A 121,896-nucleotide genomic window follows, 5' to 3' on the forward strand; every position below is an offset into this window, starting at 1 on the left:
ATGTCCTGGTTTTACATTAATGATTTCTTGAATTTTCTTAAATGATAAATGTGTTATAAAAAATATTTTATGTTCATATATACTCAATTCAACAAATACAAAATGAGTATCTTTTGTAAGTGAGGTGCATATTCAAGGAAGGTGGATTTTATCAGGTGTTGATGGTTAGGAACTCATTCAAGATAAATGGAACAAGATGAACAATTGAGTTAAAAAATCACCCAACATGCTTGAGGTTGGGTATGCTAAGAAAAGATGCAAGCAGGTCTTCAACCTGCTTCAGTCTGGTTTGGGGTCCAAGTTCCTTTTGTGTCTTATTCTATCTGGTTAACTCCTATAGAGATCTTAATCTTGATTCTACTCTTTGGGTGATTATGTCCATTGCCCCTCATTGAAACAAGAATTGGTAGATGTCAGATAAGTATTTGTTGACTGAATAAATGAGTGACCAATTTTCAAAGAATTTGAATCTAATAAATCAGTTTGTCACGTTAAAATTATCCAAACTAGTGCAGCCACTCTGGAGAATACTGAGGAGGTTCCTCAAAAACCTAAAAATAGAACTACCTTATGATCCAGAAGTTGCAATACTAGGTATTTATCCAAAGGACACAAAACACAGATTTGAAGGGGTACATGTGTCCCGATGTTTATAGCAGCATTATTAACAATAGCTGAACTATGCAGAGAGCCAAAATGTCCTTTGATTGATGCATGGATAAAGAAGACATTCCAATATATATAATATATATAATGGAATATTGCTTGGCCATCAAAAAGAATGAAATCTTGCCATTTGTAACGATATGGATGGAGCTAGAATGTATTATGTTAAATGAAGTCAATCACAGAAAGACAAATACCTTGTGATTTCACTCATATGTGGAATTTGAGAAAAAAATAGATGAACAAATGGGAAAGGGGGAAACGAAGAGAGAGAGAAACAAACCACAAGAGACTCTTAATGACAGAGAATAAACTGAGGGTTGATGGAGGTAGGTGGGTGGGGTATAGGCTAGATGGGTGATGGGTATTAAGGAGGGCACTTGTTGTGATGAGCACTGGTTGTATGTAAGTGATGAATCATTGAATTCTACTCCTGAAACCAATATTGCACTGCATCCTAACTAAAATTAAAGTTTAAAAAATGTATACTGCTCACGATTTAATTTTTCAGGAATCAGAGGGATTTTAGGTCCTCTAATAGTGCCTGGAGGTCATTATCATAAATAATCAGTTATCATTGTTTTCCCTAATTGACTTATCTTGCTTTTCTGAATATTTTGATTCCAGATAAAAAGACAAGTACTATAATTCTCTCCCACTGGGTTTTCTGTCTAAATAAGATGGTAGAAAATCAGGACTCCAAGAATTCAGAGTAAATCACCCTCCCCTAAGTTCAGCTGGTTTTGATCTCACTCAGCTGTGTCCTATGATGTGCATCTGGAGAGAGATTTGCTTGATCTGCCAGGGATTTATATAAAGTTGCAAGATTGCCCTACCTCTTACAACTCACCGGTTGGTTCTACCTCCACATTAATCTCCTCTTTCCCCTCCAGATACAGAGTTCTCTCCCCTTTGTCTTGTGGAGCTGTCGAAAATAACCTATTTCCATTAAGGGGACCCAAGAGGAAAAGCTATTCCCATGATTTAGAGTGATGATTTCAACTCTCAAATGCCCTCTAAATATAGTCTGCTTGCTTGAAAAAAGGTGTTTACAACGGGATCAGATGTGACAGGCTTCTTGCTTTCAAGAGTCCAGAAGGAGCGCTGAACAGAGAGGAGGAATAAATGTGAAACGAGCTTCACAGTCGTGTACCTTGGCAGGAGGAGCGGTGTCTCAGTTGGAAACAATTCAGGGCGAGCAGCATGGGCGGATGGGTATGTTTTCTCCTTATGCTATTGCAGATAAGTGACTGGAGTGTCAGTGTTCACTATCGTTTAAAAACAAGAAAGGGTTCCTGGTAGGAGGGCCTCTAGCTATTTTTGATTTATTACCTAATTTTCAGACACTAGAAATTAACAACGGGAAGAAATGAAAGTGGGCAGAGCAGAGCACTAGCTCTACAATGATGATTCATTCGTATGCATAAATAACATCATTTTTAGCATGAAGACAAACCAGGTGTGGCCATTTGAGAAAAACCACAGTGTCTGCTGTCTTCTATTTCCTAGAATTTCATCGTTGTATGTTGTACAGACACCTGATCGTGAGCATTTTTCCAAACTGGTCCATGAGATTTTAGAAAGCAGTCTTTGGGGGGAATGAAATCCCTTTTTTCCTCTCCTTGAAAAATAATGTTTGACAGAGGAGGATTGCCGATCTAGGGTGCCTACAACTGTAATATATATATTACGTATTTTCATGTCCAAAATATTTAATCCTGATCTTGCCTCCTTTCCCATGGAATGTGAATTTGTCTGATTCGGCTAACTTTCGATGTGGTTTTTACTCAGGTAATATAGTAATAAAATTTTTAATTTATTTTATGATGCTGCATTCGTTAATATTGCTGATATCGGTGATCACAGTCTTCTGATTTCAGTGGAAATGGATTTAGTATGTTTTTATTTAAACTGTTGTTACCTTTGCTTTTGGATAGTACATTCCTAGTACTTCCTCCATCCCGGATACATGTCCACACCGGGTCATGGTGGTAGAGCGTACTTCCTGCCCTTGGACTTGGCTATGTGGCCTGCTTTGGCCATTGGAATATTAACTTACATGACTCACAAAGTCTTTGGAAGTGTTCCTTCGATCTTCCCCAGGTAGCTAGTACTGCCTCGTAAAGGTCTGAGTATAAAGACACTTGTAACAAAAATAAAGTGGATCCAAAAACCTGGAGCTGGGCTTGGCATCACCGAGCCTCGACTAGATCAGCCAAACCACTGCAATGTGCAGACCCGTGAGGGTGAAAATAAACGTTCATTGTTGAAAGCCCACTGAAGTTCGGAGTCTATTACATAGCGAATATTGACTAATATAGACAGTGGCACTAGAAATGGGTTGTTGCCTTTACAAAAATCTATTGTATGTGGTATCGTTTACGGGCCTAGGGGCCAGGTTGTATGAAAACCAATAAAGGAAGTTAGAAAACTTATGATCTGTCTTATGTACTGGTGAAGCATTTGGCCAAACTGTCATCTGCTATGCCCTAAAAGGCAGAAAATGGCCTAATGAACGTGTGGGATTAGAAAGGTATTTGAAGCAGAATGTTGATAGCATGAGCATGCTGTTGTAAGAAAGAAATGGCCTCAGGGGGGTAAAACTGGCTAATTTACAAGCATAATTGAAAGGAAACGAAGTCCAAATAATGCAGGTTGGGTAATGGAACTTTTTCTCACTGAATCATAGCTATAGCCATTGGGACACAGGACAAAGACAAATCAAAGATGGAACTTACAGTGTTCTTTTTTAAGACCTGAAAAAAATAGTGTTAAAAGATCCTTATAGAAAGGTAACTTTTGCTCTCTTTTGGTTTAGTTTACTCTTCCTTTTCTAGGTTCTGAGGATGGAAGTCTACATGATTAGTATTAATGCTTTTCCTCCCTAATTTATATATATTTATGACTATAAATTTCCCTTTAAGCACTGTTTTAGCTGCATCTCAAAAACTTTGCTATGATATATTTTCATTATTATTCAGTCAAAAACATTTTCTAAATGTCATTATTATTTTGTTTTTGACCCTCAACTTATTTACAAAGGTGTTATTTATTAGCTAAACAATGAGTGTTTGGAGATTTTCTTGCTTTCTTTTTCTTACTCATTTATAGGTTTATCGTGGTCAGAAAACATACTTTAAAATTTTTAATTTCTCTTTATGACCCTATCCATGGTCTGCATTGGTATATGTACCTTATGAGCTTGAAAACAATGTATATTCTGCAGCTCTTTGTTGCAGTGTTCTATAACATCAGTTAAGTTAACTTGTTTAATATTGTTGAAAACTGCTATATTCCAGCTGATTTTTGCTTACCTGTTCTATTAGTTACTGAAAGATAGATGCTAAAAACTCTGATGCCTGGATCTGTCCATTTCTTCTTTATTCCTTCTTTTTTTTATTGCTTCATTTCTTTTGAAACAGCATTATTAGATGCATACACAATTAGAATTGTTATGTGTTTCTAATAATTTGACCCATTTATGATTTTGAAATATGCCACTTAATCTCTGGTAATGGCCTTTTTCTTTAAGTCTGTTTTATCTGACATTAATATAACCCCACTAGCTTCCTAATGATTGGTATTTGGATGATACAACTTTTTCAACCTTCTTCTTTTATCCTACCTGTGTCCTTATATTTAGTGCGTGACTCTTTGTCCAAATATTGGTTTCTAAATCTTTTCCTCACTAAAAGGAAGCAAATATCCTTAGAGAATGATCAGGTTCATGGCTGGACAGAGAAGTCCAAAAAAAGTGAGCCTGGAGTATTTTGTTTTGCCACAAATCAAGGAAGCAGTTAAAATAAAATTGGGACATGTCAACAATATTTGCATATTCCCACTCATGTAAACTTAAACTTTCATCACTTAATTCCTTTCAATATTGTTTGCAGTAGTAAATTATTGGAAATAATTTGTACATCTATGTATAGGGGACTAGTTAAATGATGGGGTGTCTGTATGATGGAATACACTGGAAATATAAAAAATGAGAAAGGTCTTTATAGAAGACTTAAAATGACATACAAAACATGTAGTTTTTCTGAAAAAAATAGGTACAAAGCAGTGTGTATAATGTGCTGCCATTTATATAAGAAGGAGACAATACTATGTTTTGGTGTTTATATGCATTTATGTTACATAAATGCAATATATACATTTGCTCAACTGTTTGTAAGCTATCTCTAGGAGGATAAACAAATAAGTGATGACATTTTTGCCTTCAGGGAGGGAAACCCGATAGCTACAGCAGGAGTCAGAGGAGATTTGTACTTTTTGAATATTTTGAAAAATAAACAAGGACAAATTTTAAAAACTCAAGTAGCCAAACAAATATGTATTTATATATACACAGATATAGTTGTTAAAACAATTTCTATTGGTCATTTTTAAAAATTGTTTTAAAGAATTTATTTTAAGGACACTTGCACTGTTGGTCGCAATGCAAACCAACGCAATCACTGTGGCAAACAGTGTGGAGTTTCCTCAAAAAGTTAAAAATAGAATTACCATATGATCCAGTTCCAATTCCACTACTGGGTATTTACCCGGAGAAAATGAAAACAATAATTTGAAAAGATATATACATCCCTATGTTTATTGCAGCATTATTTACAATAGCCAAGATGTAGAAGTAACTTGTGTCCATCCTTAGATAAATAGATAAAGAAGATGTGCTATGTATACACCACATTCATATATACAAAATGGAATATTACTCAGCCATGAAAAAGAATGAAATATTGCTATTTGTAACAACATGGATGGACCTATAATACTAAGCAAAATAAGTCAGTCCAAGAAAGACAAATGCCATATGATTTCACTCATATGTAGAATTTAAGAAACAAAACAAACAAAGAAAAAGAGAAACAAAAAAACACTCTTAAATACAGAGAACAAACTGGTGATTGCCAGAAGGGAAGAGGGTGGGAGGATGGGTAAAATAAATAGGATTAAGAGTACACTTATCTTGGGGCACCTGGGTGGCTCAGTCGGTTAAGCATCTGACTTCGGCTCAGGTCATGATCTTGTGGTTTGTGGGCCCGAGCCCCACGTCCGGCTCTGTGCTGATGGCTCAGAGTCTGGATCCTGCTTCAGATTCTGTGTCTCCCCTCTCTCTGCCCCTCCCCTGCTCACACTCTGTGTCTCTCTGTCTCTCAATAATAAATAAATGTTAAAAAAAATTTTTTAGAAAAGGGTACCCTTGGGGCGCCTGGGTGGCTCAGTCGGTTAAGCGTCCGACTTCAGCTCAGGTCACGATTTCGCGGTCTGTGAGTTCGAGCCCCCCGTCGGGCTCTGCGCTGACAGCTCAGAGCCTGGAGCCTGTTTCCGATTCTGTGTCTCCCTCTCTCTCTGCCCCTCCCCCGTTCGTGCTCTGTCTCTCTCTGTCTCAAAAATAAATAAAACATTAAAATAAAGAAAGAAAGAAAGAAAGAAAAAAAGAAAGAAAAGAGTACCCTTAACTTAAAAATTTTTTTTCAGCATTTTTTTCTCTATAGCTACATATTCTGTAGGTTGTTCCTTGGTTAAACAGAGATGTACATTCATATTTGTTGACACAGAAAGATGCCCACATCACATATAATGCAAATATATGTATATCATACCATATATTTTTATGCATATATGTGTATATGTGTTTATCCACACACACACTTAGAGAAGAGAGATACATGCACATACACCCTCCTAGGGAGACACTTGGAAGTATAACAGGTATTAAATATTATCTGTAATAATCCGTCTCTAGGTGGTAGAATTTGCATGCTTTATACTTTCTTCTTTGTAGTTTTCTTTTTTTAATTTAATTTAATTTTTTATTTAATTTTATTTATTTAATTTTATTTTTTTATCTTTCAAAATGTACATCCAAATTAGCATATAGTGAAACAATGATTTCAGGAGTAGATTCTTTAATACCCCTACCCATTTAGCACATCCCCCCTCCCACAACCCCTCCAGGATCCCTCTGTTTGTTCTCCATATTTAAGAGTCTCTTCTGCTTTGTCCCCCTCCCTGTTTTCATATCATTTTTGTTTCCCTTCCCTTATGTTCATCTGTTTTGTCTCTTAAAGTCCTCATATGAGTGAAGTCATATGATTTTTATCTTTCTCTGACTAATTTCACTTAGCATGATACCCTCCAGTTCCATCCACGTAGTTGCAAATGGCAAGATTTCATTCTTTTTTATTGCTGAGTAATACTCCATTGTATAGATATACCACATCTTCTTTTCATTCATCCATCGATGGACATTTGGGTTCTTTCCATACTTTGGCTATTGTTGATAGTGCTGCTATAAAAAGGGGGTGCATGTGTCCCTTCGAAACAGCACACCTGTATCCGTTGGATAAATGCCTAGTAGTGCAATTGCTGGGTCGTAGGGTAGTTCTATTTTTAGTTTTTTGGGGAACCTCCATACTGTTTTCCAGAGTGGCTGCACCAGCTTGCATTCCCATGTAGTTTCTATAGATGAATTTATTTTACAATGAATATGTATCTGTTTCCCCCAAAGAATAAAGTTTTTATACAATAATACAAAATATTCATAGGCCAGAAAAACTTATACCATAGGGATTAATAGCACACAAAAAAGTATTATTTTCTAAATTGTCACTTGAAAGGAGAATAAAAACAGCCCATTTTAAAGTAAATATCGCTGGTTTCCTTCATTAATAGCATGCCAGCCTATCGAGAGCAGTATTTTTCTAAGATTCCAGAAATTTCCAGGTGTCACAGTCCCACATGTTTCCTGGCAGTGCTCTCTTTCCTAGATGCAATGTTGTTTCCTCTTGCAAAAAATATTTACACAGAAAAAAGTTACAAAAGAAAGGCACTAACTCACCAAAAAAAAATTAAAAAAAATTTTTTTTAAGTTTATTCATTTTTGAGAGAGAGAAAGGGATACAGAGAGAGAGGAGAGAGAGAGAGTGTGAGCAGGGAAGGGGCTGAGAGAGAGAGGGAGACACAGAATCTGAAGCAGGCTCCAGACTCTGAGCTGTCAGCACAGAGCTCAATACGGGGCTCGAACTCACGAGAAGTGAGATCATGACCTGAGCTGAAGTTGGATGCTCAACTGACTGAGCCACCCAGGCGCCCCCTCACCAAAAAGTTTGAACTCTTTTGTCAGATAGGATTTGCAGACTGAACACAACCAGCCTTACCTTAGCCTATTACGTAAAAGAGATTTTTACCCTGACATTTATTACCCTCACCCACACCCCCGAAGAACTGCTAGGTGATTTCTCCTCTTTACCCTGTCCTTTAGCACTGATCAGTTTCCCTATAGTTCCTCTTCATGGCTCCAAGTTGCCAGTGAGTTGCTCCCTCCACTAACTTGTTACATGACCTTTTAACCCAGTAACTCCCAGTTTATAATTACAATACCGAAAGAAGCACAGACTTTCCAATGCCCATCACCAGTGTAAAATCCAAACATATACACATATTAACACATACACAGTAAAACATTGTCTGCTTCCAGTATTGTGCCAGTTCTTCAGGTTTAATGGCCTTCAACCTGCTGGAATGTCCAAACTAAATATCTTCATATGCTGGGCTATCCAACCTGAATCGTCAAATAGTAAGTGATGTTTTAAAATTCACACATCTGTAATCTACTCAACAAGCACTATGGTGCCACACGTTGTGGTAGGTATTTTCATGTCGATTATTTCTAACCTGCCAAGAACCACCCCCCCCCATACTGTTCTCCATAGTGGCTGTATCAATTTGCATTCACACCTGAAGTGCACTAGGGTTTATGTGGGAATTCTTTATGCTAAGCTTGCCAATGAATCCACCCCATCCACACCAAATCTATAAGAAGGGGCAAATGGGATGTGTCAGCTGAGCCTGTCCTTATTTTAGTATGTAAGCAAAGTTTTCTAGCTGCCCCACTCAACACACTTCCACTTATTGGTCAGAAATATATTAGGAGGCCGGTTCTGGCTGCAAGATGTCCAGGGAAGGGGGCTGTAGCTGGGGTAAGCTGACCAGAGTGTGGGTCGAGAGAGAATACAAGAAATGAGGGGAGCAGTGAGAATGAACTGAGCAGAAGCTGGGGGAGAGGACCTGTCACCATCACGGGGGAGATAGTTGGTGGGCATGGGAGATAGAGGGTGGATGATGCAGATGCCTTTGGCCATCTTTGCCATTGCACTTCAGACTTGCCCTTGCAGGGTGGCTTGTATAAAATGGATTTGCCATGTCTCTTTTTTATTCATTCCATGCATATCGAGAGTCTAGTACATATTCCCAGAAGGTTTTTAAGGGAACACATAATTCGATTGCATGGGCTATAATAAAAATAAATATATTGTACCAATACTACCTGACTTGCAGTGTTTCAACTTAATGATTTTTCGACTTTACAATGGTGTGGAAGTGATACACATTCAGTAGAAATCACACGTCAAAATTTGAATTTGGATCTTTTCCTGGGCTACCGCTATGCAGTACTGTACTTTCATGATGTGGGGTAGTGACAGGGAGCCATAGTTCTTGGTCAGCCACACGATCAAAAGGGTGGACAACCAGTGCATTTACAAACCCTTCGATACAGGAGTACTGATGCATAGGGGCACTTGTACCCCAATGTTTATAGCAGCACTCTCAACAATAGCCAAATTATGGAAAGAGCCTAAATGTCCATCAACTGATGAATGAATAAAGAAGTTGTGGTTTATATACACACACAATGGAGTACTATGTGGCAATGAAAAAGAATGAATTATGGCCCTTTGTAGCAACGTGGATGGCACTGGAGAGTGTTATGCTAAGTGAAATAAGTCATACAGAGAAAGACAGATACCATATGTTTTCACTCTTATGTGGACCCTGAGAAACTTAACAGGAACCCATGGGGGAGGGGAAGGAAAAAAAAAAGAGAGAGGTTAGAGTGGGAGAGAGCCAAAGTATAAGAGACTCTTAAAAACTGAGAACAAACTGAGGGCTGATGGGGGGTGGGAGGGAGGGGAGGGTGGGTGATGGGTATTGAAGAGGGCACCTTTTGGGATGAGCACTGGGTGTTGTATGGAAACCAATTTGACAATACATTTCATATATTTAAAAAAAATAGGAAAACCAGGATTAAAAAAAAAACAAAAACAAAAAACAAACCCTTCTGTACCCTTACAATCATTCTGCTTCTCACTTTCAGTATAGGATGCAATAAATTGCATGTGATATTCAATACTTTATTATAAAATTATAAAATGGACTTTGTATTAGATGATGTTTGCCCAACTGTAGGCTAATGTAAGCGTTCTCAGCATGTTTAGGCTTGGTCAGGCTAAGATGATGTTCAGTAGGTTAGGTGTATTAGATGCATTTTAGACCTAGGATATTTTCAACTTATGATGGATATATTGGATGTAACCCATTTTTAGTTGAGGAAGATCTGTATATTATATATATTTGGTCTTTGTCCTTGGTTCCTGGCACAGAGCTCCTAAACGTCTTGGAATTTCCTGAATGATAAGAGTGTTTTTGTTACATATATTGAACCCCTTTATAACACACCTGAGCTGATACTGAAGAAGGGACTCAGAGTGGAGTTCCTAGATAGCCTCAGGATGGGGACTGCTCACCAGAAAGACTAAAACCATGATTAGCGGGTGAACCATTGGGGACTGAAGGGGGCTAAGGATTGGGTTATAAAAACTCGTGAACAACAAGGTTTGGAGAGCTTCTGGGTTGGTGAACACACGGAAATGTAGGGAGGGTGGCGTACCCAGAGAGGGCAGGGAAGCTCTGAATTACCTTCCACACCTTGCTCTATGGGTCTCTTCCATCTGGCTGTTTCTGAGGTGTATCCTTTATAATAAATCCATAAATGTAAGTAAAGTGTTTCCCTGAGTTCTGTGAGCCATTCTAGCAAATTATTGAACCTGAGATAGGGGTGATCTGTGGGAATCATCAAATTTAGAGTCAGCCAGCCAAAAGTGTGAGTAGCCTGGGCACCTGATTTATCGCTGGCATCTGGAATCTGGTGGTGGGACTGAGTCCTCTAACTTGTGGGATCTGACGCTAACTGTGCAGATAGGGTCAGAATTGGAGAACTGATGTTGGAAAAGACATTATCTATGTGGTGTCAGAGAAAAAGCCAACCGCGAAACCCAAAAAGGCAAAAACAAAAATAAAAACCCACAAACGACAATAAACTTGCCATCTTCTCCATGAATTTTGACATGGTAGCAGGAATCAGTATTTGCACTAGAGGTCTTTCCTTAAAAGTGGCAAGACAGGAATTCTTTCAAGCTGAGAGAGCGGCCACATTGGCATACATCTCGGAGTTCGCAATGCTGGGAGTTGAGGTCGGTAGATGCCACATAAGCAGTGAGTCAGGCCAATTGTTCTGTTGCCACTGTGACCCATCCCCTGTGAGTCATGTCTTTAAAAGAAGAAATGGACCGCCCAAAACGAACCTTGGTTTGCTAAACTTTTAGAACACAGAGAAGAAGCATGGTTTTCTCCCAGTCACATTGAATAAACACAGCCACGTTGTGAGCCTTAGACCCTTGTTATGGGTTGAATTGTGTTTCTCCCACACCCCCCAAATATGTTAAAGTCCTAAGCCCCAGCCCCTCATATTGTGGACTTATCTGATTATCTCAGATTGTGGACTTAAGGTGAGGTAACACCGGTGTAGGAAGGACACTTCTCCCAATATGACTGTTGTCTTTGTAAGAAGAGGAAGAGAAATACGCATGAGAGGGGAATCCCATGTGATGATGAAGGAGAGACTGAAATGCCACAGCTATAAGCCAAGGAATTCCAAAGGCTGCCAGCTACCAACAGAAGCTGGGAAGAGGCACGGAGGGAATCTCCCTTACAGGTGTCAGAGTGAGCACGGCTGATACCGTGATTTCAGACTTCTTAGCCTCCAGAACTGCAAGACAGTAAAGTTCTGTTGTTTTAAGGCAACTAATTAGTGGCACTTCATTATGGCAGCACTAGGAAACTATTGTAACTTTCATATATATCTTTTTGTCTTCTACTATATGCTATAGAAAATGTACCAGGAAAGATTCAGGTTCCTGATAGAAAAGGAACTCTTTACTCCTTAGTGTACTGAGTGTTGAGCAACTGATTCTTAAACTAGCGTTTCTTCCTGGCATTTGGCTTAGAATTCTTTATTCTAGGATTCTCTTACTCAAGGATTATCGGTAGGATATTTTACATCTTTGACTAAAACATAAAAATGATAAACTTGGGGCACCTGGGTGGCTCAGTTGGTTAAATGTCCTACTCTTGATCTCAGCTCAGGTCATGATCTCACGGTTCATGAGATTGAGCCCCATGTTGGGCTCTGTGCTGACAGCGTGGAGCTTGCTCAGGATTCTCTCTTCCTGTCTCTGCCCCTCCCGGCTCACACACACACACGTGTCTGTCTCTTTCTCTCTCTGTCTCTCTCAAACTAAATAAAAAAAAAAAAACTTAAAAAAAATAGTGATAAACTCTAAACTGAGACTGGAAAAATTTTGACCAGTAGGGCTGGGCTATTTCTACTGGCTGGGCTATTGGCGGTGTTGGCAGTGGTGATTCGTCCAATCTGCACCCTCACCTCACACTGAATGTCACTTCCAGAGCTCTCCCTTAAGACCAGGTTATGGCATGTTGCCCTTAGACCAGTCTCTTCCCTGTGTTTGAACTTCCTCCAATGTGTCATTGGTTGTCCCATAATAATCTTAGCTCCTGTATCATGGATTGGTGGCAAGAAGTGTGACGGGTCTGATACCTTTCCTACTTACAAGTTAGCAAGTTCTCGTGGATGACGGCAGAAGACATGAGACTCCTAAATCAGAGAGAACAAGGACTATCAATCACAGCAAAAGTAGTAGATAGATCTTCATGTTCATCTCCATCAGTTTCTCATGGTCCCCAAGTCTCTCCAGGGCAATTCAAGGAGCCCATGAGGGATACCTGCAGACACACTGAGTTGCATTACAGAAGAGGAACACTCATCTTGGGGAAGCCACCACTTTTATGACATTCCCACTCCTAGTCTGGGGGAGACGTACCTCATCCCCTAATATTGCTTCTTATGAACATGATCCTGAAAATGGCCTGGTAAACAGCAGTCAGAGCTGTGCATTCATGGCATACCAACCAACAACGTACAGGAATGCCCACTTTGCCCATGGCAAAATTGCCTCTCTGGCGTGCCAGAGCCTTGGCAAACTGTAGACTGCCCGAAATCCAGCCTACCGCCTATTTCTGTACATTCTGTAAGGTAAGAATGGTTTTTACATTTGAACCCTAAATAAGAAAATTATTACACCCGGAAAAGAGGATTCTATTCTTCTTATTAATAGACCTGTGTTACAAAAAAGTGTACTCAATTATTATTGAAACTCTTTGAGTTTCGTCAATTAAAAAATAGTTTTTTGTTCTGTAAGTTCCTATAAAACATTATCGATTTTTGCCTCTCAGCCTGAGAACCGTAACTCTTGACAGAAAACATTTGCTGGCTCCTGATCTAGGTAATCGAGAGAACCTTCGCAATGGGTCCTGCTTATGTGACATTTTTGTAACTGCTAATTTCACAGCTAAGCTTAGAGGGAATGTGTGACTAACCAAATTAGTTCAGATGTCTGCGGATTCTTTATTTAAATGTAGTTTTTGAATAGGTAAACATGAACATTATTTCATTCAAATCAGAATTCAAAAGGTTCCTTATCAGCCTTTCTCCACTAGCCAGCTAGATCTTTGAATCTTCTAATGCCAGAGCTGAGTTTTATCACTGAAAAACACCTTTGCTTTATATTTAGGCTGATAATAAAAGAGACTAGCGTGCTTGAATTAGAGAGATAGAATATTGCTTATCTAAATTTTTTTTTTTTTTTGGCATCCAGCCTGTCTGGATTAATTTTATTTAGTATACATATATAAATGTCAAAATAGTTAGAGTTGATGTTTCAGTTACGTATTGGTGCATAACAAACTACCCCCAAACTTAGTGGCTTAAAGCAATAACAATTTATTATTTCTCCCAACTCTATGAGTTGACCAGGTGATTGTCCTGTGTTCTGAGGTGTCAGCTGGGGTGCTGGGACTTTAGAAGGACAACATAGCCTTACTCACATTGCTGGCAGTTGGTGCCGGCTGCCAGCAGGGGGCTCAGTTGGGACTGTTGACTGGGGACAGCGGTTCTCTCTGTGAATCTCAGGAGACTGCCTGAGCTTTTGACTGCGTTCAAGTTGGGCTCTAAGAAAAAGCATTCCAAACCCAGTCTAAGGAACTACCCACCACCACTGAAATCTATCGATCAAAATATATCAGAGAGATGTACCCTGGTTGTGTAAGACGTTAACACTATGGGAAGCCAGATGAAGGGTATGCAGGAACACGCTATATTATGTTTGTAAGTATTCTATAAATTAAAATTATTTTAAAATTAAAAGTTTACAGAGAAATGGGTCACAAGGTTAGCCCAGATGTAAGGGGCAGGGAAATGGACTCCAGCTTTTGATGGGGAGATGACAAGTTATATTGCAAAAGACTATGCAGGATGGGAGGCATTACAGGACCCTAGTGGGCTTGTAAATTCTGTTCAGGACGTCTTAGCCAAGGCATGATTTGGAGTGTGTGTGTGTGTGTGTGTGTGTGTGTGTGTGTATCTTGTTTGTAATGCTGTATCACCTGATTTTAAGAATCTTCCTTTTTTCACCTTTGAACCAGCTATTACGAAGTATTTCTGTGTTCATATTGCCATTTACTCCTTCTGGGATCACATTTTCTGAACATGACTCAGAAAAAAATAGATTGTCTGAGGTAAGGCTAAGGGGCATTCCCTGACTTGACTATTGTGATATGCTGACCCCAAGTCTGAGAATCAGACATGTAAGCCCATTGTGTGCACACAAAATGAGCTAGAGTAGAGAGTATTTTTCCCCAAAGCCTTGGTCTAATTTGGTTACACTGCAACTTCTAGGATCTAGATGAACTGCTGATCATCAGCATTGACTTTGGGAGCTAATAAATCAAAAACACCGTTAGATTTTAAAGACTGGCTGTGATAAATCACAAGCCATTTGTAAACATCTTAGAATTTATTTATGACTACGTTTTGGGGTCTACTTTGGTCTTTTCCGAAGTTCCAAATTCCACTTGCTGCTCCTTTAAACTTCGTTCATACCCCAGCATTAGATACAGGATTTATGAGGAAAGAGTAAGAAACCTGGGATTATTTGACATGGAAATGCTATAAAAAGTGTCTTTATTTAGGAAAGCTCCCTCATCATAAATGAAATTGATCTATGTTTTACTTTTTTGTACTATCTCTATCAGATATAGTATAAGAAATATGCTAGTTTTCTAAAATGAACTAGAAAGATTTCCATCTTTGTATGCTCAGCAGTAATTTAATTTAAATAACATGGGAGACACCTGTTCTTTGAAGGTCAGATAGAGGATAACTATCTGTAAAATCACCCGGGCAGGGCACATTTTTTTAAAAGTAGATCTTTGGGAGTTTTTTCAATTTTTTCAGTCATAATTGGTCTATCCAGGTTTTCTATTTATTCTTCAGTCAACTTTTAAAATTTATATTTCTAGAAAATCAGCAATTTCATTTAGATCTTCCTATTTATTGGCAAAAAGCTACACATGATACTTTATTATAACCTTCCAATGTATCCCTGTGTGTGATTTTACTGCCTTTCTCATTGATAAATTTGTACATTTTTTAGCCTCTTTTTCCTTGATTAATCTTAGCTATTCTTTCTCTTTTTATTGCCTTTTTGGGGGAAGAAATAGCCCTGATTTTGTTCATTAATTCTACTTCTATGTTTGCCTTCTAATTCATTAACTTTATTAATTTCTTTGCCTTTGTGAGTGTACTCTCAATTTACTGATAATGGGTATTATAGTTGCCCACATTGGTAGCAGGAGACATGGTGAAGAGGAAGGGCTGTTGGATGTGATCGGAGCTTCCAAAAGGTGACTAGATGAAGTTTGAAGAGGTGAAGACCACTTTTCATTTATTATGAGACACATCCAAAGAGAGTCCTTTTGAGTGATTTCCCTGCAGTGTAATGAATAATTTAAAGATGTTTTGAGTAAGTGGAGCATAAAGGACAGAAAAGGAATAAAATGAGCACCCTTAGGGGTCGTCAGGTGGGTCTACCCTGCTCTGACTGCTGTCAAATTGTTTCAAAGCAATTAAGAGCTTCATGGCTTCTAGGAAAAGAATCACTTAGAAGATCAGATTTCTAAATTCAGATATATGAAATGTCTGATTATTCAGTGGTACTTTTTCTTCCATCAGTGCTATGAACTTCCCACATCATGGTATGGAATCTCTCCCTTCTTGAAACAAAGGAAAATTCCTACGGACAGAAATGTTTGGGTCGCTAGGAAAGCAAACTATCCTCCTGTAATTCTTCATCACTTAGGGGGAACAACTGAGATTGAATTAGGAAGGTAGGGCTCTGTCTCAGGCTTCAAAAGCTAAAAACACTAGCGTGGACAAGTAATTCCTTGGGTTCCGTCTTCTAGGATCATAATATCTGTCTTACTGAATTTAATGCAAAGCAAACACAATTTTTCCCAGTATTTCGTGTAAACCAAATTACCATGCATTTTTATGTACTGCTCTCAGCCAAGGCCAACGATTTGAATTATATCCACCATCTTTAATCCCCTAACCCCAAGCACATGGATATCCCCCAAACCCCTGATGCAGAAATTGTTCACCCTATTCTCTTCCATTCTGTTACTGTCTTGTCACAGGACCTGGAAACTCCTCAGTGGCCCAATTTTTTTAAATACGTTTTTAATGCTTGGTAAAAATAATTAGAAAAAGAAGAATATTTCATGACATAGGAAAGTTACATGAAATTCAAGTTTGTGCCCATAAATTAAGTTTATTGGGACACATCACACCACACTTGTTTGTTTACGTATTGGCTACTTTCAGGCGACCATAATACACTGAATAGTTGCGGAGAGATGGTATGGCCCATAAAGCTGAAAATGTTTGCTCTCTGGTCTTTTAGAAAAAAATTTTGCCGGGACGCCTGGGTGGCTCAGTCGGTTAAGCATCAGACTTCGGCTCAGGTCATGATCTCACGGTTTGTGAGTTTGAGCCCCGCATCAGGCTCTGTGCTGACAGCTTGGAGCCCGGAGCCTGCTTCAGATTCTGTGTCTCCCTCTGTCTTTGCCCCTCCCCTGTTCATGTTCTCTCTCTCTCTCTCTCTCAAAAATAAACATTTAAAAGAATTTAAAGAAATTGTCAACACCTGGCCTAGACTATGAATGTGATGCCTGGAACAGTGCAAGTCCAATGTCATATCAAAACTTCATCTCTCGGTCAAATGGAAACTTCTTCCTTTCCTCTGGCACACACAGGCTCTATGCTTCTGCATACCTAGTCCTCCACCCTGCTCCTTGTATTCGTTTGTAGCGATGCTATAACAAAATACCACATGCTAGGGGCTTCAACAGCAATTTGGATTTCCTACAATTCTGGAAATGAAGCTGGAAGTCCGAGATCAAGGTGTCAGCTGGATTGGTTTCTTCTGAGCTTCCTCTCCTTGGCTTGTAAATGGCCATCTTTTCATCCCTGTTTCTTCATGTGGCTCTCCCTCTACATGTATCTGTCCCAATTTCCTTATTTTCTAAGGGTACCAGTCATACTGGGCTAGGACCCACCCTGATGACCATTGCAACTTAACAACCCCTTTAAAGACCCCAACTCTAAATACGCTCACCTTCAAAAGCTCTGCAGGTTCAACTTCAATGTATAAATTTGTGGGGAGTTGGGGCAGGGGCGTGGAAAGACACAGTTCAGCCCATAAGACTCTTCTACTCTTTCTCTTTTACTCTGCTACTTCTGACTTGTCCAGGATCAGATCAGGGGAAAGGGATGAGGGTTGAAGAGCAAATGCATTTTATTTAGCTGGTGCTATTGTTCCTTCTCATGAAGCTGTCGAATGCCTCCTTCCAGGACAGACTTTGAACTGTTGATTTCTCTAGAAGTAATAGTATCGGTTCTTTGGACACTCCCTCTCCAGCAATGGCCTCCACCCTGTACCTTGACACTGGTGACACACTCTCTAACTGATCGCTCCTTTTCAGCTCTTGCCCAGCCAGTGGTACCTTCCAGCCAGTTTTCTTGCTATCCTTTGGCCCAACAGGCAGTCCTCTGGGTTCAGGTCCTTTCTAGCTGACTGAAGCCTGGCTACCCTCCTGAGGATGACAAGCACAAACACAAAGGTCACACACCTTATTCCACGTCCATGGAATTGTAGTTGTTTCCCTCTACTGCAGTTCACTCTCCTCCTGCTGCCATTTTCGTGGGGACCCTCATTTTCATGGGGACACATGTCAGAGTCTTCCAAGGTCTTATTATATTCCATTCTAGGAGCTACAAAGGAAGCAGGGGCCATGTAGGCCATGCATTTCCGGTAAGACCAGGCTAACAGGTTTCTGTAGGACAACAAGCACTCTCTGGGGACTCCTAGCCAGAACATCCTCTCTGCGAAGACTTCTCTTGGGGCTCCCTCACTAGGCCTGAGGTGGGGATGGTAAGGAAAATGCTACAAAGAATCCTCCCTTATCCTTTATATCCTCGAGGTGGCTGGTGACATTTGAGCAAAGATTTAAAGGAGATGAACAGCAAGGGAAAAAGTGTGAGCCAGCAAAGTGTCTGACATTCCAGAGTGGGATGAGTAAGGAGAAGACAGGCAGGAGATGACATTTTTTAAGGTACTGTAAATGGTAATGTAAGATGATAACAGTAGGAAACTGGGTGAGGATTATGGTTAATTAAATTGCGTCCTACCCCCACCGAATTCATATGTTGAAGATTTAACCCCGTTGTGACTATATTTGGAGGTAGAGTCTTTAGAGATATCATTAAAGATAAATTAGATCATAAGTGGGGAGCCTTATCCCAATAAGACTATAATTAATGCCTTTATAAGGAGAAGAGACCTCAGACTTCTCACCCTGCATGTGCACATGTGCGTATGTGTGTGCATGTGCACAGAGGAAAGACTATGTGAAGACACAGTGAGAAGGTGCCTGTCTACAAGCCAGGAAGAGAATCTTACCAGAAACCAAGCCTCAGCACCTTGATCTTGGACTTCTAGACTTCAAAACTGTGAAAAAATAAATGTCTGTTGTTTGGGTCACCCAATCTGTGCTATCTTATGGCAGCCCTCTCAGGCTGATACAGGTATATGGGAGCTGTCTACTGTCTGCAACTTTCTTATAAATCTATGATTATTTAAAAATAAAAAGCCTGGGTGTGCCTGGGTGGCTCAGTCTGTTAAGCATCAGACTCTTGATTTTGGCTCAGGTCATGATCTCATGGTTCATGAGTCCGAGCCCTCTGTTGGGCTCTGAACTGCCAGCATGGAGCCTGCTTGGGATTCTCTCTCCTGCTCTTTCTGCCCCTCCCCTGCTCATTCTCTCTCTCTCTCTCTAAATAAATAAATAAATAAATAGCCTTAAAAAGTGAATAGAGAAGAAAAAAATGCCCCAGAAGATAACATATCATCAGAGTGCAGAAATACAACAATAGGCTTATTTTGGGAAGAGATTCTTTTCCATCTCATTGTTTTAAGTCAACCACTGCTATTTTCTTTTTTTTTTTTAATTAAAAAAATTTTTAATGTTTATTTATTTTTGAGAGAGAGAGAGAGACAGAGTGTGAGCTGGGGAGGAGCAGAGAGAGAGGGAGACACAGGCTCCAGGCTCTGAGCTGTCAGTACAGAGCCCAATGTGGGGCTTAAACCCATGAACTGTGAGATCATGACCTGAGCTGAAGTCGGACACTTAACTGAGCCACCCAGGCACCCCAACCACTGCTATTTTCTAGTTTCATTCTTCTATATTCCTGCATTACCTCTCCTGCCTTTTTCATTGTGCTTCCATATGAATAGTTCTCCACTTTGTGAGCCCTCCTACTTCCCTCACCCGTTGTATCAGTATATTGAACATCCTTGGTTTGTTGAACAATAGATGTTATCAGAGTGAAGCAAGGATTCTGGATCCAATATATTTTGAAAATTCTAGGTGAAGCAACATTAAGCAGGTGTGTCTCCAGTTTAAAAAAAAAAAAAAAAACAAGTTAATATAAAGATCCTGGTTGTGGAACCAATCTTGCCCACCTTTAGTAGTAGGTCCTTAGGATGATGTAGCTCTTTTGTTTCAACGGGAGGGTGCTGTCACCTATTGTTCTCACCTTTGAGATCTACTCTGAAACCCAAAACATTAAAGTCAAATTTCACATCCTCTGACACTTCCACTGCTTTGTGCTTTGAATGTATATTTTCTTGCCACATGTTCCCACTTTGCTACCACTGATACCTACTAATTCTTGGCCTGGCTTCCCTGTAAAGCCTTTAAATGTTCCCTCAACTAGAGTTTTAGATTAATTGCTTAATTCTCCTGTGTCAAGGGTCTGATTTATATTATAGATAATTGCGTGCTTTCTTTATTAGATTGCAAGTTCTTGTTGGCAGAGAGTTGAGGAGGCGTGAAAATATGGGGAAGGAGGAGAGATACTGAAATTAAATCAAGATGAGCTGTACTGAGCATCCCACTACAAGGGGAATGAATTTTTCCCCATGGTGTAACTGAAGGGATCTTTTCATGGTTTTTTGTGCTCTCTGTATTCTTTCAAATCGTGACTTTGGATAATTACTTTTGTAGTAGTTAATATTGTCAAAATTATGGTAAAATGTTGGTGCTTTTGTAATGATACCTGAAATGCATGAATCCTGTCTTGCCAGAAGATCTTCGTCTCCAGGAATTCCTGGCAGAATTAAACACTCAAATATCAATAATGGTTTGTGAGTTGAAGCACCCCTTATAAGCACTTGCACAGGGCCTACTGTCCCAAGGCAAGTGCTTTGATAAAGTCTGAGGTTGAAGCATCCAGACCAGGCTGGAGATATGAGCAGATCTTCTTCCTTTGTCCTGAAAGGGCGAAAAGCTGACATTTAATGAGATGGGAAAGATTTCGGATGGAAACAGTTTTGGGAGGAAGAGCAGGAGTTCAGTTGTGAATGTCTGAAGTTTGAGATACCTATTAGACACCTAATTGGAGGTGTTATTAAGCTCTTTGATAAGAAGCTGCTCTCAGGGAAGATATAGGCCAGACAAAAATTCAGTGGGCCTTAATAAATGGTTAATATTTAAAGTCATGAAATTGGATGAAATCATTAAAAGAGTCTAGGTAGAAAAGAAAAGAGGTCCCATGATCTCTTGTATTGTTCAATCACTGCTCTTTCAGATGTATTTGAGGTTGAATCTTTTGTAGATTATGATTGTGTCACAGGTGTGGTTGGTTACGGTTTTTATTTCATGTTGAAAAAAGTTAAAGACCCAAGCCAATTCATAAAATCAAATAAAAATAGAAATGATTGAAGCATAGCTTAAAGATTCAAATAAAATCCCAAATCTTCTATGTGTATTACATATTGTTGCTTACTCACCAACATCCATTCCATGCCAACTACTTAACCTAAACTGACCACAATAATCCCATTCCCCTGCCAATAAAGGTTTAACAGAAGCAGGCCCAGGACAATTTTGAAGACAAGCAAGGAGAGGCTTACCAGAGTCATCCGAAATGAAGCTTTTAGACTGCTAAGAAAACACTATGGGAAAGACAGCTAGGTTTTCTGTCTTTCCCACTCAGTCTGAACAAGAAAATTCATACTACTGCAGATCTATGTCTTATAAACATGAGTGTAACCAACCTTGGGATGATTGGAGATTGCCCAGTAAGGACCCAGGTCCTTGTTGACATCACCAGACTGTGAAATTAACCAACACAGAAATCTGGCCAACAGTTGTGTAAGCTAATAAATATCCTTACAAAATCTTAAGCCAATTTCAGTATCAAAAACTGCAGCTCAAAGTATCCTAATAAATGCATCCTGTGTGTGGCATAAAACGAATTGTCTCTAGGTTCTCGGAGACTATAAATAAATGGTATAGCTAAGTTTGGACTAATTGCATTCTTCATAAAAGCTGTGATAGTCTGCCCAAGAGATAGTTGGCTTTTGTTTGACTTTGGAGCATAGTCCATACATCTCTGAGTTAAGTTGATTTCAAGAGAAAAAAATCTCCATAAAGTTTTTTCTGTAGTTTAACACTACCATATAATGACAAGGGGCAAGAGGTGAAGGGCGATGTTTCTAAAATAGATAATATATACTTAAGAGTGAAAGAAAGTCAAAGAAAGTGATTGTCAGAATCCATTCAGGGCCCTCCCAGACTCCCTTTGTGTCTGGACTCCAACGGTCTTCAGAGTCTATGCCATTCACTTGGCATGTGTTACCGGTGACCTTGTACATTATAATAATCCGCATCATAATTATGAACACATGCTGCACAAAGTAGCTGTGATATATATCTTGTTTAATATGCAATAATTTAATATGCAGTGTATATCTTGTTTAATTCTTTTGTATTCTCTGTTCTAGGTATAATGATGTAGGGAATGAGGAAGCTGAGATTCAAAGAAGTCAAGTCACTTTCTAATGTTATCCCTTGCTGCACATATGTGTACCCCTGAAATTTACATGTTGATGTATTAGGTCCTCAGGTGATGGTGTTAGGAGGTGGAGGTTAGGCCTTTGGGAGATGATTAGGTCCTGAGGGTGAAGCCCTCATGAATGGGATTAGTGCCTTTGTAAAGGGGCTCTGGAGAGCTCCTTCACACATTCTTCTGCCACGTAAGTATACAGTGAGAAGTCTGTAATCCAGAAGGGGGTCCTTACCCAGCCATGCTGGAACCCTGATCTCAGGCCCCCAGCCTGCAGAACTGTAAGTGGTTAAATTTCTGTTGTTTATAAGCTACCGAGTCTGCAGCCCAAATGGACTAAGACACCCCTTTACTAATAGCAGTAAGTCAGTCTAGGTTAGTAGGGCATCCGAGGCATTTAGTCTCAAACCTAGACAGTGCCTGGCACACAGGGGCACTCATTAAATGTTTATTGAGTGAATGACTCAATGTCCTCTAATTGTTACATTGGGTTTCATAGTGTATCACCTTGAACTCAAATCCTGGCCACTTCATTACCTTATCACCATCCTTAGATGACGGTTGTTAGGACTTTTGAATAAGAGAAAAATAATTCAATATATTTCCAAATAATCTCCTTTTATACACTGACAATGTCTTTGTGCAGAACAGCCCCACATACTGTCACCATGACAACACAATGTCCTTAGTCCCATTCAGACCATTAGACACACTTTATAAATAGAATATTCAGCTACATTCCACCCAATTTTGCCTTAACTTCTTTTGTAATAAACCCAGAGAGAATAAACAACATATTAAGTTTTGCTTTAAAATGCAGAATATGCTGCTTTTGTGAGGTTTTTATTTAATAGTTCACACAGTCATGTGAGACTTGTCATGAGCATTTAACACTTAGAAACTATTTTGTTGCCTTAACAAGTAGCCGAGAACCTTCTACCTGGTAGGTGTAAAATTAGGTGCCAGAAACACAAAGATAAACAACCACAGTTTTCCTTCCCTCAGGACACTAACGACACAACACGGGATACATTCATGTGTATGACGCATAAACCTGTAAACTTAAATTAGAGATAATACGGTCAGATAGTGTTACCTTCACTTCCTCTAATGCAAAGACAACCTATTATCAATGTCTTCTTATCGTTGCAGTCAGGTGTAGGTTCTACTCTGAGAGTCTCAGCTTATGATGACACTGAATGGTTTATAACTTGTCAGATCACAAGACAACCAATTTAGGGAAGACGAGAGATAGCACATTAATTCCAAACAGTGAGTTGTCTTCTTGCTACATTTCAAAATACATTTGGTGAAGAAGCATTGTCCTTTACCTCGGGCAATAAAATGTGCTCCAGGAAAGTTTCCCGAAAACAAAAAAATTCCACTTTAGTTAATTATATTTTATAATTCGTCTTAACGGTCATCTTTCAGATGTTTCTAGGGATAGGAAAAGTGTTCAGAACTGCCTAGGATTGCTAATAATAAGGATGATGATAATAGCTATTCCTGAGCACTTAGTATGTGTTAGGCGCGGTAATCTGCCCATTTAGATTCATTGTTTCGTTTAATTCTTACAATAATCTAGTGAGGTGTGTACCATCATCAGCCTCATTCTAAAAATGAGGCATCTGGGATTTGAAAGAGATTAAGTAGTTTGTTCAGCTCCTAAATGGTGAAGGTGAAGTGTAGGAATTTCTAGACCTTATTCGCACTCATCTTCATTAGTAAGAGGTACGTTTTCATTTGTTCTCAAGGCAAGTGTCACATAGAACATTTGTAGCAGGATTTTTGACTACAAGTAAATATTTTAGTAAGCAGAGGCATTTCTAGTCCTTTGCCATATAGCTTGTTATTAACTGGTCTGCCATGAGTAAAACCTACTTCCTCTCGCTCTGCAATACCAAAATATCTCCAGCTAGACTCTGGAACCCGCAACAGTACCCCTGAGGTCATTGTGATGTTGACGTTTCTATTTAATCTCCTCCTGGAGCCCTGTTCTGTATCCCTGACTCACAGCACATGCTAATGGCTCCAGGTGGCAGTGATGTAAGGAGCCTTGGTTAATAAGCCCATTAGCAGTCAGCACTGCTGTGGGTGGAAGAGAAAACAATTCTCTGTTTGGGATGAAGTAAAAAAAAAAATGCGCATTATACACTAAAGCAACAGAAAGAATTGGGCGTATGACTGAAAGGCATGGTTATTATTCCCTTCCCGACCCCATACTGTAAAATACTCATTAAAATATTTTATTCCCAGCTGTCCATGACTGAGAAGTATTTCTTAACATTGAAAACAGAAGAAAAAACCCTGAAGTGAAAACCTGAAAGTTAATGGGAAAAATAGGTTTCACACAGAGTCCTGTAAATGGGCCAAGAAGAAAAATCAAAGTTGAAAGGAAGAAAGAAAGAAAGAAAGAAAGAAAGAAAGAAAGGAGCTGTTTGGGATTTCAGAGTTCATGGGTAACCCTCCAAAGTGCTGGCCACTTGAAAGCAAGTTGAATATCCAGAAGTCTGAGACTACAGAGTAGCCTAATTGCTCGAATCCAAGATGACTGAGGAAAAAAGGAGGCTGTTCTGTAAGATTTTTGTCTTCTAGGGGTGATTAAAAATATGGTCCTAATTCCCAGACACAAGGTTGGGTGAACCTAGACCCAAGTTTGTCGACCTCAGTGCCAGTGACACTTTGGGCCAGGGAATTCCTTGTTATGGGGGCTGTCTTGGGCACCATGGGGTGTTTAGTAGCATCTTGACCTCTGCCCACTGTCCAGTAGGTGCTGGGAGCATACTCCCCGTCCCTCGGTCATAACAATCTAAAATGCATCCAAACATTGCCATGTATCCCATGTGGGGCAAAATTGTCCCCAGTTGAGAACCAGTGGCTTAGACACTTCATTTTCCAGTTCCTTTTATGTGCGGTGACCCAACTGACCCTCCTTCAGGAGACCTGGTAACACAGTGTCAACCCAGAGACCTTACAGTCCTTCAGGTGGCTTTGAATTTCAATTCTTTCACTTGGTAGCTATGGCCTTAGTCAAATTACAAAATAATAATATCAGTAGTTATTATTAAGTGCTTATGCATTCACTTTTCAATATGAATGCTTTCAGAATGCACTGAAGGAGCCAGGAAATCTACTAGGTTCTAGGGATACAACGTTGAAATCACAAAATAATAGTGACTCTGCTGTTATGGAATTTAGCAGCCTGGCCATGAGATGGATATTAATCAAACAACTGCCCACATAGTGCACAACGACCAGGTCAGATGAGTGCTATGAGGTAAAGTATATAGCATGAATATGTGCATAGGTCCTGTGGTTAGAGAAAACAGCAGGCATTCTGAAAGATCAGTATGGTTGAACCATAGGAACCATAGGTCAGACACTCTTTCCCTGGAGGATAGCAGGGAGTGGAGGTACATGTGGCATGACATGAACACTATTAATACTCTTATATATTACATGAGGGTCTGTAATGTTGTCACTTATCAAGGTCAAATGACTTGAGAGTGGGGAAGCTGGAATTTAAGACCATATCTGTTGTACTTCAGAGCCTGTGTTCTTTCACTATTTAATTATTATTATTAATATTATTACTTATCATTGCTGCCTCTTCATTACACTGTCATAGTTCTTCATTTGATTTATTTTTAATAATGAAACATTTTAGACTTCACAAAGATGTAGAAAATGATAGAATAAATATCTATGTATCTGTCATTCAACTTCAGAAATCAAATATTACCAACGTGGTTGGGGTCCCCTGTGGTCTGCTCTCAGAACCCAGTTCCCTCCCACAAACCATGCTCACCAGTGGTAACTACCATCCCGAATCTGGTCTGTTTTTTTCCCCAAGCATATCTTTACACATTTACTACATATACGTGTAGCTAGCTGAAAACATCTAAAGTACCATATAAAATATCAAGTTATGTGTACCCTTCAATAATTTACCCCAGTGCTTTCTTTTGAGGTTTATCCCTTTTCTTTTTTTTTTTTTTTAAATGTTTATTTATTTTTGAGAGAGAGAAAGACAGAGACAGAGACAGAGACAGAGGATCTGAAATGGGCTCCACGCTGACAGCACATAGCCTGATTCAGGGCTTGAACTCACAAACTGGTGAGATCATGACATGAGTAAAAGACGCTTAAAGAGACTGAGCCAGCTAGGAGCCCTATCCATTTTCTTTCGAAGTGTATGCTTGCTGATACATGAAGCTCTAGGTCATTCACTTTCATTGCTCTGTAGTATTCAATGTATGACTGTGCCACAACTTATTTATTCATTCTCCTATTGCTGAATTGGATTTTGTTTAACGATTTTTTTTTTTGCCATTATAAACCGTGCTGCAATAATATTCTCGTACATACCCTCTTGCACACAAGTCTAGGAATTTCTCTGAAGACTGTATCTAGAAATTGCTACATTGAAAGTATAAGCATCTTCAATTTTACTAGACATTGTCAACTTGATTTTCAAAGTGATACCAATTTAAAAACCCTAAGCAAGTATGTGATTTTTGTTCCATATATTCTGCAAACTGAGTCCTCTGTCAGTTATACAGTGTTAAGGATTTCTGTCTGTATCTTGTCACTTATTTATTATGTCTGTTGTTATGCAATAGTCAACTCTAACATAATCAAATCTATCAATCCTTTTATTCCTGGAGTGTAGTTTGAGGAAACCAAAGAAATGAATGAGTTATAGAAATTCTTTTCATATTTCGAAAAGCAATGGTGTGTTAGCAATACGCAATGGTTTGCTTTTAATTTCCTTTTCATGCCTTTTGTTATTGGTTTGTCTGTAGTAGTTTCTCACCTGCAATTGAGTTACGTGGCGGGAAAGGCAGAACTTGGGGCAACCACTTTGTCATTGGAGATCATGGCAGATGTGGCACATTTGTGTCAGCAGCTGTGGCAATCAGTGGCTTTCTGATTTGACAGCTTCCAACTGTGGACAAGGGAGCAGCTCCTGGAAGCTCGGCCCATTTCTGAAGTTATTCCAACAATTCTGTGAACTGCCTCTATCCCTTAAAAAATCTGTCTTACACTGGTGGGAGTGGAATCTGTCGTCTATCACTAAAAACCTACCAAACACAGATGACTATGACAGATCATCGCATTCTCAGTAGAGCTGAAATTAACAACAGGAAAAGAATATAACCTTTGAAATACACATTCAAATATGGTTGATTCGCATAGTCTGCACCTGATACTATGTAAAGTGTTTGCAGTACAGACGCCAAGGATTTCCCTGTGTGAGCTTATAAATCTAAGTGTGGGGTATGAGGTGACCACGGAGGGTGCAAGAAGAGATTAACAGATAAAAATAATAAAATATTAAACATGGTGGTAAAAGCTACATATAAAGCTTCCTACTCTTTGAAGCCTGACACCTTTTGAAATCAAAGAAATTGGGAGGGGAGAAAGGAGACCGAGGAAAGAAGAAAGGAAAAAAGGAAGAGGGAAAAAAAGCAGAAAAAGAATATCTGACACTTTATAAATATTATTTGACCCTCATGATGTACAACCATTATCTTATTGAAAATGTCATCACAATACAGCAAATATGTTGAGAATGTTGATCTGATTTTAGAGGTAGAAACCAAGGCTCTGGGATTTAAAGCCATGTACACCTATCCCCAGACCCCTCTCTTTTTTTAACTTTATGTGATGGGGCGGGGAGAGACTTAGTTAAGATTTCTGGTTATTTTTTGCAAAGTTATCAGTTGAATACCTAGTCTGTAAAATAGAATAAGATTTTGCATTGTGAGCACTTTTTCCCCTTGAACTTTAATTAGAGTTTGATGATCTTTTTCTGCTACATAAATTCAAAATTTTATACTTTGGACATTTCTTGGACAAATCTGAAATGAGGACATGCATGTTTCCAGATATTTCTTCTCACTCCTGAAAATTGTGCTGATTTGGCCTGATAGTTTCTATAAGTAACTCTGTGGGATGGTTAAGGGTACAGTTAGGAAGACGCCTGCCAGAATGAACTGCACATTCATGACAACACAGAATTCCCTTATAGATTTGAACTAAGCAACCATATAAATGAGCAACCTTCTCAAGGGCATGCTGCATCACCAATGGAGTTTACTTAATTTATTTTGACAACTACTTCTAATTACTTAATATAACACACATTACATGGGTAAGAAAAATGCATAGTAATATAACACCCCATTGCCATTTCAGATCAAGTGAGAGGTGTATGTATGTATTTGCCAGGCATTTGTGGGTGTGTAAATGTGTGTGTGTGTGTGTGTGTGTGTGTGTGTGTGTGTATGTTTGGAGGTTTTATTCAAAAAACTTGGAATTTCAGCAGTAAAGAGAGATTAAATTCTATGTTGAATGTGAAAAGACTCTTTCATTAGTAAATACTGCCAATTTTCAGCTCTGAAAAACTGATGGATAAAATTCACTTCAGGTTAAATTATATACTAAAGCTAACTTAAATGTCAGTCCTTTTTTTCAGACATTCTGTTATGTGTTAATCTAGCGCCCCCTTGTGTAATACATTTTAATAACAAACTTTGGCAGTCTATTTCTATACTGTTTTGATTTCTAATTCTAAAGGATAATAGTCATTGGATAATGGCATTATTTTATCTTCTTTGTGTTTTTTTTTTCCTTCGCCTTCAAAGACATACGTAATAAAAACTATCCGAAAGGAGCAAGACTGAAATTTGCAGGTTTTGTGCTATGCCTATGACTGTCAGTAAACAAAAAAATATGTTTATGAATCAGGACATTTCTTTAGAAAACCAGGTGCACAATCAAGAGACCAAGGAAAAATAATTTTGCAAGACAGGAAAAATAATTTTGTAAAACCGGACAATTAGTTCTCATAGATTCTTGGAATTTTAGGGCAAGAAGAAAATGTGGAGATCTAGTGAGGGACAGAATATGGTTGGCACTTGTTTTTCCTGTATAAAGGCTGCTGTCGCTGTGTGGGGCTGGAACAGGCTGATGGGCACTGTTAGTGCTCCAGACAGAGCATGGATTTCTTTTTTTCCTTCTTTTCAAGTTGTTATTTAAGTTCCAACTAGTTAACATACAGTGCAATATTGGTTTCAGGTGTAGAATTTTGTGATTCATCACTTATGTACAACACCCGATGCTCATCCCAAGTGCCCTCCTTAATGCCATCACCTATTTATCCCATCCCCCATCTGCCTCCCCTCTGGTAACCATCAGTTTGTCCTCTGTAGTTAAGAGTCTGTTTTCTTGCTTTGCCTCTCTTCCCCTCCCCCATTATGTTCATCTGTTTTGTTTCTTAAATTTCACATATGAGTGAAATCATATGGCATTTGTCTTTCTCTGACATATTTTGTTTAGCATAATACTCTCTAGCCCTGTTCACTTCATTGCAAATGGCAAGATTTCATTCTTTTTTATGGCTGATTAATATTCAAATATATATGTATACACACATATATAGTTGATAATGCTGCTATAACATGTGCATGTATCCCTTTGAATCAGTAATTTTTTTAGAGAAAGAGAGAGCATGAGCAGGGGGGAGGGGCAGATGGAGAGAGAGAAAATCTTAAGCAGGCTCCTCATTCAACGTGGAGCCTTATGTGGGACTCCATCCCACAATCCTGAGATCATGACCTGAAATCAAGAGTTGGACACTCAACTGACTGAGCCACCCAGTCACCCCCAAATCAGTAGTTTTGTATCCTTTGGGTAAATACCTAGCAGTGACATCGCTGGGTTGTAGGGTGGTTCTATTTTTAACTTTTTAAGGAACCTCCATACTGTTTTCCACAGTGGCTGCACCAGTTTGCATTCCCACCAACAGTGTATGTAAGAGGGTTCCCCTTTCTCCACACCCTTGCCAACACCTGTCGTTTCTTGTGTTGTTAAGTTTAGCCATTCTGACTGGTCAGAGCACGGTTTTCTGACAAATTTATTTTTTAAAGAAATTGTGGTAAAAACGTGTAGCATAAAATACACCATCTTAACCATTTTTAAGTGTACAACAGTATTAACTATATGAGCACTGTTGCGCAACAGATTTCTAGAACTTTCTCATCTTGCAAAACGGACACCCTGTACCCACTGAACAACAACGCCTCTTTTCTCCTTTCTGACAATTTTTCTTTTTTCAGGAAATCTCACGTGCACATCAGTATGTGAAGAGACACAGACAGTGCTGTTCTAGTCAAAGGCTGGGTGGGTGGCACCCCGTCTATTGGGCTCTCCTCTGGGTCGCTCCTCAGGCTGTGTATTCTCTGAATTCTTAGGCTTCTCAGAACTATGATGGTTTGACATCACAATTACAGATTTTGCTCTTCCCCACTATTAAGGGTTGAATTGTGTCCCCCCACATTCATATGTTGAAGCCCTTACCTCCAGTACTATAGAATGTGACCTTATTTGGAGATAGGGTCTTCACAGAAATGATCAGGTTAACATGAAGTCATTGGGGTGGGCTCTAATCCAACATGACCGGTGTTCTTATAAAAAGGGGGCTTTGTAAAGATGAAGGCAGAGATTAGAGTGATGTACCTGGAAGCCAGGGAACACCAGAGGTTTCTGGTAAACCACCAGAAGCTAGGGGAGAGAGCTGGAGCAGATTCTCTCACAGCCTTCAAGAGAACTAACCCTACTGACCCCTTCATCTTGTACTTCTAGCCTCCAGAATGAACACACTTCTGCGGTTGAAGCCACCTGTTTATTAGTGGAACCCTAACAAACTAACAGCCCACATTCACTGTCAGTGGCACTGGGGGTTGTTACCGCTGCCTGACGTAGCATCGCTAACACAGACTTAAGAGTCAGCCTGAGCAATTACAAATCCCCACGATGCAGGCGGGCCAGATCCGGGGACTCCGAGGGGGTCTGGCAGAACCAGCCAAGAGAGTCTGTGGCCTTCACACAGGATGGAGATCAAACTTGGGCTGGCAGGGAGTGAGAGCAGAGTTTATTGAAGACGTAGAGAAGATACAGGTGGAGGGTCTGGGAGACTCAGAAAGGAAAAGGAGGATGAGTCTTGTCTTTGTTTGGGATCTGGAGTTTTTACCGAGGACAGTGATCTGGTGGATGTATCCTTTCAGACAACCAGGAACTGGTCGAACAAGGACGAGTGCTCAGGTGTCCTTCACAAGTCACTTACACCCGGGAGCCAAGGGTCTTGGGGGTCAAGGTATTTGGAGTCAGTGGTCTTGAAAAACGTTCATGGCCACCTCACCCAGACACTCCTTAGATGTCACCTGTTGTGCTGGAAGACTCCAAAGAAATCATTAACTTCTTGACCTTTACGAGATGGACACACATTGAGTCATGTGTAAGGTGGGGATGCAGGTCCTAGCTAGAAGCAGGAAAGAAGCAAAGGAAAAAAAAAAGACAGTTTTTTCCCTTAGGTTTCCCTGTCTCGCCCAGAGATATGACAACTTTGAAACGCAATGCAATTAAATATTCTATCACGGAAAGTAATTAGCTCAGTGAAGAATATGTTTTGAAATTGCCCCTGAAGGGGAGCAGAGGATGCCTCCCCCAAATATTCCTCTTTGGCCTAAGGATTATCTTCAGCTGGTTATTTTGAAGAAACAGACACAGGAATAGTTCTGAAAATGGAATAGAAGTTACCCTTTTGGAAGGGACATTTACACTTCTGTCCCAGAAAGAGGATGATTACATTTCTACAAAGTCTCATCAATGTTAGGGTGTCTGGGTCACTCACTCAGTTAAGTGTCCCACTCTTGATTTTGGCTCAGGTCATGATCTCGCAGTTCCTGGATTTGAGCCCCGACGGGCTCTGTGCTGACCGTGCGGAGCCGGCTTCGGATTCTCTCTCTCCCCTTCGCTCTCTGCCCCTCTTCTGCTTGTGCGCTCTCTCTCTCTCTCTCTCTCTCTCTCCAAATAAGTAAATAAACTTACAAAAAAAAGTCTCATCAATGCAGCAGGAAAGGACTTAAATTGGCCACCATACCATGTTTACTGTGCTTTGCCTGATAACTTCCCATAAACTAGACTATTTTTCCTCCTCTATACCCAGAAGATTGCTGAATATTTATTTTTACGTGGAATTGTTTTATTTTTAATTTTTAAGTTTTTATTTAAATGCCAATTCGTTAACATACAGTGTTAACTGTATCTTAGTTTCAGGCCTGCAATATAGTGATTCAACACTTCCATACAATACTCTGTGCTCATCACTTCCTAGACATCAAGATATTCCACCACAAAATTTGCATCTTTCAAAAGTAAAAGCATTTTTCTACATAGAAAAATAACACTTTCTCATTTAAAAATATTGTTTTAAAATCTTTAGTATTATTGGGGCGCCTGGGTGGCTCAGTCGGTTAAGCGTCCGACTTCAGCTCAGGTCACGATCTCACGGTCCGTGAGTTCGAGCCCCGCGTCGGGCTCTGGGCTGATGGCTCAGAGCCTGGAGCCTGCTTCCGATTCTGTGTCTCCCTCTCTCTCTGCCCCTCCCCCGTTCATGCTCTGTCTCTCTCTGTCTCAAAAGTAAATAAAACGTTAAAAAAAAAAAAGAAAAAAATCTTTAGTATTATCAATCAACTAGTCAACATTTAAATATCCCTATATGCCCCCAAATCATATTTAACTCCAAAATAGGATCCAATTTGAGCTCAAGTATTGCAACTGATTGTTATTTCTTTAAATCTCTTAATATGACCAGTCACATTTTAATGGCATTTTCTTTCTGAAGGCAATGGCTCACAGTGAAAAAAATACCTCAGATTCTGAATTTATCTGATTGTTTCCTTGTGGTATCATTTACTTTTTCCCTATAAACTGGAGTTAGATACAAAGGCTCAATTAGATTCAACCCTTTTTGGCAACAGTACATTCTAGATGGTGTGTTTTACTTCATATTGGATCTCATCAGGAGGTTCATGATATCTGGTTGCTCACCTGTGGGATGCTGAGTGAGGCCAAATGTGGTGGCAACATTTGATCCATCCATGGTGACCAGAACTAATCCTGTGTTGTTATTTGACCCCATACACGCGTCCAGTTTCCCATTGATCAGCCTCCTACTGAGGTCAGTTCCTTGCTTGAATCAATGATTTTATTAAGTGCTGCAAAATAATGATTTCTTACTTTTATCATTTCCTATATGTTCTGTTTATTTTTCTCCTGTTAATACGTCTTTTATTACTGAGGGTTGGGGATGTCTCAGTTAGGAACTGAGAAGGATGGAGGGAAAATTCTTTTTTCTCACCTACAAGAGTTAGTTTAATAACGGTCTGGAATGGTGGAGAGATTTTTTTTTTCCTTCCCTTTTGTTAAGATCAATATAGACTTGTGGATTTTTACAAATTCAATGCATTTTAATAACTACAATCATGGGGGGGGGGGTTGTTCAAACTATCACAAATAGAACCAGTGGAAGACACTTTAAGCTGGCTCCTGGGTCTTTTTGACATGAGTCTTTAATATTTTTTTTTAATTTTTTAATGCTTATTTATTTTTGAAGGAGAATGAGACAGAGCATGAGTGGGGGAGAGTAACTCCTTAATCTTTGAAAGTTTTCTTGCTTGCTTTTGGGCACTAAATCTGTGCCTTTGGTATGAGAGACCAAAATCACTGTTCTGAGATGGCAAGATGCAAACACAGTGACGTTACATCTTGGATATTTCAGTAATGAAAGTTTAAATATATATATATATATAGATATAGATATATATATATACACACACACACACATATATAATACATATAATACATGTATATATATATATATTTAAACTTTATATATATTTAAAAAGTGAGTTCATATTAGTATTTTCAATCGAATCGTAGCAATACAGCATTTTTACCTAATTCTTTATCTCTGTCCCTTTATCTTTTATCTTACAATACAAAGAAATGCTTTTAAAAACAACACCAAAAAAAAAAACAACAGTATTACCACTAAAAAATGTTTTAAAAAACTTTTGTAGATTTCCTTCTTCTTCTTCTTCTTCTTCTTCTTCTTCTTCTTCTTCTTCTTCTTCTTCTTCTTTTCTTAGAATGCATCCCAGTAAGAATGCACAGTCAAGGTACATTATTTTAAAGTTTCTTAAAATACATCTTTCCTAGGGCGTCTGGGTGGCTCAGGCAGTTGAGCATCTGACTCTTGGTTTCAGCTCAGGTCATGATCTCACAGTTTGTGACATCGAGCCCTGTGTCATGCTCTGTGCTGACACTGCAGAGCCTGCTTGGGATTCTCTCTCTCCCTCTCTGTCTGCCTGTCCCCTTGCTCTCTCTCTCTCTCTCTCTCAAAATAAATATTTTTTAAAAATTAAAAAAAAAATTCATCTTTCCTCTGTGGAGTGACTCTAGGAATTTAATATACAATTAGGTTCATTTGTTTTGCTTTGCTTTCCACTTCAGCCATTGGGATTTACAAGAAATGCTAGTTTTAGTAGGGAGTGACTCAGAAATCAGACCCAGATGAGAAGCCTCACCTTATTCCTTGTTTCTCCCCACCCTAGGCAACCATTTTTAATGATTTCTTCTTTATCCTGCCAGTGTTCATTTTTGCAAGTGCATATTTTTTTCTTATTGCCCTCCTTTCCTACCCAAAATGTAGCATGTCGTTTATTTTTCTTCTCCCTTGCTTTTATAATAATTCTATACCCTGGGGATCTCCCCACAGTGCTGTATCTCTCCCTTTTTCTTTCTTCTTTTTTCTTTTTTAGTTTCTGAACTTTATAATTTTAATGAAACAAAACAAAAAGCAGGTCTCACAAACAGCAAAGAGGTTGTAGAATTTCCCCACATTTTTCACTTAAGACAGTGATTATGAAACCGGTGTCCAATGTAAACACGAACCACAGCTGATTTCCTTCTTGGCCATATCCATCCAGGTGGTTTGTTTTGGAGTTACTGAATACTAACTTTTTATAAGCACCAGTCATTTTTTTTTTTGAGAACCCAATTGGTTTGTCCAATAAGTAAACACTGTTTGCTGTACAGCATTTTCCTTTTTTAAAAACCACTGAGCTAAAATACAGAATGTGTATGTGTCTGGATCTGAACCAAAACTTTTAAGATCCTAATTATCCTGAAGAATACTGAAGACATTAACAGGGCATATCACATACTTGTTATATACCTCATAATGGCTAAGGCAACTATTACAGTTCTAAAGAAAACAGCATTTCATTCAGAGGCTGTCCAGAGTTTGAACTTCATCAAACTTTTCACACTTTTTCTGATTTGGAGTAGTTTCCCCAAATAAGGTCATATTATTAGAACAAAGTTTTATGCTCATGCCAAACAGGCTCTGGCATTTCAGAGATACATTTTTGTAGAGCAAGACTTCTTGCTCTGGACCCTGGAGACCATTGAGAAATTGAGAGGCCATGCTTAATGGATGCAGAGAGGAAGGGACATACTTAAGCTCACGTGACCTTGAGATAAGCACAAACAAAGCTGGAACTCGGTAGTGCTGTTCATGTACCACCTGTTCCAGAAACACATTTTGCTTAAAGAAGGGAATTATGGTCCAGTTTTGCAGTGTTAATAGCTACCAGTTTCTCAAAGATATTTTTGGTAAAGATCATTTCCTGGCTGGCAAGGAGTTAGGAAATTGGCCTCAAATTCAGATCAACTTTCTCACTGTTAGTCAAAAACAAAACAAAACACCTCAAAAAAAATGCAAAACAAGCAACAACAACAACAAAAAAAACCCACCAGCCAACAGGGGTTAAAATTGCACGATTAAGCTGGAAGGCAAATTATATGATATACAGAGAGGAATACACATCACCAAAATAGTTTTGACAGCATGAAACACTCACATTGAAACTTTTCCTCTGTATTATCCCAATTTTCATGAAAGGAAAATTGATATGTAGTTTCCTTCTTTACAGATATGAAAAAAGAAGCAAGAAGGCAAAGCCGAGAGAAACATGCTACACTGCCAAGGGCCACAGTGGCGTTTGGTTGTTTTGGTCTTTGTACCAGCAACTCCCACACCCACAGGAGAGACCCAGACCCTGCTGGACTACACGTTTTTCCTTGCAGTCCACACTCGAACAATGGACCCCACTCCTCTGGCAGCAAGTGTCTTTCCATGCCATTGCAATAACACGGCACTGCCACTGTCCGAGGGCTCTGGAAGCCTTTGTAAATGTACTGCATTAAAAGATCCACACCATTCTTGTCCAGGGATTGAACAGCCTTTTCAATATCATTAGCTTTAAAAGAGGTGCGCCCCTTCAAGACGATGCTGCCTGTTCGAGCTTTCACCGCCTGACTCTTGGTGTTGATAGGGGGATATTTCAGGGCTGCCTGTAGGGTAGCTGTCATGTTTCCTGTGATGGAGGTTAAGGGCTCTGCCTTTTTCTAACTGCATAGAGTATTGAGTTCCCTAATCCATCTTTTGAACAGTTTCACCATATTCTAGTGACTATGTATCCTCTTAAGGGTAGATAGAGCCAGAAAAATGGATTCTCATGCCCCACTCCTCTTGCAAAATGGCATTGGCATACCTCCAAGCAAGCTGAACTGGCAGACAGTGCTTGGGGAAGGAGTTCTGCATAATATCCCTTTTGATGGCAGGAGTGCGAGGCTTTTGAGCACTTCAAAGATCAGTCTATGGTGCAAAAGTGGCGTGGGTGACTATGTCATTTGCAGATTTGGTAAAGTCCACTTGGTGGCAACAGGGTGACTGGTAGCATCTGGTGCTCTGTGGGCAGTGGTCACAGGAAGGGTCCCTTCGTCAGGCCCCCTCTGCAGTGATGTTTGGGGCCGTGTGCCCAGAGCCTTGAGCCTGTTTTTCCAGCTCATCCAACGTTTCTCTGAGCTGTCTGGGAGTCTTTAACAAATTTCTTTTTCTGCTTAATTGGCCAGAGTATGTTTTTCATGCTTACAACTAAGAACTCTGACCTAAATACTCTTTATGAAAAAATAATGATTAAACAATACTAAATACAAAGAGTGAGGAAAAAGAATGTACCATCTGTCCTTACTTCATCAGTAATAAATTATCTTTGACCCACTCTCTCAGCCTGTCCTTGACATTTGTTTTATCCTCATTACTTTGCTTTAAAAAAAGAAAAGAAAGAAAAGAAAAGAAAAGAAAAGAAAAGAAAAGAAAAGAAAAGAGCAACCAAGTTTTGAATTCTCTGTCTTGCTCCTCCCTTGTACAGGATGGTAATTGGAGATATTCAACTCGATGGGGTGTAGCCTTCTACCCAATGTCAGAATTTCCTAGTCTCAATATCCTCCCCCCGCCTTCATTCTGGCAGCAAAAATGGCTTTGGGTATAGGAGATAGGAATGGGACAAAGAGTGAAACTATTGATTTTGGGGTTCCTACTGAGATTCTTCAAACCCCTCAATAAGGGAGATGTTCATCTTCAAAACACAATTTTCAATTTCAAGATCCAGATATTTTAGGGTACCAAGAAATTCAGTGAGTTGTCTGTTAGAAGTCCAAAGATCTCATCTTTGAGTATCAAGATCAAACTGGGAGAACTCACACACTAATGTTTCTGCCAAAACAGAACATGGAGGATGTCATAAGCAGAGGTGTGGGTTTTATTGTACTCTAAAGGAGACATAGCTAAGGAGGGAGTGGATCTGGAGAAGACTTGGGGTGACACAGGAGGACAGAATGAGCTTTGTAGACCCGGCTGCCCAAGAGCAGAAGCAGCCAAGAAACTAATGGAACAATGAATATCAGCAGAAGTGACCACACGACAGACCCTTGCCTGCTTCTGATACCATGATCCTTGTCACATATCATTAGCTCACTGCTCAGAACATGGGAGCTGGACTAAGAAACGTTGCTCCTATTGCCATCACCATTTATATGAATAGGCAGGAGCGCTCCTTGGTCACCACTGGAATCAAACCCCTGCCCAGTTATAATAGGTTATTGAAAAGAGGGGACGGCTGATTTCCAAGAGAACATCGGTGCACAGTGGCATCCGGGGCACACTCAGACTTCCAGGGAAGGTCAAAGTTGGGAAGGAAGCAGAACACTGGATTCTGGGAGGCTGGGGATGCCACGCCTTGCTGGTGCCTCTGAGGGGCGCCAACACTGAAGGAGCTGCAGTCAGGCTGCATAGATTCAGGAAGAAGGAAAAGGAAGGTGGGGGTGTGGGGGCTCCTATGAGGCCTGTGGGGCAGAGAGAAGACAGCACTGAACCCTCAGACACAGATCTGGGGAGTTAAAGCATAATGTGACTGGGACAAGGCTGGTAACCAGAAGCTTAATTTTCTCCTCTTTCTCTTGTGCTCTTTTCCAGCAGAGGTGGTCTCAGATGCTCTCCGTGACTCCCTAACCATCCAGCTTATGCCTAACCATCCCCCTTGAGGCTGGGACCCCTTCCAACTGGCTCCATGAGCCTCACTACCTTTGTTTTTCATCTCTTGATTCCCACCCACTAGTCTGTAATGCTCGGGCCACTTTTGAGGGTTAACATACAAGCTTAAAAATAAAAATATTTGGGAATTAATACCTTTCCCCCCACCCCACCCCCCACATAGATTGTAAGCTCCTTTGAGATACGAACCCACCTTCTACAAGATGCCTTATATTATGTACTACACAAACAGGATAGTCAAATATTAACTGACTGACATCTATTTCCCTTAATTCTGATGGGAATGTTCACGGCTCTGTCCTCAGCGTCACTGGTGACAATATCAAACAGCACTAGATGTTCCAAACGTGTTTGTTTTTCTTTCCCAAGAGGACTACCTTACACTCCCCAGAGTAGTTCACCTGGTGGCTTACCAAACCACAGCCTTGTCCAATAAAGTCATCTGGCAAATGACGTCACAGATACTGAAGCTAATAACCTTTAGGACAAGCCAAGATTTCTGGCTTGACTGCTGGCTTGAAGTATCTGCAGCCCTTGTTCATATTTTCTTACCTTCGTTCCACATTTAATTTTATTAAAAACATTGTATTGATTGGCAAACTAATGAGGTTTAATAAAATACTATATGTAAACACTTGACCCAGCTTAGACACTAACCAAGCTCTCCCATTGTGAGCTATTCTTGTTACCGAATCTTCAGAGAAATGATTTTATTCATTATTCTCTCATGTAGCCATTTACCACACCAGATGAGAAAGCAAGGACTAGTTGTTGAACTTGGCTTGATTTGATATTTTTTTGCTTGATGCATTTTTAATGTATTCCCCCCTCTTCTTTTCTCTGCATTTTCTACCTTCTAAAGTGGTCACAAATATTAGCACGGTAAGAACAATATGAAAAGAAACTACCTTCTCTGTGCATTATTCATGGCCTTCATTACTCAGAAAGGACTGGCCTAGTTTTCTATTTCCACAGGGACATTTTGCACAGCTCACATGCAGTGTGACTGTTAGCAGTCATGACAGGTAATACTTTATTCCTCTAGATCCAGACATCCACACACCCTAAAACTTAATAAAAAGCTGAAGCCCCTCTTGGGAAATTGATTTACAAGAAATTTACTGTCTATTTGGGTATTATGCCTATTCTGTGATGGATCTCTCAGGACCCTCTGATGGGACTTAAGTCAGTAAAACATGTAGGGGACACTTTCCGGTATTGAACTTGCTTCTCCTCTACTCAAAGAGGTAGTGTGACCCTTTCCTACCTGGGAGCTCTAAATGATGACTGCTGATGACAGTGTTAGCCCGGTCCAACGGTTCTAAATTTTCATCTGTCTCCAAATCACCTGGGAAGTTTGAGAAGAGTCATAACCCAGGTCTCTCTACTTCTGCCCTCACCTTTACACACAGGTTTTAACGCACTAGGTCAGGGAGGTGGTCCCAGGAAGCAGTGCACCAGGTCACTCGTTGGCAGGCAGTGCCCAGAACAGTGTGAGGAGTGCTGGTAGATGCCGTTCACAGGTTTTTTCATTCAGTGAGCGTTTACTGAGTGTTCAGGGTAAAACTGGATATCATGAGCGAAAACTATGCATTCCGTGTAGGAGACAAAAGATACAAAGTACTGATGAGTAGAGGGTCTGCAAAACATGTTCACCTCCATTTTTTCCCCTCCGTGTCACATACGTGAGAGGCAGTGATTGGTGTTTCCATTTTACAGAGGAAATAACGTAAGTCATTTCTCCCAGGTTCTATGGCTGCTAGGTGATAGACATAGATAATATCCAGGACTTTTGACCACTGGGGATAGAAGGAAGAAAACTTTAATGATAGGTACACTAACCCTCTGAAAGACAAGGGCATCAAGCTGTGCTGACACAAAGGTCCATTGCTATGTTTACCACAGGGAAAAATTGGAAACAATCTAAATAAGGATTTGGTTAAAAGAATCCAAGTATTGTCTATTCACACAATGGAATACTCTGCAGTCTTTCAAAAGGAAAAGGTAGATCTTTATTAATGGAAAACATGTTTGTGATGCATTGTAAAGTTTTAAAAGAAACCACAGAACTCCATGTACAGAGTGATCAATTTTATGCATAAACTATGCATGTATTTAAAATTCTTTGAGGCCCCCCCAATGTTTACAGCAGCACTATCAACAATAGCCAAATTAGGGAAAGAGCCCAAATGTCCATCAACTGATGAACGGATGAAGAAGATGTGGTATGTGTAATGGAATATTATTCAGAAACCAAAAAAAAATGAAATCTTGCCATTTGCAACAATGTGGATGGAATTAGAATGTATCATGCTAAGCAAAATAAGTCAAAGAAAGGCAAATACCATATGATTTCACTCAAGTGTGTAATTTAAGAAACAAAATAGATGAACATAAGAGAAGGGAAGGAAAAATAAGATAAAAACAGAGAGGGAGGCAAACCATAAGAGACTTAAATACAGAGGACAAACTGAGGGTTGCTGGAGGGGTGTTGGGTGGGGGGATGTGCCAAATGGGTGATGGGTACTAAGGAGGGCACATGTTGGGATGAGCACTGGGTGTTATGTGTAAGTGATGAAACACTAATGCTGAAAACTAATGAAACACTAATACTGAAACCAACACTACACTGTATGTTAACTAACTTGAATTTAAATAAGCAAATTAAAAAACTAAAATTCTTTGAGGCCATTTCCGTCTACACATTGAGAGAGAGAGAAAGTGAGAGAGAGAGCACTATGGAGAGAGAGAGTGAGCGAGAGCACTATGAAAGGTGCAGATTACTGCTATATTTTTTGGCACCCTGGTGAATAGTTGCCATTGTAAAAATACTAGTCAATAGAGCCTTCACTTGACCCTTTATGGAACAAGAGATAATTTCTCTAAGTTGTATGTAAATCTGAGACATATTTGGTATAGAAAGAACTGCATTAGGGGTTTTGGCCATTGGTTAGGGTCTCTTCTCCTTAGAATCACAGCTCTGTGGGAGCCTGGGTGGCTCAGTTAGTTAAGTGTCCGACTCTTGATTTTGGTTCGGGTCATGATCTCAAGGTTCTTGAGTTTGAGCCTCACATTGGTTTCTGCACTGACCATGTAGAACTGGTTGGGATTCTCTCTCTCTCTCTCTCTCTCTCTCTGCCCTTCTCCTATTCTTGCTCTCTCAAAATAAATAAATAAATAAATAAATAACAAACTTTAAAAAATCACTTTTTTTAACATTTAAAACAATTTTTAATGTTTATTTTATTATTTTTGAGAGAGAGAGAGAGAGTGTGAGCGGGGGTGGGGGGGGGCAGAGAGCAAGAGAGACACAGAATCTGAAGCAGACTCCAGGCTCTAAGCTGTCAAGCACAGAGCCCAATGTGGGACTCGAGCTCACAAACTGTGAGATCATGACCTGAGTCGAAATCGGACACTTAACCAACTGAGCCACCCAGGTGCCCCTCACAACTTTTTTCTTAACTATAATTATAATGCTATTCTATTTCATATGCTGTAACAGAGTAACATTAATGTATGTACCCAAAACAGCAATAAAATGAAGGTATTAGTTTATAAGAGCCAAGCATTGTAAAAAAAATTTTTTAAATTGTCATATACTTTGCAAAGGGAAATGCATTTAGGAAGAAGATTGTCTTTTGAAGGTGAATCTTTGACTCTTGAAAGGCAAGCACTGGCTGGAAGAAAGGAAAAAAAAATAAAAACACATATGTGAAAAATAGTCAAAGAAGTTTTCCAATTCACAACTACAGAGTGCAATAAGATGATACTTTATTGACGTTTCCTTGTATGCTTTTCCAGAATTGGGTAATGTGTATTATCATTATCATTCTACTTTTAGCCCATCATGGTATGCCTTTCCTGGGCAGGTCCTAGGGGGACAAAGATGACAAGATAATATCTCTGCCTTGGGGAGTCAAGAGTCTTACCCTTTATTTTTCAACCTGCAATAAATTCTGTTCCAGGTAAAACAAGCGTGGGCAGAACAAATGATGGGCAAAGGCTCTTAGGTGAAGAGTCTCATGTCTTTAGTGGCTGATTTATTATTTTTAACAAGATGAAATGATTTTTTGTGCTTGTGAATACTGAAGTTTGTTTTTTTTTTTTTTGAAAACAAAAGATTACTTTTTTTTTTTTTTTTTTTTTTTTTTTTTTTACTCTTCATGAAAACAAAGCCTAAAGGAAAATAACACTTAATTCTCATTAGAGTGTCTTATCACATTTCTAGGTCATGGGCCCCCCATCCACGCCCCCTTAAGAATCTGATGAAGATAAGGAACTGTCCTCGAACAAACCCATGAACTATTGCAGCTAGTTTTAGGAGCTCAAGAATGACCAAACCTATCCACGGACACCAGGAAATCAATTCTGTTCTAGAAGGCTGTACTTTTCAAATGTAAATCTGATACTCTTCAGCTATTTTTAGAGCACCTATACTATGAAAAAGCACTATGTTAGATGTAGGGTTGTAATCTGCTTTAACAAGCCCTTCAAGTGATTCGTCAGAAGTGTCAGCATGCTGAAGTTTGGTATCCACTAGCCTAAACCAAAATATGCCGTACGGAGGCCCTGGCCCCTGGAGGTGAGTTTTTACCTATTTGGTCTGATGTGGGGAGCCAGTCATTGGTATTCCTAAAACATCTCCAGGAAATCCCCATATGCAACATAGTTGAGACTTATTGGTTTAACGACTGGAATGTGCCTTCTGTTCCTGATAAACACCCATAGCCCCAAAAGGAAAAAAATCCATGGTCTACACCTGGTATGGCTCCCAGCATGCATGCACTGTGGCTCCAGGCTAGGAGCCTTAAAGGACTAGGCAGCCCTGCTTCCATCACAGGGCACTTTGGAAGCTGTGTCCCGACGCCCCACCTCCCCTGGACTAATTCACCCTTCAAGCGCAGGAGCTCCAAATCCCGCTTTCTAGTTAATTAATAAATATTAATTTCTCTTTTGGGTTTTTTTTTTTTAATGAAAAAGATAAAAGACAATTTCTGAATTGTCTGTATGAAACTTGAGGATAGGAACTCAATTCTGTGGGTGGAGGCTCTTACCTTCCAATTGCTGTCCCTAGCAACAAATAGATCAATTTTTGTTACTGATCAGCCTCTCTGCTAACAGCTTCTGTTAAGACATCTATTTCACAATGAATGGAGAAATCTTTGCTTTGAAGAGATCGTAGGCTTTTGATTTACATGACAGGCAACTTTTGCAAGTCACTGCCCTCTGGAATATCTGCAAGGGGTCACAAACATCAGATAAAAGTCACTGCCCTTCCTATTAGAGTGATCTTTATTAAATAATGGGATATATCTATTATGATAAAATAATAATAGCCACCATTTTATTGAGCAATTAGTATAGATAGCCACTGCATTGGGCATATTGCATACATTATTTAATATATTTTTCACAAGAATTACTCAGAGTTATTATTCCCATTTTGTAGATGTTGTTCAAGGTCAAACGTTCAGCATGCAAACCCGGACCTTTCTGATTCTAGAGTCTATGGACTTCTCCCCACGTTGCATGATCCTCTCTCTGATTGCAATGCACAGAGCCCTCACAGTCATATGCTTCCTAAATGACCCCGGGGAAAGACTCATATGACAGAACTCCAAACTCCTCTTGTAAGAGCACCCTTAAACTGTTTGAGAAATTACTTGCACCACTGCTCACCATCTCCCAGTTCTAGTTGCTGTGAGAGCTGCCTCCAGTTTAAGCTGGGAAAACATTCTTATTTGATAGGAGATTTATCTTGGCATTTGTATGGAGAGCCTGTAGAATGGATGGACTCATACGGTCATCTAAGACTGCACTGAAGTCACATAGAATAAAATACCTCTCTAAGAATGATCTGCTTTCTTTGGTAAGTTGAAGAAAAGTTAAACACATTGTTTAAGCAACCAACTATCCATTTAGGGCCCGATGGATGTGATATGTCTTTATATTAAAGAGAATAAACATACATTTGCCAAATCTTCACTTGGCTTGGTTACATGATCCTGACATGACAACAGCCTGTGGGAAGAGTTTCAGGTGAAACAGAATTTTGGCACGTGCTTGCTGTTTAACAACACCATGGTTCTTGCAAGTAACACAGATCCTAACGACTTACTTGCCTTAGAACAAAATCGTCACATTGTGTTCTTCAGGCAAAAGCAATAGGTGCAAAGTCTTTATTTTACAGAATTTCACACTTACACCTCTATTCTCTGTGAAGTCTGAAGGACCACTTGTAAAGCCTCCAGAAGCCCTTCGGTCCCATCAGGTTAATTACTGGTTCACATGTGGGAGATGCACAAACAGTTCTGCATTTCCCTGCCCAAGGCTGCTTCACTCCTGGTATGTTGCAAATCTGATTTATGAATGATAATTTTTAACCTCTAGCTTTATCATGTTGGATTATACAAGTGCATTTCATCAGAAGGGAAAATAGAAAATAATAAAATGACCATCTCAGGGGAAAGGGAAGGCTTCAAGGGAAAATGGTATAAATGACTTTAGCCCACATTGCTTATTTCATCACAACCATGGTCTCTAAATGCTCATGCTTCATGCTGGCCTGGAAATGCCAAATGTTTAAGAAAGAGATGATGTTGTGCTTGCTAGGAATATTGCTTTCTTCATCCACATGTGAATGTTGATTTATTACATCAACAAACATTTTCAGAAAATCAGAGTTTTTAATCCATGAAACATTTAATCCGTCAGGAACCAAAGTTCTTGGTACAAGTAAAAAGAGAAATGACTAAATTCAGCAGTTATTATATCAAATGCCACTGCCATTTTATTTAAATTTATTCCTAGAAGATCAGATATTGAAATAACTTTTAATTCTCAGTATTTTTTGTTTTTTAAGAGAGAGAGAGAGAGAGAGAGAGAGCACGAGTGGGAGAGAAGGGCAGAGGGAGAGAGACAGAGTCTTGAGCAGGCATGGAGCCCGACTTGGGGTTTGATTCCACAACCCTGGGATTATGACCTGAGATGAAATCAAGAGTGGGATACTCAACTGGCTGAGCCCCTCAGAAGCCCTATCAGTATTTTTAACAGTAGTGAAGAGTGATATAATCTAAATAGTCATTATTCAAATTAATTATGGTATTTAATAAGTATTATTTGATAGAATATTCAAATATTTTTAAAAAATTCTTCCAATAATTTTTAATAATATGACATATGTTCAGAAAATAAATCCTTGAGGAAAAAAATCAAGGTATAAAATTGTTCCCAAAAAGCAAAATTGTCCCCCCCAAACAAAAATATGTAAATATGCAAAATATTAGAACATAATAGAGCAGAATATTAGGAGTATTTACCTATGAGAGCTAGGGTTGTGGGTAATGTTCATTTGCTTCACGTTTTCAATATTGTAGATATATTAAAATAAGTACATATCCATTTTTTTAATAAGAAGAAATATTATTTTGGTCTATCAGCAGGAGGAAAATTAAAATTCTGAGGAATCTCAGAAATCATCCAGTGAATAACTAAGAGTTAACTAACTCAAATGATAAATACCCCAGTCAGTCTCATTAAAGATATTCATATTTATACTTAATACCAAAAAGGCCATATATGAAAGACCCACAGCTAATATCAACCTCAATGGGGAAAAGCTCAAGGTTTCCCCCTAAGGTCAAGAACATGACAGGAATGTCCACTCTCACCACTATTGTTCAACATAGTGTTGAAAGACCTAGCCTCAGCAATCAGACTACAAAAATAAATCAAAGACAAATCAGCAAGGAAGAAGTCAAACTTCCACTCTTTGCAGATGACATGATACTCTATGTGGAAAACCTTAAAGATTCCACCAAAACAAAAAACAAAACAGAAAAAACAAAAATGCTAGAACTGATACATGAATTCAGCAAAGTCACAGGATATAAAATCAACGTACAGAAATCGGTTGCATTTCTATACACCAATAATGAAGCAGCAGAAAGAGAAATTAAGGAATCTATCCCATTTACAATTGCACCCCAAACCATAAAGTACCTAGGAATAAACCTAACCAAAGAGATAAAAGATCTATATGCTGAAAACTGTAGAAAGCTTATGAAATAAATTGAAGAAGACACAAAGAAATGGAAAAACATTCCATGCTCATGGATTGGAAGAACAAATATCGTTAAGATGTCGATCCTATACAAAGCATTCTACACATTCAGTGCAATCTCTATCAAAACACCACCAGTATTCTTCACAGAGCTAGAATAAATAATTTTATTTTTCTAACGTTTGTATGGAACCAGAAAAGACCCTGAAGAACCAAAGCAATCCTGAGAAAGAAAACCAAAGCTAGAGGCATCACAATTCCAGATTTCAAGCTGTACTACAAAGCTGTAATCATCAAGACAGTATGGTACTGGCACAAAAACAGACACATAGATCAATGGAATAGAAAAGAGAACCCAGAAATGGACCCACAAACGTACGGCCAATTAATCTTTGACAAAGCAGGAAAGAATATCCAACAGAAGTCTCTTTAGCAAATGGTGCTGGCAAAACTGGACAGCGACATGCAGAAGAATTCTTACACTGTACACAAAAATAAACTCAAAATGGATGAAAGACCTAAATATAAGACAAGAAACCATCAAAATCCTAGAGGAGAAAAGAGTCAACAACCTTTTTCACCTTGCTCACAGCAACTTCCTACTAGACATTCTACAGAGGCAAGGGAAACAAAAGCAAAAACGAACTATTGGGACCTTATCAAGATAAAAATATTCTGCACAGCAAAGGAAACAAGCAACAAAACTAAACAGCAACCTATGAAATAGGAGAAGATATTTGCAAATGACATATCAGATAAAGGGTTAATATCCAAAATCTATAAAGAACTTATCAAACTCAATACCCAAAAAACAAATAATTGAGTGAAGAAATGGGCAAAAGATATGAATAGACAGTTTTCCAAAGAAGACATCCAGATGGCCAACAGACACATGAAAAGGTGCTCAACATCACGCATCATGAGGGAAATACAAATTAAAACCACAATGAGATACCTCATACCTGTCAGAACGGCTAAAATTAACAACTCAGGAAACAACAGATGTTGGTGAAGATGAGGAGAAAGGGGAACTCTTTTGTGCCGCTGGTGGGAATGCAAACTGGTGCAGCCACTCTGGAAGACAGTATGGAGCTTCCTCAAAAAATTAAAAGTAGAACTACCATACGACCCAGCAATTGCACTACTAGGTATTTATCCAAAGGATACAAAAATGCTGATTTGAAGGGGTACATGCACTCTGATGTTTATAGAAGCACTATAAACAATAGCCAAATTATGGAAAGAGCCCAAATGTCCATCAACTGACAAATGGATAGAAAAGAAGTGGTATATACATACAATGGAATATTAGCAATCAAAAAGAATGAAATCTTGCCATTTGCAACAAAGTGGATGGAACTAGAATTACAATGTTAAGCAAAATAAGTCAGTCAGAGAAAGATAAATATCATACAATTTCACTCATATGTGGAATTTAAGAAACAAAACAGATGAACATATGGGAAGGGAAGGAAAAATAAGGTAAAAACAAAGAGGGAGAAAAACCATAAGAGACTCTTTTTTTAACTTTAATGTTTATTTCTGAGAGAGAGAGAGAGAGAGCAGAAGTGGGGGGTAAGGCAGAGAGAGAGGGAGACACAGAATCTGAAGCAAGCTCCAGACTCTGAGCTGTCAGCACAGAACCTGAAGCGGGGCTCGAACCCATGAATCATGAAATCATGACCTGAGTCAAAGTAGGATGCCTAACTGACTGAGCCACCTAGGTGTCCCAACAAACCATAAGAGACTCTTAAACACAGAGAACAAACTGAGGGCTGCTGGATGGGTGTTGGGTGAGGGGATGGGCTAAATGGGTGATGGGTATTAAGGAGGGCACTTGTTGGGATGAGCACTGGGTGTTATATGTAAGTGATAAATCACTAAATTCGACTCCTAAAACCATTATTACACTGTATGTTAACTAACTTGGATTTAAATGAAATAATAATAATAATAATAATAGTAATAATAATAAAGATATTCATGTTTAGATGTAAAACTTTTATGAAAGAGTGTCTATTTTATAGATACCACCGGTGCCTAACACCTTCGTTGGGAGTTTAGTCTTATAAGATACTGGTTTGTAAATATCCACTGTTTTCATGCTGGAAAGAGAATAGAAGTTGCCTGTCGCAAAGAATGTTGTCAATAAGTATTTGTTGGTTGAAGGAAGGAGTAGGAATGGTTACTCAGATTGTAATGAGTGAAGAGGTCACCATTTGCCCACTTTCTTTTATCACTGCCATCTTGGATTCTTTTTTATTTAATCAACCATCAAGTATGTTTATGAACATTTATCCTATAAATATTCTAACCATAGTTTTCTCTAAGCCACCTCTAGAAGGATGAGTTTTACTATGCTTATAACAGCAATAGGAATTCAACTGATACTAAGACTACATGCGTCTTAATGAGTGTGTGACTTCCTTCTGACAATACGGAAAAGAAAACATCAGATCTTAAACGTGCATATAGTTGTCTCAAAGTCTTGAAACGGTAGAAACGCCTCCCAATAGCACAAACCCTCCTGGGTGTTCACTTGTAGTGGCTTGGCAACCAAGTCCATAGACAGCAGAGTAAACACGACTCATAGCCCTGATGCCAAGTGCCTTGTTGGCAAATATCTTGTAATTCTGGAAGACCCATGTGCAGAAGCTGGACCTTAGTTGGAATGCAAAGCAATGGATATCCCTAAATTGGAGAAAAGAGATTAGATCCACCCAACTGAGAAACTGCTTGTCAAACAAAAGTTGTAGTTTTATACTCTCGGGGCTCTGTGGCTATTCATAACTCTCACGAACAGTTTAGGGTCTTTTTTTTCCAACAGATGCAAACAAATCAGCCAATGGCATTTTAAAAAAAAAGAGTATATGAAAACATTTAAAATTTACAATTTAATTGGGGGTTTTGGTGTTTTTTTTTCATGCTTTGAGAGTATAAAGAATTTGAGGGTGCTTTTAGGCAACACATAAACTGTAACAGTCAAAAATAAATTAAAAATCAGGACCAGATAAAATGAAAGTGTGGTGCAAACACACACCACTGCCCCCCCCCCGCCCCGCACACACACAAATAGTTAGGAAACTATTTCAACATATAGTATAGTTCAACATAACTGGCTACAGGTGGGACACAAATTTGGCTTTGAGTTCTTGGAAAACATAGCCTAAGAGAAAAGTCAGTTGCATAGTATTTATTGCCCAAAAGAAGAAAATTTAGAGTTTCTCAGGCCAAGCAAAGACTGTATAGAACTCCGTTCTGAAAGAAATTACCCAGTGGACTGCATGTAGGGAACACTTAAAGACATAGTATATAATGACCTCAGTAATATCCCTGCAACAAATGTAGATCTTGATTTTATAAGGATACTTGTTGTTGTGTCTTCCCCCCAAAGTCAATTTCATGATAGTAGAAAGCAACTCAGGGAAACCAGTCTCCTGTGAATCTAAGTGATGCCCAAGGATGTTGTTTTCTTAGATTTTAGTTCAACCCCTGAATAAAACCTGCATAAAAAAATCAGAATTGATGACTTACTTCACCTTAAATCATTTCTGTGTCAGTAGATGCAGATATAAAGTTACATTAATTGAAGGAGGTTCCAGTCAAATACTTTAAGATCAACCAAATAGTGTTGATATTCTTTTATAAAATCAAGGGTTAAACCAGTCTATCTTGATGAGCTATTCTACAAAGTTAGAATGTTATTCAAACAACAATTTGGGGACTGCATTTGAACCAAATTGTTGAAAATATAGTTTTAAGAGTGTCAACTAATAACTCTTGACAATTGTATAGGATAAACCTATAACCAAATGGGACAAAATATTTCAAAAGTATCCAGTGAATGATAGCATTTGGACTAAAATTAAGTCTGCGTAAAGTTAGCTTCACCAGTGACAATGAAGCCTTGGGCAAATCAACCAGTGTCTCTGAGTTTACTTCTATTTGGAAAAATGGGAATAGTTAATCAAAGATCAAAGATCAAATGACATAAATAACTTGAAAGGGCATTGTGCATTGTAAAACACCAACAAAATGTCTAAGATTGTTGTTACATCTGTTAGCATTTTATTAAGGACCATTAGAAATTTGTTTGGACTAAAGGTTCTGATTATAACCCTAATAACTTCCTCTTAAAATTCTTTACCTATTCAGTTTAATGAGTATTTATTTGAGTACCTATCAAATGCTATTGGTGGGACAAAACGGAAACATGGCCCCTTAATACAAAGGGGGTTAGAACGCTATTCCATGGTGCTGAGTGTCCCTTGACAATAACTTCTCTTCTTGTTGACAGCTAGCACAGCTGAGAGCATCAGGGATTGCCTGGGAGGCCTCTCAAAGAAAAGACAGCATGGGGTGTTTCTGCTTCTCCTCCTTATCAAGCCCTCTGTGATCTTGTCATAGAGTTTTCATTAATAAGTAATTGACAACTGATAAAATGTTCAAAGAAGAACTTTTAAAAATTGCCCCAGGGTTGAAAGCTGTATGCCAGTTTCCATGTGAGATTAAATTTTATTGCCTGAGTTCAGATCTTAAAAGATAATGAAGTTTGATGAGTTCAGATGTTACATGCTATTCAAGAATGATCTTTTCAAGTGTTTTCCAAAAGCAGCCATGCACAGCATAGATCATGTTAGGCATCTCCTAGTCCTCTGCTGTCGCCAGCAGAGCATTGGCCCCTACAATCCTACTAATGCACAGGGCACTTCAAACCAGTTATTGCTTAACGCGTATTTAAAAAAATTTTTTTTATGTTTGCTTATTTTTGAGAGGGAGAGACACAGTGTGAATGGGGGAGGGGCAGAGAGAGAGGGTGACACAGAATCCGAAGCAGGCTCCAGACTCTGCACTGTCAGCACAGAGCCTGATGCAGGGCTTGAACTTACAAACTGTGAGATCATGACCTGAGCTGAAGTCGGACGCTTAACCAACTGAGCCACTCAGCTGCCCCTAAATTGCTTAATGCTTATTAATGCGTTTCACAACCATCCCACAATTGTTAACGTCAAATATAGTAAGTAGGAGTGTGTCATGTCATAACTCCAAAATAATGTTTTTACATTCTTCTTTCTGCAACCAGCTCTCACCCAAACAGCACCGAGGGAACAAAACCTCTAAACTCACAATGCAAAAGCCAGATAATAATTGTAGTGACTGTTTATGTAAAGTCCATTACAACATTATGACAAGCTATTGATAATTAAAAACGAAAAGTGATGTTCAGTAAGCTGCTTTGAAAATCCAATCAGTACAATTAAATATACAGGTCATAAATCAGTGCATATAATAAATACATATGTAAACAATTTTATTCCCCACTTAACATATGTAGTAATTTTCTGGGCTTGTTCACAGTTGAATAAAAGGTAGAAAAAAGGAGCTGGCCAAACATCAACATCATAAGTAACATGCTATTTATGAGAATGTTTAACCTAGTTAAGATAATTTAAAACACAACACTAACAACATCATCTGATTGTATTTTCTTGTGTTTGATATGTCAATTATATATGTATAATTTTTAAAATTTCAGCTGTTTTAGTTACTATTTATGTGAAGGTAACAAAGCAACACTTAAAAAAAATTTTAACGCTTATTTAATTATTTTTGAAAGAGAGAGAGAGAGAAAGAGAGAGAGAGACAGAGCATGAGCTGGGGAGGAGCAAAGAGAGGGAGACACAGAATCCAAAGCAGGCTCCAGGCTCTGAGTTGTCAACACAGAGCCTGACAGGTGGCTCAAACCCGCTAACCACAGGATCATGACCTGAGCCAAAGTTGGGTGCTTAACTGACTAAATCACCCAGGCACCCCACAAAGCAACATTTTTTGGAATGATTTCATAATTCAGACTTTTCACTCAGACAGGTCTTCCTCCAAGTTAATGGGACTGGTGAGCTGTTACTGTATGTGGATTTTCCCATTTATATGACAGTTGCTTGTCCTAAGCCAAAGGGAGGAATTGAGTTTACATGGGAAGTGAAATCATGCTAAATTCAATACACCTGTAGGATAGGTAAAGCTGGTCAGTGCACATTGCTTTCCTCCCTTTTCTCAAGAATATGCTTATTTATGAGAAAGTAAACACCAGTTAATGAATTTAATGTCTCAAAGAAAAGTTTTTTTAACTACTCAAGCCGAAACATAAGAAGGTAAAGAAAAATATATACATTTGCAACACATTTGAGCAACGAAGGACTAATTAATAGTCTTAATATAAAAGAAGATTTTAAAAGTCATCAAGGAGAAAAAAGGAGAACAGCAGATGAACAAAGAACTTGATGAATTTAAAGAATATAGGGGCGCCTGGGTGGCTCAGTTGGTTAAGCGGCCGACTTCGGCTCAGGTCACGATCTCGCGGTCCATGAGTTCAATCCCCGCGTCGGGCTCTGTGCTGACTGCTCAGAGCCTGGAGCCTGTTTCAGATTCTGTGTCTCTCTCTCTCTCTCTGACCCTCCCCCATTCATGCTCTGTCTCTCTCTCTCTCAAAAATAAATAAACGTTATCAAAAAAATTAAAAAAAAATAAAGAAAGAATATAATAAATAAATTGGGGCACCTGGGTGGTTCAGTTAGTTAAGCATCTGATTTTGACTCAGGTCATGATCTCATGGTCCGTGGGATGGAGCCCCACATCGGGCTCTGTACTGACAGCTCAGAGCCTGGAGCCGACTCTGTGTCTCCCTGTCTCTCTGCCCCTCCCCAACTCACCCTCTCTCTCTCTCTCTCTCCCTCAAAAATAAACATTAAAAAATTTAAAGAATAAAATAAACAAATGAATAAATAAATGAATACATCGTGGATAACAAGAGCCGGGTGTCTTGCTGTCAGAAAGGGAGTTATGAATACAGAAAAACAGAAGGCTAGAATGAATCCTTGAAATTTATGGGTTTGGATTGGAGTATCAGTACAATCCAATATATTTCCATCGGTAAAAACTTGTGATTTTTACAATATCTTCAGATGGACAGATACAAGAATAGGATGTGTGTGTGTGTGTGTGTGTGTGTGTACGCATGTGATTGTGTGTACATGTGTATACACACATTTACTTTTTAGCTCAATGTGCTGAAAGAGCCCAGAGAGGGAATGATTTCTCAGTACCAATGGGCCCTTCTGGCACACATCTTGTTTTCACATGCCATTCTAAAATAAAAGGACCTGGGACTCCTTGGACAAATGGCTAGCAGGATGATAGCAGGAAAAGTATAGAATGAAGTACTTCTATAGATGAGCCTGGAATATCTTGTGGTGCCAGAAAGCAAGTGCTCAATAAATGTGGCGGTCATATAAACAAAGGTATAGGAGTCAACCTAAAACATTGACTAAATCTGGAGTAGTCCGAGCAACAAAAAAAATAATGATGTCTTAGCTCTGGTAGCTATAACAAAATACCACAGACTGAGTGGCTTAAAAAATAGAAAATTATTTCTCACAGTTCTGAAGTCCAAGATCAAGGTGCTGCTGGCAAGAGAGTTTTCATTCAGAGGCCTCTCTTGGCTTATAGGTGGTTGCCATCCCACTGTGGTCACCTGACCTCTTTGTGCATGTGTGGAGACAGAGCAAGAGTAAGCTTTCTGGCGTCTCTTCTTCTAGGGGCAATCCTCTTCTGAGGGCCCCACCCTCATGACCTCTTCTAAACCTAGTTACTTCCCAAAGGCTCTTATCTCCCAAGACCATCAGATTGGGGATTAGGGCTTTAAAGTATGAATTTTGGAGAGACCACAAACATTCAGTCCATAATGGATAATGAATTATAACCCACAGAGTAAAATAAGAATCCACAAGTCCATGGACATGTAAATAATTGAATAACTGAACAAGTGCGAGAGAAATAAAAGCTCTTTGGTAGAGCAGAATTCCAACTAAAGACTAAAAAAATAATGGAAGTAAACAATCACCACTTAGCAAATATCAGAGTAATAGTTGTTTTAGTCAAGAATCTCCAATGGATACTAAACTTAGTGAGTCAAAGTATAATGAGAAACAGGGTAAGTGCACAATATTAAAGTATCACCCCACAAGATTCTTATTAATTCTGAAGAGGAAAATGGCAACTTTATAGTGGAGAAACCTGGCAGATCCGACTTGAACCAAGTGATTAAAGTTAACATCAATAGTAATAGGACAGATTGCCATCACATGTTTTCTACTATTATATATTGAGAAGTATACACTATTGCTTTTGTGGTATTCTTACAAAAACACAGACTTGAATTCGATCAGAGGAAACCTTAGACAAACCTAAAATGAGAGACCCTAAAAGTCTGAAGTTCATGAAAGACAAAAACTGAAGAACAATACCAAATTAAGCAGAGGTGACAAGCTCATGCAATCTGTGATCCTAGATCCATCTTGAGTTAAGGGTAGTGTCATATATGATACTTCTGGGTCTCACATAACAAAAAGCATAGAAGCAAGCACTAAGTACAGTGGTTTTTAGAAAATACTTACCGATTGTTGGGGTGCCTGGGTGGCTCAGTCGGTTAAGCGTCCGACTTCAGCTCAGGTCATGATCTTTCGGTTTGTGAGTTCAAACCCGGCGTCGGGTTCTGTGCTGACACCTCAGAGCCTGGAGCCTGCTTTGGATTCTGTGTCTCGCTCTCTCTCTGCCCCTCCCCTGCTCATGCTCTGTCTCTCTCTGTCTCAAAAATAAATTAAAAAAAAAAAAACATTAAAAAAAAGAGTACATTAAAAAAAAGAAAAGAAAATACTGATTGTTTACGAAAGAATCTAGATGACTAGAGTCCTTTGACTTAATTAGCTCCCCCTTCTCTGAGTAGAAGCATGTGCTCTGAACCATCCATAGAGGATAGGCGTGCATTTAGGCTTGTCAGAGGAGCTCTGTCCTTCACCAGAGAATTTATAGTACATAGGCTAAAAAAAATTGAACAGTTGCCTTGAAACTGCTAGACTCTGCCAAGTAAAGATATTTTATGATCTCAGAGGTGACTCTGACTCATTTTTTCTTGGCTCTGGAGAACTAGAGAGCCAGGGCCCCTTGATCATGTTGTCCTTAGTCCACATCTTAGAATGTCTACTGTTCTGTGAAAGGAAGGTGCATGCAAAATGACCTCCAAAACCTGAAGGAGCCATAAGACTGAAGAAAAAGGCCCTCAAGTCCAGCTTGACAAGAAATAGTTTATTAAAAGGACTTATGGACAGAACATGTCTTGGGTGGCTACAAGATTAACAGATCTCCATAATCCCACCTCCTGTAAGGCCTGCTTTTGTAACTGTGAGACTGCCTGGGAGGAAATATTTGAGAATCATAGTCATATCTCCAAAATAGATCAAAGATATTGTGCCCCCAGGGTGTACTTAAGGGTGTAATTAAACAAAAATAAATAATGGGGGTGGGGGACTGTGTTCAAGAAGGTTGCAGGTCACAAAGTGGTCATCATGGCATGTTTGTCCAAGATGGCATTCTTCTGGTTCACGTATCTATCCTAAGGGTGGATACCTTTCCTATTTATTCTTTTGGGCAATGTCATTGGAAAGATAAAAAACTACAATTCCCACTGTATTTTGCCTGAGTGCTCTAAAAAATCCACCTGTACACTTTCAGTTTCCAAGAATGGTAGGCTAGCTATTGAGGTCTTCTCTTTTGATGAAAAAAACTAAAACTACCGGGCAAAAGTCACTTAGAAGCAGTGACGACCTAACATGGCAGTAAAGAATTGTGAGGCCAAAATTAAAAAATAAAATGGGAACCTCAAGGAGTAAGCTAGAACAGAAACTGCTTTTTTTTCTGGGGCATTTGACAATTCTTTTTTTTTTTTTTTTTTTTTTTTTTTTTTTAATGAGAGAGAGAGAGAGAGCAGCATGAGTTGGGGAGAGGGGCAGAGGGAGGGAGGGAGAGAGAATCTTAAGCATGTTCCATGCTCAGTGTGGAGCATCCTGCTGAGCATGGAGCCTGATGCACAGCTCCATCCATGACCCTGGGATCATGACCTGAGCCGAAATCAAGAATCTGACATTCAACTGACTGAGCCACCCAGGAGTGAGGAATTTGACAATTCCGGTCAATTGTAACTTTTGTTTTGGTAGCCTCAGACATAAATCAAAGCTCAGGACATATAAAAGTTCAGCACTGAAGAGGAGAGCTAAAAATAATAGACACATGAGAAAAACTTGTGACTTTAAGGAGCTAGATCTTTAGAGTAAGATGAATAAGAAGTTAACCAACTTTCACAAAGATTTACATCCAAATTTTAATTCACCTGGGAGGTACAGGGAACATCAGCCCGTGAATTTGATTTAAGGTGGTCCTTGACTCATTTTGCCCCCATGTACCTTGAAACTATGCAAATTTCTGGAGGAGGATACCTTCATCATATTCTCACATTATTCCTGAAAGTATTTTCATGAACAATGATCAGTACAGAAACAAAGATGACTGGGTAACAAAAAAAAAGTCACCCTAAGAAAGAAACAGTAAGAACAAAAATAGACTTACAAAGATTTCAAATACTAAAATCAGCAGATTCTGGGGCACCTGGGTGACTCAGTCGGTTAAGCATCTGACTGTCGATTTGGGTTCAGGTCATGATCTTGTGGTTCATGAAACTGAGCCCCGCATTGGGCTTCATGCTGACAGCACGGATCCTGCTTGGGATTATCTCTCTCCCTCTCTCTCTGTTCCTCCCCCACTCACAGATACTCTCTCTCTATCCCAAAATAAATAAATACACTTTAAAAATAAATACAGAAAAATAAAATCACCAGATACAGGCTACAATCTGACTACATTTAATATGTTTAAGGAAATAAAAGAAGATTTGAAAATAAGTACAGAAAAAAAGAAACCATACCAAAAAAAAGAATGAAATAACTGAAACTGAGAATTCATTGAACAGATTTAGCTGAAGAAAGAATTATTGAACCAGGGAACAGGTCAGCAGATATTCTCCAGAATGTAAGGTGGAAAGGCAGCAAGAGCAGGAGATAAGAGAATAAAGTTTGAAGGCCTAACATACCTTTGACTTTAATCCCAGAAGGAGAGGAGAGAGAATATGAGGTACAGAATATGAGACATGAGCACATAAAAATGACTATGGATTTTATTATTATTATTTTATTATTTTTTGGCTATGAATTTTTTTAACGTTTATTTATTTTTGAGACAGAGAGAGACAGAGCATGAACGGGGGAGGGTCAGAGAGAGGGAGACACAGAATTGGAAGCAGGCTCCAGGCTCTGAGCCATCAGCCCAGAGCCCGACGCGGGGCTCGAACTCACGGACCGTGAGATCGTGACCTGAGCTGAAGTCAGACGCTTAACCGACTGAGCCACCCAGGCGCCCCTTGGCTATGAATTTTTAAAAATTTATACTATTAACCCACAGATTCAGGAGGCCTAACAAATTCAAGAAAGATGTATAGAAATCCACAGCTAGATACAGCACACTAAAATTACAGAAAACCAAAGTCGAAGAGAAGAATCTTAAAAACAACTAAACAAAAACACACTTTCCGTCAGAAATGCCTCAGTGGAAACTTACGTAAGGTAGTTCTCAGAGCTTTAGCCCAGATATTTTATTTTACAAAAACAAAAACACAAAAACAAAAACAAAACAAAAGCAAAAACAAAAAGGAAGACAAACAAAAACAAAAACAAAGCAAAAACCAACTTACCATCTCTTAAATTAACACACTTCTGATTTCATTTAACAATTATAAGAAATTGATATTCAGTGCCAATTAATATGAAGACACTAAAATTTCTCAGCAAAGAAAGAATTTTGCTTTTAATTTCTGTTAAATTTCCAGAGAAGTTGGATTTCGAAGGTATGCACCGTTTAATAGAACCAATCAAAAGAAAGAAAATACAGAAACATAAGATACAAATTTGGCTTGACTCTTTGGATTTGGGTGGAGAACATGATGAATTTTCTGGAGATTTTTTTGTCAAATGTTTGAGACTATGTTTTTTTACTACTCACCAGGTTTAGTGTCTGAGAGATTCTGAAAATCCCTTTAATATTTTAAAAGCTATAGGATGACTGTCTCATTTATAAGAACAAAGAAGTCTCACAGGTGAAGAGAGGTGGCCCAAGGAAGTAGGAATAGCATTAGCAGGATCCAAAAGATGCGGATTCCAGTCTCCGTTTAGACTCAAATAGTTGTGTGATTTGGACAAGCCACTCTACTTCAGGGGCCACAGTTATTTTTGTCTACCATGCTATGTTCTGGGTTTCTCTACATTTACCTCAGAGAAAATCTAGATTAAAATAATGGTGTCTTGTTCTCTGGTTCTAATCTTTACCCATTAGTGCAGGACATTAAGTCCCCATACTACTTCCAGATGTCACCCAGACCGGACTCATGTGCTCCTGAACCTAGTGATCTTTTTTAAAAAGTTTGTTTGTTTATTTTGAGGAAGAGAGGGAGAGACGATGGGCATGCATGAGTTGGAGAAGGGCAGAGAAAGGGGGAGAGAGAATCCCAAGCAGGCTCTGTACTGACAGTGCAGCGTCACATGTGGGATTCGATCACATGAACAGTGGCATCATGACCTGAGCCCAAACCAAGAGTTGGATGCTTAATTGACTGAGCCATCCAGATGCCCCTGAACTTAGTGATTTTAATTTCCTATTATTTCTTTCTTCTTTCTCCCTATTTTAGACTCTCTTTAATATGTAGCTGCAGCTTCCAAAATGGAACTTAAATATCTTCTCTTGACACCAAGGCCCATTGGACACTGTGTGATATCTCTGGAGAACCCAGGGAACCAATGTGGGTGGAGCTCCCACTTTTGGGTTACCCTCTGTCACCTGGTGCAACGTGGTCTTGAGCTCCTTCTGCTCCTAGGGATATCAGTAATATTATTCTTTGGTATTTTATTTCCTGTAGTCTCCAAACTCCCAGGAAAGCTGTTTCAAGTCTGGCTGGGTAAGGAGAGAGGAAGGTGAAGACAGAGGAAGAGATTATAAACATATAGTCATGAAGCAACATGAAGCAACATGAGCCGGACATTCAAAGTCTACCTTCTTTCGTGGCCACGCTCTCTGCTTAGGCTTCCGGTTTGCCTCAAAGGGTTGAGAGTCATTACCCAGAGATATGACTAAGTAACTTATCCAGGAATTATCCAGTGTAAACTTTTCCAAAAACTTGAAGTGTTCCAGCAGCAGCCCTATCTTTACTGCATTGGACTTAAAGAGTCGGGACAATGTACCTTGAAATCACTCCATTAGAGATTTAGTTCTTTGGATTCTGTGTATTTTCCAGCCCTCCCTAAAAGTGCTAGAAATCCTGATCTTCATCTGAACAGAGCCTTATCTGTGAGCTGGCTGAGGAAAAGTTAATGCAAGAAATTAGTCACAGTTTAGAGCCTCAAAAGGAGAAAAAAGTAGAGACTAAGAGATATGTCATTTTTTGGTTCCTCTCATCATGCAACTTATTTATCTTTTCTTTGTTACTGCAAAAATATTCATTGAGGGAAATTAAGGGTTGAATTGTATTCCCCCAAAAGTTTTGTTAAAGTCCCAATCTCTAGTGCCTCAGAATGTGGCCCTATTTGAAAATAGTGTCACTGCAGTTGCCATTAGTGAAGATGAGGTTATCCTAGAGTAGGATGGGCACTTAACACAATATGACCTGTGCTCTTATAAAAAGACGGGCATGTGAAAACACAGTGACACAGGAAGAATTCCACGGGAAGATTAGAGTGATGCATCTACAAAACAAGAATGGCAAAGATTGCTGAGAAATCACCAGAAGCTAGGAAGAGGCAAGGAAGACCTGGATTTCACACTTCTAGTTTCTGGAATGATGAGACAGTAGATTTATGCTGTCTTAGGTCATCCAGTTTGTGGTATTTTGCCTTAAGAAACTAGTACAAAGGCCCATGTGTCAAATCTCATCCTACTGGCTTTGGATCATAATCAAATAAGATGTGATCCCATTCTCAGGAAAATACCAGACAGGATTTAAAAAAGAGAGAGAGAAAGAGATTGGTTAAGAGGTTTGTATTGTTAGGAAAAGGGCTTTAACAACATTGTATATGTATATGTATATGTATATGTATATGTATATGTATATCTATATCTATATCTATATCTATATCTATATCTATTATCTATCTATATATCTATAGACAGAGATATGCATGTATTATACACACACTCTACAATAAATAAAAAAGTTGGCCTGGAAAAAGTGGAGCCCTGATGGGATGACACAGGTAAGATAGCCTCTGTCTTCTTCCTTTGGAAGTCCTGAGATGACAACTTTGGAGACTGAAAACATGGTTTGTGTTTATGGGCAGAGGGAAGCAGGGATCACCAGATTTTGGCATGTTTTCCAAGAACAGTATGCATCAAAGTCAATTCATTACTTTTGACTGGGAAGTCAGACTGGTAGATGACAAAAGGTAGCAGACAAAGCATAGCAAGAATTAGACACACTTGGCAGTTTTCCTTATGATGTCCTTACGAACAAGATGAAGTGGTTAAGTTGGGGATTTAGGACAGCTATACCTATGGATTGGTGATTAATTAATGGAGCTATGCCAGCCTGAGTTGAGGTTTCCAGTGGAATGCCAAGAAGCTCTTACGTAAGTGCCGCCATTTTCCACATTTTTATCAGTGACCTGGAAGATTCAAGCATTGCCATTTTTTTCTTTGATGGGCCAGATGACTCCATCTATATCTAGAGGTATGCATGTGGTTCTGGATGGAGCCACTTACTTAAGAAGGGCACAGGGAAGCCAGAAATTGTTTTGAAGAGTGACTAGGTTAGTAACCTGGAAAACAGTAGTAGTTATGTAACACACACACACACACACACACACACACACACACACATGCACACACGCACACACACACACCCCAAGTGAAGTATTTGGGGATATTGAGGCTAAACAATGGAGGACCCAAGAAAGACATGGCAGTCAAGAGATAGTTTTACTTGGTTTGAAGGGTTGTAATCAATGGATCAAACAGTAGGGAGGCGACCTCCACTTGGCATAAAAGGAGCTTTCAGGATGTTAGAGTAAAATAAAAAATGCTGACAACAACATTTGAAAGAAAGAAAATCTCTATGGATTAATCTATAAATTTAGTAAAAACTCCAGGAGGGTTCTTTTTTAGGAATCTAATAACTTGGTCTAAATATGTAGAAGAATAGAGGCCTATAAGTAGCTAAATAATTTTTTTTAATTTATTTATTTTTGAGAGAGAAAGAGACAGAGTCCAAGTGGGGGAGAGGCAGAGAAAGAGAAACAGAATCTGAAGCAGGCTCCAGGCTCTGAGATGTCAGCACAGAGCCTGACATAGGGCTCAAACCCACGAGCTGTGAGATCATGATCTGAGCCTAAGTCAGATGCTCAACCGACTGAGCCACCCAGACACAGCAGTAGCTAAATCACCTTTGAAAAAGAAGAGCAAAAATGTTATTCTTGCCCAAAGAATGGTAAGGTATACCACACAGCCATGATAATAAAACAGGGGGGAGCCGGTGCGGCCACAGGGAAACAAGCCAATGGAAAAGAAGAACTCAGTGACAGACTTACGCCATTAGGGCGACCTAGTGCACGTTGGAGGTACAACTCAGTGGCGAACAAACGGATTGTTCAATGGGTGCTGTTGAGGAAACTGGTGGACTATGCGGGGAAAAATATAGATGGAAGAACTAGTGTAAAAGTGGATGTAGAACTAGATGTGAAGGAAACTCTAAAGCAAACAGAAAAAAATATAGAGATACATTTTGTGATTTTGGAGTAGGAAGGACTTAAATGAAATTGCCAAAACACAAAGCCCTAAGGGGGAAATATTCAACTGTCTATTTCAGACTGAAAGATTTTTCAGTGATAACCTATGCAAAGTTATCAGAGTAAACAGTGATAGATTGGAAATAGCCATTTGCAACATGAACACCATGAGAAGTGAATACCTAGCTATGCAAAACACCACAAGTAAATATCTAGGATACATAGACCAATTCACAAGGGAAAGATAAGAAGCCTAGTTACGGGGCACCTGGCTGGCTCAGTCGGTCGAGCATCCAACTCTTGACTTCAGCTCAGGTCATGATCTCACAGTTTGTGAGATCAAGCCCTGCATCAGGTTCTGCACTGACAACACAGAGCCTGCTTGGGATTCTCTCCCTCTCTCTCGCCCTCCCCTGCATTCTCTCTCTCTCTCTCAAAAGAAATAAATAAAACTCTGAAAAAAAAGAAGCCTAATTAGAAAAGGTCCTATCAAGATAGACTTGTGAGACCTTGGTTTCCTCATTTGCTCATTCAATGAATACTTATTGAGTGGCTATCACATATCAGCACTGTTCCAGGCACTGGGGATAGAGCAGACAACGCTTCCTGCCCTTATGGCATTTAAATACTCCACAATATTCTCTTCCGTTAATAGGAAAAAGACATTAGTTTCTACTAAATGAAATTTCCTTTTAAATGTCAATGGTATCAGTTTAAATTGTGAGGAATTTTTAGGGTGCATTTCTTTTAAATTCATACTTCTGCATGATGATAAATAACTTCCAAGGACACACAGGTTTGACAGGCACAGAAAGCTGACGCTTCACCCGTGTTTGGAGTGTAAAGCCTAGTGTTTGGGTGGACCCAGAATGCCTAAGACTGAATCATGGCTCTTCCCTATCACCTATGCATAGTATTTGGCAACTTCTCTGAGCTTCAGTGTCTTTATCATAAAATGGAACTAATGGTCAGACTTGCTGTGAAATCGGTAAAGGATTAAATGATATAATATAAAACAGGACAGCATCTGGCACATGATAAAAACTTAATGTTGGCTCTTTTTACTTCTATGTCTTGATTAGGACCTTACGCTTCCAAAAATTGTTATTTTCCTGCACACCGTATTTCAAAATGAGTACGGTAACATCTTCGGGTTATGAATCAGGTAATTCGTTTTCCTTTTAAGTAATGACCAGAAAAGCAAATCATATGCTTTCCCTGCCTCTGTACCCTGGTGGTGTCTGAGGCGTGTCCCATGGGTTAAACATTAATCCTCCTGTGTGACACCTGAACTCAGCATTGCAGGACTGGAGGGGAAGTGAGAGACCGACTCACCAGGCCCAGCCCTGTCCCACACAGGAGGATTCAAAGGCCTGGAGGAGGCAAGTGCCCTGCCCCGAGTTGCCACAGCTAGAACCGTGGTGCTACTTGTGTGGTTATGATTAATTGGTTGTGATTAAAAAAGATTATCATGATTAGGAAATCAAGGTTGTGGTCAGGAAAGAGTCCAGTCATTCAGCTGACTTTGTAAAATGGGATGAACCGGTGACATGAATAATCTCACCTAATTAGAGACCTGGACTCCAAAGACTCGTGGTGATTCCAGGTATGAAGAATTCGCAAGACATCCCGGTTTGCCTGTCATGCTTTGGTGCAGCGGGTGGAGCCAGTCTTCCTCATTAGAATAAGGTAAACAGATTCGACCCAGTTATAAATGGGGGGGAAAATGTGTGTCCTCTGTCACTGAGGGTTGTAGAGAGCGGTGCCTGGCTGGAGAACTCAGTGCAGCAGAGAAAAGGGGCAGAGCATGAGTTCCAAGTCAAAATCCATTGGGATCATCGGAGTGCCTTTCTCAAAGGGCCAGGTGAGTAAAACACTCGGCTTTGAATAACTGGAATTTATCACAGAGTTTCAGACTTTAGAATTAGGAAAGTGTTCATGTCTGGTTAGTTCAGTTCCCTGGTGCAACTGGGCCTGAAATATATATTTTAAAGTCTTCTTACCCTTTTGCAACATTGTAGAATTATGATCACCATGTCACCTATCCTGGTGGTTCCTAATCTCAGCCACAGCCAGTTCTATTTGAACCTACTAAGTTTTTCTTCTTATTGTTTAAGAGAACATATTTTTATTTGAATGGAAATGGACTATTTTTGTATTATAGCTATTCACTGAGATTTCCATGTTCTTGTGGTTTTGGGTTTTACAGTGCATACATAGAGGGCAAGAGGATTTTAAGAAAACACATTGGTTTAGGGATGTATTAATGCCTAGAGCCATTTCATAGATTGGCAGCAATTTTCAGACTTCTTGTAATTTGCATAACCTAAATGTTATTGCTTTATGCAACTTTATGACTGATTCACATCATTTGAGGGCTTTAATGCTTCTGTGAAAGTGTTAGTTCATGGGCTGGGCAGAACCCTTTGTGTAGCCCTTTTTGAGGGAGGAAAAAAGAAAGAAAAGAAAATCCAACTGGAAGTTGGCAGTATTGAAAGGACCGATGCATTTATGAAATTCCCTGATTGCCAACACATGCCAGGAACATTTCATTACATGGTCTTTTCTTCTGCCTGGGCACACTCATTCTGGCAGATAGAATGTGATTATGGACACCTTAGGCTCCAGGATGCATCTGTGCTTAAAGGGGGAAATAAAGAACAAAAACAAAGGCAACCTGACAAAGCGAATTGAAACTCCTAGGGGTGAAACTTTTGTCACTGTTGTTATTTCAAACGGGGTCTTCTTTGTCTCTTTGCCCATGTAGGCCGTACTTCGCTCCTCTTAGTTTTGAACCTGCGCTTGGCACTCTGGCATTTTATTGCAAAACAGATTGGGAGAGGTCAGAGGGTAGAGACCCAAACTGCATTTGGACTGTCAGTAAATACGGCAGCACTTCCCTCCTAGTCCTTTAAAGCCCTCTCCCGAATCATGGGGACATTTGGCTGACGGAGAAATGTTTCTTCTAGTGCTGGGGTTAATCGCAAAACCCACAATGTACTCACCTATTCTCGGGACAGGTTTTAACAAAGACAGAATTAAAATAGCTGACTAAAAGGAAGGAAAGGAGGGAGGAAAACAAAAAATTTCAGAAGGAAGGAAGGGAGGCAGAAGGGAGGGAGCGAGGGAGGGAGGTAACAGCCTGAGCATACTCTGGCCCCTGGACCTCGGCAGAGGACCTTATGCTGATAGGGATAGCCCTTCAAAGGGATAGTATTTTGAAATACAGCCTGATGCATTTTCCATTCTTGGTATTTCTTTTTTTTGTTTTTTCCCTACAGCTCTTCCCCTATTAATGGCCCCATGAGAATGAAGCTTACTGTCTCGTGGTAGTAAGGATGCAGAGATATTTTTGCACTAAGCCATAGCATAGAGGGAGATGGTGGCCAGCATATTAGCATCTCTCCTCACCTAAAGGAGGTAGAAGGCTGACAAACAGGCAAAGGAGAGGATTAGAGGATTAGGATGAGGAGAAGGTTGAGTCTGAGAAAAGCCTCCGTCCCCTGCCTCACTCCCTCGCAAGGCAGTGAGGGGTGGGGGAGAGGCGATGGCAAAAAATGAGGTATTATATTTATTTTATAGTTAACTGAGGATCAGAGAGGTTTAGTAATCTGCTAAGTTGCTAGCCTTGGCTGTGTGGTTCCAGACAGGATTGTATGATTCAAAGCCTATGCACCTGACTTGGGTCGATGCCTGTAGAGCCACAGCATACTTCACACTTGTGGGCATTTAGGGATCTGGACCCAGCTTCAGAGTCAGTAGAGTTAACAAAATGATTTCCAAACTGGGCGGATAAACCAAGCAACGAGGAGATACCAATCGTGAGAAGCATTTTGACTCAAACAAATAAAGAATGATAGAAAGAGTCACTCTGGGAAATGTAACCACTGTGTTAGAGCAGATATAGTGTCAACCAAGGCGTCTGTAAGACTTGTTCTAAAGCTTGAAAGGAAAGGGGAAAAGGCCAGGGAGTTTTCTCAAGGTGACAATCTGTGAGCACCTAGTAAGTGTCAGCCCTAACTACAACACACAGTGCCACAAGTGGAAAGAACATTGGACTGAACTCTAATAAGGAGGAAAGACAAAGCAAGCAAGTACAAAACCAGAGGCAAAACTTGAGCCAAGCAGCACTCTACTGAGGTTTAAAGAAAGGGAAATTATATCTGCTTGATGAAGGTTGTGTGTGGGGGGGGCGGGGGGCAGGGAGGGTAGTCATTCAAGAAGGGAATGGAGAAAAGGAGCAACATGTGTCAGGAGCAGGAATTTGACATTGAGGATTTGCTTAGCAGCCAGGGTGAGTCATCTGGAATTAGGTAGAAATATTTGCTTCGTTTGGTGCCATAGCCCCAATCCCAGGGATATAGACACATGAGCCTTTTGGCACATCTCGTGGGACAATGCAAAATAACGTTCTGTGTCTAAAAGCCTTGTTGGAAATTAGAATCAGAGAGGTGCATAAGAAAATTGTTTCTTAAGACTTCTATTCTGCCAGGAGTCTAGAGAGGATTTATTGCAAGAAGGAAGTGTGTTCGATTTTCTGATGTAAAAACAACAAGAGGAGAATTCTTGTCCATGGTGCCTAACCAGGTCAAAACCTGAAATACCGGGCTGGTCTTTGTGGATTCAGCTCCCAAGTGATGACGTTCTGCTGCCTGCTTTCTCCCCAGGAGCTCGCTAACTCACTGCCATGAGGACATGCACGTAGGGCTCTCCTGCCTTGCTTTTTTTTTTCCCTTATGCTTTTACCCAAGTTTTCCCCTGGGTTTGCAGTATTTTTCCATCCCACCATCCATTTTCCTGAAAACCTACTTGTGTTGCAAGACTCTGCTGAAATGTCACCTACTGCATGTAGCCTTACCTGACACATGCTCTGTCCCCAGCTGAGCTAGGAGCAGCCTGTTTTTGTTGTTAAAGCATCTTGTATCTGCATTGAAGTAACTCTCCTAGTACCGTAATTGGGGTTCAATATACAAATTCCATATTAGCTTATGAGTTACCCCAAGAAAGAAGCCCTCTCTTTTTCATGATTTTCTATCAGAGTGCTTTCGCACAAAATACGTGCTCACCTTGTTGATAACATGGTGTCTGTCATGGGGAGAGGCGATGCAGGTTCTGGAATCCAAAGAACTTGGATGTGAAATAAGGCTCTGCCACTTGTTAGCTGTGTGCCCATAGGAGAACTCTATAACCTCTCTGATTCTAGATCCTCATTTTTAACATAGGACTAATTCAGTCTGCCTTGCTGTGATGACTAAATGAGATGGTGTAAATTCCCAGCTCTGTAGGAACTCAACTGATTAAATAATGAGAAGAGTTTCTATTGTAGGCAGCTGATCACATCTGAATTATTTTATTGTTTAATTGTTCAGCCACGAGGAGGCGTGGAAGAAGGCCCTACAGTATTGAGAAAGGCTGGCCTGCTTGAGAAACTTAAAGAACAAGGTAATTTTTCCATTGAAAGACGATCAGCCTGGGGTACCTGGGTGGCTTAGCTGGTTAAGTGCTGACTCTTGATTTCGCTCAGGTCATGATCCCAGAGTCATGGGATCAAGACCCGAGTTGGGCTCCACGCTGAGTGTGCCACCTGCTTACGATTCTCTCTTTCTCCCTCTACCCCCTCCCCAACTTGTGTGCTCATGTGCTCTCAAAAAAAAAAAAAAAAAAAAAGGTAGAGGCTCCTGCTGGAATGGGGTATATCTGGAATGACATTTATCGCACAGAATTGCAGCACTAGTGATAACTTTAGAAGTACAATCATATATATATATATATATATATCATACACATATATATATGTGTGTGTGTGTGTGTGTGTATATATATATATATATATATATATATATATATATATATATATGGCAGTGTGTGGAGAAAATGCTCAGTAAGTATTGTTGGATGAATATCTTCACTCAGGTATTTTGTCTTTCCAGCCAAACTTTTTACTGTATAAGAATCTGTGTGCAAGAACTGGGGTTGGGTGGGTGGTAAGGGAGGTGGGGGATTTGCAAATGAAAAGTAAGGGGCAGCAGGAAGTACAATGCTAGCAAGAGGACCCCTGTTTGTAAAAGGAAATAAATGATGATGTCGAGGATGATGATGATGACGATAGCACCTGGTGTTTGCATAGTGTGTATGTGCGTATGCACGTACATATACATTCACATACACATACGTGAGCAGACAAAGGAAAACATGATATAGAATTTAAAAGTACAGGCTAAAGCAGATGTTGTCTTTGCATATAACATCCTGATTAAGTATGGGAGAGGACACAGGGCAACTGGAACCCTCCCGTTTCCAGTGGGAATGTATAATGATAGAGCCACTTTGGAAAGCAGTTTGGCAGTTTCTCCAAAAAACATACATTTGCCTTTTCACCCATCAAATCTACTCCTAGGTATTTATCCAAGAGAAGTGAAAACACATCCCCACAAAGACTTGCACTTGAATGTTTCTAGCAGCATTATTTATATAGCCAAAAAAAAAAAAAAAAAAAAAAGAAAACAAAATGCCCATCAACTGGTGAATGGATAAATGACAAGTAGTACATCCGTACTATAAGATAGTACCCAACAATAAAAAGGAACAGACCACTGACACAGGCAAGGACATGGATGAACTTCAAAGACAACATGCTAAGTGAAAGAGACCAGACACAAAAGACTACCTACTGTATGACCGCTTTTACGTGAAATTCTAGAAAAGACAAAAGCACAGCAACAGCAAGATGATCAGCAGGGGGGCCTACCTTGGGGTGGGCGCAGGGCATGACTGCAAAGGGGCATGGGGGAGTTTGGGGGGCATAGGGGAGGTGTTCTAAATCTTGATTATGGTTCTGGTTACAAGACTATAGATTTCTAGAATTCGTTGACCTGTACACTTAAAATGAGTGAATTTTAGTAAATGATAAATAAGAATTAATTAAATAGGAATAAAATAGTAAATAAGAATTAATTAAATAAGAATAAAATAGTAAATAAGAATTACACCTCATGAAGCTGAAAAAAGGAGGGAGCTAGAGAACAGAAATGTTGGGTAAATGGACTGGATTAGTGTCTCAGTAAACAAGCATCATTTGGTCAGATTTTATATCAAGTTAAATCTCTTAAAGGTGTTACTGAATCATGGATATGCGCAAGCATAAAATAAATACAATATACAATGACTAGTTAGATCAGAACACTGAACTGGTCCCATGTCAGTTTTACATAAAGCTCTCTGTACCTTGAAGCTTAATGCAAGGCTTTCTAGCAAATGCACCCATGTCCTTAGGAACTTTGGGTTACCTGCAATTTCTCCCTATTATAAAAGTATAATAATAAAGCCTTTATTTCCTGAGTTCACTGAAGTGTTAGGCTCATTGCTGATAATATACTTATTGAGTTTTGATACCATTACTGAGGCAGGTCCAATGCACAGAGGACAGAGCTGAGCTACTTCAGCAAGTGACAGATTGGATTGAAACCAAGTACTGTTAATTACAGAGTCAGGAAACTTAGAAAATACTAGTGTATTTCCTTCTGGGCATAAATGCACACACACACACACACACACACACACACACATATTCTTCTAAAAAAACTATTTTTTATTATAAATACAAGACACGCTTATTGCAAAGGTGGAAAGAACATAGGCAGAGAGAGGGCCACAGAGAGATCAAGAGAGCGAAGCCACTCGTTAAGCCCAAACCAGAAGATTATCGCTGTCATACTTTAGTGTCCAGCCTAACTGGATTGGTTCCACAAGTATTGACCGAGACCCCGGTGTTCAGCTGAGAGGATGACGTCAGGCAAAAGTAGACGTGGATTCTTCTGCCTTTGCAACTTTTGCAGTCCTTCCAGATGCTTTCTTTGCTTATAAAAGTGCACTGTTTTGTAAATTTGGAATCATCGTACACAGACTGTCATCTTTTTTTATGTAGTAACCTGAAACTTTTGGTGTTAATTATAGGGTGTGATGTGAAAGATTACGGGGACCTGCCCTTTGTTGACGTCCCTAATGATCCTCCCTTTGAAATTGTGAAGAATCCAAGGTCTGTGGGAAAAGCGAATGAGCAGCTGGCTGGTGTGGTGGCAGAGGTGAAGAAGAATGGAAGGACCAGCCTGGTGCTGGGCGGAGATCACAGGTCTTGTTTAATGCTTTTCTCCATGAAGTCTGGCACAAATGGCATGAGGGAGGATGACCAAAACCATGAGGAGAGAGAAAATATGAAAGGGAAAGCACTGATCAATACTTTATACCAAATTTTCTGCCTTTTTTCCTTTTAATTGCATTGGTTGCTACTTTCTTTTGGAAACACAGACTCCCCTCTATTTGAAGTCTTGCATTATCTTTATTACAGCAGAAAATACATGACATGAATGGATTTCCGTAAACAATTCCACACAAACTTACATTCCGAAATAAATAAGCATGAGGAAGTCACAGCCAGCTCATTGTACTTGATACAATAATAGGGTAATAGGAACAACTTATTACAGTCAATATTTAAAGTCTATGCTGCCCATTATAAAGGTAATGTTTTCAAATTCTTGAAACATACACACACGTAAATAAGATTGTAGTAACTTTAGCTTCCTAACAACCATTTCAAATGAAACTGAAATTCTGGCATATTTCTTTCCTGCCATACTGTTTTTATTGTACCTGATTTTGTTTACCAAGTGCGTGTGTTATCCTATATGTTATTCTTAACCTAAAGCACAGATTTCCTTATGTTACTTCATGATATAGATAGGCATAATTTTTATTGTCACATAATTTTTCATCAAGGTATTAAAAATCACTATACATATCCATATTGTCAGATACTCAGGTAATTTTCAAATTTTCACAATTATAAATGTGGCAAAAATATTTTTGTGCATCAACCTTCTTAACGTCTACCCTCAAGGTCGCTGGATACATTATCAGAAGTCTGATCAGGTCAGAAAGTACAACATTACAATCACTCTTGATGTAAGAGTCAATCACCTCAGCTCCTTGGTTTCCCCTAAAACTCAGCTGAGAAACTGGGGTTCACTTTCTTTTTAAGTGGAAACATTTGTAAGTGGAAATTTTAAGAGTGGCAAATAGCCTCAAGACAAGAAATCTGAAGGGAAAACAAACATCAAGCTGAGTAATTAATACTCAAACTTCAAGCAGAGGATCTGAGTGTTGAACAGTGAGTAAGCACCCAGGATATCCTGGCTGAAATGAATACAAGGATTTCTGAGTGATACTCTCCCATTGTAAAATAATTGGATTTTAGGAAAAATGGAAGGATTCTGTGGTAATTCACTTGAGAGAATGAAGTATTTACCGAGAGAATCGAGAGTACAGAAAATCAGCCTGATACAATATTGAGAATTAAATAGTGTCTCATGCTAAGGAATTCATGTGGTTAGTGTTTTATACAGATTCTTTTGCTTAAAATAATAATTTGCAATTTTATTAGAAGGTGGTTTCCAAAAAACAAAAAAATCACAAGTTTTTTAGCAAGGCCATTGATGCAAACATAACTTGCTAGCAATTAACATAAGCTATGATTTCTCTTTTAATTGGCAGCTCTAATTAAAAATCTGTCAGAAATAGCAGCCATTTTGACTTAAAGGAAAACCAAGTGAGAGCACTGAGTTAATAATATGATGGATGTCATAAACTGCAAAGCTGTTGTTTACACAAACTTTTTTTTTCCTGTGTAGTATGGCGATTGGAAGCATCTCTGGCCATGCCAGGGTCCACCCAGATCTCTGCGTCATTTGGGTGGATGCTCACACTGATATCAACACTCCATTGACAACCACAAGTGGGAACTTGCACGGACAACCTGTGTCTTTCCTCCTGAAGGAACTAAAAGGAAAGGTAAAAGGCTGGTTGGTATTCTATTACAGAAGAATCATCGCTTTAGCAGAAGTTCAGGAGATAGAAAGGAAGGAAGAACCCTGTGCCATCTTATTTGTGGTGTGATCTCAATCCATTTTGTCAGCAGTCAATAAGCAAAGGGGGTGGCGGATAAGGGTAGTGAGGCTCTGTGCCTCTGCCATACATGGTAGTTTGCAAACTGACCTTACAAATATCTTCCCTTTTGATTTTTAAACTACCCTTTTTAGTAGGTGGGGCAGAAAGTGATCCTTTATATAAGCAAGTTAGCAGGGGTTCAGAGGTTATAACTTGCTCAAGATCACATGCCAAGTACATGGCAAGGCAAGGGCCAAAACTGGTCTCCGACAACCTACGTCTTCCTACTGCATGCCACACAGCCTCTCATTCTTACCGAGTGTCCCCTCCATGTCATGGGAATTTTCAAAAGTGTTTTAAAATGTGTATTACAATGGCTTATTATTTAACATCTTTACTGTGAGAAGTTCATATCTACATCGCAAGAGGAAGAACTACCTCCTGTTCCCTAGAAGCTTCTTTTCTAACACATATGACATTCCAGATTTAACACTGTGGTTCATAATTTTCATTGATATTCTGTAGCATATCAATAAAACAATTTTTATTGATATAGCTTTAGTATGTTGGTCTTTATGATGATCCTTGGGGATGCAAATCCCCTTGTTAAAGGCTCAGAACTGATGACCAAGTGATAGGTTTATAAACTTACATGGGAACAGCCATCTCTGGCTCTGGGACATCTGGAAAGCAACCAAAGGGCTGCCCGAAAATTCCCCCAGTCACTCTAAGCCATCCTCTGGGATTAAGTCCTTACTGATGAGAGAAAGAAGGAAGCTACAAAAGTAATGAAAGCACACTGATTTCTTTATGGCAGAGTTTTGGGAAAACAGGGTCCAGTGGAATGGGGCACAGAGCAGGTAAATGCTGACAAATGATTCAGGTCAGGTCTGGGCCACAGGGTGAGGGTGGGTAAGCAAATCTAGAGTGCCACAAGGGGAGGCAGGCATTCTCTTCTGAATTTTGTACTGTCTTTAATGATTTCCTCGAAACTCGTGTTCTAAATGTAAGATATACGCAGTCCGATAAGTGCCCTTTACTTCTAAGGTAAGATCTGCTCAAGAATCATACATGTTAACCAAATGGAAACATTGCAATTTTAGATCCCTGATGTACCAGGATTCTCGTGGGTGACTCCCTGCATATCCGCCAAAGATATTGTGTATATTGGCCTGAGAGACGTGGACCCTGGGGAACAGTAAGTTTAATTCCTTGATGCGATTTACCTTCGCTTTCTCCCTTTTGCATGCATGCTGGTCAAACCTGTGACACAAAAATTGTTTTAAGTACCAAGCATTATATCGATATCTATATATCCATATAAGTATTTATGTATATAACTCAGGTGAATTTTATATTGGCTTGCTGTTAAAAATACATTGATATATACATATAGGTCACAGAACTCAAATATTTTATGTATCATACCACAACGATCTTTTCTTTAAAAGGAAACAGTAGTGCATAGAACTAGACTCTTTATTAATTGTAGGTTATATTAATATTTCCTCTTTCATAGCTATATTTTGAAAACTCTGGGTATTAAGTATTTTTCAATGACTGAAGTGGATAAACTGGGCATTGGCAAGGTGATGGAAGAAGCACTCAGCTACCTACTAGGAAGGTATGATCCTTGTAAATATTATTAAAAAGACTTACTACTGATGTTAATAGATGTTAAGTTATTAATAAGGACTCTATATAAAATCATAGAACTTCACTGGATTGTTACTTTTGATGAAACAAGGTAAGAACTGTATTTCTGTGGTACATATTAAACCACTAACTTTAAACTGAGTTTCCTGGGGTGCCTTGGGTGGCTCAGTTGGTTAAGCGTCCGACTTCAGCTCAGGTTACGGTCTCATGGTTCATAGTTCGAGCCCCACATCGGGCTCTGTGCTGACAGCTCAGAGCCTGGAGCCTGCTTCAGATTCTGTGACTCCCTCTCTCTCTCTGCCCCTCCCCCACTCACACTCTGTCTCTCTCTCTCTCAAAAAATAAGTAAACATTAAAAAATTAAAAAAAAAAAAATTAAGCTGAGTGTCCTTCCCACCTCTTAAAAGAAAGAAAAGGCCAATTCATTTGAGCTTCGATGTTGATGGACTGGACCCATCCTTCACACCAGCTACTGGCACACCAGTCCCGGGAGGTCTGACTTACAGAGAAGGTCTCTACATTACAGAAGAAATTTACAAAACAGGTAGGTAAAAACTGGGGTGAATAAAGAAGCAAGTGTACACATGGCCAATATAGATTTATACCCCCTGATCTCAAAGTCAAGGCCCATTGGACACTTCCAGAATGCCCATCTCATGATGCAATCCCCACCTCTTTACACTCCTGGATAATATTTCAAGTCAGGTTATGAACTAAAAACGTCAACTATTTACCAAATTACATTATTTTCATTTGTTATTACAGGGCTACTCTCAGGATTAGATATAATGGAAGTGAACCCATCTCTGGGGAAGACACTGGAAGAAGTAACTCGAACAGTGAACACAGCAGTAACAGTAACCTTGGCTTGCTTTGGAGTTGCTCGGGAGGGTAATCATAAGCCTATTGACTACCTTAACCCACCTAAGTAAATGTGGACATGCCATGTAAAAATCTCATAGCTAATGTCATAATTCGCCAATCTAATAACTTACTTAAGCTTACAGCTATTGCCCCAGTGATTTGATCTTCCCAAAAAATCTTCTGCCTTGGTAATTATTATTAAAATTAGTATAAACTATCAATTCCCTCTGGTATGAAATTCAAGACTTGGACATTCTAACTTCTGTGAAACTGAAAAGTTTGTATTTCTCATTTTGGCAAAAGACATCCTTAGAGAAGGATACGTTAACTTCCAAATAACATTTGCTGGCCTTTAAAACAAACACACACCTGTTTAAGCCCACACATGTAGAATGGGACTCCTGATGTCAGCAGATTAAGCTTACCCCACCTGAAAGGGATCATATTCTTATGTTGTTCAAAAGATGTGATTTTTATAATAAACTCTCTATATTAAGGTTCTCTCATGTCTACATGTTTCTAAATACATGGAATTGCTAAGGATTTAAAAAGCCACAGTGAAATCATCATCCTCAAAATTCTGTAAGCCTGGTGAAATGAAACTCTGGCTCTGGTTTCTTCAACTGCAAAATGGGCAATGATAGGGCCTGGGGAATCTCCACATTCATTAATGTTTGACGATCATGTTTTACTTTTGTAAAAACCTCAGACATGGTGTTGGTTTATATTTTAAGCAAAGCTTCTATTCACGTAGGCTTTCTGGAGGCCTACCCTGGAGGTAGAAAAAAGAAATCAAATTGCTATTGTTTCTAAGATCTAACTCGGATAGGAATTTCACTTAAAATGATCTGTGGCTTCCAAACTTCTTACTTTTACTCATTGTAATCAGAGTGTATCTCATTAGCTGAAATCCTTAAACACCCTGAAAACTCATCTTGGCTATGGAATATAGTGAGGAAAGTGGAGAAAATAAATGAGAGTAAACTACAGTTGACCCTTGAACAACATGGGTTTGAACTGCATGGGTCCACTTATATACAATTTTTTGATACATACGGTACTGTAAATGTATTTTCTTGTCCTTAGGATTTTTTTTTTTTAATTTTTTTTTTCAACGTTTTTTATTTATTTTTGGGACAGAGAGAGACAGAGCATGAACGGGGGAGGGGCAGAGAGAGAGGGAGACACAGAATCGGAAACAGGTTCCAGGCTCCGAGCCATCAGCCCAGAGCCTGACGCGGGGCTCGAACCCACGGACCGCGAGATCGTGACCTGGCTGAAGTCGGACGCTTAACCGACTGTGCCACCCAGGCGCCCCCTTAGGATTTTCTTAATAACATTTTCTTCTCTCTAGCTTCATTGTAAGAGTTCAGTATATTATATACGTAACAGACAAAATGTGTGTTAATTGACTGCTAATGTTATCCGTAAGGCTTCTAGTCAACAGTAAACTATCAGTGGTTAAACTCTTGGGAAGTCAAAAGTTACAAACTTTCGACTATGTGTGGGGGGCAGCACCCCTAACCCCTGTGTTGTTCAAGGGTCAGGTATATAATTAAAACCAGGGAAGCAAACTCTTCCCCCTCTCCCCAACTTACATAGAAACTCAAATGGACTCTGTGATGAAGCAGGTCCCATGAAAGGATTTTTATTGTTGTTGTAACAGCTATGTGTTAAAGAGCCCCTATCACCTGATTTTTCACAAGCAATCCAGAATTTTAAATCTAACTGTTGACATTATAGACTCTGTCAGATACGTATTTTACTGAATTACTTTTAGGTCAAAGCAATTATGATACATCTTACTGTAAAGTATAATGTTCAATACAATAGCCACGTGGGGTTATTTAAATTATTTAAAGCTTAATAAAATTAAAAATGCAGCTCTACACTTCAGGTGCTCAGTACACGGACCTTCTGAGTCTTGTACTGGACAGCACAGATACAGAATATTTCCACCACTGCAGAAAGTCCTATGGGACAGAGCCACTCTAGATTACTATTCATTTTCAAAAAGAAAAACTTTGAGGATGAAATGAATATAAAGGCGATGTTTTTCCCTCAGGTGCATTCTAAACCCAAATAAAGCTTCTATCTTCTTCTATTGTCTCTGATTAACAATTCTTTTAAAAGCCTATTTTGGGAAAATCATATCCCCTTATTTTTAGCTAGAGAGGAAACAAATGGAATTTTTAATAAATTAACTGGAATGTATTTGTCCTTGAGACAGTCACACTGATTTTCACTTCCTTTATTCTGTTTGTGTAATACCAGAGTCACAATTATTCCATTCTAGGATCTCAAAGCAATATATTCTTCAAGTCAGTAAGAGTAAGTGAAACTATGCCAAAGGGAACACTTGAAATCATTTCTAGCATAACATTTCTGGAGAATTTTAAGGAAATTATTAACCTAGAAAAATTACTTATACCATTACATACATTTTAAGCCAGACTTGCATGGCAAATAAAGATGTAGTGATTACAATAATATGAACCACAAGGAGAGATCTAAGAGAAATGTATTCAGAAATAAAAATCTAAAATACAGTTGGCCACATTTCTGATTCCTTAAAAAAAAAATCAGTAACTCTTAGTTCCTAGGTCAATGTCAGGAAAGTGGAGAAAATAAATGAGAGTAAACTACAGTTTATTAGGTCAGTGTCAGTCACCAAATGCAGTGTACAACCTGTAGAAACAGCCCAGTTCTCTTGTTACAACCTAGCCAGCATACTGCCTGGAACACAGCAGACACCCGTTCAGACTGAGTAATTAATCAGACGGTTTGCTCATTCAACAGATTTTACTAATTATTTTCAAATCTTACAATCTTAACGCCATTGCCCCATCCTCCCCAAATTAAGTTTGCCTCTTAAAATCTGATAAACCATAAAGAACCACAATGTATGCTATAATTAAAAATACATTAACTTAAGAATTTCAAGAGTATAAAAACTTAAAGAATCACATCATTGGCCAGGTGAGAGTGTCAACCTGGAAAAGCAATTAATTTACTTTTAGAAACAGAGATTGGAGAATCACCATTTAAGTATTATTTTATTAAGTTTATGCCTTTCTGTGTTATTTTTTTACATGGCTTTGAAACTCATTTCATACAGTAAGTTCAAGTCCATAGCAAAAGCAAAAACTTGCCAATCTGCCTTAATAGAAATGTTAGCCCATTTCTTTGGAAATCTATGGTAAAAATTTTAAGCCATTTTTAAAAGAATAGGAAACTGTGTTTGCTCCTGCAATGAAGTGAAAATTCGAGTCCCTTACTTGACAAAAATCTCCTATCCCAAAGATACACCAAGATAGATTTATGTATAAAATGATTTGTAATAACTATTTCACATGTGTGTTGCCTTTAAAACAATGTATTTGAAAGCAGAAGTCATTAATAATAAAAATTAAAAATAAAACCGGGGACTAGATAGGAAAGATCGAAAGGATCTAGTAAGAGTCATTTGATCATAGATACCTCAGTATTCCTAGGTAGCTCTAATAAATTGTGATGGATATGAGCAACATGTAGTTTATCTCTTAGAGACAAAAATACCGGTAGGGAGATGGGAGTTGTAAAGTATCAACAGATTCATCATTTGAATCAAAATAAAACAATCTGAACATCACTGCTTCTACTGTATCTCTCTCTATGTAGCAGGATCATGTTCAGATTTAATAGATTTGAGTCCACTTCCAAAGACAGATGTGTCTTCCTTTTCACCGCGGTACACCCTGCCCTCACTGAGTGACCGGTAAAGACACTGGCACCTGATTAGACTGAGGTGCTGGAGACCCACTATTTATGGCTTGTGGGGGCACTGCAGCTGGTTCCATCTTGCTAATGTGTGTGATGAATCGAAGACGGAGTTTTAAAGCTGGTTTTAAGTTACAGATAATCTTCTCTACCTGCGAAATAAACACATTAAAAAATATTTTAACCAGAGAACTTCAATTTCCCACCTTGAAAGAAGTGACTTATGCATATCTGGAGATGATAAACTAGGGAGTAGAGTGGGCTGGATGAAGAGTTTCTTATGTGTTTCAGGTTTTAACAAAAGCAAATAAAATTCTCGTACACGAGGAAAAAACTGCATTCGCCCTCACACACATTATATGTTATATATGTGTGTATATGTGTGTGTGCATATATCTATACATGCATACACTTACAAAAACATACCCACTTACCTAGCTAGCCAGTCATCTCACTGTCAAAAGCTAGTATAGCGTACATTACGCGTTCTTCATCCTTTTAAAATGCCACCATCACAGAAGCGTGAAGCATGATTATACTTTGAAGTTCTTTGAATAACTTATATCTGTAACATTTATCAACACAGCTAATTTTTTGGTTTTGATTTATACTTGGAATTGAAACAAAATAACATTATATCTGCTTTTACTTAGGGGCCTCCAACTTTGGTTTTGCCTCAGGTCATGATCTCACGGTTTGTGGGATCAAGCCCCACCATCGGGCTCTGAGCTGACAGCATGGGGCCTACTTGGGATTCTCTCTCTCTCCGTGTCTCTCCCCCTCCCGTGCTCACACCCTCTCTCAAAATAAATAAAGAAATAAACTTAAAAAAAAAATCTACTTTTACTTCGAAATAAAAACATCAAGCAGTTCCATGGCTTTCTTAGCTTCATTCAAATGCTCTTTGATCTTACCAGGAAAAATCAGCCCATTAATAATTTTTCCTTTCTGTATTCCCTGGTGTCCCAAATATACATATTTTTCAGGCCTAAATATAAAGGATATGCTAAATAAAACATTTCTGTATTGGTTCCCACTCAAATCTCCTTGACAATCTTGCTGAGGCATAAAGGAATCAACATCCTTCCTACCCCATGTCCCTAGGTCCAAGGAAACAATCCAGTAGACTAGGATTCATGTGTTTATATATCAACTTACCTTCCTTTCCTACCAGAGAAAGAATAACATTAAGGTATGGAGAGGAGTTCACCTGCCTTCACCTACCTGCCCTACCTCCATCCTTCTAAAAGAGCCAAGATTGTTTCCTACAGATAAGGAAACTCAGTTCTGATTCAAGGATGTCCTTGCCACTTTCCAGTGACTTTACTAGAAAGTAGCTCTTTATATGTTGACTCAGAACGTGCTTCCCTTTAACTTCACTGGAGTTTGTGTGCCCTTTGAAGTGACACAGAACAAATCTAATGCCTATTCCAAATGGCAATCCTCCAAATAGTGAGAACATGAACAATTCCCTGGGACTTTGACAATTCATGTTAAGTTCCTCCAGTTCCTTCAAATACCCTTTCCGAATTATTCTCGTGATCCCCCTGGCTTCAGTTTTCTAGTCATGCTGCAATATGTCCAATGTCCCCAGAGTGTACCCTAATCACTGTGGGGGAAAAGCAGGACCTCCTTTACTCTTTACACCACACCTCCCTGGTCTTTTCAAAAAGTAGTCATACCATACTGTTTCTTTCTAATGAGATTACTATTAATCAACAACCTCGGTCTTTTTCAGATGCCCTGCTGCAAATATCAAGGGGGGAAAGTTTGAGAAATGATAACATGTATTTACTATTACTTTATACGTGCAGAATAATGTGTTCATATAGCCTAAAAGGGTCTAATAACATCAGCCTTCTCCTCTTAAAAGAAAAAAATTTAAAAATCTCAAACAAAAGTATATCATCACATAGTCAAGTTGTCTAAACTAAACATCATTAAAAGATAAAGTTAACTTACTTGTTCTTTTACACTGTCACCAGTAAACATATACTTCATATGATACAGGAAGTCACAGATGGGGTCCATGTAATTTAAGTGGGCGCTGCACTGGTCTACATTCAGCAACATGTCATAAAATGCCACACCGATCTATTTAACAAATAATATAAAATTACTTAAATGGGCAAAAATATTCAGTAATTTAGAATGATGCAGCTGGACTCCATTACAAGACAAACACAGAGGGATAACATGTTTGTTGAAGAATTGTCGCTGACCATACAAACCTCTATGTGCATGGGATATATACGGTCTGCATTAATAATGGAATCCAGAGTGCTACAAAACTCCCCCCCCCAACAGGGCTTAAACGTAGTTTCTCTTCGTAACTCAGGAATGTTGCTTAAAATTAAGAGGTAGACAATCTCTTTTGTAGAAACCACTTCTCAGTGTCTGAGATAACCACAGTCTCAGAGATACTTCAGATTGTACCTTCTTAGTTCCATTTGGTGGCTCATACTTTAAGGTTCTATTCCTGTCTCATTTTCTTTTCTCTATACTCTTGTAAGACTGACTGACTTCATCCATTTCCATGATTTTAATCAATTCCTCTGCACTATAGTGCAGGCTCTCAAATGCACTTCTCCATCTTAACTTTCTTCTCAAGCTTGATAATGGTTATTTCCCCTATATTTCCAATTCAGTACATCCCGCACCAAACTTATTATACGCATTCTAAGTTACAGGCACGCTAAATCCTCTAAAATTGCTTTTAGAGCCTATTAAACTAATTTCACTACTAATGGTTACGATATGCAGGTTGGAAAACACTGGGAAATAAACTTACATAGATCTTTTAGGACTTAATCTTATCACAGAAAAGCCAGATTATATTTTACCTCTATCATACATCGAGTTCTCTCTTGCTGAAATCTTTGTAAAAATGGTCCCACAAGATGATACACATAAAGCAACTGGAATTCAGTTTTCACTATAGGAAGAAGGACTTCAGTGAGAAACCTAAAATTCGAAGATTAAAAATAAAAATTTCCTGTGACTTTAAATCATTTGAATTATTTGAACTTTGTTGATGTAGCCTACCCAAGCCTTTGTAAAATTTGTAATATTTTTTAAAGTTTCTCTTTCTAATTAATCTTACATTTCTCACTGGCTATTATTTTCATTTGATTATCAAAATAAATTACTTCAGATTTAGGAGTCATTCTCAACAGTACAATTACTGAGTGACAGAGGGGAATTACAGGTACCCCCGGATCCCCTGAGTGCTTTCTGAAAGTTTGCATCATGCCACTTAGCTTTTACAAAAGACCTACATTATTATAGTGATGGTTTTTTTTTTTCGTAAAAGCAAAAATTCTCTTTGGTCTTCTTTTGGTTTGCAAAAATAGGTACTAATATAGATCTTCCATAAAAGCGAAGTGGCATAACATGAACTTTTAGAAAGAGTGGGATATGCTTCACTTTACGCCATTTTGGCTTATGGAAGGTTTCACAGTAATGTTCTACTTTTGAATAGTAGGAAAAACATGTATCTGAAATAAAAAGAGAATGGCCAATCTAATATAAATGCCATACTCAAGAAATGTGAATTTAAGTAATACCAATTGTATAGTCAAGAAAAAATAATCAGAAAACAGGCTAATATGAGTTATACAGTTCAAAATACAACTTGTGAGATATATTCTGGAAAAAGCATGCATTTGACGAAGTCTCCTGAAACTGTGATGGAAAACTAGATATCAGATTATTTCTTGCATACACAAATTAATTTTTACAGAAAATTCTGAAATTAAAGAGCTTCCTCATTATTTAGAAACTCTATGTAATTAAAATTCACTTTGCAAGTTGTTCTATTGAATGAGATGCATACCTCATGTGTAAATGAGTTAAAAAACACACAAAACAAAAAGAGTCCAATTTATTTAAGAAATCATAATACCTACTTGGGAATGAGAGAAAGTTGCCCAATGCTGGAATGGTGCCACACAGCATGTGCGAGAGCTAATGTATAGCTGCAGCTCATCTCGGAGTAGGACTGATGACAAGCAGTGAAATCAAAGAGGCGGAATGGATAGCCAACCCACTCTGACTCAGAGGTCAAGCTGGGACTGCTGATAACACTCACAATTCGATCATGAAGAACAATCCAATATGGCTCCTTTAAAATGAGAGGAAAGCCTGATGAAAATGATCACTTATCCAGTATTCCACCCCATTTCTAATATTCCACTCCAAAGCCTAACATAATGGCACATTCTCATTCTTTAAAATTTTTTACTTATCTAGCTTGTGTTTTTGTGTAATGGAGATTTTGAAATCAAAAGTGAGTGGTTTCACAGTAAGTCAAATACAGTTAAGAACCTGGGGATAAGTGTCTGTGAGTTAGAGGGCTAGTATCTGATACTAGTGTATGGAAAATTGCCCTTACCAATACCTATTATACAGACAACACTGGTACACATATATAACTCACAGATAAATATAGATATTTTGGAGGTGTGCAAGGAAAAAATGATTCATAGAGGTGCATAATCAAACAAGTTTGGAGAGCACAGAGTTAGATAATGTCATTGACATCAAAAGGTATCACAATAGACAACTGAATAGTGCTAAGTAGACACATGTGAGGTCACAGAAGGGAGACTTCACATGAGGGGAGGTCCAGGAAGGGTTCACTGAAGAAGCAGAACCTAAGCTGGCAAAGAATGAACAGGCTTCAGAGAAGCTGACAGAAGGAAGATGGGCTCTGCATAATGTCTCATTCTATAACACATCAGAAGTACCTCAGACATATCTCAACAAGTGTTATTTGCATGAGTGAAAGGCTCTAGATATGTAGCATGTTAAGTGGTCAAAAGCAGATCAGAACTAAGGTTGGATAGATAATGTAAGAACTAAAGTTGGTCAGACAAAGGATACCGAGACCCATTGGTCAGGCAGATTTTTAGATCTGAAGAAGGCAAACAAAATAGTCACTGTAGGTGTCTGAAGCAACAATGATATGAAAACTTGAAAAATATGAACCACTTCCTTAATTGCATGACGTCCTTATACAAGGGCATCTTACATGCATCTTTTTTTTTTTTTTTTTTTTTTTTCCCATGCATCTTATTCTTTTGGCTGACAGGGAACAACTGTATTCTGGTACAAATCAAAATGATTAACTCACTGGCAGTGCAGTGATGATGAGTCCAATTGCATTCATCCATGCTGTAATATTCTCTCTTGGCACTAAAGGCTGACTATAAGTGAAGAAAACAGAAGAAAAATATGAAAAATATGAAATTACAAAAACACCCTTGTACGGTTAATAATGGATCTTATTTTGACAACATATATAAATTGGGGCTAACAACTGATCTACTCCAATAAAACTACAATGGATTTTCATTGAGTAAAAATTTAAATATCCAAAAGCTTTTTTTTTTTGGTTGTCTCCTTTAACAGCGGTTGCTGGGATGTTAAGACTATTGCCACTTATTTCCACTTCTCCAATCATTATCCCCCACTTCATGCTGATCTTCAAGAAAGGAATCTTGAAAGATTATCTTTAGTGAGATGATAACCTTATTCCTAACTTAAATGTCAAACAGCTACTAAAGAGTAGAGGTTGGGGTGGGGGGCGCCTGAGTGGCTCAGTTGGTTAAGCGTCTGACTTTGGCTCAGGTCAAGATCTCGCTGTCTGTGAGTTCGAACCCTGTGTCAGGTTCTGTGCTGACAGCTCAGAGCCTGGAGCCTGCTTCAGATTCTGTGTCTCCCTCTCTCTGCCCCTCCCCCACTTGTGCTCTGTCTCTCTAGAAAATGAATAAATGTTAAAAAAAAAAATTTTGTTTTTAATTAAAAAAAAAATAGTAGACGTGGGAACAAACCCAGGTCTTCTGACCCTGTCCAGGGCTCCCTCCATTATATCTATATCACAAAGACAAAATCTGGGACCAAAAGACAGTTACCGTCCCAAGTGCATCAGCCTTGGGACAACAGATTTGTCTAACAGCTCCTAATAAAATATCATTCTCTTTACAAAAAACAATGAATCTTACTGCATGAAACAGGATACACACCTTTTCAGGACGACATTTAGAAGAGCATTTCCAACATCTTCACCTGAAACGGCCAAGGCCATGAGCTCCACACAAGTAACATGCAGTGCATGGGCAGCTGGGTTGGGAAACTCATTGAATCTCCAGTCGCAGTTTGGGAATGGACCGGGAGATTTGCCAGCCATCGGTGCAGATGATTAAAGCAATAACTGTTTGCTTGTTTTGAAATTAATGGCTCATATTTGTAGAGTGCTTTACAGTTTTCCAATGTTTCACATGTAAGCATCTCATTTGATTATCAATTTATGATTATGAGGCCTCAATAAGTGAGCAGAAATTAAGAGGCAAATACCATGAACCAAATACACTAATACGTTTGACATAACTGAAATGCATAATCACAAGGTAGAAATAGCTGGTCTTCTATAGGTGTGCTTTTATAACTGTGACATGACAGCCAGAGATGCAACCAAAGTAGCCCTAGGCTTCATCTACCTATTTCTTTCAATAGTTGTAAAGCAGGTAGTAAGAACATTATAATGAGTAATTCTTTTACTTCAGGAAATAAATCTCTTTGTGTAAGAAAATAAATCGTGCCCATTTACGTAAAATTGCTCTACCTAGTAAATAGTGATATGGTATACAAACATATTAAACATAGTGTGCTTATAACTTAAAACATGAAATCAAAAAAAGAAATAAAAATATAAGTAAATCAGCTTTTTCATTAAAAAGGAGGGAAAAACAAGTTTTATTATTATCTATTAATATATTTTAAAAGCATCCAAGGATTTGTTTAAAGCAACAAAATTCTAGGGGTGGGAGGGAGGGGAAAGTGGGTGATGGGCATTGAGGAGGGGACCTGTTGGGATGAGCACTGGGTGTTGTATGGAAACCAATTTGACAATACATTTCATATTAAAAAAATAATAAAGTAAAGTAACAAAATTCTATATTCTCCAGTAGCAAACAGATGCATTTACTACAATACATAGTATATTTTTTTGGAGATCAATTTTTTTTTCTTTGAAACAAATCTTGTAAGGTCTGTTTTTAAGATTTAAATTTTAATGGAGTGAATTTCTGCCTATTTGGCAGCTAAGTTGATGTTGCTAATTTAAGATGTCAAAACCTTTACAAAAGTTAAAACAAAAATAATCTTAAAAGAATTGAAGCCTTGGCATGTATAAAAATATTACCTTGAGGGGTGCCTGGGTGGCTCAGTCATTAAGCATCCGACTCTTGGTTTTGGCTTGGGTCATGATCTCACAGTTTGTGAGTTTGAGCCCTGTGTTGGGCTCTGTGCTGACAGCGGGGCGCCTGCTTGGGATTCTGTCAGTCCCTCTCTCTCTGCCCCTCTCCAGCTCGTGCTGTCTCTGTCTCTCTCAAAATGAATAAATAAACTTAAAAAAATATAAATTACCTCGAAAAGGTAGTATGTGTCCTCACAAATCAACATATAGTTATTTCTGAAAGGTCTGGAAAAATCACAATGAAAAGGATATTATCTACTAGTCTGCCAATCAATCTGCAATAGTAGGAGTCATCAGGGATCCAAGGATTTTCTTCTCGTGCATTCATGCCACACTTCAGGTACGTGTCACTTAGACACCAGCCTTGGGGTCGATTATCCTTGAGTGAGCCAATGATGGCATGGACAAGTTTTCGCTTGAGATGTGGGCGGTCTCTCAGGTGCATTTCATAATAGTGCAGAGTATTATACAAATAAGTCACTGGCCGATCTGCCAAGAAGAAAACAATCATCACGAAGTTTATCCAGTTACCAACAACTGTGAAAAACTAACCCTCTGTGTTCAAGATTACCAAAAGATAGCTCAGAAGCCAATGAAACTATTTCACATGCTGGGAAGTTGCGTACGATGAATATTTTTATTTCAAAACAAGGCAGAAGGCTTCGAATAATATATACATGGTATGTAAATGAATAACTGCTGTGGCGCTGTTGATACTAGCAAAAAGATCAGAAGAGCCTCAATGGTCAAAAACAGGGTAAATCATGGCATGTACGGATTAATGGGCTTTTTATGCACTGATAAAAATAATCCATCCTAACACACTATACAGGTATTAAAACAAGGTGCAGAACAATGTGTGTATTATATATTATTTGTGGGGGAAAAAAAAAAACAACCCTAACTACACAATAGCTAAGGAAGGAAGCACAAGGAACTGGTAACAGTCGTTGCCCACAGAGAAAGAAACTGGCTAGCTGGAGATCAGGGATGGGACTAACTATTCTTCCCTGCGTACCCTTCTCTACCATGCGCATGTTACCTAATCCAAAAAAACAAAAACAAAAACAAAATGTTTTTACAGGAATGCTCACTTGAACTTCATACTTACTCTGTAATGCTAACATGCAATTCAGACTTCTGGTTAGGAGGAAAACATCTTAGATAAAGGACTAAGAAGAACTGCCCCCCACCCCGCCACCCCAGAGAAATATACTTTGTCCCCACAGTGGCTGCTCTAGGACTTTCATGCTCCTGTCACTGACTCCACCATTCTCTAGTCACATGGTTTCAAACTTTGTAGTTCTCTTCTTTTCTTTCTATATTCTCCCTACAAGCAGCAGTCAAGGCCTGTTCCTTCTCCCTGGACTATCTGTCCCTTCTTTTGCATTCCCAATGCCATTACAGTTGTTTAGATACTAATCCTACACCTGAAATTTTTTGACGTTAAGTTTTTGAAATGGCTTCCTCCTTCCAAAACATGCTACTGACTACAACTAGATTTAACTTTCTAAAATAATGCTCTCTATGCCATGACCTTACTCAATAACATCTAGTTGACTCTTGATTATCTGCATGTTATAAAATCAAAACTTCTGAGCCTGGCAAAGGTGATCTACATTGTCGGGTACAATGTTTAAATTCTCAAGTTAGCCGATGAGGACACTGTTGTTAAAATGCTGTGATTTTTCCAAAAGATTCCTTCTGCCTAGAATGTTCTCTTCTTCCTGTTTAGATAAATCACATACATCACAGCTCAAATCCTATCATCCAGGAAGCCTGCCAAGACCCTTTAGTTCACAGTAACATCAGTCTGCTCTGAACTCATAATGCTTCTCTTTCCCTACACATTTGGCAATTAATCACACACTATGTAAAAGGGGGCCTCTCCTGCATATCACTTTTATTTCTGCTATTTAGTACATCTGCTATGACCTACCTATTCATATTGTTATGTCACCTACTTTATACTTCATGGCATCACTATATAGCACTTACTCCCAAAACATTTTTATTGAAAAACAATTAAAATTTGAAAAAGCTCACCATGAAATTTATATAAGCCACCAAGGTGATCTAGTAGAGTCTCCAGTGACTTGGAAACTGGAAGCAGCTCTAAAAACCTGTGGATTACTATATCAAATACTGGGAGAAATCGAAGACACACATTTCCAAAATAGATGGGGAGGTAGGGAGACTGAATCTGCACAGGAGGGTCGACCTGCTCCGCGAGGCCCTCAAAATACAGTTTCTCGGGGTACTTCTGTGGAAGTGAGAAAATGGGAAATGTTTAGGACATCTTTTTTTAAATTCTCTTAAAAAATAGAGCTAAATAAACTTGTCATTTTTAAAAGAATATGAAAACATTTTTGTTTTGCAGCGCAATGAAATCTAGAGTCCTTCACTTGACAAAAATCTCTATTATCCCAAAGGTATATCGAAAAAGATTTATGTATAGAAAATTTGTGATAACCCTTTCATTTTGTATGTAAGTACTCACATCTACTAAAATTGCAGTTTCAATATATTCTTAACGGTAGAGATATTCTAGAACCTCGAGGAAGTTTAGAGAGCTAATTTACTTCTGTACAGATTAGAGAGAAAACAGTGGAACCACAGAGAAAACAGCCAAATCAATTAGCCAAATACCTAAGTCTGGCTTAAGAAGGAGTCACAGAAGCACTGATTTGAATGAGTACCTTGTGATAATTCATGTGCTTGGTGTGCCAGTCGTTCTGTAGCCAGTGCTCTGGAGAATTTTCCTTCACGAAGTCACTCACTCGATTTCTAAAATCATTTGGTTTGAGTAACAGCAACTGAATTATGAAATAACAAACCTGGGCTTCATTTCCTTCATGACTACGCATGGCCTTTGGAGAAAAACAGAAAAATGATATTAAAATGTCTGACCTGTGCAAAAGCATGGCCCCTCCACTAGATAGTCTAAATTGGAATATAGTAATACCTCACTATCATTACAGTTTCAACATATGTGGAGTCTACCCCTAACCAACTGTTCAGAATTCCCTAAGCGCATTTAACTTTCTTACTCATTTTTGGTTCTCACCATTCCTTCTGTCTAAAGTATCACTCTTTTTTCTTTTGTTGAAATTTAACCCATTTTTCAAGATATATCACCTGGGTAGATGTGCTCTCATTACTGCCTGGCGATATTTTCCTCACTCACACCTCTATCTGATCCTTCTATCTTATTGATTTATAGACTTAGCTTACTTCCCCTACTATATCATAACCATATTTATGTTCTGCAGCTAAGAGGTTAATGTTAATCAACTAAGCCACCCCAAATATCAACACTGCAGTATTTTTTTTAATGTTTATTTATTTTTGAGAGAGAGAGAGAGAGACAGAGTGATTGAGGGACAGGCAGAGAGAGATGGAGACACAGAATCCGAAGCAGGCTCTAAGCTCTGAGCTGTCAGCACAGAGCCCAACGTGGGGCTTAAACTCATGAAGCATGAGATCATGACCTGAGCCGAAGTCGGACACTTAACCAACTGAGCCACCCAGGTGCCCCAACACTACAGTGTTAAAAAAAATAAGTATTTTCCAGCCTTGTTCAGTGTCTTCTCTTAAAATCTTGCTGAAATAGGGGTGCCTGCATGGCTTAGTCAATTAAACATCCAACTTCAGCTCAGCTCATGATCTCACGGTTCGTGAGTTTGAGTCCCACATAGGGCTCTGTGCTGACAGCTCAGAGCCTGGAGCCTGCTTCGGATTCTGTGTCTCCCTCTCCCTCTGCCCCTTCCCGGCTCACGCCCTGTCTCTCTCTCTCAAAAATAAATAAATAAATGTTAAAAAAAATTTTTAAAAGTTTTTTGCTGAAATAGACATCAAAGTTGAGAAAAAAATAATTTGAGGAATATTGGGTGGCTATGTGAAACATTCAGTTCTGACTGTGGCTACCAAAGTGTACAGAAATGATTATTAACACTCTGCAAAGAAATACGATGGCTTTTTACCACTCCTGCCTCTAGTGGGAGCCTTTGGGAATCAACTCAGGGTTTAACTAACTGTTTATACTTTCACAGCATCACAAGATCAGGATCATGTCTGTCTTACTTACTTCTATACTTTCTGTGCATCAAACATAGCAGATATTCAATACATGCTTACTGAATGAATGAATGAATAAATACACTGGGAAATCTCTAGTTCCTTAGGGAATTGATAGTAAGACTTGATTATAGGCAATATAGTTTGATCAGCACAAGGTCTATCAGTCACACACACTGATCCAAAACAGAATGAGGCGGCTTAGAAACTTATTCCTAAGTAAGCATATTCTTACCAGGCAGAGAATTAATCTGTCCAATGTAACAATGTTGTACTTCCATACCATGTCATTAAGAATTTCAATGCATTTGTTGAGTTGCTGACCCCCAGCTGATGTAGAGAACTCATATACTAGGAAATCTGCAAATGTTCTCACATGGGCAACCAAGGCCCTGGCTCCAATTCTTTCTAATACTCTGGAAATCAGAGAGTAAAAAATAAGTTATATTGCTGTATGGTAATAATGGATTGTCAAATGGAATGCAGATCTAGGTTTTTGGCTTACCTATAGCCAATCTGATTTATATGATCTGTTTCCAAGAGCATTTTCCAGAGAAGACAAAGGAAGAGAGGAGGAGAGCCTTGCATAGAAAAGTGGGTAATGATGTCATTTTCATTGGTCATCGACTTCCACTTCCTATACTCCTCTTCCACATTTTTTTTCAGATTAAAACGGCTTTCCTGAGGTACGTTATTTTGTTTGAAGAATGCCTAAAAGGAAGATGAGAAGTTTACTTCAAGGGTTATACTAGAAAGAACACTGGCTACAGAGTTAAGAAGCCAGTTCTAGGCTTGATTATGACACTAATAAACTCTAGGCAACCTCAAGCAACTTAGTAATCAAGCCTTGAATTTCTATAATGGGAAAATACACAGGCTTAATTTGGTATCTCTAAGATTCCCTTTCTAGATTTCCTAAACAGAAATTCCAAGCAAGCCTGAATTCAAAGCTTCTTCAATCATCTGTTGATACTTCTGTTCATCATTAAAAAGAAAAAAAAAAAAAGAAATTTATGTATCCTTTGGTTACATATTTTAGCATCTCTGTAAGGAAAATCTATTACACAGCCAAATGGGTCTCAGACCATCAGTAATGACACCACCTGGGACCTGTAAGAAATGCAGTCTTGGACCCCATTCCAGACCTACTGAATTGGAAGTTCTGCCCCTAGGGCCCAGCAGTCGGTATCCGAACAAGCCCTCTAGGTGATTCTGGTAAATTTGAGAACTAATGCTTTAGCCCTATTAGAAGTTATAGAAAGCAGATGTTCATTATGCTTAAACTTTTCTTTGCAAAGTAGAGGACAGATGAAGTTTTCTTTTCTCCATATTATAAAAGCCAAGCTTATAGTTTTTCTCTCTGTGTGATTAAGAAAAAATTCAGTCAAGTGCACCAATGTGTATTCTGTGCAGCTCCATTAACTTGTATTTCTCCCCATTTCAGTTCTAAGAGAAAGAATTTTTTAGGTAATGTGTTAATTCTCACAAGATTGTAAAACTGTTAATAATATGAGATCATAATTAAATTTTTAGGAATATATACAGTCCTAGAGTACGACAAGGAACAAGTCAAGACACTTGGAATAGCAAAGATTTTTTGAAAAAGAAATAAAAGCTAATTTCCTTTGGATATCACTAAAACAAAGTCTCTAGTACAACACTAAATGGGAAAGAATGACTTTATATATATTAAATGGAAGAATGATTTTTACATATTCAACATGTAATTCAAGACCAGATTACCTGTAGCGGGCCTGGAAAACAGCTAAGAGTGTGTGATGCCCAATTATGAGGAGTAAAACTCATGATGGTCTGAAGTATATCTTTACACCAAGTTCCCTGAATTGAGTCAGAGCCTGTAAAAAAATCTAAACATAAACAAAAAATGTAATCGAGATATAAATGATCATACCCACAATTCTTAAATATCACAGAGGAAGCAACAAACAATTATGCACACCCAAGGAATTTCACTGCAATACGCTCACTGCTTAACTAGTTACATTCAGCTTAGGACCTAAGTTTTTTTAGTCTATGTGAGTGTTTTGAATGATCGCATTAGTAAGTAAGAACACAATTAGTGGAAAGAAGACAAAAGACATTGCAATCTAAGTTTTTTTAAGGTTACAGAGCACCGATGATACAACAGTGATACAGGCCCACCACGAATGCTCATGTAGTTGACTCTGACAATAAGGAGTCAGCACTTCACTGAGCCAAGGAAATATAATTACAAAAGCAGCTATATTTTCTAGTGGTTGAAACAGCTACAGACTATAACTCTCTAAATCAAGAAGGTTAATTTATATAAAATAAGATAGTCCACACAGATGTTATTTCAGGCTGCTAAATCCAGTAACTATTTCTTTAAAACAGCAGTTCTCCAAGTGTGGTCTGTGGAGTCTGTGGGTCCCCAATATCCTTTCACGGATTTGATGAGGTAAAAACTACTAAAATAATTATAATAAGACAGCATTGACCTTTTTACTGTGTTAACATGTGCACCAATAGTGCAAAGGTAATGATAGGTAAAACTGCTGGCCTGTAGAACAAATCAAACTGTGGCACCAAACTATACTAACAGCCATTGTAATCTTCACTATGCTCTTGGCTGGGGGTCAGGGGTGGGGAGAAGGAGTCAGTTTTACTTAAGAATATCCTTGAAGTAGTGAAAAAGACTGTATCTCAGCCCTTAAGTACATCTCATTTTAATATTCTGTGTGATAAAAACGGAGGTATGAATAGTGTTCTAGCTACTATTATACATCAAAGTATGATGGGTATCTTAAGGAAAAGTACTTGTGCAATTGTTTGAATACTGAGTGAAATTAGCTCTTTTTTTAAAAATGGAATTCCATTTTTACTTAAAAGAACATCTGACAGAAAACTACAGTTATTCAGACTTGGGCACTAAGCACACAATTTCTTGAAAATTAACAAAGGGAGCCTGTTACTTCAAGGAAAACAAATGACCACATCTTTTGCCAGTGATAAAATTTGACACTTCAAGTGAAAAATCAAAATTTTGGAAAACTTGTATCTACTACTATAAACCTAATAGTTTTATAAAACTTAAAGATTTTCCTAAAGAAATGTGTAGTGATATAAACAAATGTAATTTTATGATACTGTATAATGAAGTGTGTGAACATTTATAAGATCTATATAATTCACTGACCCAATGTCTTCCAAAACACTAATTCATGAAGCTACAAAATATGGATTAAAAAAATCCATTAAATGTGCAAAACAGACCAATGGGTTATAATGTAATAGAGTAAAAAAAGTTCACTGATAGAATTTTGGATTGCATTCTACATTGCACCGAACATTTAAGAAACCATCACTTGTCCAATTTTGTGTGACATCAAAGAGTATTCACAATTATCGGAAAGGCTATTAAAATACTCCTCTCCTTTCCAACCTGTTATCTGGGTGAGGCCATATTTTCTTCATTTCTAAAATAACATATTGAGATAGGTGAAATGCAGAAGTAAATCTGAGAATCTAGCAAAGCTTTCTTTACATCAGATATTAAAGAGAGATGTAAAAAATGTGAAAAAATGGCACCTCTTCTCACTAAAGTTTTGTTTTAGAGAATATATAATTTATTTTTCATAAAAAATTAGAATGTTAATATATGTTTATTATTTTTAAGGGAATCAAACAAATACTAAAAAAGCATCTATCTTAATATCTATAAGGTAAATATTGATAAAATAATAAATGTTGATAAAATCCATATAAATGGAAAATCTTTGGGAATTTGTATGATTTTAAGAATGTGAAATGGTCCTGGGGTACCTTGATGGCTCAGTCGGTTGAACATTCCACCTTGGCTCTGGTCATGATCTCATAGTCCATGAGTTCAAGCTCTGCCTCAGGCTCTGTGCTGACAGCTCAGAGTCTGGAGCCTGCTTCAGGTTGTGTGTCTCCCTCTCTCTCTGCCCCTCCTCCCCCTTCCCCACTCACACTCTGTCTCCCTCTCTCTCTGAAAAAGTAAACATTAAAAAAAAATTTACAAATGTTAAGTGGTCCTGAGACAAAAAAGGTCAAGAACCACTATTTAAAAATGATGTAAAATGGCTGGAAACTGAAGCTCAACCTAGTTAAAAAATGATAGTACACAGAAGAACCTACATTAATGATTGAAATGGTGAAGGTATTAAAACAACTTTTTTTTTAAACATATGAAAAGGGTCTTTTTGCGATGCTTCTTTAATAATCGCTAAGGACACAGCACGCTCTAATTCATTTGTTTTCCCTATTGATGGTCGCACATTCACTGTACCTGTTACATGAGTTGCTCTAGCTAAGGTCAATATCAAGGCTCGGTTCAGCTCCTCAGATTCCGCGGACAGCACCGTTTTGGGATCACTCAGGAAGCGTGTGAACTGTGGCTGTACCTCCGAACTACCTAATGCTGTTATAAGCCTAAGTGCGGTACTCTCAACACTAAAAGGTGAGAGAACAAAAAGAAATGTGAAAAAGTTAAGTGGCATATAAAATTTCAGAATTATAGAATTGAATCTAGTTCTAGGTTAATTACAATTGAAAAATATGCAAACTTTGAATTCCTCTTCTTTGATTAAAAAAAAAAAAAAAACCTTCCTCCTTTGAGTAAGAATGAACTTTGTCTTAAAAACCTGAGATACCAAATGTTATAGCAAACACCATCTGACATTTTTTACATATTTGAAAAAGATAGCCTGCAGCTTATAGGACTAAACAATTTCACCTGGATATATAGGATTTCAAAAATTACATTTTTTAGGGGTGTGTGGGTGGCTCAGTCGCTTAAGCATCCAACTCTTGATTTCCGCTCAGGTCATGATCTCACAGTTTGTGGGTTCAAGCTCCACGTTGGGCTCTGTACTGTATGGAGCCCATTTGGGAGTCTCTCTCCCTCTCTCTCTGCCCCTCCCCTGCTTGTACTCTCTGTCTCTCAAAATAAATAAACGTTAAAGTAGCCTCTTATTTAAAAAAATTATATTTAAAAAAATTTTATTTTATTTTATTAATGTTTATTCATTCAGAGAACGCGCACGCACAAAGGCATGGGAGGGGCAGAGAGAGAGAGGGACAAAGGATCTAAAGCAGGGTGGGTGCTGACAGCAGAGTGGCCAATGCAGGGCTGGAACTCACAAACTGAACGATGATCATGACCTGAGCAGAAGTTGGATGCTCAACCAACCATTCTAAAGGGCTAAATTAGAACCCAAGTGCCCCTTAAAAAAAATTTATATTTTTAAATCTCAAATATATTTTCACTTAAAACAAAATCAAAATGACATGACAATTTAACCATAATCTAAAGTATATTTAAATCCAATATTCTAGGGGCGCCTGGGTGGCTCAGTCGGTTAAGCGTCCGACTTCGGCTCAGGTCACGATCTCGCGGTCTGCGAGTTCAAGCCCCGCGTCGGGCTCTGGGCTGATGGCTCAGAGCCTGGAGCCTGCTTCCGATTCTGTGTCTCCCTCTCTCTCTGCCCCTCCCCCGTTCATGCTCTGTGTCTCTCTGTCTCAAAAATAAATAAAAAACATTAAAAAAAATTAAAAAAAAATAAAAAAAAAATCCAATATTCTAAATATTTTTAATGTTTAATTTTTGAGAGAGAGAGAGAGAGAGAGAGAGAGAGAGAGAGGGAGGGAGGGAGGGGTAGAGAGGGAGACAAAGAACTCAAGCAGGCTCCAGGCTCTGCGCCATCAGCACAGAGTCCAGTGCGGGGCTCCAACCCACGAACTGTGAGATCATGACATGAGCCCAAGTCTGACGCTTAACCGATTGAGCCACCCAAGCGCCTCCTAAATCCAATATTCTAAAGGGCTAAATTAGAACATATCATCAAAGGCCTTGAAAGTACTTTTTCTCAGTCCAAAGATCACTAGGCAAGGACTCAACTATCTTAATAACTTTCTATTTAAAAGCTGTACTCTACTTCTATATTGGAAATAAGATGCTCTAGAAGAAGAGTTTTATGACAAATGAATAAAAATACTATCAAGGATTAAGTTCCCATCTCCAACAAAGTTTCTAATAAATCTTAAGGGAAGACAGTCATCAAAGAACTCACCAGAGATGGAGCTGGTTCTGGTTTGTTTGTGCAACTGCAGCTAAAGTATGAAGATGGCTCAGGAGCTGCACTCGGTAATGAGGCTGAATGTGGTGCATCCGGTAGCTGAACATCTCGAGAAGTGTGTGCAAGATCCCCCAGGCATGTGACTTGAAAACAGTTGGCAAAAGTTGACCTTGAGGAATAAGACAATTTAAGGCACCAGTTATAAAAGTTATGAATTAAAAACATTTCAAGAGTCACATGGAGTAAAATCTACGTACAGATTTGATCATGAACACACACACACACACACACACACACACACACACACACACACACACTTTCCAAATTTTCTCCATAATTTCTCCCTTAATGGTAATGAAAAAAGTCCAGATCCTAATTATAATACCAAGTTTGCCCTTTTTTTCCCCCTGGAATTTGACAAATGAGACTCAAGTTCATCTAGAAAAATAAGAGACAATAAATGAAAAAAAAAATTACCCTTCCTCACTTCTCAGTTCTTTCAAATTACTTTTATAAAGTTAATGTTTCCAGTCTTTTGAAGCCTGAGGATCACTTTTTAATATACAGATTGCATTACACCCACCCCTATTCCCTCCTCTCTCCCCAAAAAGTTTTATTGAACCCTTGATTATCTGGGAAGAAGAGTAATTATGGTTAAAACTAAAATTATACCATATTAGTGAAAAGTTACAATTACCATGAATCAGAAAAAAACTTCTATATTACAAAGTATATATTATTTAGAACTATGTAACAACTAATAAACATTACAAGCTGTCTTCTAAAATGCAGGAAAACTCCTTTCCTATTGCCAGACTTAGCCCCAGGGGCAAACTAGCAAAAGAAGCATACGAGACCACAGATTCTTGCATGAGTACAGGGACCATGTCTGTTTAGCTCATTGTATCCCAAGTACTTAACATAATACCCCCTTCTTATCATAATAACTTTACTTAAAAATGCAGCTTACTCTCCTGATTCTCACACTTCCTACCCCCCTTTTTTGCTTTATTTTTCTCCATAAGACATATCATCTGACATATTCTATACTTCATTTATTTACTTGTCTCCCTCATTAGCGGGTAATCTCTACGATGGCAGTGACATCTTTACGCTGTTGTATCCCCAGCACCTAAAAGAATACCTGTTGAATGAATGAATGGGTTAATGGGTACAAACACCAGAAAGTCCCATCTTACTGATAAATCCTTTGATGCCCAAAGACTCTATTTCCATATAGACCAATAAACGACTGTACGTTTCCACTAGGGCTGGAGCCAAGGCCACACTGGATTTTGCATGAGCAAGTTTTATCACTCTGGTAGCAATGCTATGGATAAGGCTGAGGAGAAACAAAAGAAAAGAAAAATCCATATTTTTGACATAAACATAGGATTAGTGTATTTATAGGAAACTTGGTATAAATCTAAGTTCAAAAATGAATGAGCTCCATTTTAATCATTTCAGCCATGCAGGACACCTGGTAGTGATGCACTGTATAACCTGAGACGAATTCTGGTTTCCATGGTGTTTTCAATGTGCATCAGGATCCCTCTGCTCATGCAAAAAGCAAAATTTGGGTACAACTCATAATGCACTTGAATTGAAAAAAAAATAAATAAAAAGACCAGGGGCAGCTGGGTGGCTCAGTTGGTTAAGCGTCCAACTCGATTTTGGCTCAGGTCATGCTCTCACGGTTCATAAGATCAAGCACTGCGTCAGGTTCTGCACTGACGGCTTACAGCCCACTTGGGATTCTCTCTCTCCCTCTCTCTCTGCCCCTCCCCTGTGCACTCTCAAAATACATATTTTTTTTAAAAAAAGACTGAAACAAAAACTAAAACACAAAAAGAAACCCAAACCTCAAAAATAATTTTAATAAAAGAACATGCATGGATGGCTTTAGTCTGTTTTTCTCTTTCAAATATGTAACTAAAACTGTTTGAGAAAGTAAACAACTTTTATTATGGAATTACTTAAAAAAAAAATCACTGCTAAGATCCAAATGTTGGGTTCTAACAGGGCTTCCCTCAACTCTGTCACCCAAGCAGGTAAAGCACATGTATAATTTTATGACAATGTTTACCATGAGAAAAAGAGCATGGCTTTTCTAGAACCGATGTCCCACAGATACATTCTCTTTCACCCACAGTGTCTGATGTTTGAGCCAGTACTTAAGAGCTGAAAGACTAGAAATAAAAATCTGGATTTCTACCCCTTCTCAAAAAAAATGTAGAAGATTTAGTTACATTAGCTTACGTTCTTACATTATAGAAATTAGCTAAAATGGCAGCACCATGAGGAAAGCTTCAGTCAGCCTCAATTCCTTCTATATACACACACTTCCATGTGCACTAATATCTGACTCTCTTCCACTCAGCAGAATGTGTCACTCATTTACATTATCAGCTTGGCTCTTAAGGGGTACTTAAGGTTCAAGAATCACACCCAACAGAGCATTTTCTGTCTTTTGGAAACCATAATGTCAATTCTAAGAGCATCCTATTTGTAATCAATACAGCAAAGGCATTATAATTTTCACATTCCTGGACTCAGCTATTTCCAGCAAATTACTTGATAAAAATGTACTATGGGTAGATGTAAAGACATAAAAATAGTCTTCTAGCCATCATTATAATAGTAAGACACCATGAATAACTCATGCCCAACAATGCAGAACTGGCTAAATAATTATATATGGCCACACCAAAGACTTCTTTGTAGCAATTAAAACAGATGTTTTAAACACTGGTTTAATTTAGTGTTTAAAACACTAAACCTAAAGAGGTGTTTGACAGATTATTATGGGGAAAAGGTGATTATAACAAAGTGTTACTGTAAGAACACATTTTATTAAAAAAAAAAACAAAAAACCTAGCCCATAAATTCATATATTTATACATAGAAAAAAAGACTCAGAACATATACCAAAAAATTTTACAATGCTTATTTGTTATGATGAGATTATAGCAGTTATTTTCTTCAGGTTTATTTTATATTCTAGAGTTCCTATAATAAATAACTTTTATAATAAACCAAATCATGAAAAAATGCAACTGACCATAAAACACACACACATAATCATGAAATCATGCCTGTACTACACCGATATCAATTCCCCAACACAGGACCAAATAAATAAAAAGAACATACCTCATTTTGGCATGAACCGTCAGTGAGTCCAGGAGGTTCATGGGTAAGGGAGTAATAGACGCGGAAGCCAAGCAGCTCGTTCCAGGAAGAGGTACTCTCATAATTCCATTCCCATAAATAGTTTCTACCAGAGCTCCCATGGGTAATGTAAAACATTCTGAATTTGTAGAGTATGCATTACACAGCAGGGCGATCTTATAGTCATTCATCTGTAAACTTTTATTTCTAAGACTCTGCTGTAGGAACCTACAATTTCAAGTACCATCAAACAGTAAAAAACGCAAGTAACTTCCAGAAAGTTAGCTTTGTGTTTTAAAAAACATTTACTTTCATGAAATGATTTACCAATACTATCTTTATTCCTACAGGTATAATAGTTTCTGCTCAAAATATAGAGTGGTTAACGTACAAAAGTTTAAGTAGCATATCAACAAGAACTTAAATAATAATAAGCTACCAGTTAATGAATATGTGTTAAGTATTACTACATACACAGCACTAAGATTCAAATAATGAACAAGTAACTCACAAATTCTATTTATTATCCATCTGGCTAAGTATAACAATGTGCCTTCATTATAGATGTCACTGTGAAAAGATGATTGAGGAATGTCTCATAAAGGGACAGCCAAATGGAATGTGAAGTCTGACTCCCCTACAGTCTCCTATGAAGAGATCTGGGGATCCTTTTCAGAAGTTCTAGGTGGGAAGTTCAGATATTCCTAATATCCATGACTATCTAAAGCCAAGTCCTATGCTCTTTTTAAGAGCATCTTCTTTGAGTTATCACAGCTCTGGAAATGATGTAAGGGAGCACACCAGCCAGAAAAGCTCAAACAGTCCTGGCAGCCAGGGAGCGAAAAAGATCTGTCAGATCACCCTCAAATCCTGAGTGCTTAGGAAATTTGGAAACATTTCCACATACTTTTGGAAATTAAGAACTTTAATTAAGGTAAAACATGTAAAAGCAAAGATTAGACCTGGAAATTAAAAATTATATATCTGCATACATATAAACAGAATTAATTTTCTAATTGTTTTCTGATGCAGGATATTGGTCAGTCTCTCTTGGCAGGACATGCAATTAAATATTCACCTTTACCTCCAGTGGGTATGGGGAGATTTCTATACTTCATACAAATACCGAGACTGACATTAGCCTATAATGACGTTAGGCTAATGTCATTGCTATTTTTTAAAACAGTAATTTTAAAAAATGAACTGTTAAGCTACAAATTACTTACTCATGGTGAAGCTTTAGAGAATGAGGTATTGGAATCTGTAGCTTGGAGTTGTCATTTTGGGCTTTTCTATTGAGATGAATCCAAATGCAAGTCATTGCAAAGGCATGAGTTGACTGGGGTTTGTTAATATCAGGAACTGGGATATACTGGAAAACAATTTGCATATTATAAGAAAGAGAAGAATTAACAAATTGTAAATATTTTAATAAATATGTATTCTAATAATCCATTGTTGATATAACTCTTTTTAAAATACCCTGTATTAGTTCAGCTTCAATTGTTCTTTGACTCTTTAATAATATAAATCAGAAGATCTAACAGCAATAAAAAATTAAAACTATTATAAGATTGTTTACTTGCCAAGGAATTAACAGAAATTCACAGGTGCTGTCACAGAGCATTCACAATCATTCAAAAATTTACATTCTTTAAAAAACAGACACATTATGAAATTTTACTGAATGTGATAAATATACTGTAAACTCAGAATTTCTAAAGGTCACATATATGGTTTTCAAGAACATAGAAAAATTAAGAAATATGCAATCTAAATAAGTACTGTATTCAATATATATTATCACACACACTATACATATTGTATACTGATGGGGGAAATGATATGGACATGTGGAATTTGCTTTAAAATTGTCTAGTATTAACAAAAAAAGATAAGTGGAAAGATGAAGCAAGGATGTTTCTTAAAACTACAATGATGTATTACCTCACACCTGTCAGAATGGCCAAAACAGAAAACACAAGAAACAAGTGTTGGTGAGGATGTGGAGAAAAAGGAACCCTGGTGCACTGTTGGTGGGAATGCAAACTGTGGAAGACAGCATGGAGGTTCCTCAAAAAGTTCCTTAAAAGTTAGAACTACTCTACAATCCAGTAATCACGCTACTAGGTATTTACCCCTAAAACAGAAAAACATGAATTCAAAGAGATACACACACCCCTGTGCTTACTGCAACATTATTTACAACAGCCAAATTATGGAAGCAGCCCAAGTGTACACTGATGAATGAATGAAGATATGGCGTGCGCGCGCGCGCGCGCGCGCACACACACACACACACACACACACACACACACACACGATGGAATATTATTCAGTCACAAAAAAGAATGAAATCTTGTCATTTGCAACATGGTTGGAGCTAAAGAGTATGTTAAGTGAAATAAGGCAGTTAGGGAAAGACAAATACCATATGATTTCACTCATATGTGGAATTTAAGAAACAAAACAAATGAGCAAAGAAAAAAAAAAGGGAGAGACAAACCAAGAAATAGACTTTTAATTATAGAGAACAAAGTGATGGCTACCAGAGGGGAGGTGGGTGGGTGGGGGGATGGGTAAAATAGGTGATGGGGATAAGAGTACGCTTATCTTGATGAGCACTAACATACAGAATTGTTGAATCACTATACTGTATACCTGAGACTAATGAAAAACTTAGAAAATATTTTTTGGTGATGAGTACACAGGGGTTTATTTTTTTATTCACCCTACCTTTTTTGTGCATTTAAAAATTTCCATAATAACATGTGTTTAAAGAAATGGCAATCGTCAATATATACCATATTTTACCCAAATACCTCATCTAACAGAACAATGGGGGAACATACTAAACTCACAAACAAACAAAAACAGACATTAACAGACACTGATGTTATTTGATCATTCAATGATTTGTATAGATCAAAACAGCTTAATGCTTTTAAAAAATTGTAAACCTACTTAGAATACAGAGAAATACACCTGGCTGGCTCAGTTGGTTAAGTATACCACTTTTGATTTCGTTTCAGGTCATGATCTCATGACTGTGAGATCGAGCCCCATGTTGGACTCCGTGCTGGGCACAGGGCCTGTTGAAGATACTTGCTCTTCCTCTCCCTCCTCCCCTCCCCTGTTCATGCTCCCTCTCAAAAAAAAAAAAAAAAAAAAAAAAAAAAGAGAAAGAGCTTGCTATAGATGTTCAATTTAAGATAAGCTTCAGAACTAATCTAGTTCAATTTCTTCACTTTCCATGAGTAAACTAATATCAAGAGAGACTAATGTACCATCTCATGATTTTTAGTCACAGAATTGGGAAAGAACCCAGGTTTTCAGCTTCCAAATCTGGTAACCTGTTCACAAAATCACACAAAAATCCTTACATATAAATTAGACATACTCCCCTCATCACACTGTTAACAATTTGTAAAACTTACTTCTTTTTCTGGATACAGAAGGTCAAAGAGCTTCATGACAGGGAGAAAATCAGCGAGTGCATTTTTCTGAATACTTCCAGAAATGAATTGCAGGAGAACCCACATTAGATGATCTCTGCCTTTAATCAGTCCTCTCCCTGCTAACTGTAAAAGATGTTTAAATACAGATCTACACAGCTGGTTAAAGAGATGGATGTAGTAAAGTTTAAAGGGAAAAAAACCAAAACAAAACCCCCACAAAAAACAGGAGAAACCCTGTTCTCCGAAAGTTAGCATCCCACTTTGGCATTTACAATACTTAATCTCAACTTAAGACACACCAAGCAAAGCCTTTTATTTTAATATTATATATAGAGTTCCTCCCTGATCCCAAAACAACTATACATATCAAAAGTTCAATGTTTTAGAGCATAACTAAGTTGATCATGTATGCAAGAGAATCAAGTTTAATATAAGATAATTGCTAAAAATCTTTCATCAAAACACAAGGAATACTTCATTATACAAAAAGGATTTTTTTTTCTTTAATTTAAAATCCTTGAGGAGTGGGTATCAAAAAACACTTTTCCTGGTTTCCTGTAGATTAGAACAGAAATCAGTGGTGGTGGGGGTGGCAGTGGGGGGAACTGGTGGTTAGAAGGATTTTAACAATGCTTACGAAAAATTTTCCCCCCAAAAATCATGCTGTAGAGATGTTATAACAACATTTATTTGCATTCAACATGTCTAAAACATTATGATAAAACCAACTCTTCTACAAATTTACTCGTCCATTTGTGTTCCCTGTTTTGGATTCATTGTCCCACTTTTTCATTCACTGCCAAAGTAGAAACCAGTGAGTGATGCCAGACTCCTGTTACTCCCTCTGTTACCTACCCATTACCAAGTCCTATTCACCTCTCAGCTTTTCTGGTCTTGGGCTCCTCCTCTCTTTTCTGGCTTAGGCCGTCAGCATCTCCCACCCAGATCACTGCAAAGGTTCCCTTCCCAACATCCTTGCCTCTGACTTTGGACCCGTCCATCTTTATGTCCCCATCTTCCTACATGTGGCAATTAGCAGTAATTATTCCAACGTATATATGATGAGGTCATTCCCCTCCTCATTTGCCGCCCAAAGAGAATCTAAACTCATTAGAACAAATACGTTTGTCCACATAAAGCTTTCCACGTCTGGTCTTGCCTTACTGCCTTTCTGTTCTCACTAACACTTCCCCATTTATATTTTTCTCTCCAATTCTCACACACTTTTGTCCTTTCCAAAATGATCATCTTACTGCTATGGAAACACTTTCTTATCTTTTCCTCTTGGCAAATTTCTATTTGTCTTCAATATCTCTTTGCTAAAGCCATTCCTGATGTCTTTAACAGGGATTATTCTCCTTTGTTTCCATTGCAGGAAAACATGCTTCCATTATGCGAACTATTATTGTAATCAAATTGTTTATAGCTATATCTTCCCATGAGTAAGGAGCTCCTTGAGGGTACTGTAGTGCCTTTTCATTTTGTATCCCCTGGTCCTCGCACTATGAATATGTGGAATGAATGACTGAAACCAATATTTACAGTGACAAGAAAGTGGAAAGTTTAGAAGCCATAAAGGCACTGAACAAAACGGCCATCAGGGCTCAGAGCTTCTGCCACTGCCAAAACCACTAGGCAGCGTCGATACCCGTCTAAAGCCGACCAATCGACAGGTGAAGTGGCTCCGACAGGACAGTTGGTACTCACCTTCTGATGAAGAGAAAGGACCATATGTGGGAAACTTGCAAACTGGAAAAGCACAAAGAAAATGAGCTGACTCGAGAGGTGCTGCCACAGGAGTTGGCTCGTGCCCCCATCGTCAAACTTCTCCTCGGTCTCGGACCGCTCCATGGCATAGACCACCAGATCCACCAACTGGTCCTCCAGCACAGGGCAACGCTGCTTGTGCTGTAGGGCAGAGATTAGATACAGTATTCCAAAAGCCTCCCGGTTAGTTTCAGAAGTTTACCGGTTAATGGGCATTAATTGTAACAAGAGGCTGAGAAGCATGGAATGAAGTTGAACTTAGAAAGTTAAGGTTAGGTTTAGTCTATTAAAGCTGCATCACGTTACATTATCATAGAGGATGAGTTCCATTACAAAGATTATTTTTCAGATCTCACACAAAACAGACTTCCTATTCACTTTTAATTTTTACTACAGACATCAGACATCACTGCTTCAATTTGACAAAGGGTACTGCAAGGCAGAAAATTTAGTTATTTATCCTTTGAAAAAAAGATAATTTAAAAAGCATAGGAAATGAGGATAGTAGTATTAATTTTCTATTCTAACTCAAAATAGAAGAACCCCGAATTTCCAAGAATCAAATATCGTGAGGAGAACAAACAAGGCAGTGAGAATCTATGTATTTTAAAGCAACCACCACAAGTTTACAGTACCTTTACACACAGAGATATATCTAAATAGCTGCCAGATTACACTCAGTATCTGTTTTTCGGTGTGTGGTATTGATCCTGATATTGAAATGGAAACTTCCTCTACTGAATAACCGACCTCAAAGTTAATCTCTGCTCTTCCTTCTTAAAAGCCAAACATAATGCAGCTTTAATTTCAAATTAGACTATTTTAAAATCTAAAACAAGAAAAAGAATTGAATTTAAACACTAAAATGAAAATGCAACTTCCCTTTCTAGAGGCAAAAAGATTTATGCTTTTAAAGTGATTTAAAAAATATGCTTTTACCAAAAGAAATATGTTAAGCCATATTTTAAGCCATTTTCATATTTCTTTTATAAAATATGTTATATGACTTAATAGCCAGGCAGTTGGAAGCCTTTCTAGTGAATACAATTACTAATACAGATGCTTTCCTTCTAAGCTTTAGATGTGATTATTAGTCTTTTGCCATGAAAAAGGGATATGATTTCTTTAAATTTAGGGAAAAAATGCAAAATGGGGACGGATTTGGGAAAAAAACAAAACATAATGAATAGCATCCCCTCTTTTGCATGCTCTTTGCCAGCTCCAAACTTGTAAAGCTCCAATATAGCTGCACTTTCTTAAAGCATGCAAATAAAACAAACATCTATCCGAAACAGTAAGCATCAATGGTTGTTTCATATTTTTTCCAAAACACAATGCCATGATCACAGTTCAACCACATTACAGGTTTACAAATAGCAATATTAACACCACCAGTTGGGACTACAGTACTTTCCCTCCAAATGTAATTATCATTATGAAGCAGAGCAAAGTGCAACAGACAACACTACGAACTATTTCTTAAATCAGCATGCAAAACTACTGTGTACAGGGCTTGAAATTCACTAGTTCTGCCAACCACCAACAACCTAAGGAATGTGTCAGACAACACAAATTTAGAGTGAAATCATTCAAAGTATACAAGAGTCAGAAAAATTTGTGAAAAGAAGTAAAGCCAGGATTTCCAGTAGGAATTTTTCATTACTGATGGGAATTTCCTTCTAGTTTGGAAACTAACCAATTTGTCATCTACTCCTCCATCCATGATGGTCTTCCATCAGTCTGCTTCGGGGAAAAAAGAGCAAACTAAATAAAATTGGTTTTTAGCACCTGAGTCATTTTGGAGTTTCCCTTTTTAGTATTAGCTGTGTGTCTTTAAAAAACCAGACTTTTACCTACATATTTTTAGGGTGTAGTAATAGTCATACAGTTAATGACTTAAAGAGGAAAACCAAAAATATTAAGATTTTGACAAAGTAAGAACAACTAGGAAATTTACAGTTAAAGCTGACGATCTTTCAATACATACCACAATTCAAATTCCCTCTAAGTTTTCTGTTAAGAATTAAATCAGCCTGGAATCTCTATGACATCTAATGCCCTGGCGTCTGAGTGTGCCAGAACATTTATCAGGATTAACTCTGTGTTTCCCAGGTGTTTTGATGAAAGCCAAGGATATTTCTCAAACCAAGTTTCAAGATAGGTTAGTTCCTCTGTTTATTTGCCAATTTTATTAATACAAAAAAAAAAACAAACAAACCCCTGTTGAAATATAAAATGATCTACGCTAACTACTTTAGAATAGTAAGTTTGGCTTTAGTTTTCATTACTAAAAAATAAGTACATTAAAATTAATACTCTCCACCGTGTATATTATTTTACAAAGTGGAACAAATGAAAATTTGTAAAGCAGTTTAATGATCTGATAAAGATTATCAATCACTAGGCTATGATACTTCTGTAAGCCAATGGATGCTCTATGGCTGTTCACAACATGCTTTCTGAAAGCTTCTGTAAATTTAATCCTTCGAGATCTAGGCATTTAGTTGAATTAGCTAGTTTATATATTTACATGAATATTTAGTTAAAACTTGTTTTAACATTAAGAATCTAAGTTCAATATTTTACCATTTCAATTTCTGCATGATAGTTCAAACTGTATTGGAAACTTATTTAAAATGTTCAGCTTTGGTAAAAGCTAAAAAGGAGGCACAAGGCATTAATAGAAATACTAACATTGACCTCCACTCATGCCCCTGATTCTTTCCCACCACTATTTCAAGTGGAAAATGATAATGCTTTTCAGTCCAAGTAACCATATCCTAGATTAAGTGGCCCCTGACCCTTTTGATGTAACAGTTCTGGTACTGCTTTTGTGGCAAAATTTTAACATACTGTACTTAGGTGGGCTTAAGTTAATTTCAAACCATTATTTCAGTGCTAGAAATCAATTTTAGAGCAATACCTATTCAGGACAAGTTGGGAAGAAAAATCCCTTTGTACGTTATTTATCATATTCTCTGCCAATCAGCCCTATGCCAGTTAATACCACTTTCAATGGTGCCTTTCAAAGATAATTGAGTGATTGGTCTATCACTGTCTCAGGGTGGCCAGAGTTCACACACCACCACATAAGAGCTTGAGGGGTGTATCTGTTATATGATGTTCTTCTTGGGCAGAAAGAACATGAAGCTGTGTGAACATATAAAACAGGATTCTTCCACTGGGAACACTCCACCTTGCTGGTCACAGAACTGGGCTATTTACGACTTTTTGAATGTGACCAACTTTAGGATAAAATATAGCCCAATTCCTACTGGAAAATGCAATATGGACAGCTCTTAAAAAGTTTCAAGCTTTGAGTAAATTATTGCATTGCTAGAGAAAGGACAAGAAAGTATAGTGCAGGATATAGTTCTGTAATGATAAAAGATGTGATAAGATAACTTGTTTATTTTTAATCATATGCCTTATACTTTGTATTCTCACTTTCTACTCTACTTTCCAGGTGGTAAAATTAATATATCAAGTCAGTTCAGCATATATCTTCCATCTACAAGTCCATTCACTACAGAGTTTTGTACCAAACAATTACTGATGAATTGTGAACTTTTGACAATGTTTACAGTGGGACCAATACTAATAATGTTCTGTCAGCATTTCCATTATAAACTTTATTTTTTACGGATTTATGTCTTAGTCATAAACTTTTTTTAGGTTGAAACTTGTTATTAAAATAATCAAATCAGAAATACTCTTCTATGAATTGTTTTGTCAATTTCTAGTCTGAGAAGAGCTGCATCCCAAGAGAAAAAAGCTAATGATAGCTAAGGCTATCTGGGGGAAGGTACTCGCAGCTCAAATGACCATGGGTACATTTATCCACCAAACTGTAAAAAAAAAAAATTGAGTCAAGTATGACTTAAAGTTCATTGCAAAAATTAGTTTTAAGACATAGCATGAAGCATTCTTTCAAAGTTGGCTGAATACTTACCTCTAACTCAAGTGAAAGCTGATCAGAAATAATGACTTGCTATTTAAGATGTTAAATTGACAGATTGTGTGAAGTGACTGTCAGGTACTGTAGTGTGAGGCAGTTCAGTTTCACATGAACATAGGCTTGTCCAAACAAGGAAACTTGGTAAATTTTTCAGAAGAAAAAACTTAAAATAATAAAAGAGATACTGCTACTAGGGTGAGGTTTGGCATGCAAAGTTTCAACACTGAGCAAGTTTTATGGCCAAGCTATATGTCCTTAAAAATAGGGCTTTATAAATGGAAGCACTGGCACAACCTTCACTATAGTATTGCAAACAGTAACGCTATTTTATGTAACCTAGACAAGAACGTCTTTTTAAAATCAAAAAGCTGGTCTATTTTAATATGTTGGGCTCAAAAATTTTTAACAAAAATAATTGGAACCACTATTTTGCTTAAAATCTCAAAGGTGAAAAGTCCTGGAACAGACTTGGGACTGTATAAGAGTTTGGTTCATAAAGTTTGGCCATAGTGTTTTTCTCCCACCACAGGTGAGCTTCAATTGCAAGGAGCCCACTCTAGGAGGAGGACACTTCTGGCAAAGACTGACAAAGAAGGGTGTTTGTCAAGCAGGTGTGGGGTCACCTAAGAGTGTGACATTTCTTAGTCAATCCCCATGTTTCCAAAAAAACCTTCCCTGCATAAAGTTTACCACTCCAACTTTTAAAATAACGTATCTCTAGTAAAGTACTTTTCCCTCTTTTTTGTTTTGTTTTTAATTTGTTTTTGTTTTAAGGCAAAGCAATGTAAATAGTTTTATAGATGTTATTTATTTATGTTTTAATAATCCGGAAAGATAAAGGCCACCACAAATCTTTCCATGTCTGAAAATTCCACAAGGCGAGCTTTAGCCCTAAAGTATAAAAAAAGAAAAAAAAAAAAAAGGAAAATGGAGTGGGAAGGAAAAACCACCCATCAAAAAGTGACAGGTGTTATTGTGTGCCAGGTGTTGTCTCTTTTTGTTAAAAAAAAAAAAAAAGGAAAAAAGAAAAAAGAAAAAAAAAGAATATAAAAAAACAAACACCAAAAACCAAAACCAAAAACAATCCACCAAAAACAACTCTCATATCCCAAGAAGAAATTCGTTTTAGTGGCCTTGGTCTCAGCATGGTCCTGCCAATTTCAAGCCCCGACCATACATGTATTCTCTAAATGGAATCAGTGGCTACAAAGCGGCCAGCGTATCGTTAGTCACAATACAACAGTAAGGTTGTGAACATACCTGAGCAATGTTCAAGGTCTAGAGCATTGGAGGATGGGCAGGACAAGACAGGACAGAACAAAAATAAAGGAAGAAAAAAAGAAAAGACAAAACAGTGACTATGAGGCCAGCCTCAAGGAACCCAGAGTCAGCACAAACCCTCCCACATGTTAAACCACCAAAAACAAACATACACCAAAAAGGGGGGAAAAAATCAGCAGCCAGGCCATGCTGAAGATACCAAGGGTTATAAAAATAGGCACCCAAACAACAAAAAAGTCAAAAATTATGGTTAAGTCATGTGTAGGTTTCTCTGGCAAAAGGTATACTTGAAACTGGCCTTATAGAAAAAAAAGCAATGCAAAATAAACCAACTTTTAAAATATCTCCTTTTTAATTTAAACATTTTTAAAGCAATATATAAATGATAGGAACAATTCATTGTTTAATAAACCACATATTAAAAAAAAAAAAATCACCAAATAGTTCTTAACTGTTTTGCTCAGTTAGCTCTAGCAAAGAAAAGAGAAAAGAATAGTGCAGATTCTATGCAGAATTTACTAGGTTTCCAGCATAGTACAGTACCTGCTTATTTAAACCTAGCATATTGCAGACCATATCCCTGGAATAAGGCTGCTCCAATACATATCTCAACAAAGCAGTCTGTGGTTCAAACAGATCCTTTAAAGAAAATAAAAAAAATTATTGCTTCAAGATCAAAGTAAATGTTAATTCAAATAATTTGAAATTGGGATAAAAAAATCCACTAAAGGCACTTGTTACCTTCATACAGTAGGCAGTATCTAGTGGAAAAAAATCATAGGATTTTAGTGCTTACAGTTAATCTGACCCCACCCCTCATTTGATAGGAAGGGACTTGCCCAAGGTCATACAGAGGCTAAATTTTGAAATGACTTCAGTTACAGTCACATGAAAGTCTTAAGTATCACTGTAAGGAAAGAATCTTCTACTCAGAAATCTAACCAAAGGAATGGAGGCAGTTTCCAATCACTTTCATAGTGTTAATATAAACACTACTTCCAAATTTGGAGGAAAATGACTTGATAGTAAAGGGGTTAAGAGTGTAGATTCTGGAATCAGATTGTCTGAGTTCAAATACTGACTCTACCATTTCCTAAACAAGGGGCCTTAGCCAAACTGCTACCCCACTCTGTCTCAGTTGCATCATATGTATAATGGAGACACTAAGATGATAGTCGAGAATAAGGGTTATTGCAAAAAAGTTCTTAGTGCTGGGCATACAGTAAGTGCATAATTTATTTATCTATTTTCAATATCATTGCTATCATGGTAACTATAAATTCCATGTAGTTTACCACTCTTTCACATTCCAAAGTTTGCTGACTAATAATATGCCGAGAACTCAGAATTGTGACCTTAGTTTCACTATTCACTCTCCTCACTTCTGAGCAAGTTTCCTAATCGCTCTGTACATCATTTTTGACACGAAACATTTACATGAAAAATATCTAGTCTTCCCCATACCCTGCTCTGTAACCATTTCAACCATACTATAATGAATCTATCAAATTTCAGTATAGTGTTGTATCTGTATGTCATGCTTCATTTTATTGATACTTATAGATTTTTTTCCTTTGGGAATACTCTATTTCACTTTTGTCCTTTCCATCCCCTCTTTAAAAAATCTAACAAAAGTCAGGGCACCTGGCTGGCTCAGTCAGAAGAGCATGTGACTCTTGATCTTAGGGTTGTGAGTTCAAACCCCATGTTGGGTGTAGAGATTACTTAAAGAAACTTAAAAAAATAAAAATAAAAAATCTAACAAAGGAGAGGTTCACTCTTCAAATTTTAAGAACCACACAAATTCATTTTTGGTCCTCACTTTGTAAAGGAAGAATAAAAACAAGGATTCTACTTAAAGATTCAGTTTTCTTAGTCTATGTGCTTTGTCCACTGGAGCATAAACATCCACAATATCACAAACCACAGGGAATAATTGGATACTAGAATCACATGATAAACCACAAACCATTTTTCATTAAATATGTACTTCTTCAGCCTATGAAGAGATAATTTAGCACAACACATCAAATAATCCAGGATGAAGGCTGTTAGATGGATCGAAAATTCCATTATATTTATCTACATACCTTATCATATGGCAAGAGGCCTTTCAAGGGAAAACGAAGAGTTGCAGGATCCAATTTCCACGAGTTACAAATGGCTCCCGAGTTATTTACAACTGGCAGAAGGCTGCAGCGGCCTGTATGTATTACAAAAAAAAATGTTTTTAAGTAAACATGAACACAGAAGTGCCTGGTCCTTTGATCATTCTGTGAATATTTAATAAATATCTGGGCTGAATCAGACACTGATTGTAAAAAGCTTGTAGTTAGATATAAATTTCGGGAATTTTCTTTGATTATTTTTAGTCCAGATGGTCGAAGACCAATTGTACAGACATTCCAAATTCAAAAATGTTACATTTGTCCAAGTATCTAGGTTAGAGATAGCAAACTATAATCTGTGGGCCAGATGCAGCTTGCTGCCTGTTTTTGTAAAGTCTTACTGGAACACTGATGCTTTTGCACCACAATGACAGAGCTGAGTAGTTCCAACAGATTGAATGGCTCCTAAAGCCTAAAATATTTACTATATCACCATTTATAGAAAAAGTTTACAGATCTCTAGTCTAGGGTCAACACGATTCACTTTACACATGATGTTCCTAGAGGCCTTAGATGTAGCATATGACCATCAACTCAGATACCCGACTGCCTAATGAATATTGTCACTTGGATGTCCCACAGGCACCTCAAGCTTAACACATCTTAAGTTGAACTCATCATGCTTCTCAAATCTGCACCACTTCTAGAATTCATTAAATGATACCAATATCCACTCAGTTACAAAAGCTAGACGTCTGAGAACTACCTGTCTAGTGTCTGTTTGCTTTATTTTTGTATTTCCAATCTAGAATAGCACCTGACTCACAAGAAGTGCTGAAAATTTGGTCATCAACTAAATAATGGTCTATATACCCAAACACTGCTGCGCACTGCACAAATTGCCAAATCACATGATTATTTTTAAAAGAAAATTCTGAGGGGTGCCTGGGTGGCTAAGTCAGTTAAATGTCCTACTCTTGGTTTCAGCTTAGGTCATGATCTCAGGGTTGTGAGATCAAGTCCTGCATCAGGCTCAGTGCTGATAGTGGAGACTGCTTCAGATTCTCTTTCTCTGCCCCTCCCCTGCTCTCTCTCTTTTTCTCAAAAAGAACAATCTAAGGAAAAAATAAATAAAAAAATTCCGAGAGTCTAACAAAACATGAAAAAATGAAAAACAAAAGAAATGAAGTATAGAACAAAAGTGTGAATTGGAATGGGCTGAAAGAACCTGATAGTCTTGTGTACTACGGCCTCAGAGGGACAGATCGGATGAGACTTCTAGTTGCCTGGAGATTCCATGGGGCTTTACTAGCTCTAATAAAAGTTCCCTCTTTTCACCAGGAAAAACATCTTCTAGAATGATTCCACCTGAAGCTTAGACCTAGTCCAGACACCTGTGTTTTCCTCCTTACACTCAACACAAAAAGTACCTGAAAACAAGGAAATGGCTATTATTAAGCTTCTACAGAATTATCAAAATAACAAACCACTAGGACATGTGTAAGGTACATCTGCAAATTTTGTTCAGTAGCTGACTAAAAACCAGGTATTATTTAGTGTATTTTAAATTATAATCCTACCACAAATGGAGTTTATCCTTGCTGTGGGCCTGAAGGTATCCACAAAGTCTGATACCAAGTTTCCAAGTAACTAAAAACAAAACAAAAACAAGTACAAAAATAAAATCAAGACTGCTCTGAATATAACCATCATTTATATAAAATGAGACAATATGTTAAGATTTAATACAATACCTAGCATATAAAAATGACTCAAAAGTTAGTCCTCTTATACTTCCTTACAAAGAATTACTTCCCAGTTCATCTGTCCCTGAATTAAGCCAAATCATACCACCATGTCCTTAGCTATTTGATGAAGCTGGTATATTTTAACACATCGTATAGAAACTGTCTCAAGAAGATAGCAGAAAAATAAAACAAATACATTATAATGATAAAAAAAAGCACATTTTATCTCAGGATAAAAGTGACCATTTTGAAAATAAGCACACAAAAATTAGATTAATATAACGGGAGGGGTTGTGGGAGGGGGGATGGGCTAAATGGGTAAGGGCACTAAGGAATCTACTCTTGAAATCATTGTTGCACTATATGCTAACTAATTTGGATGTAAATTTTTTAAAAAATAAGTAAAAAAACCCACAAAAATTAGATTAATATAACTATTTTTGATTAAAATTTCTATTAAAAAATATAGAAAATATCAGATTTACCCAGTGTGGAAGTTTTCCCTCAGGATATAGTTTCCTGATCTCTGTGACTGCAAAATAGGCTGGTAATAGACAGGCATTTCTTTCCAAGATATATGCTATAACCTAAGAAAAATAAAAGAGCAATGTTATTGTTCTTGATTAGTTCCACAGATAAGCCCTTTAAATGCAACAGTGGCAACAAGAACAAAGATATTAAAAGCAAAGATATGATATTATGGATTTAATGGGCTTACACTATAGCATAAAAGAATTCATTTATATGTGAAGAATCTCTAAAAATGAAGATTAATGGACAATGAAATGGATGTTAGTAAATAACCTTGCTTTAAACATTGGTAGCCTCTAAGAGGAAAGCAACAGATCAAAGTAACAACTCTTGCAACATTAGTCACTAAGCACAAAGATCTTTCAGTGGTCCACAGGCTATGGTCTTGTAACAGCTGAAAATACTTTAAGTCTATATTGTTTTCATAATTAAAAGCTATGACTTAATTAAAATTTTCATTAGAAATACAATAAAAGTAAAATACATTTTAATCATATCATAAAAATATAATAAACAGTAAAACTAGAAGTGATTTTTGTAGAAGTACCCAAATGGAACAGTTCACAAACTACCATATATTTTAAAGGCACAGATCTATATAAAAATAGACTTTTTTGAGATTATGATCAATGAATTGCAAACATGTCCTAAATTACCTCTCTTGCTGCTAGAAGCTGCTGTACAACAGCTGAGCTCACTGTATTGGGAATTGTCAAGATTTTCTCCAAAATCACTTTTAAGAGATCTCGAACACCCTGATATAAGAAAAAACTCATAGGTTAAAACTAAGTAGTGCCCCCCCGTGCTAGTTAAAACACCTAAAAATTTCAACATCACATAATCAGAAAAAAATGTTACCTTCAATGTCACATTTTCAATTTTTCTGAATCAGAGCTAACATTTAAGTCCCTAACATTAACCCAAGAGAAGAGTCATGTTGCAAAACAGAATTCTAAAGAATGTCCTACAATATGAATGAACAAAGAAAGTCACTTACAAATAAAAATCAGTCCACACTCTGCTAAGTTTTTCGGACCCTCACAACATTACTACACTTTCTATTATTATGAGAGTCCAAAAAGTTTAATTTGAGCTTACAAAAATATATTTAAATAGAACTCGAAAACACTCTGAGACATGGGCCATAATATTAAATTTTCTGGCAGGTGATCCCTTCTGCTTACTCACTTTGTCGTATTCTAACTTTACTCCCCCTTCTCATCTATCACATACCTAATCACTCAAACTTATCCAATAAGGCTATTCTGTTAATTGGTCATCTCCTATCTATTACTAGTTGCCTTATTTCAGAGCAGAATCAGATATATAGAGAAAAAATTTCATTTAACATGCATTTATTGAGCATAAACTGTGTGATCAGTCTTGCAAAAAACAGACAAAACATACACATGATAGAAATTAGAAAAAAAATTATAAGGCATCCTACAAATTAGAAAGCAAAAACTCCATTGTTTCTCGGCTTTTTGGCTAAGATCAAGTGAAGAAAGCAAAAACTCCAAGTAAACCTGCTAAGGAAAGTGAAGTGTAAGTAAAGAGAAAATTAAAAAAAGAAAGAAAGAAATAAAAAAGTTTCTTAGAATTAATTTTGTATGAAATCATGATGCAGATCAATAATTAGGCAGTTTAAGTCATTTCTGATTAGAGAAAATACAGATAATACAGATAAAGCCTAGGGTCAGACAATGGCAATCCTTTCAAAAAGGACAATAACAAAGGTAGTCTGAATGGAGGAGAATGGTGTTTGCAGCAAGGGAAACCCTGAGTTGTATTACGAGACACAGTGAGAGTGTGTGCTGTTATTCTGGGTCAAGTGAAGAGCGCTGAAGCATATATGGTCAAAGGAGGTCAAAGCAGAGGTGAAACACGGCTTGCTCCCTTTAGCAGCTGATGACTACATCCCTTCATGGTTTCACATGCCCCTGCTCTGTGCTCTTTCATTTGAAAGGGGCGCAACATTGTAAGATCTGTGACATGAAAAGGCAACAGAGTCTGCTGGTGACTTCCCTACTCATCATATATATTAGGACTGGAATTTTTAAGAATGTTGGGAGGAGAGGGGTGCCTGGGTGGCTCAGTCGGTTAAGCGGCCGACTTCGGCTCAGGTCATGATCTCGCAGTCTGTGAGTTCGAGCCCCGCGTCGAGCTCTGTGCTGACAGCTCAGAGCCTGGAGCCTGCTTCGGATTCTGTGTCTCCCTCTCTCTCTCTGGCCCTCCCCTGCTCATGCTCTGTCTCTCTCTCTGTCAAAAATAAATAAACATTAAAAAAAAATTTTTTAAAATTTAAAAATAAAAAGAATGTTGGGAGGAGAGCAGAGAAGCTATGGGAAACACTGAGCAATTTTAAGTTCCTTTAGGAAATACAACAAAAAATAAATGCTTCCATTTCATTTATTCCATCTGAAATTAAGATCTACACACTAAAAATCAATCATGTCTGAAAGTGATTACTTTTTATAATTAGGGAAAAATACCTTGTAATCCACTCCCCCAATTATTTTCCGAACTAGTTTAAATGTTAAGGCCCAAAGCTGCGTTCTTTCCCATTCCAGTGTGTCAGAGTTTATCAGGGATTCACAAACCATCCTAGAAAATAAGAATACCCATTCCAGTTACATAACAGAATTTTTCAAATTCTCTAACAGCCAAGGTCTGTGTATTCTGTGTATTTATCATAGCGTTTCTGCGAAAGGAACATTACTTTTCAAACGTACTTTAAAAAATTATGTACGTTACATTTTTTTCACTTAAGTGAAAGACACAACACAAAACTGAACACGATAATATTGTGTATATTCTTACTAGACAGAAATCTACCAGAAACTATAGATGAAATGCTTACCATCTATCAGTTTGCGGTAGACTGTATTTTTCCAAGATGGCTGAAACAAGATTTTCAATCCCACACGCTCTTTTAAAGTGTGACACTGACACTACTCCCATGAAGAGGTGGGAGAAGGGTCTACACTCTCTTCCCTAAAATCTGGGCAGGCCTAAGATTATGGCAAAAGGGGCGCTTATGACATCCAAGGCAAGGTAATGTAGCTTCTGTCTAGCCTTCTTTTGAATGCTTGTGTTGGGTGCCATCATGCTGTGAGAAAGTCCAGATCACAAGGAGAGGGCATGTGTAGATTCCAGATGATAGCCCCAGCTAGAGTCTCAGATAACAGCCAGGCATCAACCACCAGACATGAATGGGGAAACCTTTGTGATAACTATAGCCATAGCTACCATCCGACTGCAATCTCAAGATCCTGAGAAAAACTGCCTACTGAACTCAGTCAATCACTGCAACCATGAGTGTTAATAAGAGGGTTATTATTGTTTTAAGTCACAATGTGTTCATGTAGTTCATTGTGCAGGAAAAGTTAAGTGATCCTAGCTCCTGAGTTGAAAGGCAAAGCCCGCCTGGTTTTGAGCTTTTATGTACACAATTCTAAGAATACTATATGCTAGAAACTAAAACCTGACGTTTTATGAAGGATTACTTGTTGAGCCTAACCTCCTTTTTCATTCTTTTACTCTATTATAACAACCTGGATCAATTTCCAAATATTAATAAAAGAAAACTCTTTGGATTGCTCTATCAGTGAACATACCTGGGTGGAAGGAGACCAGTCTCCACTGCCATCGCTAAGCAGTCATAAAGAAAAGAAATTCTTTTAGGACTATGCTGGCCATGAATAAATTTAACAATCCACTGGATGCACTGTTCATGAGATTCCTGGAAAATTAAAAAATGATTATATTTTAGGTCCAAAGTGATATTTTATATATAGCCATATACAGAGCTAACAAATAGCTAATATACCTGGGAGTATATCAAGACTATGAATGAAACACTCCACTATAAACATTCATGAATGAAAACAATTAAAAAAAAAAGACAAAATGAAAAAATTCAGATTTAGTATTTCAGTCATATTAAACTTAAAATCAATACAATTCTATAGATTAAATTCCCACTATTTTTATTACATGAGACTGCCAGAGGGAGTAAGATTTTCTTAGTATTTTCATGGTCAGTAGAAAGCGCTAACAAAGACTGTGTACTGTGTAAGAAATTGTAAGCAATGCCCTTAATGGCAGATATAAACATTCCTGTCATTGGGCTGGGGGAGGGGGGTGGGGTGGGGATCCACTGTGAGTCAGTATATCAGCCTCATGAGAATTGTGTGAAATCTAATCCCTAAGAGCCTAATTATGAATCCAATGACATATCAAATTTCTAGACTTGTATAACCTGATACCAAAATGTAGTACCCATATCAGTTTGTCTTCTAGGATACCCTCAAGAGGGACCTACATGTCCTCCTCTTCTGCACTACTACTGTCCCTCAAACACACTTCTATTGTTGAAAATATAATGATGATTTAGAAATATCTATTTTCTGGGGCGCCTGGGTGGCTCAGTTGGTTAAGCAGCCGACTTCGGCTCAGGTCACGATCTCGCAGTCCGTGAGTTTGAGCCCCGCGTCGGGCTCTGTGCTGACAGCTCAGAGCCTGGAGCCTGTTTCAGATTCTGTGTCTCCCTCTCTCTGACCCTCCCCCGTTCATGCTCTGTCTCTGTCTCAAAAATAAATAAATAAATAAATTAAAAAAAACGTTAAAAAAAAAAAAAAGAAATATCTATTTTCTTCCTGGCTCCCCCATTAGAATATAAACTTCTTGAACACACAGGCCATCCTTAACCCAAATTAAAATAAAATGTTTAATAAATTATTTAAAAATTAAAATATGTTGAAAAGATGTTCGATATTAGAGAAATGCAAAATAAACCATGATGACATATAATTTCTCCTGTTTTAGACTGGTAAACATCAAGAAACATTCATTAACACCCTACTGTGAGGCTGGGAACAGGTACGCTTATTCTCCCCTTGCCTGGTATGACCCTTAGGAAAAGCTATTAGGCAATCTGTATAAAAATTATAAATAAACATACCCTCTAACCTACCAATACTACTTTCAGGAATTTATTCTGCACAGTGTCCTATGCAGAATATTATTCATTTTAGTACTGTTTAAAGTATTGTTATTCATTTAGTATTGTTTAAATAACCTAAGAAATAACCTAAATGTCACTCAGTAGGAGACTGGTTAAATAAAGGAAGGTACAGTCATATAATGGATTATGCTACTGTATGAAAGGCAGAAGTAACTTTCAATGGATTAATGTAGAATTACTTTCAGAATTTAATAGTAAGAGGAAAAAAGGTGCTAATGAACGGTGTACACATTATATGAATGTTTTATAAAAATTGATTCTACATGTGTAAAATACTTCCAGAAGGCAACAAACTGGGGATACTGGCTGCTGACATGAAAAAGTAGGTGATTAAGTTAAGAAAGATAGAAGGCAGACTATTCGTAGGGTCCCCCTTTTTGGTACCTTTTGCAGTCATATGGAGTCATATGGAGTCATTTGGAGTCATATGAATATATTACCTATTAGAAAGTAATTAAAACATTTTTTTTTTTTTTAAATGAATATATGCCGGGGCGCCTGGGTGGCTCAGTCAGTTGAGCATCCGACTCTTGATTTTGGCTCAGGTCATGATCTCAGGGTCAAGTAATCAAGTTTAGCATCGGGCTGTGTGCTGAGCACAGAGCCTGCTTAAGACACTCTCTCTCTGTCTCTTTCTCCCCCTCTGTCCCTCTGCCCCTCTCCTCCTCTCAGGGTCTCTAATAAAAAAAAAAAAATTAAAAAAAAGAGAATATATGCCATTATGTAACCCATGTTTGAGCAGCAAGTCTTATCACCAGTGGCTTAAATGGGAACGGTTCTCATTTTCCTACAAATAATTCACCATGAGAAGATAATACACTACTGGAACAGCAGCTCTTTAAGGATCACACATTTTGTCTTTTTCATGAACATATTTTCTGGTGACTGTTCTTTGTTACTAAGTTTTGCTGCTCCTTTCCTCGTTTTTATTGTAATATCTTAGTATCTTTATTATAGTATCCTTATTGTGGCATTTTTTTGTACCTTTACTTTAGTATCTTTGATCATAGTATCTTTGTATCAATGCTTTGTAGCTCCTTTGTTGAGAAAATGAATGAAATTTGTATCTTTTACACTTCTACCACAGCTCTTTTCCCTTGCACCAAATAAATCAAAATAGGATGAAAATGGTTTTATATAATCTAACATGGGGTAGATTTTTAAAGACATCTCACACTGTGCTGTTATCAACTTGACTTCTCAGTACTGGTTCTCCACTAGAAGAATACAAATGGAAACAAATGGAAGCCCGAATATACAAATAAAAAGTATTGACAAACTTATTTCTCCCTTTCCAGAAATACCTTAACAGCAACAACAAAATAATGTAAAAAAGAAGGCATCAAAAATCATCAGCTGAATGTCGTAAAAATGCAGTGCTCACCTGAGAAAGACCACCCCAAAACTGTCTGAAGGCCCCCAAACAGCTAATTAGTTTTGTTTTTTCATCTTCAGGGGTGTCCATAAACATTCTAAAACACAAAAGTCAGATTATTTGCTACTAGTTCTAAAACGGTAATTCAACATAACCAGAATCTTATGGATCTTACATATCTCCAAGACAAACCAAAGTAAAATCTTACAAAAATACACTCATGTAAAAACACAAAAATCTGCCATGCATATATACTCACCCAGGAAAAGCCTCTTCTATAATTTCCGTTTTCTGTAAAAAACAAAAAGTAAACGATGTAAAACAAACAAAAGAAGAAGAAAAAAGGAGGGACCTCGAGAAAAACACTACAATGTAACATAGGACAAATCAACTCAATCAGAGACACACACAAAATAACAATCCCGGCCTGGTCTGTCACGAAGGGTATTGTGGATTTCAAAGGCGACTTTGAAGTTGACAGCTGTTGGAGATTCCTAAACCCTTGCGGACCTGCACGGTGTCACAACAAAGGAGAGGAAGGGGACAGGTTGCCTGGGCCGTGTTCCTTGAGTCAGCCACCGAGTGTCCCCCTCGCCCGGCCACTGCCCTTTATCCCTGGTGGCTCCACTCACCACCACGTCCTCAAAAATGCTCTGCAGTTGCGTCTCCATTTGGACCATCGCCCCTGCCTTCCTAGGACGCCCAGCGAGCGGCCCGGGTTAGACCCGAGCTCCGGGAATTGAGGGGCAGAGGGGCGGAGACGCCCGCCGGAAACCTGGGCTCTCAGGAGTCGCTTTCTCTAGCGCTCAGCGGAAAGGATCCCCTTTCGAGGCCCAGCAAACCGCAGGAGTCTGCCCGGAAGCCCGGAAGTGCCGGGTGCGTGCGGGTTATGAAACCTGCAGAAACCAGAGACCCAGCCAAATGTTCCGCCGGTGGAGAAGGCCAGCCTGCGAGCCAGACGAGAGCGCCCCCAAGTGGAGCTTTGAACCTAAGTACCCCGAGGCGTCGTCTGCTGCAGGTCGCCACCTCCCGGCTGGAGCGGAAGATGCTTCCGGCTCAGGGCTAGTGCTTTTGGCTCCTGGGAAAGAAAAAAGCTTGGAGCCCAGGGAATGGCAGCCAGCGAGAAATGCTCCTCCTGCAACCTAGGTGAACATGATGTCTGTCACCTGCTGACTTTCTGGAGCCTGGATTTGAGACCACACCTTTCTTGACGACAGGGACCTTATCTTCTCAAGTACGGTAACTTCAGTGACTTGCACAGTGTGTGACACATAGCAGGCTTTCAAAAAAGGTTGAAAAAATAAGTGAACGCATTATTACTGATTTTTAATTAGAATAATCAAATAATAATATCTACCATTTTTAGTTATAATCATATAAAATAATAAATGTTATTTATTACCTATTACTGAATACCTAGCCTCTTTGGTGAGGGTAGGGGTGGAGAAGGGTTGGCAAATAGGAAGGCTGATCTACTGGCATGGTCAAATCAGTGGCTAAGTGCACTGTGGAGTATACCCCTCACTCACCACTTTATTTTTTCAAGCATCAGTTTGACATATTCCTGGAAGCCTGACCTCCT

At 38.3% G+C, this 121,896-nt stretch overlaps 2 protein-coding genes and 1 pseudogene across 5 annotated transcripts; 1 reads left to right on the top strand and 2 right to left on the bottom strand.

The window, feature by feature from the left end:
- Positions 1 to 36,155: 36,155 nt before the first annotated feature.
- On the bottom strand, positions 36,156 to 41,576 carry LOC122220765 (annotated as a pseudogene).
- A 22,359-nt stretch (positions 41,577 to 63,935) lies between these two features.
- ARG1 (arginase 1) lies at positions 63,936 to 75,216 on the top strand. The gene is made up of 8 exons (XM_042939842.1): positions 63,936 to 64,119; positions 67,625 to 67,697; positions 70,209 to 70,383; positions 71,942 to 72,101; positions 73,301 to 73,395; positions 73,717 to 73,821; positions 74,261 to 74,397; positions 74,619 to 75,216. The coding sequence occupies exons 1-8, from the start codon at positions 64,063 to 64,065 to the stop codon at positions 74,783 to 74,785; spliced, it is 969 nt and encodes a 322-aa protein (XP_042795776.1). The 5' UTR covers positions 63,936 to 64,062; the 3' UTR covers positions 74,786 to 75,216.
- Positions 75,217 to 76,025: 809 nt separating this feature from the next.
- Positions 76,026 to 121,162, bottom strand: MED23 (mediator complex subunit 23). Of its 4 annotated transcripts, XM_042939843.1 has the most exons (30): positions 120,947 to 121,162; positions 120,574 to 120,605; positions 120,324 to 120,411; positions 117,531 to 117,655; positions 116,406 to 116,517; positions 114,570 to 114,668; positions 113,868 to 113,969; positions 113,215 to 113,284; positions 111,617 to 111,729; positions 110,070 to 110,165; positions 109,506 to 109,523; positions 104,228 to 104,428; positions 102,500 to 102,643; positions 100,289 to 100,434; positions 99,045 to 99,290; positions 97,091 to 97,233; positions 95,886 to 96,060; positions 94,103 to 94,266; positions 91,555 to 91,679; positions 90,317 to 90,522; positions 90,047 to 90,227; positions 88,434 to 88,604; positions 87,781 to 87,997; positions 85,987 to 86,223; positions 84,503 to 84,668; positions 83,611 to 83,683; positions 82,385 to 82,599; positions 81,320 to 81,440; positions 80,439 to 80,570; positions 76,026 to 78,628 (listed from the first exon to the last, which is right to left on the bottom strand). In XM_042939843.1, the coding sequence occupies exons 1-30, from the start codon at positions 120,992 to 120,994 to the stop codon at positions 78,461 to 78,463; spliced, it is 4,134 nt and encodes a 1,377-aa protein (XP_042795777.1). In that variant the 5' UTR covers positions 120,995 to 121,162; the 3' UTR covers positions 76,026 to 78,460. The 4 variants fall into 4 exon arrangements, with proteins under 4 accessions (XP_042795777.1, XP_042795778.1, XP_042795779.1 ...); XM_042939844.1 differs by lacking the exon at positions 109,506 to 109,523; XM_042939845.1 differs by lacking the exon at positions 120,324 to 120,411 and having other exon boundaries at positions 120,947 to 121,003.
- Between the last annotated feature and the right edge of the window lie 734 nt (positions 121,163 to 121,896).

This window comes from Panthera leo, chromosome B2 (assembly GCF_018350215.1).
Source record: "Panthera leo isolate Ple1 chromosome B2, P.leo_Ple1_pat1.1, whole genome shotgun sequence".
Classification (NCBI taxonomy): Eukaryota; Metazoa; Chordata; class Mammalia; order Carnivora; family Felidae; genus Panthera; species Panthera leo.

Coding starts and splice junctions, on each gene's coding strand:
- ARG1 (XM_042939842.1), top strand. CDS start 64,063: ATGAGTTCCAAGTCAAAATCCATTGGGATCATCGGAGTGCCTTTCTCA. Junction 64,120..67,624: donor TGCCTTTCTCAAAGGGCCAG/GTGAGTAAAACA, acceptor TTAATTGTTCAG/CCACGAGGAGGCGTGGAAGA. Junction 73,396..73,716: donor GACGTGGACCCTGGGGAACA/GTAAGTTTAATT, acceptor CCTCTTTCATAG/CTATATTTTGAAAACTCTGG.
- MED23 (XM_042939843.1), bottom strand. CDS start 120,994: ATGGTCCAAATGGAGACGCAACTGCAGAGCATTTTTGAGGACGTGGTG. Junction 110,166..111,616: donor GCCTCTTGCCATATGATAAG/GTATGTAGATAA, acceptor TTTTCTTTAAAG/GATCTGTTTGAACCACAGAC. Junction 80,571..81,319: donor GAACTCGATGTATGATAGAG/GTAAAATATAAT, acceptor TTTGTTAAATAG/ATCGGTGTGGCATTTTATGA.